Here is a 144,179-nt window from a genome sequence, read left to right as displayed (position 1 = left end):
GTACTCGGCGTGTGGGCAGCAGAGTTGGGATTGGTGGAAGAGGACTATAAAGGAGGAGAGAGACAACATGCACCAGGAACACCTGAGGAACATCTGAGCAGCCCCTGAGAGAGCCGGTCGGCGGTGTGCCACTCCCCCGCGGAAGTGGGGAAAGTGGCAGGGGGAACTGCCCTTCCACGGAGGTGGAAGGGATGGTAGCCAACCCGGGAAGAACCAGCAGCAAACCCGGGGAGGGCCGAGCAGACAGAAGAACAATGCAGGGTCCTGTGTCGTTCCTCCGCGAAGAGGGGGAGCGACATAATGGTGCCGTGACTCGGATATGAAGCCTAGGCAGGGTTTAGTGTCGTTCCTCCACGAAGAGGGGGAGCGACACTATGTAGTTACCTTTGTTTTCAGCCTAATTGTCTTGCTTCAGCCCTATTTGTAATGTAAACCTACTAAGAGTGAACACCCTCAGTCTTTGTCTGAAAGTGTCTGTCCAATGCTGAAGGATGGCTTTCTAAGCATTGCACTCTTTGTTGGCACTTCTCAGCACTTTGAGTATATCCTCCCACCATCTCCCTTGCCCTCAAGGTTTCTGCTGAGTAATCCACTGATATTGGGACTCCCTTGTGACAAGTTGCTTTTTTCTTACTGCTTCAAAATTATTCCTTTGTCTTTGATTTTTTTAAAGATTTATTTATTTGACAGTTATGCAGAGAGAGAGAGTGAGGTTTCTTCCATCCACTGGTTCACTTCCCAATTGACCGCTTCTTCCAGGTCTCCCACAGGGATGCAGAAGCCAAAGGACTTGGCCATCTTCTGCTTTCCCAGGCCATAGCAGAGAGCTGGATCAGAAGTGGAGCAGCTGGGACTTGAATCAGCACCCATATGGGATGCCAGTCCTACAGGCGGCAACTTTACCTGCTATGCTACAGTGCTGTCTCTGTCTATTATGTGTCTAGGTATAAATATCTTTATTAAGCCTATTTGGAGTCCTTTGAGATTCATGAATCTGGTTGTCCATTTCACATCCCAAATTTTGGAAGTTTTCAGACTCTTTAAAAGAAATACTTATTTGAAAGGCAGAGTTAGAGAGAGATAGAGATAGAGAGAGAGAGAGATTCCTGTTTGATCTGCTGGTTCACCCCCTAAATGGCAACAATGGTTGGGGCTGGGCCAGGCCAAAGCCAGGAGCCAGGAGCTTCTGGGTCTCCCACATGGGTGCAGGGCCCAAACAATTGGGCCATCCTCTGCTGCCTTCCCAGGCCACAGCAGGTTGCTGGATAGGAAATTGAGCAGCCAGGTCTCGAATGGGTTGCTCATAGGGGATGCCCCACTGCAGTTGACAGCTTAACCCACTGCACCACAGAGCTGGTCCCATTTTCACACTCTTAAAAAATTGTGGTGGTGGAATTATTGTGGTGAAATGAGAAGGCCATGCCAGCGTCAGTTACTCAGGAATGGCTTCGGAAACTCCCTGGGAAACCACCTGGCAACAAAGCCTGCCTGGCAACAGGCTGTGATTGGTTAGGGCATATAGCACCCCTTGACTGGATTGGCTACCTCGGCTATTTAAGCTGCTGTACCAACTTTAATAAACAAGTCTGCAGGCTGCTCGCCTCTGGCCGGCTTTCACCGGACTCCTAGGGTCTGTGTGGTGATTCCACGCCTCTGGCCCCCACCACGCTCCTCCTCTCAGAGCACGTCAACCTCAATATCTGGTGCCCAACATGAGTGAGAGACAGCATGTCGGACTTGGCAAGGTCCCCCCTTGATTTTGGCAAATAGGCCCCTTGATGTTTTGTGTGCTGACAGTTCTGTGAGAGTGAGCACAGAACTCCCTCCTACACCCCTTTCCTTGTCCTTGTCCTCAGTCTAAGTGACCCTAGGTTAGGCACACACCACCCAGAAGCGTAACTCTGCTTCTCGGCTCCTCCTTTTACTTGCGGTTCATCTGGCGAATCCATGTAAGGGACTGATCATCCCCGAATTTGGAACCAAGTCATCACTCGAGGTGACGCTTGAGACACTGTGTGAGCATGCGGCCTTGACCTAACGAATCAAGGAAGTCCCCCACTAAGTACAGGACATACGTACGATCTGATGCACCACTGTCTAACGTAGGGAACCCCCTGCATAATGCCATCAGCTGCTGAGGTGTTGGGAATCTGTTTAGTTATGGCGGCAGTGCTGTGGGTGTCTTTCCTTTGGCTAGAGTTAGTGTGGCACGCTGCTCTTAAGTGCTCAAACATGGGAAAGATACCCCCCTCTCAGAAACCCACACAGATTACCAACATAATGAATCTGTGAGTGATAAGAGTCTGTCACTCCAGGCCGCTGCCTCACAGACAACAGTTGATAGGGAGAGAGCTCCGACAGTGTAAATGACATGGCAGCAGACAACGCAGGAATGCCTAGTTGGCCACCCCCCAAATACCCATGGGATGAACTTAAACAACCTCGTGGCAATAATCCATGCAAGGTCATCCCATCTGCACCCAGTGAGGATCCCCACATTTGTGGCAGTCCCTGAGCACCCCAGGCTCTCAGGGCAGCTGCTAGACCCCATCCCACCTGCATGTTTGCCTTTAATCTTGAAGTGGATGCAAAATTCAGGCCATGGATTCCAACGCCTGTAAAAAGGCTTCTGCTAACCAAGGGCCAAAGATATGTTTGTGTCTTTCCAGAGAATGCAGGAAGCCCATCAAGCCTGCAACTGACAGTCAGCCAGAACCACCTAACAAGACTGAGAGTCCGCCTTGTTAGCGGATGCACCTGCTACCGATTGTGAAGCTGCTGCCCTATCATGCTATCCTGAGAAACTGCCCATAGCCACATCTGCTACTGCTTTATACCCCACTTAGCTCTGGTCGGCCACTCAAACGGCCCACAGCCTGCCTGTGGTCACGCCATTCCTGATTACCATTGTTCCTCATTCCTACCCCCATCTGAGCAAGCACTCTGTGTCTCCCGTTTTGAGGGCTGGTTAGTCAACGACGGGTAAGATCCCCTGGGGGACAACCTAAGACAGGCACAGCCACGTATGGAGACCACATGGAAACAGGGTCAACAATGGTATGGCCAAGAATCATGCCTCCCGTTGCTCAAAAATAAATGAAAAGGGGGAAATGTGGAATGAGAAGGCCATGCCACAATGGCCACTGGCAAGCAAGCACCAGTTACTCAGGAATGGCTTGGGAAACCCCCTGGGAAACTCCCAGGCAACAGAGCCTGCCTGGCAATGGGCTCTGATTGGTTAGGGCATAAACTGCCCCTTGACTGGATTGGCTGCCTGGGCTATTTAAGCTGCTGTACCCACTGAAATAAATGAGTCTGTGGGCTGCTTGCCTCTGGCCTGCTTTCACCAGATTCCTGGGGTCTGTGTGGTGACTCTGCGCATCTTGCCCCCACCACGCTCCTCTCAGAAACAAATCCATAGCAATGCTCTATGCCCCTTTTCTTGCTGTCTTCCTTTTGTAATGCTCATTGTGCATTTATAGATGGTGTCCAACTTAAAAGTAGTTCAGCTTACAAATTTTTGATGTGATGCTGAAATGGATGTGTACGCAAGTGGTAGATGTACTCAGATTCTTTTTTTTAACCTTAGATTCACAAATGTCAATGTAGTAACAAAATATGGATAAGCAATATGACCCCAAAGGAACACAGTAATGCTTTAGTATCAGAGCATAAAGAAAGGGAGACTGAAATGCCTGATAGAGAATTATAGGAATGATTATAAGGTTACTCAAAGAGATACAAAAATACAGAGAAACAGGTAAATGAAATTAGGAAATCAGTGCATGAGAGAAAAAATTCTGCAGAAAAGATACTGAAAAAGAATGAAACAAATATTAGAAATGAATAATTCAGTAGGTCAAATAAATACAGGCATTCTGGCACAGTGGGTCAAGCCACCGTTTGGAATGCCAACACCCCATTTCTGACTGCCTGGTTGAGTCCACCTCTGCCTTCTGATCCAGCTTCTGGCCAATGTACCTGGGAGGCAGCAGATGATGACTCCATGTTCTTGAGTCCCTGCCACCCATTTGGGAGACCTGGATCGAGTTCCTGGCTCCTGGCCAGCTGGCTGTTGCCAGTGTTTGGGGAGTTTCTCAATCAATGGGAAATTTTCTGTCACTCTTGCTGAAGTCCATTGTTAAAATAACATCACCTCTGCAGGTCACAGCCGTCATCTCAAAGTCTCAGGCCAGCATTCTCTCACTAGGAACTGTATTTCTCTAGAATTCCATCTTTGATCTGTTGACGCTTACAAAGTGCTGGTGATACACAGTATGAACCTCTCTTGGGATGCTGGGCAGTGTGAGTGCATTTCTGAAACTCTGGAAAGTGAGCCTACACATGTAAGACCAGCATTGTATTTCCAAGTAAAATAATCTTTAGCTTATTTATATATTTTGTATGTTTTGAAACTGCTCAGTATAGTATTCAACAGTTCAAATGCTTTTATATTTGGATTTAATTTTTTTAAGCAGTAAAGAGAATTAAAAGCATTCTTATTTTCAGAGGCAGTTTCCACAATAACGTTTTCAAGTATAATAGAGGCAAGTATTTAAGGATAATGCTTGGGAAAACTGACATACACAAGGTATTGTGTCAGCTATTTGCTGATGGAATTTTAGGTCCAAGTAGACATGACTCTGAGAGTCCAAAGGACTCAACAGCCACTCACTAACTAAAGATAAATTCCCAAAGCTAACACCAAGTCACCATGAAAGTAGGTACCTGTGTAAAACAAATGAAAAGAACTAAAATCAAGTCAGCCAAAAATAAATATCAAAAAACCCACAAATTTATGACTGAAAAAGCAAAAGAAACTGACATTAATAATCTTAAGAGAAGCAAAATTAAAAGTTCCCAAGGAAAATAATTGTTTAGGTATATAAGGAAAATAACTAAATCATCAAATCCTGAAAATGAATATCCCTTTATGGGAAATAGAGACAGACTTGGGGAAGATGGTGGCTGTTGTCCCCTTCCAAGACAGGCCCAGTGTTGGAAAGCAATAATCAGGTACGGAGGAAGTGTCGAGGTACCGAGGGCGAAGGCTCATCTTCAAGATCAGGGGTAGTAGAGAGCCAGGAAGTACCAGGACAGAAGATGTCATTGTTGGGAGCATTGCACAGAAACATCACAGGGGGGAGCTCTGAGATTGGAAAAGCTTCTCTGGCTCATACGTCTCATTATAAGTTCACAGAAACAAATTTCATATAAAATGTGCAATGAAAGATGTTGATTGGAATAAGCCAGTTCCCACTGAAAGGTACTGTAGGAAGAGAGAGAAGGAGTAGAGAGTGATGCCGCGATGAACAGAAGTAGCAGTCGTGGTGTAACTTATGTAACAATGCATTTTTTCAGAAATGAGGGAAAAGTCGCTAAGAAAATGATACAAAGCATGAAAGCTTATCATTCATTAGAATTAGTGAAAAACTGAAAAGTCACTGCAGTGATCAAATGTAAACCAGAAAAAAATACAGTGACAGATTGCACTTTGTAAGAAAGATGAGATGCGGAAGAAAATGCTTCACATTGGCAGGTTTTGGTGAGAGAGGGAGTGGTCGTGGTGGTGCCCACTCACTGAAGTGACTATCATGAGACCTGCATGCTAAATATGGACAGCTTCCTGGAGCTCTTGTTTTTTCTACTACTATAAATTAACTTTCTATTGTGTCTGTGCCTTTTTTAATTCTTTTTTATTTAGTAAATATAAATTTCCAAAGTACAGTTTATGGATTACAATGGCTCCCCCCCATAATTTCCCTCCCACTCACACCCCTCCCATCTCCCGCTCCCTCTCCCATTCTATTCACATCAAGATTCATTTTCAATTATCTTTATATACAGAAGATTGATTTAGTATATATTAAGTAAAGATTTCATCAGTTCGCACCCAGACAGAAACACAAAGTGTAAAATACTGTTTCAGTACTAGTTATAGCATTACTTCACATTGGACAACACATTAAGGACAGATCCCACATGAGAAGTAAGTACACAGTGACTCCTGTTGTTGACTTAACAATTTGACACTCTTGTTTATGGTGTCAGTAATCTCCCTAGACTCTAGTCATGAGTTGCCAAGGCTATGGAAGCGTCTCTGTGCCTTTTAACTTGAAAATAATTAGAGGGACCAGTGTTGTGATATAGTAGTTGGGTCGCTGCCCATGACACTGGCATTCTTCATGGGTGCTGGTTCAAATCCTGGCTGCTCCATTTCTCAACCAGCTCCATGCTGGTGCACCTGGGAAGGCAGCAGAGGATGGCCCAAGTACTTGGGCCCTGCACCCATGTGGGAAACCTGGATCCAGCTCCTGTCTCCTGGCTTCGACCTGGTCCATCCCCAGCTGTTGTGGCCATTTGGGGAATGAACCAGTGGATGGAAGATCTCTCTGTCTCTCCCTCTCTCTACCACTCTGCCTTTCAAATAAATAAACCATTTTTAAAACGAAAAAAATAGTTGACTGTGTAAAAACATAAATTTTATAGCTTTAGTATATGCCAGCATGAAAGGAGTTATAGATAATTTTTTCTTTTGTGCTTTTTTTTGAGATAGAAATTCAGAGAGAGAAGGAAGGCGCTCTCATCCACTGACTCACTTCCAAACACCCACACAGCCAGTACTGGGCCAGGCCAAAGCCAAGAACCAAGAATTCAATCCAGGTCTCCCAAGTGGGTGGCAGGGACCCAGCCATTTGTGGTAGCCATCACCTGTTGCCTCTCAGAGTCCACAAAAGGAGGAAACCAGGATCAGGAGCCAGAGTTGGGAATTAAACCCAGGCACTGAGATGGGGAACCTAGCATCCCAGTCAGTAACCTAACCACTAGGGCACACACTCCCCCCAAGACACTTCTTTTTAGAGGATAACAGAACCAATTATATTATCTCAGTATAAAGTGAGAAAGTAAATGAAGGGAACACAGTGGACTTGCAGCCCTGCTCCTTTAATTCATCCAAATGAGCATTGCATTTAGTTGCCGTTGAGTGTTTGTTTCAATTTGATGAACATACAAAAAAAAAAGAAGCCTGTACACAGAAAAATTTCAAGCCTTAGCTTGAGGAATGGTGCCATGGATGTAAAGCTGGGCTGAGTGGGTTGTCCTGCTTGCGTGACAAGGGGCAGAGGGCCCCTCTCTCTGCCTCATACTCTTCTCAAGAGACCTGAGACGAGTCAGGAACAACACCTAATGTCTCACCACACCTAATGATTGATTAGCTGGCAGGTCTCCCTGATGACTGAAGAGGGTGGCGTGAGCACAGTGATGTTAAGCAGCTCTGGGCACACCCCACAATGCCACAGTGAATGACCCCCTCTGAAGTCATGCACGTGGTGGACCCACCAGCACCTGCAGCCTGGCCTTATAACTAAAGCAGCTGGTGGAGAGCTCAGCAGGTAGCCCTAGGGACATACACGGGATGGGACCCGTTCCCTGGGCGCATCTTCTCGGGACATTTTTCACTTGCCTGCATGGATACCACACACCCACACATCTCCACTTGCTGAGTTAGAGCAAACAGTACCCCCTCCAGTGTGAGGTTCAGTGGTTTTGGCTTTCCTAATGTCCCAAGAGAAAGTGAGGGGAGCAATGGAGAACCTGTGTGCTTATTGTTCTCGTCTCCTCTACCTGCTCCATACTCACATTTCCCTTTGTTTCTTTCCCATGTCCTTCTGTACTGTTGAGTCTTTTATTGGAAACCCCATGCAAGATGATTTCTAGACAGCTGACAGGAAGCTGATAACTTGTGCATGTCCAGAACCATGTGGTGAAGGAGAACAAACCCTGGGTGCCCAGAGAAAACCAGACTTCACTGGGACTGTCTCCACCTGGCCCCCTGGTGGGACCCAACTCCTTTAACTGCTATGCAGGGTTGCTCAGTGCGATTCAGTAGTGTAGTCTGGGGGTCAGAAACAAGGGAAAAGCTGGCAAAAGTGGGAGAAGAGGGCTGAACGCGGCCTTTACAGATGTTAATAATCCAGGTGTGTCACCTACCTGAATGGGACCAAGTCTTCCAGGATGAGATCAAACAGTGGGAAAGAAGGCATGAGTGAGGAAGAAAAAGGGCCAGAGACCAAAGAGGAAATAGCTTACATCTAGATCATTGCTTCTTCCATAGTCTTCCAAGTCAGTCTCATAGCCTGGTGAGTGCACAGAAGGAGTAATGATTATGGGATGGCCATGGAAGGAGACGGGAGAGTGAGAATTGAGGTGAGGACTTGGGTCCCTGCTGCACACTGTATGATATGCCCCACCTCAGGACCTCTGTGTCCTCACCTGCACACTCCTCTCCCATTGCCTGGATCACTTCCCCCTGCAATGAGGGGGGGACCTCTGATCTCCAGCTTAGATCGCTGGCACTGGAATTCCATCTCTGTGGCCAGAAGGGGTTTTCTGTGTCATTCTGTTCCTCCATAAGCAGCCAGTCTCCATGACATCCTTATATGACACTGCCTTCCATCCCTTGTGTTTCCCTTCTTCTCTCTTTACTAATGATTGCCCATTTCTTTTCTCCTTGTCAGTTACTTTTTCTCCAATATAATGTTAGAGGAAAGGTCAAAGACATACTGCTACCATTTCCAGTAAATCAAGTCATCCCTTCCTAGTTCAAGAACCTGTGGGGTGAGCTAGATTCATGTTAGGCTCTGTGAGAAGTTCTGACCGCTGCACATTGGAGATGCTGATCTATGCCTGGGATGACCTTAGGTAGCCTGGAAATGTTAAATCCTCACGACAGCCCCACACATCTCCTGAATCATTAGGGAAGATGAACAGATCAGAGGTAATGTAACTTGTCCCAGTTCTCTTAGTCTTAGTCTGCAAATGAGGCAAGCAGTTGTATCCACATAAATAGACAGGGCCTGCTAGGACTTAGACCCACTCAGGGAAGGACTGAGAAGGAAGGGCACCTTGGAGCCCTGAAAACAGCTCTGTATGGATTAAGAAATGGGTCTGAGGCCGGCGCAGCGGCTCACTGGGCAAATCCTCCGCCTGTGGCACTGGTACTCTGGGTTATAGTCCCGGTTAGGGCGCCGGTTCTGTCCCGGTTGCTCCTCTTCCAGTCCAGCTCTCTGCTCTGGCCCGGGAAGGCAGTGGAGGATGGCCCAAGAGCTTGGGCCCTGCACCCACATGGGAGACCAAGAGGAAACAGCTGGTTCCTGGCTTCGGATTGACACAGTGCTGGCCATGGCGGCCATTTGGGGGATGAACCAATGGAAGGAAGACCTTTCTCTGTCTTTCTCTCTGCCTCTCTCTCTCTCTCTCTAACTCTGTCCAAAAAAAAAAAAAGAAAAGAAAAGAAAAGAAAAGAAAAGAAAAAGAAATGGGTATGAGAGGACCAGTGATCGCCAGCCTGTCTGCCCAAAATACTTTTCCTTCCAGTGCAGTTGTGAGAGCTGGAGGGTGCTGCAAGCCCATCAACACTTCTCGTGCTCTAGGATTCCTGCTCAGCTATGGACAGTGCTGGGGCACCTGGACACAGACCTCTCATGTGTGTGCCAATTCCAGATCCCAGACGTGGGCTGAGGGGAACTTACAGTTATAGTCCCCCCTCACTGCCTTAAGATGCTGAGGTGCTGTGGGTGTTTGGGGCTCTAGTTAAGATGCTGCTTAGGATGCCTACATCTCATGTTGGAGTGCCTGGGTTTGAGTCCTGGCCTCTTTGCTTCTGATTTCCAGTTTACTGCTAATGCATTCCTAGGAGGCAGCAGGTGATGGCTCAAGTACATGGGTCACTTCCACCCATGTGGGACACTCTGATTGAGTTCCAGGATGCTAGCTTTGGCCTGGCTCAGCCCTGGCTGTTGCAGATACTCTGGGTAGATTTTTGTATATATTTTTCTCTCTGCCTTCCAAATAAATTTTTTTTAAAAATTGCCTCTTCCTTTTTCTCTGAAGGGAGGAGATAGCTTCCAGTTTGCTTACGGCCTTGTCTAAATACTGATGGAGATTGTGAACTCAAATGGCTTCCATAGCCTTGGCAGCTCAAGAGCCTCGGGTGATTGCTGACATCATACGTAAGAGTGTTAATTATTAAAGTAACAACAGGAGTCACTGTGCACATACTCCCCATGCAGAACCTCTGTCCTCAATGAGTTGTACTATGAGAATTAACTGTAAAATTTGTTTTCAAACAGTTTGTGTGTGTGTGTGTGTGTGTGTGTACAAATGTTGAAATCTACTTAGTATAGAGTTGATCTTCTGTGTATAAAGTTAATTGAAAATGAATCTTAATAGAGAATGGGTGAGGGAAGAGGAAGTGGGTTGGGAAGAATCACTATATTCCTAAAGTTGTATTTATGAAATTTGTACTCACTAAAAAGAAAGTTCCTTTGGGAAAAATCGCCTCTTCCTACTCCTTAAAAAATAATAAAATAAGCACTAGTGCACCCATAGTAATCCCAGTACTCCCAACTCTGAGAGTGCCTTGTAAACCAGGATTCAACAGTGAGGGCAGAATAGGAGGGTGCTGCTCCAAGTCCTCTAGGTCCTCTCCTCAATAGGGAGAGGTCCGTTCCTTACTACTGCCCACAGTGACACACAACAAGAACTGTGTGGGTTCCAGTGCTACCTGTGAGAGAGCATGCACTCTTCCAGGTCCCCTGCCCTCTGCCATGGTGAAGGTACAGTAAACAGGCCCTCGGGCCCAGCCAAAATGTTGGACACCTTGGTCTTAGACTCACTCAGCATCCAGATCTGTGAGAAATACGTTTTATTTTAGGAGCCAGTGCTGTGATATAGCAGATAAAGTTAGTGTTGGCATCCCATTTGGGTGCCAGTTCAGGTCCTAGCTGCTCCACTTCAATCCAGCTCTGTGCTGTGGCCTAGGAAAGCAGTAGAAGATGGCCTAGGTCCTTGGGCCCCTGCACCCAAATGGGAGACCCAGAAGAAGCTCCTGGCTCCTGGCTTTGAATGAATCAGCCCAGCTCTGGCCATTGAAGCCATTTAGGGAGTGAACCAGCAGATGGAAGATTCATTCATTCTCTCTCTCTCTCTCTCTCTCTCTTTCTCTTTCCCCCTTTGCCTATCTGTAACTCTGCCTTTCAAATAAATAAATAAAATTTTTTTAAAAAAAGAACTGATTCTCTCTCTCTCTCTCTCTCTTTCCCCCTTTGCCTATCTGTAACTCTGCCTTTCAAATAAATAAATAAATTTAAAAAAAAAAGAACTGATGAGATACAACAAAAGCAGTGTTAAGGGGAAAGTTTATAGCAATTGGTGCCTATAGCAATTGGTGGCTACATCAAGAAATTGGAAAGGCACCAAATGAATAAGCTATCAGTGCATCTCAAGGATCTAGAAAAACACCAGCCAACCAAACCCACAACTAGTAGGAGAAAAGAAATAATTAAAGTTAGAGAAGAAATCAACAAAATTGAAACAAAAATATTACAAAAGATCAGCAAATCAAAGAGCTGGCTTTTTGAAAAAAATAAACAAAATTGACACACCATTGGCCCAACTAACCAAAAAAAATAAAGACAGGGAAGACCCAAATCAATAAAATTAGAGATGAAAAAGGAAATGTAACAGACAACACAAAAATAAAAAGAATCATTAGAAATTACTACAAAGAGCTATATGCCAACGAAACCAGGCAACCTAGAAGAAATGGACTGATTCCTGGATACAAACAACCTACCTAAATTTAGCCATGAAGACATAGAAGACCTAAACAGACTCATTACCAAGACAAAAACTGAATCAGTAATAAAGACCTTCCAACAAAGAAAAACCAGGACCAGATGGCTTCACCGCTGAATTCTACCGGACATTTTTAAAGAAGAGCTAACTTCAATTCTTCTCAATTATTCAAAGCAGTTGAAAGGGAAGGAATCCTTCCAACTTCTTTCGATGAAGCCAGCATCACCTTAGTTCTTAAACTCAGAAAAGAGCAGCAGAGAAAGAGAAACTACAGACCAGTTTCCCTTAATTGTTAAATTAACAACAGGAGTCACTGTGCACTTACTTTCCATGCAGGACTTCTGTCTTCAGTGAGTTGTGTGATGAGAATTAACTGTAAAATTTGTTCTTAAACAGTTTTGCATGTGTGTGTGTGTGTGCAAATTGTTGAAATCTTTACTTAATATAGAGTTAGTCTTCTGTGTATAAAGTACATTGAAAATGAATCTTAATGGAGTAAAAAAAATAAACCTTTAAAAAAAAAGAATCACTATATCCCTAAAGTTGTACTTATGAAATTTGTACTCATTAAATAAAAGGTTTCCTTAGGGGGAAAAAGAATGAACAATGAACACACAAAAAGTTCTTCTGGGGCCAGCACTGTGTCGCAGTAGGTTAATCCTCTGCCTGCGGTGCCAGCATTCCATGTGAGCACCGGTTCGAGTCCCGACTGCCCCTCTTCCAGTCCAGCTCTCTGCTGTGGCCTGGGAGACCAGTAGATGACGGCTCAAGTGTTTGGGCCCCTGCACCTGCATGGGAGCCCAGGAAGAAGCTCCTGGCTTCAAATCAGTGCAGCTCTGGCCATTGCAGCCATCGGGGGAGTGAACCAATGGAAGGAAGACCTTTCTCTCTATCTCTCCTTCTCACTGTCTGTAACTCTACCTCTCAAATAAATAATTAAAAATTCTTCTACAAAACATAATACAGAGATGATTTGCTTAGTCATGAAATTATTCATTAATAAATTTACTGGGTACCTAATATTGCCAGTCAATATTCCATGTTAGGTTAAATATTGATGAATAAAGCAAAGTCTCTTCAATTCAAAAAAATAAAGAGATCAAGAAAGAGAGAAAATAATGGGCTAGACCATGATTGTAGTTGTATACTGGTAGGGAGTGCTCAGTTCTGGATATTGATTGTAAAGTGTGACTACCTGGATTTCCTGAAGGACTAAATGTGGAATTTGAGACGAGGAATGGAGCCTAGTTATTTGGCCTGAGCAATTGGTAGATTGCCATTTATTGGGAAGGGAGTGAGTGTGACAAAAGGTTTTTAGGGAAAGAGGTTGGAATGAAGGGTTGTTTTGGGTGCCAACTAGACATCTAAGTAGAGACTTGAGTACACATTTAGAACTCTTTGGAGTTATAACCTTGTGAGTTGTAGAGCCTTCTTTGTGGCACAGAGGGTAAAGCTGCTGCCTGTAACGCTGACATCCCATGTGGGTGCCGCTTTGTGTTCCAGTTGCTCTACTTCTACTCCTTCTTCCTGCTGATGGCCTGGGAAAGTCAGCAGAAGATGGCCAAAGTGTTTGGGACACTGCCACCCACATGGGAGACCCCGACAAAACTCTTGCCTTCTGACTTTGGCCTGGCCCACATCTGGCCTTTGTGGCCATTTGTGGGGAGTAAATCAGCAGAGGGAACATTCTCTCTCTCTCTCTCTCACTGTGCCTTTCTAATAAGTAAACAAATCTTTTTAAAAAAAATGTGAGTTTTATATTACAACTATGTCCAGTTACCCCTAATATTTTGTAAAAACCTGGTGTGTGTTCTGGTTGCCAAAAGTAAAAGGGGCCATTAGACTGAAGAAAGGGCCAGACAAACCCAGGATTACACAGAGCGTAATTTATTGGGTATATTCACAGACAGAAGTAGTCTTGCAGACCTGCGCCTCAGGGCAGTAGAAAAGGATTTACATGCTAAGCTAGACAGAAGTGGTCTGTGGCCAGCCAGAGTGTACCCAGACTTTTTCAGGCAGTATTAAAAGGTCAGACTTCAGGTAAAGGGCATTTCAGGCATCAGTCCCTGGCAAAGGATGCTTTGTAGACTTTCTTAATGACTTTGTGTATTCTGTAGGCTACAGATGAGTGCCAGTGTCACCGAGTGGTCAAGCGGGTAGTTTCGACCAAGATGACTACAGGCATGTCAATGTGGATCTCCACAGGGGATGTGGACAATTCAGGATAAGCATGTCATTACTGTGGGCAAAGCGGTGTGTCTCAGACTCAACAATGTCATTGTCATCAAAGAAAGTGAAAAGTAAAGCAATAGAAGTAGAGGAGAGCCTAAATACCAGTCTTGGGTACTCCAGTGTCTAGAAAGATAATGTCCAGAATGAGGAAGGGCAGCTAAGAAGTGAGTGAACAAATGAATGATGGATACTTTTGCGCTTTCTGCCTCCCATTTTTTTAAAGATTTATTTATTTATTTGAAAGAGTTACACAGGGAGAGAGGGAGAGGCAGAGAGGGGGAGGGAGAGGGAGAGAGGGAGGAAGGGAGGGAGGGAGGGAGGGAGGGAGAGAGAGAGAGAGAAAGAGAGAGAGAGGTCTTCCATCTGTTTGTTCACTCCCCAGATGGCTGCAAAATGGCTGGAGCTGTGCTGATCTGAAGCCAGGAACCAGGAGCTTCTTCCAGGTCTCCTATGCAGGTGCAGGGGCCCAAGGACTTGGGCCATCTTCTACTGCTTTCCCAGGACACAGCAGAGAGTTGGATTGGAAGTGGAGCAGCCAGGACTTGAACTGGCACCCATATGGGATGCTAGCAGTGCAGGTGGCAGCTTTACCTGCCATGCCACAGTGCCGGCCCCTCCCATATCTTTTTAAACTCACTTCCTCTCTGAAAAGATGATAGGTTTTAGTAGAATAGAGAGAAAATGGAATCTTTGAGAATGAAAGAGAAAAATGTTTCAAGGGTGAGGAAATCATTCATCAAGCAAGATGAGATTTAACCTTGATCTTTGAATTTTGCAACACAGAAGTCATTTGTGGTTCCTTAAAGAAGCTCTGATGAAGTTGGTCAAGAAAATGGAAGACAAGTAGTGGCAGTCAGAATAGACAGTTTCATGCATTTTGAAGGTCCCTTTTTATGTTCATGGTTCCACATCTTTCTGGTGAATTTGTGCTTTTATAATTTAAAAATGTGTCTCTGTATCTCTGATTCTGCTCTTTGTTTTCAATCCTTTATTTTTTTCCCTTGTCTCAGGTTTATTTGTACAAACAGCACAAGAAAACACTCGCCCCATGTAGACAGCATCCCAGGGGTCACACCAGGCCTTCTACCCCTGCACTGGCAGGCAAAGGCTGTTACTAGGGAGCCTTTGCAGAGAGCTGGACACCTTTGGGAGGAGCCTGAGCTGGAACTGGGGCTACAGGTGTGGCTCGGGCTGGGCTTTGGTTTGGGCCTGAGCCTTGGGCTTATTTTGGGCCTGGGCTTTATGCTTGGTTTTGGCCTGGGCCTTGGTCTTGCTTTCAGCCTGAGACTTGACCTTGCCCTTGATTTGAGCCTGAGGCTGGGCCTTTATTTGAGGCTCAGTCTTAGCCTTTGCCTTGGTCTTTGGCCGGGACAGCCTAAGACCCTTGGCAGTAGGGGCTCTAGCACGCTTCCCAAGCTTGGGATAGGCAATGTAGGCAAGTCAGTTGAGCTTGTGGCTGACACCCTTTGAGATTGTGGGCTTAGCTTCATTAGGCTTGACAAGGGCCTTGATGGCTTCAGCATGTGCACTCTCAGCCTTGGGCTTGTTGGCCTGCATCTTCTTCAGGCCCTTCTTGTGCTGCTTAACAAAATGCGTGTTCCTCAGGAACTTGGGGTCTACCCCATTAAGAGATTCATATCTTTGTGGTTGGGGTTTCTTGATGCCGTTTCTGTGCCATCGGGACTGGTTGTGTGTGGTGTGGTTCTTAGACTTGCCCACATGTCTGCAATGTAGCCTGTGGCTACAGAAGTGCCTAGGCCAGAAAAAGAAGTGAATCCCTTCCTTATTTGATATTGATATAGCCACTTGGGTATCCATTTGGTTTAGTGTTTTACTTTCCAGCTTTCATTTCATTTGCCAATTAGGATTTTAAGTTAGATGTATTACATCTAACTTTGGTTTAATGCTGTGCATCCCAGCTTTCTTGTTCATTTCATCATTTGCATTAGATAGCTGATGGACTCAGAAACAACGATCAAAGGTCCAGTCTGTAGATAATCCCTCTGAAGAATCTAGTCTATTCTGTTATCTACACACTGAAGATGGCACAAAGTGAAAATCTTATTTGCTACACCCATTTTTGTCAGAAACAGCTTTGAGGATCAGGAAATACTCAGCGGATGACGTGGAGAAAGCAGTTCAGAAATTCTTGCCAAGTTCAACAGAGAGTAATGCCTTGGTGTAGTTGTCATAATTACTACTATGATATGTAGATTTGTATATGCGTATTTGTATCTTGAGGGGAAATGCAGAGAATGTACTTTACTTTGAAGTTTGGTTGGTTTGGATGATAGTTTACCTTATTTCTTTTGATAGCCCAGATCAGACCAGCAGTCACGTTCCTGCATGATGACTGTGCCCATCCCTTAATGAGGCTCATGTTGCTAGTTACAGTGGAATAATTAAGTTCTACTGTTGGGTCTGGGCTGCTTCCACAATGCTAATTGTTTCGCTGCAAATCTGAATGTTGACTGTCTACTGATGTCCATTTTATTCTTTAGCCAAATCACAGAGAACAGGCACTTTATCTTCCAGTGTCTCTTTCCTACCAACACCCCTCTGATATATCTTGGTGTAGTGTGGAGATTGAAGGGATACTTTGATTCATTTTGATCTAATCTATCAGAGTATCAGAGAAAGAAATATTTTGAAAAAAATAAATAGGATATAACTTTTAAAGGGAAAAATAGCCTTTAAAACTTACAGTTTTCTTTGTCAGGAGAAGAGTATTAACATCTGGTTACCAAACTGTGGTACCCTTAAGAGAACTGGAGTTGATTCAGTTTCCAATAAAATATTGGATTAAGTGACTTTACTTGAGTTTGCATTATTTTTAAGTACATTTTTCAGTTCTGCTCTCCCTGTAATTTGCAGTTTGCAGTTACTTGTAAGAAGAGATTTTAGTTTACATGATGACTCATTCTCTGCACCGACATTTGTAAGATAACACAGAAAATATCATCAGAATGAAAATGCCAGGTTACTAAAATGCAGCAGACAGGGAGGCACCATCTGCTAATGAGGCAGCTCCAGCCTGGAATCCTTTTGTCGGAAGGGAGGAAATTGATGCTGTTGGGCACTGATCACATACCAGGGGCTCTGCGTGTTTTATCTCTTTTAGACTTACAGGATGCCTCTAAGGTAGGCTCATTCATTCTTTAGAACAATCTGCTGTATCAAGAAGGGCAAATAATAATGTCTGCTGGACCAATTGGGAATCTTAGGTGGAGTTTGTGAATTGCTTGAGATCAGAAAGCTGATCAGTGATGGAGCTGAGACCAGACCCCAAATTCCTCATTTCTAGTCTAATCATTACACTGGAATTTCTGATACTTTTTTTCTTGTTTGTGTGTAAGAATGTGATGGTATCGCCATGAGAAACTTCACTGGTTTACTTTTCTAGTTCGGTCTTCTTACCCACCATTCTCTTTCTGAACAGCTGCAAATGTAGTGCATATACTTGTATGTGTGTAATACCAAGGCAAAGGCTGTCCCATTTTGTAGGAGTTGGTAGTAAGTGAGGTAAAGCTGGTGTGAAGCCAGTGCTTGGAGTAGCATTTTATAGGTGTTGACTTCCTAGGCCCCAGAGAACGTATGACTCATATATGACTTTCCCAGTGACACGGTGGAAGAGCAGGAATATAGCACTCATTTGTAAAAATGAGGATAATAGGACATTCCCATGAATAAAGTATTTAGAACAGTATTTAGAACCTGGTACAAGGTAGCTAGTAAATGTTAGTTTCAGCTTCATTTTCTTTTCTGTTCTATAAAACAGTCTCTTCAGATTGGAGTGGGTAAAAAGGTTGAGAATAAATATTTGCATCCCATGGAGAGAAACAGTAGAGGAAGAAACATACTTTTACTTTTTGGAAATTTAGCTAGAAAATTACTACTCCTTAGGAAAATGAATGATTATAAGTCACTGGGCCGGTGCCGTGGCTCAGTAGGCTAATCCTCCGTCTTGCGGCGCCGGCATACCGGGTTCTAGTCCCGGTCGGGGCGCCAGATTCTGTCCCAGTTGCCCCTCTTCCAGGATAGCTCTCTGCTGTGGCCAGGGAGTGCAGTGGAGGATGGCCCAAGTGCTTGGGCCCTGCACCCATGGGAGACCAGGATAAGCACCTGGCTCCTGCCTTCGGATCAGCGTGGTGCGCCAGCCACAGTGCGCCATTGGAGGGTGAACCAACGGAAAAGGAAGACCTTTCTCTCTGACTCTCTCTCTCACTGTCCACTCTGCCTGTCAGAAAAAAAAAATGTCACTGGATTTTGTATGCAGGATATCACTGTTTTATTGGCCTGTTCCCTTTAATTTCTCCTACATTTCTTATATTCCTAAATTTGTACATTTGTTGGAGTAGTCTTAGGATTTCTTTTTTTGTCATGTGCATCACAATTTTGGGATAGAGGCATTTTTATAATATGTAGAGTTTTATGCTGTACCATCAGTATTTGTTAATATTATTAGCCCATATACTCTTGCTTAATGAAGCAGACAGACAGAACCCAACTGATTCTCCTAAGAGACCTAAAGTGTGCTCATAGCATCTATTCACCTTTATTAATAGTGGCACTTTAAGCTCTTGTAGGAAGTGTGTGCTAACTATTCTTGATTCTTCTTTTTTTTAAAGTTTTTTTTTTTATTTTAAAGGCAGAGTTACAGAGAGAGAGAGACAGAGAAGTCCACGCCCCAGATGGCTACAACAGTCCATTCCCCAGATGGCTACAACAGTCAGAGCTCCTCAGCATTTTTTAACACGTCTTTTTAAAAAATGTATTTTGAATTATGGTAAATGCATGCAAAATAAAATTTTCTCTGTTAATAATTTTGAAGTACACAGTAATGTTAAGTGCATTCACGATGTACAACTGATCTCCATTATGCTTCATCTTGCAAGCTTGAAATTTAATACCCATTATAGAACAACCCCTATTCTCCACTCCCCTCAACTCCTGGCAACTGCCATTGTGCTTTTTGTCTGTAACTCTGACTGCTATAAGTACCTCCTGTAAGTGAAATCATACAAATAACTGGGTTATTACACTTAGCATAGTGTAATAGATAATAAATATATATTTTATCATATATTATATATTTATTATATATTTATATATTATATTATATGTTATAATGTATTACACATTTTATATATACACATTATATTTTATATATTATATATAAATATTTATAACATAATATGATTATTATAATATTCTATTACATATAATTAAACATATATTAATACTAATATATTATATTTTACATTATATATTTTATATATAATTTATATAATTATAATTATAATTTTATATGATTTTATTATATTTTATATTACAATAATATATAATTATTCCATTATTATATTATATATACTATTCCATATTATTATATTATCTATTATAATAATAAAATATATTGTATCTTATATATAATTATTGCATACAATTATATATAATATATTATTGATATCAATATATTATAATTATTATGTTATAATTATACTATATTATAAAATTTATATATAATAAAATATATAATAAAATAAATTATCTATAAAACACATGTAAATTATATTTATATATTATTATAATGATATTGATATATAAATATTGATATATAAATTATTTACTAATTATATAATTAATATAAATTATATTAATGATGTCTATTATAACATATGATAATATATATATATATTTTTTTTTTATCTTTTATTTAATGAATATAAATTTCCAAAGTACGTCTCATGGGTTACAATGGCTTTCCCCCCCATACCGTCCCTCCCACCCACCACCCTCCCCTTTCCCACTCCCTCTCCCCTTCCATTCACATCAAGATTCATTTTCGATTATCTTAGTATACAGAAGATCAGCTTAGTATACCTTAAGTAAGGATTTCAACAGTTTGTTCCCACACAGAAACATAAAGTGAAAAATAATAGATGATTTTTTTTTAAATGATGATGAAATCAGATCAGACCTATTGTCATGTTTAATCCCAGTGAGAGTCAAGTTGGGAATTGATAGTTTCTTTTTTTTTTTTTTTTTTTAACAGAAGATCAGTTTAGTGTACATTAAGTAAAGATTTCAATCGTTTGCACCCCCATAGAAACACAAAGTGAAATATACTGTTTGAGTACTCGTTATAGCATTAAGCCTCAGTGTACAACACATTAAGGACAGAGATCCTACATGAGGAGTAAGTGCACAGTGACTCCTGTTGTTGACTTTACAAATTGACACTCCTGTTTATGGCATCAGTAATCTCCCTATGCACCAGTCATGAGTTTCCAAGGCTATGGAAGCCCCTTGAGTTCTCTGACTCTTATCTTGTTTAGACAAGGTCATAGTCAAAGTGGAGGTTCTCTCCTCCCTTCAGAGAAAGGCACCTCCCTCTTTGAAGACCTGTTCTTTCCACTGGGATCTCACTCACAGAGATCTTTTTGCCAGAGTGTCTTGGCTTTCCATGCCTGAAATACTCTCATGGGCTTTTCAGCCAGATCCGAATGCCTTTAGGGCTGATTCTGAGGCCAGAGTGCTATTTAGGACATCCGCCATTCTATGAGTCTGCTGAGTATCTCACTTCCCATGTTGGATCACTCTCCCCTTTATTTATTCTATCGGTTAGTGTTAGCAGGTACTAGACTTGTTTATGTGCTCCCTTTGACTCTTAGTCCTTTCATTATGATCAATTGTGAACTGAAATTGATCACTTGGAATAGTGAGATGGCATTGGCACATGCCACCTTGATGGGATTGAATTGGAATCCCCTAGTATGTTTCCAACTCTACCATTTGGGGCAAGTCAGCCCGAGCATGCCCCAAATTATACATCTCTTCCCTCTCTTATTCCCACTTTTATGTTTAACAGGGATCACATTTCAGTTAATTTTCAACACTTAAGAATAACTGTGTGATAATTACAGAATTAAACCAGTCATATTAAGTAGAACAGACAAAAAAAAAATACTATGAGGGATAATGTATTAAGTTGTCCATTAGCAGTCAGGGCTATGCTGATCAAGTCACCATTTCTCATAGTGTCCATTTCACTTCAGGAGGTTTCCTTTTTGGTGTTCAGTCAGTTGTCACCGATCAGGGAGAACATATGGTATTTGTCCCTTTGGGACTGGCTTACTTCACTCAGCATGATGTGTTCCAGATTCCTCTATTTTGTTGCAAATGACTGGATTTCGTTGTTTCTTACTGCGGTATAGTATTCTAAAGAATACATATCCCATAATTTCTTTATCCAGTCTACCATTGATGGGCATTTAGGTTGGTTCCAGGTCTTGGCTATTGTGAATTGTGCTGCAATAAACATGAGGGTGCAGACCGCTTTTTTCTTTATCAATTTAAACTCCTTTGGGTAAATTCCAAGGAGTGGGATGGCTGGGTCGAACGGTAGGGTTATATTCAGGTTTCTGAGGAATCTCCAGACTGATTTCCATAGTGGCTTGACCAGTTTGCATTCCCACCAACAGTGGGTTAGTGTCCCTTTTTCCCCACATCCTCGCCAGCATCTGTTGTTGGTAGATTTCTGTATGTGAGCCATTCTAACCGGGGTGAGGTGAAACCTCATTGTGCTTTTGATTTGCATTTCCCTGATTGCTAGTGACCTTGAACATTTTTTCATGTGCCTGTTGGCCATTTGGATTTCCTCTTTTGAAAAATGTCTATTGAAGTCCTTGGCCCATCTCTTAAGTGGGTTGTTGGTTTTGTTTTTGTGGAGTTTCTTGATCTCTTTGTAGATTCTGGTTATTAACCCTTTATCTGTTGCATAGTTTGCAAATATTTTTTCCCATTCTGTTGGTTGTCTCTTCACTCTCCTGACTGTTTCTTTTGCAGTACAGAAACTTCTCAATTTGATGCAATCCCAATAGTTGATTTTGGCTTTGACTGTCTGTGCCTCCCGGGTCTTTTCCAGAAATTCTTTGCCTGTGCCAATATCTTGAAGGGTTTCTCCAATGTTCTCTAATAACTTAATGGTGTCAGGACGTAGATTTAGGTCTTTAATCCACGTTGAGTGGATTTTTGTGTAAGGTGTAAGGTAGGGGTCTTGCTTCATGCTTCTGCACGTGGAAATCCAGTTTTCCCAGCACCATTTATTGAATAATTAATATAAATTATATTAATGATGTCTATTATAACATATGATAATATATTGATATATATTGATATTAATACATAAAATAATTAGTAATTATATAATAATATATAATATATAAATAATTAATATATCATAATAACAATGATATAGTACGTAATAGTGGTATAATATAATATTTATAATTAATTAATATTATAAATAATGAATAAAAATAAAAATAAAAAAATTTTTTGAAAGGCAGTTACACAGAGAGAGGGAGACACAGAGAGCCTAGCTGAAGCCAGGAACCAGGAGTTTTTTCCAAGTCTCCCACATGGGTTCAGGGGCCCAGGGATTTGGGCCATCTTCTGCTGCTTTCCCAGGTGCATCAGCAGGGAGCTGGATGGGAAGTGGAGCAGCTGGGACTCGAACCTGTGCCTGTATGGGGTGCCATACAGTGTGGAACAAAGAGGAAAAAAGTGGAAAAAATACACATCAGTGTCTTACACTTCTTTTTTTTACAATTGATTAAAAAAGATGAATAGGACAGACTGAATAATAGGGAGGTGGGGAGAGAAAGTGGCAGCTGGGGAGGGCTCAGGGCACATGACTGGGACTGCAGAGAAAGAAAAACATTGCCATGTGGGTGAGCAAACTGCTGAAGTTTCAAAGCGAAAGTAATTTTACACTGAAAATCCTGTAATTACGTGCTTGGCTCTTTAATAAAAACATCCTGTAGTGAAATTACTATATATTTACTTTGTATCTGAAATGCAGAGTACCTTAAATACATGTCTCACTGTGGGATGAGTGCTACTTCTTACAGTTTTTGAAAAAGGGAATTAGCTGTTTTTAGTAGCAGCTGCTCAGAAAATTTCCCAACTATAGATAATCAATTCAGAGTTACCTGATTAAATCCACCATTTGTCGGTCATAGAGCGTTCCTCTTTGCTGAACTCTGGAACTAAAATTTCTGTAGGAAAACAAATGGTTGTATTCTTAACACATTACATACGAACTCACTGCGAAATAGTTGGTAACGAGAATGATCAGGTTGCATCTTTACAGAAATGGAGGCTGTCTGGCCTGAGGTTGAAGTGCAGCCTGCACTTCTAAGGGCTGGAATCTCGTGCCTTCACAAACATCCAGCAATCTCACTGTTTTGTACCCTGAGAGGCAGCAGATCAAGAGCCAACTAGTTGGATCGCTGTTACCACATGGGAGACCCTGATTGAGATTTGGGCTCCTGGCTTTGGCTTGGCCCAGCCCTGGCTGATATGGGCTTTTGGGGGCTTGAACCAGCAGATACCAAATTTCTGTCTTTCAAACAAAATAAAACAAAAAACAAACAACAACAACCAAAAAACCTCACTACTTTAATGACAGTTAAAATGACGTTTAGTAAGTAGTGTTAAATGTAGGGTAATTCTCAAGCTTTAAAATGCACCTGAGCCAATTGGGTATATCCTTAAAGTCGTAGCTTTATTCACTAGATTTGGGCAAGTCGTGAGATCTTGCCTGCTAACAAACTCATGGAGGGCTGTTGCTGGTAGGCCAGGCATGACATCAAATAGTGAACTTTCATGACATTGCCTCTCTAGCTCACACTCCCTGGTCTCTCTGTGGGTCTGCCTTTGCATTTCTTGATCCACGTGCATTTCCACCTCTGACTCCTTGCTCGTGCCTCTCACTGTCCCCCTTTCCTTCTGTCTCTCTCTGCCTTCCTCTTTCTCTGCTTCCCTCTCCTTCCTTCCTTTCTGCTTTCCCCTTCTCTGTCTCTTCTCTCTGCCAACTGACCTCCCTCTTACCTCCTTTTGTAGCCTGCCCCTTCTTCCCTGAGTAGGTATCCAACTGAGGGACAGGAAACGTACCTTTACAGGAATGAAGTCCAGGAGTCTTCACTCACTTGTGAATTTTTTGAGGGTTGGAGCTCATGAGGCCCAGAAGGGAGGGCTTGAACTCTGCTCCCTGCCTACTACATGAGGTTGGCTAGATTTTTACTAATGACCATGAAAGTAGTTCTGAGACCTCCTATAGATAACAGAGTGGGGAACCTAGGAAAAAATGAGTGATACCTTGTCCTCCAGAGTAGCTAATGGGAGAGGCAAGGGTACTAGTGTTAGATCTTGACCCGTAATGGCTAGATGAGGGGTTAGAGAGGAGGGCGTCTGGACAAACTTGCTCTTTCTAAAAATTTTGAGAACTCTAATATTCTTTACATCCCATGAAGGTTTTATATACTTTCCATTAGCATATACTAATTGTACATATTTATGGGGCACCGTGTGGTATCAGGATACTTATACAGCATGCACTGGTCTCATCACAGTGATTAGCCTTTCCATCGCCTATGAGCTCCTCTCTCCCAGTTCTTCATAAAATGCACAGCCGACTATCACGAACTGCAGTCACCCCCGAGCTTGCTTTTGGTTCTGCTCTGCCCTCTGCTGGCTCATGGCCTCCTCTGCTCCTGCAGATTGAAGAGCACAGGATATGTGTCTGCGTTAGGAAACGCCCGCCCGCTGAGTAAACAAGGTAGGGAAGCATTTGTCAGAAAGATGCTGTCACGTGAGTCCCTCTGCGTCCAGCAAGCACCTCCTAAAATTCTCTTTCTGCAGAATTGGCCAAGAAGGAAATTGATGTGATTTCCATTCCTAGCAAGTGTCTTGTCTTGGTACACGAACCCAGATTAAAAGTGGACTTAACAAAGTATCTGGAGAACCAAGCATTCTGCTTTGACTTTGCAGTTGATGAAACAGTTTAAATGAAGTTGTCTACAGGTTGGTCTTTTTTTCTCCTTGTGTCCTCCTTCACTGACGCTTTCCACTTTTAAATGCAGGATACTTTGGCAACACTACGCACAGACACCCTGGAGTTGAAACCCCTTGCTGGCCTCTCATGTTTTCTGGGGTCAGTGCTAGAAGCCAGGACAGCCCCATTTTGTACTTGTCACATCCCTTTCTGCAGCTTTAGTGAATGGATCACGAGTGAGGTATCATCCAGTACACTTTGAGGCTGGGCTGCACAGGCTCCAAGGGTCCTCCTGGTGTCTATGTCAGCTACCCCTGTTCCCATTGGACTTAATAGGCTCAGGGAACCTCAGCTCTGCTCACACACACATTAGACTCATATGACTATTTAAATCAATCTAAATAAAACTTAAATTCAAATTCCAGTGCCTTATTTATACTGCCCATATTTCAGTTGATCAGTTGCCACATGTGGCAGTGGCTACTATTGAACAGCACAGTGGCTACTGTCCAATCATCACAGAAAGTTCTGGAGCAGAGTTTGACACACTAGGCGTAGGCCACATCTGGCTCATGATAGCCAGGCTGAAGCCAGGAGCTAGGAACGCCATCTGGGTCTATCACATGGGTGATAGGGACTCAAGTACTTGGGCCATCTTCCTCTGCCTTCCCAGGTACATTAGCAGAAAGCTGGACTGGAAGCAGAGGAGCTGGAACTAGAACTGGCACTCCAATGTAGGATGCCTGTCTCACAAGTGCTGGTTTAACCTGCACCACAACACTGGCCCCTGTATCGATAAGTTCTGGATCCATGACTTCAACCAACCATGGGTCAAAAAGATTCAGGAAAAATGTATCTGTATTCAACATGCACAGGTTTTCCCCCTTTGTCATTGCTTCCTAAGCTATACAGTGTGACAACTCCTTATATAAAGTTTACATTGTGTTAGGTATTATGAAATATAGAGGAGCTGAAGAATAGGAGAGGATATGCATAGGTTATATGTAAATACTATGGCATTTTATACAAGAATTTGAGTAACTGTGGATTGTGGCATCGGGTTGCGGGGTAGGGGTCCTGAAATCAATCCCGTGCAGATACTGAGGGATGGCTCCACAAATACTCTTACCCTCCTCTGCATCTTTTCTCTCAGATTCACAGCAAGGCCACTGGTACAGACAATTTTTGAAGGGGGGAAAGCAACTTGCTTTGCATATGGCCAGACAGGAAGTGGCAAGACACGTGTGAGTATTCAGGGCTGGATGGGGAGAGCCTTCCTGTGGTGCAGCACTGGGCCTGGAGGACAGGGAGCTGCTTCCAGAAATTCAGTGCAGATGCTCCATATGCTCTCACCACAGCAGATGCGGGGTGGGCTGAGGTCGATCTAAATCCAGCCTTCTCCTGGCTTGTAACAGTGTGTCTCACTGTTGCAGTGGAACCAGTAGAATTCTGGCCTGAACCAAGGGCCTTGTGTGTCTGTGTGTGTGACAAAGGCAGAGAGAGACTTCCATTTGCTGGTTTATTCACCAAATGCCCAGAACAGCCAAGAGCTAGGAACTTATTTATTTATTTGAAAGAGTTACACAGAGAGGGGGAGAGACAGAGATCAGAGAGATCTTCCATCCACTGGTTCACTCCCCAGATGACTGCAATGACCAGAGCTAGGCCAATCTGGAGCCAGGAGCTTCTTCTGGGTCTCCCACATGGGTGGCAGGGACCCAAACACTTGGGCCATCTTTTGTTCCTTTTTACAGGCCATTAGCAGGGAGCTTGATTGGAAGCAGAGCAGGCAGGACTCAAACTGGCACCCTTATGGGATGCTGGCATCAAAGGTGGCACCTTAACCTGCTATGCCACGATGTTGGCCCCGAGAGCTAGGAACTTAAACTTGCTCTCTCAAGTGGGTGGCAGGTGCCCAAGCCCTTAGGCCATGATCTGCTGCCACCAAGGTTGTGTATTAGCAGGAAGCTAGAACCTCCCAGGACTTGAACCTGCTTACTCTGATAATGGAATGTTGGTGTCCCAGTCAGCATATTAACTGCTGCACCGAGTGCCTGTTCCCTCAAGGGTCTTCTCCCCCTTCCTTTTGCAGACTATGGGTGGAGACCTAGCTGGTGAAGCCCAGAATGCATCGAAAGGCCTGTAGGTATTGCATTCTGTCGCATTGGGGTTGGGCACAGAAAGGCAGGTTGTTTACTTATCCAGGCTCACTCTCTCTCAGCCCGAGATGTCTTCCTGCTGAAGAATCAGCCTCGCTACCGAAACCTGGGCCTGGAAGTCTATGTGACATTCTTTGAGATCTACAATGGAAAGGTGGCTGGCAAGGAGCTCCTTGTTTATGCTGTTGGGGTTTCTGACTTTCTAAAACCTTGAATTCTGCTAGCAATTGATAGCAGCCCAACAACCTGTTAGCTGTCAAACTTCTGATGGACCACCTGCCCTGCATGAGTAGAGGATTTTATCTGATGGTTTCATCAACAGGAATAGTAGGACGACTCCTCAGGTCTCCATCTCAGATGGGGGTTTGCCTGGGTGCACCATCATCCCTTGACCCACCTTCTCCGTCACCTGCTTCCCTGATTGTACTCGTTCATTCTCCTAATTGCCCCTTCCTCTCCTATACCTCTCTCTGCTTCCTAACAGTGTGTCGGTTTTTGCGGAGTTGTCTTCCCTAGGGCAAGATTTGAGTATTAAAAGTAGCTAATATTTATCATATTCGGGTACCGTATACTAAGCACTATCTGAAGCACTTTGTGGTTTCAACTTCATGGATGAGAAACAAGGCTGGAGTGGTTAAATAACTTGCCAAAGCTGGCACAGCTGATAGTGTAGCAGAGTTGCTTCAAACCAAGGCAGCTTGGTTCAGATCCCAAGTATAATGCCCTCTGCTGGCCTGGGATCTGTCAGCCTGGGTTCTCTCTGTCCTTGTCCAGCTGCCATGGGGGCTCTGTAGGAGGGAGGAGTTGGGTAGGGTGACTATGGTCTCAGTCTCCTGCTTCCTGTCTGGCACAGCTGTTCGACTTGCTCAACAAGAAGGCCAAACTGCGTGTGCTGGAAGATGGCAAGCAACAGGCACAGGTGGTGGGGCTGCAGGGGCACCTGGTCAACTCCGCTGATGATGTCATCAGGATGATTGACATGGGCAGCACCTGCAGGTCAGAGCACTGGAAGAGGACGGGCCAGATAACGCATGGTTCAGGTGGCAGGGTAGCCCTGAGCCCATTTCTGCTTCTAGAGTGTGGCTTCCCCCCAGCTTGGTAAAGGCTACAAAGTCCAGAGCTCATCAGAACTGAGAATGCTTTCATCTTACCAAAGAAGGCTTTGTTTGCAGGCTATTACCTTGGAGGCATGTTTCCTGACATCTCTGGGATTTTCCTTGTTCTCTCATCCCTTTGTGGTGGAAGTTAGGAGCTCTAGGTCTGTTCCTGGCTGGAAGTAATGGAGCTGTAACTCCTCTGTGAGAAGTAGGGAACACTGCCATCAAGGCCTTAGGCATGGCCCACTGTGGTGCTGAGCAGCTGCGGAGGCCCTGGAGGAGTGCTGTCCCCTGCAGGGCCGTCAGCTTTACCAGATGGTTCATTACAGCCCCCGCCCTTCCCTGCGTGTCCTCTGTGTGACACAGGACACTGCTTTCCTTCTGCAAGTTCACATGAGCCCCCAGGTCTAGCCAAGGCCCTCACACTGAATCCATTCTGGCTGTCAAGAAAATGTGTTAGGCCAGATTAGTCTGGAGGGAGAGCTGCTGCCCAAGCAGAGCAGCATGAAGTCTGGGACAGGAACTTAGGACTTCTTAGTGTCCTGCCAGGTCCCTCCCTCACCAGAGACTGAGGTGGCCTGGACTCTGGGGTGCTGGGGGCCTGGTGACCCCAAAAGCTCATAGCCTTTTTTTTTTTTGACAGGCCGAATGGACAGTGAGAGAGAGAGAGGAAGGTCTTCCTTTTGCCGTTGGTTCACCCTCCAGTGGCCGCCACGGCCAGCGCACCGTGCTGATCTGAAGGCAGGAGCCAGGTGCTTCTCCTGGTCTCCCATGGGGTGCAGGGCCCAAGCACTTGGGCCATCCTCCACTGCACTCCCGGGCCATAGCAGAGAGCTGGCTTGGAAGAGGGGCAACCGGGACAGAATCCGGTGCCCCGACCGGGACTAGAACCCCGTATGCCAGCGCCGCAAGGCGGAGGATTAGCCTACTGAGCCACGGCACCGGCCAATAGCCTTTCTTTGTCCTCTTGCTATAGCACCTCTGGGCAGACATTTGCCATCTCCAACTCCTCCTGGTCCCATGCCTGCTTCCAGATTCTTCTTCGAGCCAAAGGGAGAATGCATGGCAAATTCTCTTTGGTGGATCTGGCAGGGAATGAGCCAGGTGCTGCCACTTCTAGCGCTGACCGGCAGACCCGCATGGAGAGTGCAGAAATTAACAAGAGTCTCCTGGCCCTGAAGGCAGTGGGATGAGTGTGGAGGGGCTACCTTGGAGTTCTGCTGGAAGGGAGGGAGCGGTTACACAGGAGGAAAGAAGGGACCTCACTTGTTGCTGCTCTTGCTCCACAGGAGTGCATAGGGCCCTGGGACAGAACAAGGCTCATACCCCGTTCTGTGAGAGCAAGCTGACACAGGTGCTTAGGGACTCCTTTATCAGGGAAAACTCAAGGACTTGCATGGTGAGTGCAGTAGCTTTGGAGGTGATGGTGCAGGAGGAAACAGTTGCTTTCCAAAGAGACATTTCGTTCTGTCTGTGGGCAGGAGGCTCAGCACCTGGCTGCCTGGGGAGTCCAGGCTCTAACCTGACTTCAGCACCCACCTCGTTGCCCACCCACGTGGGAAGGAAAGGATCTACCTCCTTTACTGAGTGTAGGTGCAGCTCTTGGTGGCAGTGGAGTGGGGGGGTCATTCCTCTCTTACCTGGTGAGAAGGGAGTTTCAGAATTCAGAAGCCTCTGAGTAAGCAGGAGAGCCAAGCCCTGTCTTGCATGGCTTCCCTCAGGCTCACTGGGTTTCAGCCTAGAAAACGGACCAAAGCATGAGGTTCCAGCTTTGAATGATTTTTCATCCTCCACCCATTTTATCCCCAAACCCTTCAAGGTGAGGTCTACCCTCCCTTCCCTCCAGGGAACAGCCTCTCCCTACCAGCTGGGTATGCACAGCCTGGGTGCTATTGAGTGCTCTCATCTAACTGTGGGTCTTGGCAGCCTCTCTGGGAGCAGGGTGTCTAGTGCCCTCACCCTGTGATCTTCAGCCTCGAACCATCCTTTCCCTTGTTAGGGTCGAGAAACATCCACCACCCAAGGAACGACTCCAAGAGACACTCTCTTGCAATCAGCAAGGGGTTTATTGAAACCAGCATGCTGGTGCTCTCTGAACACGCAGGAACAGAGCAGCCCCGAGAAGTCAAGGGTCAGGGTTTTTATAGGGTTTTCAGAGACATTCCACCATTTAGCGAATCATCTCACACTGCGGGAAACTCATTATCAAATCAGCCCACACCTCCGGAAACTCATTAGCAAATCAACCCACACCACGGGGGTGGGGGGAACTCATTAGCAAATCAACCCACACCGAAGGAAACTCATTAGCATGCGCGGGGAGTTCAAAGGACATCTGGCTAGAAGGATGGGTGAGGCAAGGGTTACACAGCTTTGGCCCCTCATCCTCACACAGGTGCAGCTGTAAATATAAGGAACCGGAACTATACAACCCCTGCCCCACCGGGTTTCAGCTTTGGGGAAGGAGGTTTAGGCCTGCAGTTTTAATTCTTCACCCTCTTTGGCAGATTGCCATGATCTCACCAGGGGTAAGTTCCTGTGAAAATACTTTAAACCCACTCCGCTATGCAGACAGGTACTAGTACCTATAGCCAGGTAGGATGTGGGCTGGCATCGGGGAAGGAAATGGCAATGCTGGAAGGGGGAAGGCTTGGGGACCTCAGTGTCGGCTATGTCCTGTGACTCAGAAATCTGAGGCTTGGGATTTCAGCCATGATGCCAGGTCTGTCCCTTCCTCTCTGGGCCTTGGTGAATCAGCCGTGTCTATTTCTTAACCAGATCGGCTTCATCTTTACACCACTTCTCCTTGGCTGAAGGCAAAGGTGCTCCTCTACCCCTTGTATCCCAGGTGGGGCTGCCTTCCTGTGGTGGGTACCAGGGAGCTGCTGTGGGATCCCAGAGCTTGTTGTTTCCTCAGCGTCAAGGAACTGAATCCCCACAGTGGGCCCAGTGGAGAGAAGCTAACTCAGATGGAAACAGAAGAGATGGAAGCCAGCTCTAAGGGGGCCCGGACTGCAAGCAACGTAAGGGGCAGGGTGGGGACAGGCAAGACAGAAATGGGGCCTGCAGAGGTGGGGACTGGGCCACACTGTCTTTCTCTTGGCTCCCTTAGTTCTCCAATGAAGAGGATGAACTGTCTTCCCAGGTGTCCAGCTTTAATGAAGCCACGACTCAGAGCAGGGAGCTGGAAGAGAGGGCCAAGGAAGAGCTCAAGGAAATTGTGCAGGTGGGAGGTGGCCCTCTTGGGAGAGGGGCTGGGGATCTACCCTGGCACAGCCCTCGGAGGGTCAGCGCTGTGGAAAGGGCAGCAGGGCCCTAAAGCTGGAGTCTTGTATGTAGTTTATGCCAAGTGGCCAGACTTCATTACTGAGAGAGGAGAAGCCATTGGAAGCAGTTTGGCAGAGTGGTGACATGGTTGTGTCAGAGCTTTGGATGCATTCCTGTGGCCGCAGTGTGGGTCCTGGTCTGGGGACTAGAAAGGAAGAGCAAAGGTGGAAGAAGTAAGGAAATAGTTGGGAAGAATCCCAGAGAAATGTTGGTGCCTAGACCATGTGTGCTTGGCCATGGGATAAGACCCAAGCACTATTTAGGGAATGGAATTGGCAGGTTTTGATATCCAGCAAGGTGAAAGAATAGAGCTGCCACTCAGATTTCAGGCTTGGGCATGAAGAACAGTGATGTCATTCATTCAACACAGGGCTTAGAGACAAGTTGAGTAGGAAGAATATGGATCATGCTGAGGATTTCCCAGGAGAGAGGGGGAGGGGGCAGGATATGGGCTGTGGACAGAGGAGTGGCGTCTTTTTTTTAAGATTGATTAATTCATTTGAAAGATCTTCCACCTGCTGGCTCACTCCCCAAATGTCCACAACAGACAGCTGAAGCTTGGAGCTTCTTCGGGTCTCCCGTGTGGGTGCAGGGGCCCACGTACTTGCACCATCCTCTGGCTACTTTGCCAGGCTCATCAGCAGGGTGCTGGGTCAGAAGTGGAGCTTCCTTATCCGCTATGCCACAACGCTGACCTTTGAGGGGTGGCATCTTGTGCAGGCATCTGTGTTGCATGTACAGCCCCAAGAATGATGTGCAGAAGTCGCTTGGTTGTTTCTGAGTTGATAGGGTCTTTCCTGTGTTGTTACAGCAAGGACCAGGCTGGCTTGAGCTCTCCAAGATGACCGAGCAGCCAGACTATGACCTGGAGACTTTTGTGAACAAAGCGGAATCTGCCCTGGCCCAGCAAGCCAAGCACTTCACGGCTCTGCGAGGTGGGTGCAGCTGGATGGGTGCCAGCGGACTGTGGTGGCCTCTGTGACTCCCAGGCAAAGTGGCGGTGGCAGCTCTGCTCTGAGTGAATGGGGGCCTCTGGGACTCCGCTAACCCCATGTATCTCACTGCCCCTTCCTTCCAGATGTCATCAAGGCTTTGCGTGTGGCCATGCAGCTGGAAGAGCAGGCCAGCAGACAGATAAGCAGCAAGAAACGGCCCCAGTGACAACTGCAAATGAAAGATCTGTTTCACACCCTCCTCAGCAAACTTTGGGCACCTGTGGGTTGGCCAGGGTCTGAGCTGGGATGGGTGTCAGTAAATGCCAAGTATGGGGGCATGGGTCCCAGGGCAGCTGGGGAGGGGTCAGAGGGACACCGGATGCTACTTTCTGTTTCCTCAGTTGTCCCCTAAGGGGGCAAGCAAGGAGGACACCCTAGTTACTTGCTGTGTGTTGCTTGCTGGGGGAGGGCTCCCTGGGGACAGAGAAGGAGCTGGGGTTCAGCTCTGCTGACACTGACCTGCTTTCCACATTCTTGGTCCAGGCTCTTACATCTTCTAACTGAAAAAAAAAAAAAGTTTCTGGGATTTCCTCCTTCCTTGCTATTTTTAAAGCCCGAGAGGATCCCTGCTGTTTTATGTGTTTATTCATGTGTCTCACAATAAAGCAAGAAAAAAAATTAGCCTTTTGAGTGGTGTAGGGGGAGGGTCTAGGATGTGTCTGAGCCTTCTGGGACACAGGACAGGACCACAGCATGACCTCTGGGCAGTGCTGGCTCAGTACTACCCCTGCAGTTTCTGTGACAGGCTGAAGCCTCCACTCTGACACGTTCCTCTGTTTGATTAGACACTCAGGAGGCTCTGGGCCCTTTCCTAAAGAAAGGAACTATAGAAAGAGATGGCCTTCTGCCTATTAGAGTCTACTCAAGACAGGTTGAAAGATTCTGTGGGAACACTAACAAGAAAGTGCTTGACTTGCTGGACAGGCAAGGATCTGAAGGACCACACCAATTTGATCTCAAAAAATGAGAAGTTTGCTGAGTTGTCTGAGCCAAGCACAGGGCAGGGGCAGTTTACAAACTGGAAGACTCCACATTCCAAGTACAGAGTATGAAGTACTGAATGGTAATGAGGTCACTAGTTTCAAGGCTAGGAGCCATGGAATCAAGTGCCTGGTCAGGAGGCTTCAGTCAGGGATATGAACAGGGGCGCTACCGCCGAAACTCCAGGAAACATGGGGGTCAGCGCACCAGGTTCTGGCCCTCAGCCTGATTCTTCCTTTGTGAAACAAGGACAGTCTACCTCCTGGTGAGAGAATTACTAGTTTCAGGAACCATAACATTTGAATTTCTGGATTGAGAAATTTGGCCTGGTCAAAAGCTTGACAAATGACACCATCTCTGTGACCTTAAAAAACCTTCCAGAAAGATGGCCCAAGTCCTTGGGCACTTGTACCCAAATGGGAGACCCAGAAGAAGCTCTTGGCTCCTGGCTTTGGCCTGGCCTAGTCCTGGCGATTTGGGCCATTTGGGGAGTGAACCAGTGGATGTAAGATTCTTTCTCCTCTCTCTATATTTCTGCCTTACAAATAAATGAATAAACCTTAAATTAAAAAAAAATAGCAGCTGGCGCCGTGGCTCAAAAGGCTAATCCCCCACCTTGCGGCACCGGCACACCGGATTCTAGTCCTGGTCGGGGCACCGGATTCTGTCCTGGTTGCCCCTCTTCCAGGCCAGCTCTCTGCTGTGGCCAGGGAATGCAGTGGAGGATAGCCCAAGTGCTTGGGCCCTGCACCCCATGGGAGACCAGGAGAAGCACCTGGCTCCTGCCTTCGGATCAACGCGGTGCACCAGCCGCAGCACGCTGACCGCGGCGGCCATTGGAGGGTGAACCAACGGCAAAGGAAGACCTTTCTCTCTGTCTCTCTCTCTCACTGTCCACTCTGCCTGTCAAAAAAAAAAAAAAGCTTCCAAAACCGAATCCGGCCCCTTCTGTAAAATGAAGCTATCAAACCACAGTTAGAAGGATTTTTTTTAACTTTAATGAATATAGATTTCCAAAGTACAGCTTATGGACTACATTGGCTCCCCCCACCCATGACTTCCCTCCCACTGAAACCCTCCGCTTTCCCGCTCTCCCTCCCCTTCCATTCCTATCAAGGTTCATTTTCAATTTTCTATATATACAGAAGATCAGTTTAGTATACATGAAGTAAAGATTTCAACAGTTTGCACCCCCATAGAAACACAAAGTGAAAAATACTGTTTGAGTACTCGTTATAGCATTAAATCTCAATGTACAGCACATTAAGGACAGAGATCCTACATGAGGAGTAAGTACACAGTGACTCCTGTTGTTGACTCTACAAATTGACACTCCTGTTTATGGCATCAGTAATCTCCCTATGCTCCAATCATGAGTTTCCAAGGCTATGGAAGCCCTCTGAGTTCTCCGACTCTTATCTTATTTAGACAAGGTCATAGTCAAAGTGGAGGTTCTCTCCTCCCTTCAGAGAAAGGTACCTCCTTCTGTGATGACCTGTTCTTTCCACTGGGATCTCACTCACAGAGATCTTTCATTTAGGTCTTTTTTTTCGCCATAGTATCTTGGCTTTCCATGCCTGAAATACTCTCATGGGCTTTTCAGCTGGATCCAAATGCCTTTAGGGCTGATTCTGAGGCCAGAGTGCTGTTTAGGACATCTGCCATTCTATGAGTCTGCTGAGTATCTCGCTTCCCATATTTGATCGCTCTCCCCCTTGTTTATTCTATCGGTTAGTATTAGCAGGTACTAGACTTGTTTATGTGATCCCTTTGACTCTTAGTCCTTTCATTATGATCAATTGTGAACTGAAATTGATCACTTGGACTAGGGAGATGGCATTGGTGAATGCCACCTTGATGGGATTGAATTGGAATCCCCTGGTATGTTTCTAACTCTACCATTTGGGGCAAGTCAGCTTGAGCATGTCCCAAATTGTACATCTCTTCCCTCTCTTATTCCCACTCTTATGTTTAACAGGGATCACATTTCAGTTAAATTTCAATACTTAAGAATAACTATGAATTAATTACAGAATTAAACCAGTAGTATTAAGTAGAATAGACAAAAAAATTTCTAAGAGGGATAATGTATTAAGTTGTTCATTAACAGTCAGGGCTATGCTGATCAAGTCACCGTTTCTCATAGTGTCCATTTCACTTCAACAGGTTTCCTTTTTGGTGTTCAGTCAGTTGTCACCAACCAGGGAGAACATATGGTATTTGTCCCTTTGGGACTGGCTTATTTCACTCAGCATGATGTGTTCCAGATTCCTCTATTTTGTTGCAAATGACTGGATTTCGTTGTTTCTTACTGCGGTATAGTATTCTAAAGAGTACATATCCCATAATTTCTTTATCCAGTCTACTGTTGATGGGCATTTAGGTTGGTTCCAGGTCTTGGCTATTGTGAATTGAGCTGCAATAAACATTAGGGTGCAGACCGCTTTTTTGTTTATCAATTTAAATTCCTTTGGCTAAATCCCAAGGAGTGGGATGGCTGGGTTGAATGGTAGGGTTATCTTCAGGTTTCTGAGGAATCTCCAGACTGACTTCCATAGTAGCTTGACCAGTTTGCATTCCCACCAACAGTGGGTTAGTGTCCCTTTTTCCCCACATCCTCGCCAGCATCTGTTGTTGGTAGATTTCTGTATGTGAGCCATTCTAACCGGGGTGAGGTGAAACCTCATTGTGCTTTTGATTTGCATTTCCCTGATTGCTAGTGACCTTGAACATTTTTTCATGTGCCTGTTGGCCATTTGGATTTCCTCTTTTGATAAATATCTATTGAGGTCCTTGGCCCATCTCTTAAGTGGGTTGTTTGTTTTCTTTTTGTGGAGTTTCTTGATCTCTTTGTAGATTCTGGTTATTAACCCTTTATCTGTTGCATAGTTTGCAAATAATCAATCCAGGGGCAGAAGTTCAGTTAACACATCAGTTAGGATGCCTGCATCCCATATCTAAGTGTCTGGGTTCAAGTCCCAGCTCCATCCTCTGTTCCAGGTACTCTTTTTTTAATTTTAAAAGGGATTTATTAATACATTAGATTCGCAGGGTCACAGCAAATGCATTGCAATCATTATAACACAATTCTCATCAATTTTCATTAATGTGATATTAATATAAAGAGAATAGATTCAATGTAGTTCATAAATACAATTCTAAAAACATAATGATGTTTCCTTTCCTTCTCCACTCCTTCCTTTTTTATTTTTTGAAATAACATATCTTTAATATACATTATAGTCAGAGGCTTACTGTTCCACTAATGAAGAGTTCAACATGTAAAAAGTCAAAGACCAAAGTTCCAATTCCTTCTGCACAATCTGGGAACAACAGGTGGTAGCCTGAGCTGGTCCCTGTCACCCATGGGAGAGGCCAGGATTGAATTTTTTGGCTCATGGCTTTGGACTGCCCAGCCAGAGCCTTTGGAGGCATACGGGAAAGGAAGCAGTAGATGAGAGTTCTTTTTGATGTTTGTCAGTCTAAATGTGTCTCTATTTCACTGTCTATTTTGCTTCTTACATATATAAACAACATGCAGACAATATTTTAGAGGTAAATTCAAATAGTGGTTAAAAATTTTTAAATTAAATTTTAATTCAATTAATTTAGATTAAATTTTAAATTGAAACAATTAACATATGACTTTTCTCTAACCAGTCAAATTGACTTTTTAATTCAATGAATGTTCAGTGTTGGCCAGTATACAGAATTAGAACACTGACAATGTTGGTAGGACTGCAACAGATGCAGCGATTCTGGGAGCAATGAACAATAAGTCTTAATGTGTTACAAGCAAGCTCATTAGCAGTAATTTAACAAAAGGAGAAAAACATGCCTGGTAGGAAACCAACTTTTAGAACGCCAATCAATGTTCCACTTGTCCCAAAAGTTTAATTCTATACCAGTCTCTCTCCTCTGGAATTCAGAATCTTGGCAGTGATTAAGAGAGTCTTCATTATTGCTCATAAAACATACCATTTTTGTGTATCAACGTTTTGCCTCAAAAAGCATGTAAGCTACTCAAGTGGAGTAACCCTTCTCTGAGCCCTAAACAGTATTAGATGTTGTAGAAGTAGCCATCACACTTAACTGAGTCAAACCACAGAGGGCTGGACAACTAAAACTTTGAAACTATATATAAAACACATATCACTGCAATAGTTCCCTTTGGTCAGTTGTATATTTCTTTAAGTTATGAGCTAATATTAACCAAGTCTTATCAACTAGTGGCTAGTTTCAGGGAAAGAGGGATAAGTATTTCCAGTTAGTCACAGGCAAGTAAGTAGCAGCTCTCAAAAACAATGTTAAAAAGGAAGGGAGATGCCCATGTTCATCACAGCATCATTCAGACTAGCCAAGTTCTGAAACAACTGAGGTGTGCATCAACAGATAAATAGAGAAATTATTATGCTATACCTACTTTTTAAATTAATTAATTAATAAATTAATTTTTGACAGGCAGAGTTAGACAATGAGAGAGAGAGAGACAGAGAGAAAGGTCTTCCTTCTGTTGGTTCACCCCCCAAATGGCTGCTACAGCCAGTGCGCTGCGCCGATCTGAAGCCAAGAGCCAGGAGCTTCCTCCTTGTCTCCCATGTGGGTGCAGGGCCCAAGCACTTGGGCCATCCTCCACTGCACTCCTGGGCCACAGCAGAGAGCTAGACTGGAAGAGGAGCAACTGGGACAGAATCTGGCGCCCCAACCAGGACTAGAACCAGGGTGCCGGTGCTACAGGTGGAGGATTGGCCTAGTGAGCCACAGCACCAGCCAATATACCTACTTATACATACACAGGTGCACGTAAAATGGTAAGGTATGAGATGGCGGAATAGTGAGGATGCACACTGATAGTCTGGAAAAAGATAGTTTAATAAAAGTGGAGTTACTGTAGTTTCAGGGAAAGGCTCAGGGAAAAAATTGCAGAGGAAACTCTTCTGGATCTAGTGGATGTAACACGGATGACCTACAGGGAGAGCAAGGACGCCCACAGCTCCAGAGCCCAACCGCAGAGTCTACAAATCTGTGCTGGAAGGGGAGGTGAGGCAAACCATCAGTAACCCGAGACATTGGCCAGGAAACGGCAGATAGAACCTAGAGGAAATGAGGCTTGAAGCCCCGCTGGGGAAAGTTCACCAGGCTAACTAGAGGAAAGGGGAAAAAAAAAGGGACAGGTATGGACGAATTTCTCTCTCTCCACCCACCCCACCAAGGTGAGCAAGACAAGGAGCAGGCACCATTTTGGACATACGTAAAAGCTGCGCCACCTCACAGCTGCACACGACCTCAGAGCTGCGCTTGCCCTCAGTGAAACAGAAAAAACCTGACTCTGGGGGGGAGGGGTGAAATAACAGGAGGTTAGGACCTGGTGAATGTGTGGAGCTAATGAAATGAGATGGTGAATCAAGGTGGCATGTACCAATGCCATCTCACTATTCCAAGTGATCAATTTCAGTTCACAATTGATCATAATGAAAGGACTAAGAGTCAAAGGAAGCACATAAACAAGTCTAGTACCTGCTAACACTAACCAATAGAATAAATAAAGGGGAGAGTGATCCAACATGGGAAGTGAGATACTCAGCAGACTCATAGAATGGCAGATGTCCTAAATAGCACTCTGGCCTCAGAATCAGCCCTAAAGGCATTCGGATCTGGCTGAAAAGCCCATGAGAGTATTTCAGGCATGGAAAGCCAAGACACTCTGGCAAAAAGATCTCTGTGAGTGAGATCCCAGTGGAAAGAACAGGTCTTCAAAGAAGGAGGTACCTTTCTCTGAAGGGAGGAGAGAACCTCCACTTTGACTATGACCTTGTCTAAACAAGAGTCGGAGAACTCAGAGGGCTTCCATAGCCTTGGAAACTCATGACTGGAGCATAGGGAGATTACTGATGCCATAGACAGGAGTGTCAATTGGTAAAGTCAACAACAGGAGTCACTGTGCACTTACTCCTCATGTAGGATCTCTGTCCTTAATGTGCTGTACATTGGGATTTAATGCTATAACGAGTACTCAAACAGTATTTTTCACCTTGTGTTTCTATGGGGGTGCAGACTGTTGAAATCTTTACTTAATACGTACTAAACTGATCTTCTGTAAAAAAAAGAAGAAATTATCAATTCCCAACTTGACTCTCACTGGGATTAAACATGACAATAGATCTGATCTGATTTCATCATCATTTAAAAAAATCATCTATTATTTTTCACTTTATGTTTCTGTGTGGGAGCAAACTGTTGAAATCCTTACTTAATGTATGCTAGGCTGATCTTTTGTATGTTAAGATAATTGAAAATGGATCTTGATGTGAATGGAAGGGGAGAGGGAGTGGGAGGTGGGAGGGTTGTGGGTGGGAGGGACAGTATGGGGGGGAAGCCATTGTAATCCATAAGTCGTAGTTTGGAAATTCATATTCATTAAATAAAAGTTAAAAAAAAGAAATGAGATGGTGAAAAAAGAGACGGTGGGTGAGAAAAGTCATGGGGTTCACGAGAGTACTCTCCATAGACACTACAATTCAGTAACCTTGGCAACCCAGTGGGAGACTGCAGGAGAATCTGAGCCCACACCAAGTGAAGCACAGATTCTTTGTGTGATCCTTGGGAAAGAGCAGACGAATGATATACCTACAGGAGGCAGAGATTTAAATCTGACTCCCTTAAATTCAGCTAAGCTGTGTGGTATTACTTCCCTTCTGAATCAAGAGAGAGAGAGAGAGAGAGAGATTTACCACGCCTAACCTGAGTGTGTCACCTTTGGCACACCCTTAACTCCGAAGAACCAGACACTCTGGCCACACTGATCTCAAGCCTCTAAGGCTCCTCCAAAAGCAGCCAGTCCACTTAATACAGTCATAGTATAACGAGACAAAAACACCACAGTGAGGGAAGACGAATTAAAAAACTATCTCCACAATGCCAAGCAACAAACACAGAAACTGAGAGAACAAGAACAAGGAAGACATTATGATACCCCCAAATGAAAAAGACATCCCAAGCCAAGATTATGAAGATGATGAGATAAAAGAAATGCAAGAGACGGATTATAAAAAATTTATCATTTAGAAGTTTTCAAAAACAAATTCTTGAACTACAGAAATCCTTACTGGACAGGATAGACAATCTCTCTCATGAAAAGGAAATCTTAAGGAGGAATCAAAATGAACTGCAGAAACTAGTAGAACAGGAAAGTGTGATAGTGAAGAGAAATCAAAATGAAATGAAGAACTCAATAGATCAAATGACAAACACATTAGAGAGCCTTAAAAACAGAGTCAGTGAAGCAGAAGAGAGAATATCAGACTTAGAAGACAGAGCACAGGAAAGTATACAGTCAAACCAAAGAAAAGAAGAGGAAATTAGAAATCTAAAAAAGATTGTTGGGAATCTACAGAACACTATTAAAAAACCCAACAATTGGGTTCTAGAGTTCCTGAAGGCATGGAGAGGGAGAATGGAATAGAAGGCCTTTTTAGTGAGATACTAGCAGTGAACTTCCTGGGTTTGGAGAAGGACAGAGAAATCCTAGTACAGGAAGCTCATAGAACCCCTAGGAAACATGACCAAAAGAGATCCTCACCACGACACACTGCAATCAGACTCACCACATTGAAACATAAAGAAAAGATTCTAAAATGTGCAAGAGAGAAACATCAGATTACTCTCAGAATATCTCCAATCAGACCACCGCAGACTTCTCAGCAGAAACCCTACAGGCTAGGAGGGAATGGCAAGACATAGCCCAAGTACTAAGAGAGAAAAACTGCCAGCCCAGAATATTATATCCTGCAAAACTCTCATTTGAGAATGAAGGTGAAATAAAGACCTTTCATGGCAAACAGAAATTGAAAGAATTGGTCACCACTCATCTGGCCCTGCAAAAGATGCTTAAAGATGTGCTACACACAGAAACACAGAACCACGGACATCAATATGAAAGAAGGGAAAGGAAGAAAAACCAGCAGTAAAAGAGCATGGGAAGCTCAAAGCATATATTAGAAAATATCTGGGAAAATGGCAGGGCAAAGTCACTACGTATCAATAGTCACATTAAACATTAATGGACTTAACTCTTCAGTTAAAAGACACCGATTGGCTGATTGGCTTAAGGAACAAAACCCAACTATTTGTTGCCTACAAGAAACACATCTGTCTAACAAAGATGCAAGTAGACTGAAAGTGAAAGGTTGGAAAAAGATATTCCATGCCAACAAAAACCAAAAAAAGCAGGTGTAGCCATATTAATATCAGACAAAATAAACTTTAACACAAAAACTGTTAAGAGAGACAAAGAGGGACACTATATAATGATTAAGGGTTCAATTCAATGGGAAGATGAAACTATTATAAATGTATATGCACCTAATTACAGGGCACCGGTTCATTTAAATGATATGTTAGGGGACTTCAAGGGAGACTTAGATTCCAATACAATAGTACTGGGGGACTTCAATACTCCACTCTCAGAAATAGACAGATCATCCAGACAGAAGATCAACAAGGAAACAGCAGATTTAATCGACACTATTGCCCAAATGCATCTAGCAGATATCAACAGAACTTTCAATCCTGCATCTAAAGACTTCACATTCTTCTCAGCAGTGCATGGAACCTTCTCTAGGACTGATCACATACTAGGCCATAAAGCAAGTCTCAGCAAATTTAAAAGAATTAGAATCATACCATGTAGCTTCTCAGACCACAGCGGAATGAAGCTGGAAATTAGCAACTCAGGAAACCCTAGAAAGTATGCAAACACATGGAGACTGAACAACATGCTCCTGAATGAACACTGGGTCATTCAAGAAATCAAAAGAGAAATCAAAAACTTTCTGGAAGTAAATGAGGATAACAACACTACATATCAAAACTTCTGGGATATGGCAAAAGCAGTATTGAGAGGCAAGTTTATAGTAATAGGTGCCTATATCAAGAAATTGGAAAGGTACCAAATAAATGAGCTTTCAGCGCATCTCAAGGACCTAGAAAAACTGCAACAAACCAGACCCAAATCTAGTAGGAGAAGAGAAATAATTAAAACCAGAGAAGAAATGAACAGGATTGAATCCAAAAAAACACTACAAAAAATCAGCCAAGCGAGAAGCTGGTTTTTTGAAAAAATAAAAAAAATTGACACCCCATTGGCCCAACTAACTAAAAAAAGAAGAGAAAAGACCCAAATCAATAAAATCAGAGATAAAAAAGAAACGTAACAACAGACACTACAGAAATAAAAAGAATCATCAGAAATTACTACAAGGACTTGCATGCCAGCAAACAGGAAAATCTATCAGAAATGGATAGATTCCCGGACACATGCAATCTACCTAAATTGAACCATGAAGACATAGAAAACCTAAATAGACCCATAACTGAAACAGAAATTGAAACAGTAATAAAGGCCCTCCCAACAAAGAAAAGCCCAGGACCAGATGGATTCACTGCTGAATTCTACCAGACATTTAAAGAAGAACTAATCCCATTTCTTCTCAAACTATTCAGAACAATCGAAAAAGAGGGAATCCTCCCAAATTCTTTCTATGAAGCCAGCATCACCTTAATCCCTAAGCCAGAGAAAGATGCAGCACTGAAAGAAAATTACAGACCAATATCCATGATATTGGATATCATGGATATCCTCAATAAAGTATCCTCAATAAAATATCCTCAATAAAATTCTGGCCAATAGAATACAACAACACATCAGAAAGATCATCCACCCAGACCAAGTGGGATTTATCCCTGGTATGCAGGGATGGTTCAACATCTGCAAATCAATCAATGTGATTCACCACATTAACAGACTGCAGAAGAAAAACCATATGATTATCTCAACTGATGCAGAGAAAGCATTCAATAAAATTCAACACCCTTTCATGATGAAAACTCTAAGCAGGCCGGCGCCGTGGCTCAATAGGCTAATCCTCCACCTTGCGGCGCTGGCACACCGGGTTCTAGTCCCGGTCGGGGCGCCGGATTCTGTCCCGGTTGCCCCTCTTCCAGGCCAGCTCTCTGCTATGGCCAGGGAGTGCAGTGGAGGATGGCCCAGGTGCTTGGGCCCTGCACCCCATGGGAGACCAGGAAAAGCACCTGGCTCCTGGCTCCTGCCATCGGATCAGCGCGGTGCGCCGGCTGCAGCGGCGGCCACTGGAGGGTGAACCAACGGCAAAAGGAAGACCTTTCTCTCTCTGTCTCTCTCACTGTCCACTCTGCCTGTCAAAAAAAAAAAAAACTCTAAGCAAATTGGGTATAGAAGGAACATTCCTCAATATAATCAAAGCAATTTATGAAAAACCCACGGCCAGCATTCTATTGAATGGGGAAAAGTTGGAAGCATTTCCACTGAGATCTGGTACCAGGCAGGGATGCCCACTCTCACCACTGCTATTTAACATAGTTCTGGAAGTTTTATCCAGAGCCATCAGACAAGAAAAAGAAATTAAAGGAATACAAATTGAGAAGGAAGAAGTCAAAGTATCCCTCTTTGCAGACGATATGATTCTTTACTTAGAGGATCCAAAGAACTCTACTAAGAGACTATTGGAACTCATAGAGGAGTTTGGCAAAGTGGAAGGATATAAAATGAATGCACAAAAATCAACAGCCTTTGTATACACAAGCAATGCCATGACTGAGAAAGAACTGCTAAGATCAATCCCATTCACAATAGCTACAAAAACAATCACATACCTTGTAATAAACTTAACCAAGGATGTTAAAGATCTCTACGATGAGAATTACAAAATCTTAAAGAAAGAAGAGGATACCAAAAAATGGAAAAATCTTCCATGCTCATGGATTGGAAGAATCAACATCATCAAAATGTCCATTCTCCCAAAAGCAATTTATAGATTCAATGTGATACCAATCAAGATACCAAAGACATTCTTCTCAGATCTAGAAAAAATGATGCTGAAATTCATATGGAGGCACAAGAGACCTCGAATAGCTAAAGTAATCTTGTACAACAAAAACAAAGCCGGAGGCATCACAATACCAGATTTCAGGACATACTACAGGGCAGTTGTAATCAAAACAGCATGGTACTGGTACAGAAACAGATGGATAGACCAATGGAACAGAATTGAAACACCAGAAATCAACCCAAACATCTACAGCCAACTTATATTTGATCAAGGATCTAAAACCAATTCCTGGAGCAAGGACAGTCTATTCAATAAATGGTGCTGGGAAAACTAGATTTCCACGTGCAGAAGCATGAAGCAAGACCCCTACCTTACAGCTTACACAAAAATCCACTCAACATGGATTAAAGACCTAAATATCCGACCTGACACCATCAAGTTATTAGAGAACATTGGAGAAACCCTTCAAGATATTGGCACAGGCAAAGAGTTTCTGGAAAAGACCTGGGAGGCACAGGCAGTCAAAGCCAAAATTAACATGTGGGATTGCATCAAATTGAGAAGTTTCTGTACTGCAAAAGAAACAGGAGAGTGAAGAGACAACCGACAGAATGGGAAAAAATATTTTAAAGATTTATCTATTTGACAGGCAGAGTTACAGAGAGAGAGAGAGAGAGAGAGAGAGAGAGAGAGAGAGAAAGAGAGAGAATGAGAGCGAAAACTTTGAACTGCTGGTTCACTCCCCAAATGGCCACAACAGCCAGAGCTCCTCCGAACCAAAGCCAGGAGCCAGGAGCTTCTTATGGGTCTCCCATGTAGGTGCAGGGGATCAAGTATTTGGGCCATCTTCAGCTGCTTTCCCAGGCTCATTAGCAGGGAGCTGGATCAGAAGTGGAGCAGCCAGGAGATGAACCAATGCCCAAATGGATGCTGGTATCACAGGCAGGGGTTTTACCTGCTATACCACAGCACTGGCCCTTACATGGATTTAATTCTGTTTTTAACCTATTTTTTTCCTACAGTGCTTTAGGTTTTCTATTGGTCTCATTCTGGCCATTGCTGTAGCATCCTACTGAGCTGTCAATCAATTTGTGTTCTAATAACACACAGTTTTAACTATTATTGACTTCTAACACATGTATATTTGCTGCAAGTCCTATACAATTATTATTTTTAAAAATGTCTAAGATTTTAGACATTCTAAAATGTCTAAGGGGCAGCATAGTACCACAGTGGGTTAAGCTCTGCTTGTGACACTGGCATCCTGTACTGGAGTGCCAGTTTAAGTCCCAGCTACTACACTTCTGAGCCAGCTCCCTGGCAAAGCGCCTCAGAAAGCAGCAAAAGACGGCCCAAGTACTGGGGCCCTTGCCACCCGTATGGGAGAGCAGGATGGAGTTCTGGCTCCTGGCTTGGACCTGGCTTAGCCCTGGCTGTTGTTATGGGCATTTGGAGAGTGAACTAGTGAATGGAAGATCTATTTCTCTCTTTCTCCCACTGCCACCCCCCGCCTTGATCTGTCATTCTGCCTTTCAAATAAATAATGAATCTTTTTCAAAAGAGTTATTTTATTGGGGCCAGCACTGTGGCACAGCAAGTTAAAGCCCTGGCCTGAAATGTCGGCATCCCATATGGGCGCCAGTTCTAGTCCCAGCTGCTCCTCTTCTGATCCAGCTCTCTGCTATGGCCTGGGATAGCAGTGGAAGATGGCCCAAGACCTTGGGCCCCTGTACCTGCGTGGGAGACTTCAAGAGGCTCCTGGCTCCTGGCTCCTAGCTTCTGCCTTCAGATCGGTGCAGCTCCAGCTGTTGTGGCCATCTGGGAAGTGAACCAGCAGATGGAAGACCTCTCTGTCTCTACCTCTCTGTAACTCTGTCTTTCAAATAAATAAAATAAATCTTTTTAAAAAAGAGGTCTTCCATTCCTCTGGTTCACTCTCCAAATGACCACAATGCCAGAGCTGAGCTGATCCAAAGCCAGGAGCCAGGAGTTTCTTCCAGATCTCCCACATGGGTGTAAGGGCCCAAGGACTTGGGCCATCTTCTACTGCCTTCCCAGGCCATAGCAGAGAGCTGGATCAGAAGTGGACTCAAACTGGCACCCATATGGGATGCTAGCACTGCAGGCTGGAGCCTTAACCCACTGCACCACAGCGCTGGCCCCAATAATAAATCTTTAAAAAATATCTAGGATAATCTTGCCTCCTCACTCCTCTTCTACCACCCATCCTGTTACCAGTGAATTTTAAAATCCTTATATTAAGTTGGAATACTGGGATTTCTATTGGAGTGGTATTCGATTTACATGTTTATTGTGACTAAGTACATGTCTTTTCAGCATTCTTCTGTTCAGGTGCCTGGTGTATTCCTCCATTTATTTCTTCTTGCCTCTTCACTGACCTACACTTTTGGGGGAATTTGTTCCTCTGTATTCAGTGTATCTCATTGAAAGCCCATTGTGTTTTTGAAAACTAGTGATTGGTGGTGTGTAGGCAAGGAGTTTATCTTGTTTAGTTGAATCATCTCTGCCTCACTGAAGACCTCTTTTCTTTTTTTTTAAGATTTGTTTATTTTTTTTAATTTTTTTTAACTTTTATTTAATGAATATAAATTTCCAAAGTACAGCTTATGGATTACAATGGCTTCCCCCCATAACTTCCCTCCCACCCACAACCCTCCCCTTTCCCGCTCCCTCTCCCCTTCCATTCACATCAAGATTCATTTTCGATTCTCTTTATATACAGAAGATCAGTTTAGCATACATTAAGTAAAGATTTCAACATGTTGCTCCCACACAAACATAAAGGGAAAAATAATAGATGGTTTTTTAAATGATGATGATATCAGATCAGACCTATTGTCCTGTTTAATCCCAGTGAGAGTCAAGTTGGGAATTGATAATTTCTTTTTTTTTACAGAAGATCAGTTTAGTATACATTAAGTAAAGATTTCAACAGTTTGCACCCCCATAGAAACACAAAGCGAAATATACTGTTTGAGTACTCATTATAGCATTAAGTCTCAATGTACAGCACATTAAGGACAGAGATCCTACATGAGGAGTAAGTGCACAGTGACTCCTGTTGTTGACTCTACAAATTGACACTCCTGTTTATGGCATCAGTAATCTCCCTATGCTCCAGTCATGAGATTCCAAAGCTATGGAAGCCCTTGAGTTCTCCGACTCTTATCTTGTTTAGACAAGGTCATAGTCAAAGTGGAGGTTCTCTCCTCCCTTCAGAGAAAGGTACCTCCTTCTTTGAAGACCTGTTCTTTCCACTGGGATCTCACTCACAGAGATCTTTCATTTAGGGTTTTTTTGTTGTTGTTGTTGCCAGAGTGTCTTGGCTTTCCATGGCTGAAATGCTCTCATGGGCTTTTCAGCCAGATCGGAATGCCTTTAGGGCTGATTCTGAGGCCAGAGTGCTGTTTAGGACATCTGCCATTCTATGAGTCTGCTGAGTATCTCGCTTCCCTTGTTGGATCACTCTCCCCTTTATTTATTCTATCAGTTAGTATTAGCAGGTACTAGACTTGTTTATGTGCTTCCTTTGACTCTTAGTCCTTTCATTATGATCAATTGTGAACTGAAATTAATCACTTGGACTGGTGAGATGGCATTGGTACATGACACATTGATGGGATTAAATTGGAATCCCCTGGTATGTTTCTAACTCTACCATTTGGGGCAAGTCAGCTTGAGCATGTCCCAGATTGTACATCTCTTCCCTCTCCCATTCCCACTCTTATGTTTAACAGGGATCACATTTCAGTTAAATTTCAACACTTAAGAATAACTGTGTTAATTACAGAATTAAACCAGTCATATTAAGTAGAACAGACAAAAAAATACTAAGAGGGATAATGAATTAAGTTGTTCATTAACAGTCAGGGCTATGCTGATCAAGTCACCGTTTCTCATAGTGTCCATTTCACTTCAACAGGTTTCCTTTTTGTGTTCAGTCAGTTGTCACCGACCAGGGAGAACATATGGTATTTGTCCCTTTGGGACTGGCTTATTTCACTCAGCATGATGTGTTCCAGATTCCTCCATTTTGTTGCAAATGACTGGATTTCATTGTTTTTTACTGCGGTATAGTATTCTAAAGAGTACATATCCCATAATTTCTTTATCCAGTCTACCGTTGAGGGGCATTTAGGTTGGTTCCAGTTTGCTTAGAGTTTTCATCATGAACGGGTGTTTATTTTATCAAATGCTTTCTTGGCATCTATTGAGATAATCATATGTTTTTTCTTCTGCAGTCTGTTAATGTGGTGTATCACATTGATTGTCTTGCACACATTAAACCATCCCTGCATACCAGGGATAAATCCCACTTGGTCTGGGTGGATGATCTAAAGATTTGTTTATATTTTTGAAAGTCAGAGTTCCACACAGGAAGGAGAGGGAGAGGGAGAGAAAGAGAGATCTTTCATCCTCTGATTCACTCCCCAGTTGGCCATGATGGCTGGAGCTGCACTGATCTGAAGCCAGGAGCCAGGAGCTTCCTCTGAGGAAGACCTCTTTCCAATTCCCATCTTTTCTTCTCATCCCAAATGTTGGTGAAATCTAAATCATCAATCCTGTTAATTGTTATGATACGTTTCATATCCTGTTTAAGAAAATGTTTGTGTATCCCAAAGTCATGAAGACATTCTCTGAGTCTTTGTCTTTTTACCATTTGTGTTTAGGTCTGTAGCCACTTGGAATTGAATTTTCTGTTTGGTTTGGGGTAGAGATCAAAGTTCAGGGCATTTTCCCATTTGAATATCCAGTTGACCCAGCCAGTACTCTATATCCTCAGGACGGCACTGTGTGCTACTTTTGTCATAGTGAGTTATAAGGTTTGTAAGGATTCTAGATTCTGTGCTGCTGGTCTTTGTGTCTAGCTTTATGCCAATAGTGTATAGCCTAATTACAATGGCTCTTTAATGAATCCAGATGTCTGATAATGTAGTTTTTAAGCTTTGTGCTACTTCAAGTTTGCTTTGGCTATTCTAGGTTCTTTACAAATGCAAATATATTATAGAATTCGATTACCAATTTCCCTTTCCTCTGCCCTAACATCCATTTGGAATTTTGATTTGGGTAGCATTGAATCTATAAGTATATTTGAATATTATATACCATAAACATGTGTTGTTCTTCATTTACTAAATGTTCTGTAAAATTTCTTCTAGCAATGTTTAAAACTTTTCGATGTAGAACTATTGAGTATCTTTCTTTGGCTTTATACTTAGGTTGTAGATATGTGTGTGTGTGTGTGTGTGTGTGTGAGAGAGAGAGAGAGAGAGAGAGAGAATATGAGTATGTACATGCATTTTTTAAATTTATTTGACAGATAGAGTTACAGACAGTGAGAGAGAGAGATAGAAAGGTCTTCTTTCCGTTGGTTCACTCCCCAAATGGTCGCTACAGCCGGCACTGCACCGATCTGAAGCCAGGAGCCAGGTGCTTCCTCCTGGTCTCCCATGTGGGTGCAGGGGCCCAAGCACTTGGTCCATCCTCCACTGCCTTCCCAGGCCACATCACAGAGCTGGACTGGAAGAGGAGCAACTGGGACTAGAACCGGCGCCCATATGGGATGCCGGAGCCACAGGCGGAGGATTAACCTAGTGTGCCACAGCACCAGCCCCTGTACATGCATTATTATAAATTATATTGTCTTTTTCTTTTAAGACTTATTTATTTATATGAAAGACACAGTTACAGAGAGAAAGGGAGAGAGAGTGAATCATCCACTGGTTCACTCCCCAAATGGCTGCAGTGTCTGGGGCTGGGCCAGGCTGAAACCAGGAACCAAGAACTCCATCTGAGTCTCCCACATGGGTGGCAGGGGTCCAAGCACTTCAGCCATCATCCATTGCTTTCCTTGACACATTAACAAGGAGATGGACCAGAAGCGGAATAGCCGAAACTCCAACCAGCACTTGAAGAAAGCCTGTGTCTTAGATGGTGGCTTGGCTCACTGCACCACAATGCAGGCCCCTGAAAGTTATTTCAGTTTTATTTTTCTCTGGTATCTCTCCTAGATCCAGAAGGTCAACAGCCCTTTGAATAGGGTTATTTTCTCAGCCATCTGTAGGGTTCCCATACTCTTTTATTGTTTATTGTTAAATTTTGTCATTACATAAGCAATGATTTTTAGTTATCAATGTAAAAGATTAAACCTGGTCTTTTCCAAAAGTACTAGTGTTACCGGCTTGAAGTGGATCTTTTGAATGTGATACTGTCCAGTAATGGTAGCCATTACCATGTGTGGTTATCAAACAGTTAAAATGCGGGTAGTTTGAGTTGAAATGTAATATAAATGTAAAATGCACTCTGGACTTTGAGGCTTAGAATAAATAAAAAGAATGCAAGCTTGCTAAGTTTTTAATATTTTTATAGTATTATGGTCATATATTGGATTAAATCAAATAAATTAGTTTTGCTTTTTTTTTACATTGTATGTGATTATTAGAGAATTTAAATTGCATTTGTGGCTGATACTATGTTTCTATTAGACAATGAGATTCTACTCCATTTTATGTATTTTGTTCTATACATTTAAATATACATGCACTCATATATAAAAATGTATGGCTTTATTTTTCATAAATAGGAAACATGATGTTGTTCTTCAGATTTTTTTAAAATGATTTATTGATTCGAAAGAAAAAACAACAGATCTTTCATCTGCTGGTTACTGCTCAATTGGCCAAAATAGCTAAGTCGCAGCCAGGAGCCAGGAAAGTTGTCCTGGCCTCTCACAAAGGTGCCAGGGGCCCAAGTACCTGGACCATCATCTGCTGCCTTCCCAGGCACTTTAGCAGGAAGCTGGATCAGAACAGGAGCAGCTGGGACTCTAACTGGTACTCTGATGTGGGATAGTGGCATTGCAAGTGGTGCCCTAAGCCCTCTGTTCCGCAATGCCAGCCCTTGTCCAAATATTTTTTTCACTTAATAGTTTTGAACTTCTTTTTACACCAGTTCCCATAGACCAACCATATTATTTTGAACTTCTCTGTGGGAGTATGTATTATGGGTATTCATTTATCCACAGATGAGCAGTCATATTTTGTTTTTGCTGTTACAAATATGCTTGCAGTAAAAAGATCTTGTACAAGTCCCTTTGAATTTTTTAAAGATTTATTTATTTATTTATTTTTATTTATTTGAAATCGAGAGTAACAGAGAGAGAGAGAGATAGAAGGGAGAGAAAAAGAGAGTTATCTGCTGGTTCACTCTCCAGATGGCTGTAACAACCAGGGCTTCTATAATTTAGAATTAGGTTATCACCTGAGAAGTGAGTTGGCTGAGTCAACAAACTTTATTAAAAATTTTTCTTCTAGCATTATTGAGGTATAGTGGTAAAGTAAAAATTATATCCATTCAAGGTGTAGTGTGATGGTAACATACATGTATACCTTGTGTAAATATTACCATTATCAAATTAATTCAGATGTCCATCACCAAACATAGTTACTTATGTGTTTGTGTAGTGAAGACATTTAAGATCTATTCTTGAGGCTGGCTTGTGGTATAGAGTGTAAAAGCTGCCACTTATGATGCTGGAATCCCATATGGGTGCCAATTCATGTCCCAGCTGCTCTACTTCTGATCCAGCTCCCTGCTAATGGCCTGAGAAAGTCAGCAGAAGATGGCCCAAGTGTTTGGGTCCCTGCCACCTATGGGGAGACCTGGATGAGGCTCTTGGTATCGGCCTGGCTCAGCCCTGACCATTGCAGCCATCTGGGGAGTGAACCAGTGGATGGAAGAACTCTCTCTCCCTCTCTCTCTCTCTGGAACTACAGAGAGGCAGAGAGGGAGAGAGAGATTGATTGATTGTTTGATTGATTGATTGTGTATTGGTTCACTCCCAAATGACCATAACAGTCAGGTTCGGGCCAGCCTGAAGCCAGGAGCCAGGAGCCAGGAGCCAGGAGCTTCATCCAGTTCTCCCACAGGGGTGACAAAGGCTCAAATGCTTAGACTGTCTTTCACGGCTTTTCCCAGACCATTAGCAAGGAGCTGGATGGGAAATGGACCAGCTGGGACATGAACTGGTACATGTATGGGATGCCAGTGTGGCAGGTGGCAGACCACAATGCTGTCTCCTAGAGAAAGAAAGAGAAATCTTCCATCTGCTGGTTTACTCCCCAAATGTCTGCAATTGGGCCAGGCTGAAGCCAGGAGCCAGGATTTTCATCTGGGTCTCCTGTGTGGGTGCAGGTGCCCAAGGACTTGGGCTGTCCTCTGTTGCTTTACCCAGATGCATTAGCAATGAGCTGTATTGGAAGCAAAGCAGCTGGAACTTGAGCTGGTGCCCATATGGGATGCTGGCTTTACCCTCTATGCCACAGCCTTATCCCCACACCTCAAATATTCTTAATTACAGTCACCATGATCTACATTAAATTCTCCAAAATTTGATCATCTGGTTCCTGAGAGTTTGTACCCTTTGATCATCATCTTCCACATCTGCGTTCCCCGCCCCTAGCCCTGGCAGCTGCCATTCTACTCTCTGCTTCTATAAACTTGACTTTTTAAAGATTTCACATATGCAGGTCTGGCTTATTTCACTTTGTATAGTGTCCTCCAGAGTCATCCATTCTATCACAAATGGCAAGATTCCTTCTTTTCTTTATCTGAATAACATTCAGCCTTATGGATATTATTGATTACGTATTGTTTTTGTATGTGTCGTATCTTCTTTATCCATTCATACCTCGATGGACACTTTGCTATTGTAAATGATCCTGGAATGGACATGATGTAAGTATTTCTCTGAGATGCTGAATTCATTTCCTTTGGATATATACCCAGAAGTGGGATTTCTGGGTCATACGGTAGTTTATTTTTAGTGTTTTGAGCCCAAGCACTTGGGCTATCCTCCACTGCACTCCCGGGCCATAGCAGAGAGCTGGACAGGAAGAGGAGCAACCGGGACAGAATCCGGCGCCCCAACCTGGACTAGAACCTGGTGTGCCAGCGCCACAGGTGGAGGATTAGCCTATTGAGCTGCAGTGTCAGCCTCTACTAGTTTTAAGATGCTATTTTATTCTCTTCTACTCTCTTGTTTGTGATAAGAAATTAGCCATGATTCATATTGCTGCCCTCTTACATAATATATTTTGTTCTTTTGGCTTTCAGCATTTTCTCTTCTTTTTTCAACAGTGTCACAGTGTTGTGTGTGTTGTATGCATGTGTGTATCTCCTGCTTGGGTTTTGCTGAGCCTCTCAAATCTATAAATTAATAGTTGTCATAAAATTTATGCAATTACTACTTTGCCTACTTTTCTATTCCATTCTCTTTCTTTGTGATTCTATTGATATGTATATGAGCCATTTGATATCAATCCACAGATCACGAAGGCTCTGTTTATGAATAATTTTTTTCTGTGGTTTTGAGTTTAGTTCTGCCTTTGTGTTTATTGGCTGTCTCTTCTGCCAATTTCCTAACCATGGGTGTGGCCAACCAGTGAATTTTTCAGTTCCACTAATGAACTGGGATTTAATGTTGGAAATTTGGATCTTTTAAAATATTTTACGGTTTCCAGTTTTCTGTCATGATGTCTCATCTATTCAATGATAACTATCATTTCCTATTAGACCTTTAATATAGCTGTAATAGCTGCATTGGAGTCCTTTGCCCATTGAAATGTGTGTGAGGCAACTTGGAATCAGTTTCTATTGGTTGCTTTTTTTTCCTATGGGGCCCATTTTTTTATTTCTTCACATGCCTAGTAAATTTTATGGATAGTAGACATTGTAGCTAATCATCAAAGAGTATCAATTTGTGTCCTAGAAGTCAGGTAAATTACCAGCTCATCACCTTCAACTTGAAGATCTGCTTTTTACTTGCTAGGTGGGTTGTTTCAGTTTTGCTCTTAGTCTTAGGGCAAAATTTTTTAAGTATTTATTTGAAAGGCAGAGTTGCAGAGAGAGTGAGGAAGAGACAGCAACTGTCTGTCTGCTGGATCACTCGCCAAACAGCCACATGGCCAGGGCTGGGCCAGGCAAAATCTAGGAGCCAGGAACTCCATCCAGGTCTCCCCCATGTGTGGCAAGGGTCCCAGCACCTGGGCCATCTTCTACTGCTTTCCCAGGTGCATTAGCAGGGAGCTGGATCAGAAGTGGAGCAGCAGCCGGTTCTCCCAGGTGGCAGCTTAACCTGCTGCTCCACAACACCTGCCACGCGGCAGACTCTGAACCCTGGGATGCAGTCTGTACTCACAAGTTGTGAGGATTCAGGGAAAGCCTGAGGTTAGTTCTGTAACCCCTGTAGCTTCATGGGATTCCAGCTCCAGTTTGTGTCTCCCCGACAATAAGCAGCAGCTGAAATCTTTGCTCAGCTTTTTCTGCCTTCCAGCGGTTGCTCATTGGTGGATTCTGGAGATTCTCCCACACATGTAGAGTTCAAGGGGCAGCCAGGGCCAAGGGAGCTTAAAAATGTGCAGCCCTTGCTCTATGGCTCCCTCATTTTGGAATCACTCCCAAGACTTTGAATCACTCTGACACCCCAGCCTTTGTCTTCTGTCGTCTCAGCTCAATAAGAATGGGGCTTGTAGAAGATGGCCCAAGTCCTTGGGCCACTGTACCTGTGTGGGAGACCTGGAAGAAGCTCCTGGCTCCTGGCTTTGGATTGGCACAGCTCTGGCCATTGTGGCCATTTGGGGAATGAACCAGCAGATGGAAAACCTTTCTCTCGGTCTCTCCCTCTCATTGTCTATAACTCTACCTCTCAGATAAATAAATAAAAATTTATTAAAAAGAATGGGGCTTAACTTCTAGCCACCCCATGTCACGAAGTCCAGGGAGGACCCTCAAGAGAAAAGCTGGGTACGTGGAGACATCACCTAGGATGGTGCCTTTCTTTCACGGGTTGAATCTCTCCCGTTTCTGCCTGCTCTGGCTGCTCTTCAGTGTCTTGCTGTTTTTATAGCTGACCCAGAATCTCTCATCGTCACCCACGGCTGGCTAGTCCAGGGCAGCTATTCCATCCCTGCCAGAACTCGAACTCAACTTTCCAGCCCTTCTTCAACTATTGAAGGGTTTTTCAAAGTTGCATTCACCCTTAAAAATTGTAATTTTCAGCCCTTGTTGACATAGCAACTAAGATTTACTCACCTTTGTGGTGAAAGTTGACCTAGTGTAATTTTCCATGAGGGGGCTTCAAAAAGTTTTAGAAAACTTGCATTAGTTTTGATTCCAATGTTCTGTAAATTTTTGAAGCCCCCTTGTGTATGGATGCACGTTAACATTACTTATTTAGAAAAAGTAATGAGCATTTGTAGCATTCCCCCTAGTTCCTTAAAATTTTCACCAAAAATGTCTGGATTTAGCTAGCTTAAATATTTTTAATGTTTATTTTTTCATCTACTTAAAAGGCAGAGTGAAAGAGAAAGAAGGGTGGTGGGGGGAGCTTCCATCTGCTGGTTCTGTCCTCAGATGCCCACAACATCGGAGGCTGGGCCAAGCCAAAACCAGGAGCCCAGAACCCCATCCAGGTCTCCCATGTGGGTGGCAGGCACCCAAGTACTTGAGCCATCATCTACCTTCTGGGGTGTGCACTAGCAGGAAGCTGGAGCAAAAATGGAGTAGCCGGAACTCAGACCACACACTCCAATATGGGATGTAGGAGTCATAAGCAGTAGCTTAACCCACTGTGCCTTAATATCCACCTCAACTTATTGAAGTCTTTAAAACCATGTGCCATAGTAATCTCTCTGAAATGTTTGCAAATGTGGTATTCATCAAGAAATTAGTATATTCCATGTACTCTATATCTTAAGATTAACTGCCCTAACTGTAGCCTCCAAATTTGGTGAAAATGTATCCATTATGCAGTAACAAACACATAGATACTCAGAAGTTGAGAAGTGGGCAGTTGGCATACTAACAAGATGCCAGGTAGAATGTACCTGTGCTGCATCAGAGTCCAACTCCTGGCTCCAGCTCCTGATCCCAGCTTCCTGTGAATATACACCCTGGGAGGTAACAGGCAACAGGCGATGGCTCAAGTACCTGGGTTCCTGCCACCCACGTGGGAGACCTGGGCTGAGTTCCATACTCTGAGCTTTGGCCCCCAACCTTCATGGCATTTAGGGAGTGAACTGGCCTATGGGAGCTTGCTCTGTCTCTGTCTCTTGCTCTCTCTCTCTCTCTCCATCTTTATTTCTCTCTGTCTTGCAAATAAATCAGCAAGTATTTTAAAACAGAAGTAGAAGAAGAAGTAATCATCATCAATGACATTTGTCCGCAGCCCTGTGACATCCATCTGTGTTTAAGGTCACCCCTGGCTGCTCTGCCCTCACACTCATAAATGGGCACCTGAATCTAAGTGAATGAACAGTTGAATCAATCATTTATGGGTTTGTAGATATTTTTTTTGGCAGGGAAAAAGAACCTATCCAACTCTCATTGATGTTGATTTCAATTCACAGGTTTTTTGTTATAATCTTGTTTGCTGTCACCATTGTCTGGGTCCCTATTATGAACACACTCCAGAGCGAAACACTCTATGAATACAAGCAGGCAGTCAGGAGTTACTTGACGCCGCCCATTACTGCCATCTTCCTACTTGCCATCTTTTGCAAGAGAGTCAATGAGAAGGTGGGTGTCGGCACGGCCACCACATGGGGTGGTGGGAGGGGCTTTGCTTTCACACTGGCATAGGCTTTGCAGGAGTCGCCCTAGGAGGGTGTCTTGCGCTTCCGGAGTTCCCACTGTGGGGTCGTTTGCTCCCTGAGAGATTATTTCCTCCTCGATGGCAAACCTGGTCCAAGCTCCCTCTTGTGCATGGAGGGGAAGGGAGAGCTCTCATTCGCTGTCCTGCCTTTATGATGTAATCCACGCTCACCCATGCCTCGGATGGTGCAAAATGGCCCTGATTCTCCCTCACTCACTCGTATTTGGCTGTACGAAGATTTCCTTCTGTTGCTCATGGATGCATTGTGCTCAGAGACTTCATCCTGCACAGAAACAGCCTCCTCCCACCTTCCCTCCTGAGGTGATGATTAGTTTGAGCATCCCTTTCAGCCACACTGAAGTTCAAATGAAATCCCAATTAATGGTTTGATCACTGCATCCTTAAGACTTCGAAAGCACAATTTGCCCAAAAACAAATGTTTGAGTCTTAAACCTTCTTTTGCGAAACAGCGCAGAGCAGCAGAGCCTTCCCCAGGTCCCTGTGCGGTGCTGAAGGACGCTGTGACCTAGCGCTGCCTACCTGTGGGCCTTGGCCTCTCCGTGCGAGGTCCCAGCCGCTCCAAACAACCTGTAGTTCCGAGGTCCTTCTGCAGCCACTCCCCACCCCATCCTTTGCATGGACCGTTTGCTTTACCAGAAATATCTGTTTGCCCCCCCACACCTGGCCAGTGCCTTCTTCCAGACTCATCTCAGGGGCTCCGTTCTCCAGAGCAGGGGTGGAGAACATTCAGCCTGCAAGCCATGGAAAGCCCTGCCAGGGCAACCACGGGCGAGACTCAAAACTCAATAACTCTACAGCATTTTGTGATTTTGTATGGCCTGCAAATGATGTTACAATTACCCAAATGGCCCTTGGCATAAAAACGTCCCCCCTCCCCCGCCCGCCTTCTCTAGACCAACTGGCTGGAGCAGGACCCCTGCTCCTGCTCCGCCCTCTCAGCGAGATTCACTGTAGCCAGGCATGCGCCCCGAGGACGCCAGAGCTGCTGCTCTGCTCCGCTGGAAGGCACATGGGCAAGCGGAGCAGGAGTGAGGGGATTTTGCCTCCCAGGCACGATGCCGGCCTCAGGGTCTGGGAGCCCAGCACCAGGGAAAATGCTGGGGGCAGAGTCTGGTCGTGGGCTTCCTGCCACCACACCTAAGGCCAGAGAACTCTCCAGGCCTCTCCCCTGCTATGGCCGGGGGCTCCTCATCTGGCTTCTGCCCTTTGCCTTCAGTAAGTGAGTCCTGCCTTCAGGTCCTACCTCGACGTACTTGCCTATATACAAGGGGCTTTCAAAAGGTTCATGAAAAATGAATGTTATGGGGGGAAAAACTATGCCTGAATTCAATATTTGGGGCACCAACATAAGCGTATCCTTTACTTCCATTTTCCATGAAGGTTTTGACCTCGCACTGTGTCCTCTGTCTCCTCTGCCATCCGTGCCCCTGAGTCAGGCCCAAGACCGGTCCTTGCTCTCACAAGTAGAGGTGCAGGTAATCGAGGTGGAGGGGACAGACAACACCGCTGAGGAGGTTGAGGTTTCTGACAGTCGTGTGGTGCTGTTTGGGAGAGAAGACAGGGAAAGGGCTCTGGTGCAGTGGTTGAAATGCCACGTGCGACACTACCTCCCGTTTCAGAGTGCCTCGTCCCAAGGCCTGGCTCTGCTCACAATGCCAGCCTCCTGCTAATGTGCACCCCGAGAGGCAGCAGGTGACGGCTCCAACACCTGGGTCCCTGCCAGCCACGCGGGAGACCTGGATTGCATTCCCATTAACTAAGGAGGTGGAAAAAGACCTCTCCAAAGAAGTGACCTTGAATCTGAAACCTGAAGGGCAAGACAGAAATACCAACATCTGGGGAAGCAGACAGATGGGCAAGGGGGAAGACCCCAGCCAGAAACAGAAGGGCAGGCTGGAGGTGTGGGAAGATGGCCATGATGACCGGAGGGAGAAGACCAAGGAGATAGAGCCGCTGGGCTGGGCTGGGCTGGGCTGGGCTGGGGGTGGGGGCGTTGAGGTCTGATTGTGTTGGACGTGGTGGGACGTCATTGGAGGCTTTAGGCAAAGGCATGGCATCCCCCAAGGAGAGCCTGGAGAGAGCACTCCAGCTCCTGTGAGCAAGCAGGGGACCAGGCAGGGCCCCCCTGCTCCTGAGAAGAGCACAGGCCGGGGTTAGGTCTGGGTTGCCGTGGAGATGGTGGCGAGAGCTGGGATCCCGGATACCTTTGGGAGGCACAGCCAACAGGATCTGGTGAGACGCGGGACAAGATGGAAAGGAAGGTGGCAGGGATGGCACCTGAGATTTTGACCTGAGCAGCCAGGGAGACGGAGGGGCTACTCAGAGGACTGCAGAATACAAGACTCTTTTTTTATTTGACACATTTATTGAGATGCCCATTCATTATCTCACTCAAGAGTTTTTCAATCCTCTGATTGACCCAAGAGAGTGCAGGCATCTCAGGCCTGGCATGTCCTCACCGTCACACACTCTGCTTCTGTGAGGTCCCGAGATGGCCTCCCCAGGACAAGTTTAAGTTCAGTGGCCTCGTCAGGAGAGTGAGGATGAAGCCAGTCAGTCTCATGGTGTCTCCCTCGCAGGTGACTCTGTGGGCCCCCTTCTGATTGTAGAAATCCACCAGTACACTTTAAAAAAATGTATTCCATTCTGCTGGCAAAGGCTTATGTGCAAAGAACAACTGTTCAGATTTAAGCTGCACAAAGCATTCCCAGGAGCACTCGTGGCAGGGACTCTGGGCCCAGTGTGGCGCCCAGGGCTGCTCTCCGCAGCACACATCCTCCTTGGTCCAGTGGCCCCAACGGCCCGGCCTTCCGGTCTGATCCAGCCCAGGGCAAAACCTCCTGAGCAGGGATCTCAGTCTCTCAGCCTGGAAAAAGCGGCTTTCAGTCCATTCACGTCTCCAAATTTCTTATTTCGTCCGGCTACCTTTAAAAAATGCTCCATTATTTATTTTTTCTTGACAGGACGAGAAACAGAGATCTTGCACGCACTGGGGTCCCGGCCCCCGCTGAACAGGGAGTCGCCTGCACCGAGGTAGCCGCAGCCCGGCACCGGCTGTGCAAGCAGAGGCACTGGTGAGCGGACTGCAGGCCGCCGCCGGGATCTGGCGAGGGTCCAGTCCAAAAGGCAAGGCCAACCAGAGCCTGGGAGGACACAAGGGAGGTGGGGGACGGTGCTTGCCGAGCCCCGGTGCAGGGAACCTGGGAGAGAGATGGGGACCTGCCTGCAGCCACTGCTGTCAGCACCCGGCTTCTAGGGCAGCCAGGAGGGGCGGGACACTCGGGCTTCCTGGGCCGGCAGCCGCCGGGTCGCAGGAGCGCCCTCTTCAGGCAGGGAGCTGTGGTGCCGTGCTCCCGCTGCCCCGCATCAGTGCGCAGGCGCAGAGAACTCCCGCGCCACCTCAGCATGCTCAGCAGCCATGGAGCGGCTCAGAGATGGCCCCGAGGGCTGGCCGCCTTTGCGCTGTCGCCAGCGTTCCTTTCTGATTGGTTGGTTGGTGCCTTCCACGGTACCCAATGGAAGTGAACCTCTCAGGAGCCCTCATTTGAATAGCGGGGCTATAAATGTGCTGTCCGGGGCTGGGTCAGCCGTATTGTGTTTATTTTCTGAGGTGGAGGGTTGTCGCCTCCAGGATGTCCAGCGCGCCAGGCTTGACCTTCAGGACCGGAAGACGCTGTGGAGAGCCCCGAGGGAAGAAAGGGCCGGCACACGGACACGAGGGCTCCAGGTGCCGGGCGGGTCCGCCTCCCGCCTGGAGAACGTCCCGGTGCCCGGTGCCCGGTGCCACGCGTCGCGTCGCCATCCCCGCGCTGCCCCTGAGGCCCGGTGAGTCCTGTGGTCAGCGTCTGAGGGGGCGTCGCGGGGTGGGGGTCGTGACCGGAGGCCCGGGACGCTCTCCCGGGGGTGGGAGCCGGGAGGAAGCCTCCAGGACGCTGGGAGTGTGCGTGTCGGGGACTCGGTGCTGCTCGGGGGGCGGCTGGTCTGCTGGGTGTCCTGCTGCGGGTGCTGCCGGGGCGGTGAGTTCCTGTCGTCGGAATAGAGGGAGGAGTTTTTGTTGTTGTTGTTGGTCATGGTTAAATTCCATGTGAGAATTACGACCTGCGCTGTGTTTTCATTAAGATTGTGTGTGTGTGTGTGTGTGTGTGTTGTGTGTGTGTGCGGTGTATTGTGTAAGGTTTCCTTGCAACGCTTCTGTTTCTCATGCTTTGGGCTTATCGTTGGGAAGTATTGGGTGCGGAATCATGTTACCTCTTGGGCGATGGTTTTTAGCGTGACTAGTATTCATATTTAGGGCGTGTTCTTGCGGTGTTGTTGCGGTGTTGGTTTGTATAACTGCCTTGTCTACTGAAGGGTGTCCTGAAACTTGGAGGTCACGTGTTGGGGTTTTGGGTGCCTTCCAGTTGGGCGGGTGTGTAGAATGATGTGAAGGGTGGGTGGTGATAAGGTGGAAATTGTTACTGGGTTTTAGAATGCAGAAGATGGAGTGACTTGAGGTTGAGGAAGTTGGCCTTTGTGGTTGTCCAGCTGTGGTGTCCTAGTGATGAAAGTTGGTTAATGTGGGTGCTGGCACAGTTGATTGGTCATCGTTACACTTTTATTTTTTACTTGATTCTTTTATTTTTTACTTGAAAAAAATTTTTTTAGTTTATCAATAGTTTTTTTTTGAGGTAGCATTCTTGGTTCCCATTGTGGTCGAAGGCTTAGTGCTGCACCAAGTGAAGAGTTCAACAAGTACAGAGTGAAAAGCCCATAGCTGAGCAGGAGTGTAGGCAAGGGCTGTAAGTGATCATCAAATTAAAAGGGTTTCAAATTCATTCATAAATTTTAAAAGTCACAGAATCATTAAAACTGTAGTAGTGTCTAATTCTTCACTGTGACAGAGATTTAAACCAAAGTTTGTGTGCCAGTGCTGTGGTAAAGCAGTAAAGCGTCTTTCGAGTCTCCCACAGGGGTGCAGAGTTCCAACACTTGGGCCGTCCTCCACTGCCTTCCCGGGCCTTAGCAGAGAGCTGGATCGGAAGTGGAGCAGCTGGGACTCAAACCAGCACCCATATGGGATGCCGGCACTGAACAGGCAACAGCTTTAACCCACTGTGCTAGGCCCTCAAACACTTACGTATCTTGATTTAGGTGCGTATTGTGTATCTACTTTATCTAACCCCTGTAGGTGTTTGAGTTTGTTTTTGTTTTGAGGTAGCATTCTTGGTTTCCATTGTGCCAAAGGCTTAGTGCTGCACCAAGTGAAGAGTTCAGCAAGTACAGAGTGAAAAGACTGTAGCTGAGCAGGAGTGTAGGCAAGGGCTGTAAATGATCATCAAATGAAAAGGTTCTCAAATTCTCTCCTAAATTTTAAAAGTCACAGAATCATTAAAACTGTAGTAGTGTCTAATTCTCCACTGTGACACAGATTTAAACCAAAGTTTGTGGGGCCAGTGCTGTGGTAAAGCAGGTAAAGCTGTCACCTGCAGTGCCGGCATCCCATATGGGCACTGGTTCAAGTCCCTAGAGCTGCACTTCCAATTTTTGTTCTAAATTTTAGCACCTGCATGTAGGAGAGAACATGCGGTATTTTTCTGTGTTCAGCTTATTTCACTCAACTTGATGTCCTCCAGTTACAACCTTCAGATCGGCGCAGCTCTGGCCGTTGCGGCCAATTGGGGAGTGAACCATCAGATGGAAGACCTCTCTTTCCCTCTCTCTGCCTCTCCTCTCTGTGTAACTCTGACTCTCAAGTGAAAAATAAATAAATCTTTAAAAAAAAAAGTGGAGCAGCCGGAACTCGAACTGGCATCTATATGGGATGCCGGCACTGCAGGTGGTGGCTTTACCCACTACGCTCCAGCTCCAGCTCCTGTTTTTCTGTCTTTAAGTTAACTTTTTTTTCTTTCAAAGATTTTTAAATTTATTTTTGAAGTCAGAGAGATGGAGAGAGAGAAAGAGATCTTTCATTCACTGGTTCATTCTCTTGATGGCTACAATGGCCAGGGCTGCACCAAGTCAAAGCTAGAAGCTTCATCTGGGTCTCCCACATGGGTAGCAGGGGCCCAGGCACTTGGGTCATCTTTTGATGCTTTCCCAGGCCATTAGCAGAGAGATGGATCAGAAACAGAACAGCCAGGACTGTAGCCAGCACCCAGGTGGTGGCTTTACCCACCACACCAAAAAGTCAGCCTGAATCTTTTTTTCCCCACTCCTTTCTCTTTCATGGGCTGTCAGGCCCATCCTATTCATTTTAGTTTTTACTTTATAGTTCCAGAATTTCTCTACGATACTTACGTAAAATGTCTATATTATTAAACTGATAAGAACAGATACTACACTTGATCTTAGCCAAAAGGCCGAGAAGCGATGGTGGAATAGAGAGGGAGGGAGCACAGCGAAGCTCCACTAAGGGAAGGTTCAAAGAGGGATGAAAATTTGTAGTTTTTAAGCCCTTCCTCAAACTGGGGTGTTAGGGTGGACACGCGGGGAGGACGCGGACGCCTGGGACTCAGAACACCAGCAGGAGCGTGTACGCACCAGCGCTGGAAGCCGAGGTGAGACGGGGCACTAGCCCAGCACCGTGGCACAGCTGCCGCCACCCCTCCCCCAACACACCCTGGGACGGACACTGAGACATGCACGACTGAGTGGGGGAGGAAATAGAAAAACGGAACAGAGTGAGTGGCGCCGGCGGAGAGAGTGCACGATTCAGGGACACTAACTGAGAGACTGAGTAAGCCAGTATCTCTTGGCGCCTCCCCGGAGCTCCAGCGGGCGGGAAGCAGCCATTTTGTTTGTTTACATTCGGGCTTAAAGGAGAACTATCTTTGCCTCCACCCTAACCTTCAGAGGCGGAGCCCAAAGGTGGAGCTGAGGGTGCTCGAGGGAGGGCAGCCCAAAGTCCTGAGACCCGACTACTCAAGTTACTGAATAGCGCCTCCTGGTGGGGAAAAAGCACAGGATCCAGAGCTGCAGTGGGCAGAGAGCAGCCACCCTGTCTGTTTACTTGCGGGCTGTGTAGAGCAGCCTGGTTACACTGGATATTGGTAGAGACTCACAGCAGCCTATAGTAGAGGGAAATCAACCCGAAAAATCACCCAGACGGAATGCCAAAAAACAAAACCAAAAACCAAAAAAATATAGAAGATAATATAAATTTGCCAATGGAGCAGGCTAAACCAACCATAACAGAGGCAGAAGAAGAAGTTGAAAACATGCCAGAAAAAGAATTCAGAAAATTAATAATCAGAATACTTAGAAATAATGAGAAACAGTGTCAAAAGCTGAATGAAAAACAAGCCCAAGGATTAGAGATCTTAAAGAGAAGCCAGAATGAGATACTAGAACTGAAAAACTCAATTGACCATATAAAAAACACCGTGGAATCCCTCAGAAATCGAACAGATGAAATAGAAGACCGAATATCAGAATTTGAAGACAAACTTCCAGAAATAATACAGTCAGTTCAATCGCAGGAAGAAGAAATTAAAAAATTAAAAAACACGGTCGGAGACCTACAAGATTCAATCAAACGGTGTAATGTTCGGATAATAGGAGTCCCTGAGGGGGTGGAAAGAGAGAATGGATTAGACGGTGTCTTCAACAAAATAATATCAGAAAACTTTAAACAAAGGCAGCTGGATAACAACATACAAATACAACAGATAGCCAGGACTCCGAACAGAGTAGACCAGAAGAGAAATTCACCACGACACATTGTGGCAACACTCAGTTCAGTGACACACAAAGAACAAATCCTAAAATGTGCCAGAGAAAAGCGACAAATCACATTCAGGGGTAAGTCAATCAGACTCACCCCAGACTTCTCATCGCAAACACTACAGGCAAGGAGACAATGGCATGATATATTTCAAGTTTTAAAAGACAAACAATGCCAACCTAGAATACTATATCCTGCAAAGCTATCATTTATGAATGAAGGGGAAATAAAGATCTTCCACGACAAACAGAAACTGAAAGAATTTGTATCCACGCGTCCAACCCTACAACACTTGCTCAAAGACGTGCTGCACACAGAAATACAAAAACAAGAACTTCACTGCAAAAAAAAGCGAATGTAGAATAACCCACAAACAAAGTTCAAAATACATAAACAGCTCGTTTCAGGAAACATGAAGGGAAAAAGACAGTACTTAACAGTAATCACATTGAATGTGAATGGTCTTAATTCCACGACAAAGAGGCACAGACTAGCGGATTGGATAAAACAAGAGGATCCAACTATATGCTGCCTTCAGGAGACACACCTCATCAGCAAAGATGCACGCAGACTGAAAGTGAAAGGATGGAAAAAGATACTCCAAGCTAATGGAAATCAAAAAAGAGCTGATGTGGCCATCCTAATATCAGACAAAATAGACTTTAACATAAAAACTATTAAAAGAGACAGAGAAGAGCACTATATAATGATTAAAGGATCTATCCAACAGGAAGACATTACTATTATAAATGTATACGCACCTAATTACAGGGCGCCTGGCTACCTGAAAGAATTACTAAAGGATTTAAAGGGAGATATAGACTCAAATACAATAGTAGCAGGGGACTCTCACCAACGGACAGATCAACCAGACAGAAATTCAACAAGGAAACAACTGAGCTAATTGACGCCATAGACCAAATAGACCTAATAGATATCTTCAGAACCCTCCACCCCACAGACACAGAGTTCACGTATTTCTCCCCAGTACATGGAACATTCTCTAGGATTGACCATATACTAGACCATAAAGGGAGCCTCAACAAGTTCAAAAAAATTGAAACCATACCATGCAGCTTCTCAGACCATAGTGCAGTGAAACTTGAAATCAACAACCCAAGAATCTCTACACCATATGCAAATATATGGAGAATGGACAACATGATCCTAAATGAACAGTGGGTCATCGAAGAAATTAAAAGAGAAATCAAAAGATTTCTAGAAACAAATGAAAATGATAACACAACCTATCAAAACCTGTGGGACACAGCAAAAGCAGTGCTAAGAGGAAAGTTTATAGCAATTAGTGCCTACATCAAGAAGCTGGAAAGGAACCAAACAAATGAACTCTCCATGCACCTCAAGGAACTAGAAAAACAGCAGCAAATCAAGCCCAAATCCAAAAGGAGGAAAGAAATACTAAAGATCAGAGAAGAAATAAACAGAATTGAAACCAAAAAAAAACAATACAAAAGATCAACAAAACCAGGAGCTGGTTCTTTGAAAAAATAAACAAAATCGACACACCATTGGCCCAACTAACCAAAAAAAGGAGAGAGAAGACCCAAATCTGTAAAATCAAAGATAGTAATGGAAATGTAACAACTGACACAATAGAAATAAAAAGAATCATCAGAAACTACTACAAAGAGATGTATGCTAACAAATTGGGGAACCTGGAAGAAATGGATAGATTCCTGGACAAATGCAACCTTCCTAAACTGAGCCGTGAAGATACAGAAAATCTAAACAGACCCATAACCATGGAAGAAATTGAATCAGTAATAAACGCACTACCGAAAAAGAAGAGCCCAGGACCGGATGGCTTCACTGCTGAATTTTACCAGGCATTTAGAGAACAACTAACCCCAGTTCTTCTCAAATTATTCCAAACGATTGAAAGAGAGGGAATCCTCCCAAATTCCTTCTACGAAGCCAATATCACCTTAATTCCTAAGCCCGGAAAAGATACAGCAGAGAAAGAAAACTACAGACCTATCTCCCTGATGAACATAGATGCAAAAATACTCAATAAAATTCTGGCAAACCGAATCCAACTACACATCAGAAAGATCATTCACCCGGACCAAGTGGGATTTATCCCTGGTATGCAGGGATGGTTCAATATTCGAAAGTCAATCAACGTAATCCAGCACATTAACAAATTGAGAAACAAAAATCATACGGTTATCTCAATAGATGCAGAGAAAGCATTTGACAAAACAACACCCCTTCATGATGAAAACCCTAAGAAAATTGGGGTTAGAAGGAACATTCCTCAACACAATTAAGGCAATCTATGATAAACCAAAGGCCAGCATCATATTGAATGGGGAAAAGTTGGAGGCATTTCCATTGAGAACTGGCACCAGACAGGGATGCCCACTCTCACCATTGCTATTCAATATAGTCCTAGAAGTCTTAGCCAGAGCCATCAGGCAAGAAAAAGAAAATAAAGGGATACAAATGGGAAAGGAGGAAGTCAAACTATCCCTGTTTGCAGATGACATGATACTATATATAGAGGACCCAATAAACTCCTATAAGAGGCTACTGAAACTCATAGAAGAGTTTGGTAAAGTAGCAGGATACAAAGTCAACGCTCAGAAATCAACAGCCTTTGTATACACAGACAATGCCAGGGCCGAGGAAGAACTACTAAGATCAATCCCATTCACAATAGCCACAAAAACAATAAAGTACCTTGGAATAAATTTAACCAAGGAGGTCAAAGACCTCTATGATGAAAATTACAAAACACTAAAAAAAGAAATAGAAGATGACACAAAAAAATGGAAAAACCTACCATGCTCATGGATTGGAAGAATCAATATCATCAAAATGTCCATTCTCCCAAAAGCAATTTACAAGTTCAATGCAATACCAATCAAAATACCAAAGTCATTCTTCAAAGACCTAGAAAAAACGATGCTGAAATTCATATGGAGAAACAGGAGACCCAGAATAGCTAAAGCAATCCTTTACAATAAAAACAAGGCTGGAGGCATCACAATTCCAGACTTCAAAGCATACTACAGGGCAGTTATAATCAAAACAGCCTGGTACTGGTACAAAAACAGATGGATAGACCAATGGAACAGAATAGAAACACCGGAGATCAATCCAAACATCTATAACCAACTCATATTTGACAAAGGACCTAAAACCAACCCCTGGAACAAGGACAGCCTCTTCAACAAATGGTGCTGGGAAAACTGGATGTCCACATGCCGCAGTATGAAGCAAGACCCCTACCTTACACCTTATACAAAAATCCACTCAACATGGATCAAAGAACTAGAGTTGCACCACGACACCATGAAACTAATTGAGAGCATAGGGGAAACCCTCCAAGATATCGGAATAGGCGAAGAATTCCTGGAGAAGACCCCACAGGCACGGGTAATCAAAGATAAAATAAACAAATGGGATTACCTAAAATTGAAGAGTTTCTTAACAGCAAAGGAAACAGTCAGGAAAGCGAAGAGGCAACCAACAGAATGGGAGACGTTATTCGCAAACTACACAACAGATAAAGGATTAACAACTAGAATCTACACAATGATCAAAAAACACCACAGAATCAAAACAAACAACCCAATAAAAAAATGGGCCAAGGACCTTAACAGGCATTTTTCAAAAGAGGAAATCCAAATGGCCAACAGGCACATGAAAAAATGCTCAGGATCCCTAGCCATCAGGGAAATGCAGATCAAAACCACAATGAGATACCACCTCACTCCGGTTAGATTGGCTTACATACAGAAATCAACCAACAACAGATGCTGGCGAGGATGTGGAGAAAAGGGGACACTAATCCACTGTTGGTGGGAATGCAAGCTGGTAAAGCCACTATGGAAGACAGTCTGGAGAGTCCTCAGAAACCTGAACATAGCACTACCACAGGACCCAGCCATCCCACTCCTTGGAATATACCCAAATGGAATTAAAGGGGTGAAAAAAGCCATTTGCACCTCAATATTTGTTGCAGCTCAATTCACAATAGCTAAGACATGGAATCAACCTAAATGTCCATCAACGGATGACTGGATAAAGAAACTATGGGATATGTACTCTATGGAACACTATACAGCAGTAAAAAACAACGAAATCCGGGCATTCACAACAAAATGGAGGAAGCTGGAAAACATCATGCTGAGTGAAATAAGCCAGTCCAAAAGGGATAAATATCACATGTTCTCCCTGATCGATGGCAACTAAACGAGCACCTAAAATGATACCCATTGAAGTGAAATGGACACTATGAGAGACAATGACATGAGCAGCCCTTGTCTAGACTGTTGAGGAAAAACTTACTATTTTGTTCCTTTAGTATTTTTGTTGTTGTTGTTGTTGCTCGGTATGCTCTACACAAGACCACTGGTTGAACTCTGTAATCAATGCACAACCATTTTTAAGCGTTTAAAAATTAATAGGAAATTGATCTTTGTGGAACATGGGAGTGGGAATAAGAGAGGGAGGAGATATATAGGACGGCACATACTCACTCAGACCTACCTCCAATGGTGGATCTGGAAATGTGCCAGGGGATTTCAACTCAGTCTTACCAAGGAGGCAGGTACCAATGCCAGCACACTTGGTAAAGAGACAAATATAAATACACAACTGATCCAAAAGACAGGGTAAGTGTCGAAGAGATTACACAAATAAGACCAGTGTAAGCAAGTAATGAAAGATAGAATCAAAAGGGTTGAGAATGATCCTGCGGGGGAAGCAGGTCACACAGCAGACTCATAGAATGGCAAATGCCCAAAACAGCACTCCTGTCTCAGAATCAACCCTTGGGACATTCAGATCTGACTAAAAGGTCCATGAGAGTCTCTCAGGCATGGAAAGCCATGACATGGTGGCAAAAAACAATCTAAATGAAGGATCCTGGTGAACAACACTCCAGCAGAAGGATCAGGCCATCAAGGAGAGAGGCGCCTTTCTCTGAAGGGAGGAAGGAACCTCCACTGTGATATGGCCTTGACTAAACAAATTCAGAGTTGGTGAACTCAAGGGGCTTCCATAGCCTAGACAGCTCATAGCAAGAGTCTCGGGTGATTGCTGACGTCATAAATAAGAGTGCCAATTGTTAAATCAACAACGGGAGTCACTGGGTTCATGCTCCCCTCGCAGGATCTCTGTCCTTAATATGTTTATCTATGAAACTCAAACACAACACTACTAGTCGAACAATACCCTATACCTGGTTCGGTTGTGTGAGTGCAACCTGTTGAAATCCCTGCTTAGTATATACTAAATTGATCTTCGGTATATGAAGGTAACCGAAAATGAAACGTGATGAAGGGGGGGGTAGGGGAGAGGAAGTGGGTGAGGGGAGGGCCACGGGAGGGAGGTCGGTCGGGGGGAAGCCACAACAATGCAAAAGATGCATTTTATATTCTACTTAAAACTATTGGTTGAGCTCTGTAATTAATACACAATTACTCTTAGGTGTTTAATTAATGCTATAACTAGTACTCAAATAGTATTTTACACTTTATGTTTCTGTGTGGGAGCAAAATGTGGTAATCTTTACTTAACATACGCTAAATTGATCTTCTGTATATAAAGATAATTGAAAATTAATTCTGATGTGAAGGGGAAGGGGAGAGGGAGTGGGAGAGGGGAGCGTTGTGGATGGGAGGGAAGACACGGGGGGGGGGGAGGAGGCTATTGTGGTCCAGAAGCTGTACTTTGGAAATTTATGCTCATTAAATAAATTTTTAAAAAAAAGGTAAATAGGAAAAAAAAATAAAAATAAACAAAAGGAAAAAAAAATGTCTATATTAGCTTGGTTTCCCATGAGTTCTCTCATTGAGAACATGTTGTCTTTTAAATCTTTTAATGTACTTTCCCCTGCATTTTGAATTTACTAGCATTTCCTCAAAGCCTTTGCTAAACCCAACGTGTGAAACATCTTGATGCCAGTTTCTATTGAGTCCTTGGTTTCACTGTGAATTGGGTTTTCCTGTTTCCTTACATATCTGGGAACTTCAGGTTATTTAATGGTCCCCATGGCGGATTCCTCACAGAGGCTCTGGATTCTGCCATGCACTTGACTTCTGCCATCTGCTCTGTCCCCACAGAGGCCTCCTCCCTCTGGGGAGCCTCAGATAGTCTCCCCCACACACGTATGTACATCCCAGGCCTCAGCCAAGAACTCATGGACACCACACATGGGATCTCTGCCTCCCCAGTCCACGGCTCTATCCTCTCCAGTACCAGGATTTGTGGGTCCCAGCTGCTCCAGCAGATTTGTGCTCCTAAACACCTCGCTGTGCTGTGATTGGAAATCTGTTCCCCAGGAAAGAGCCAGGGCAATTGTGGGGTGCATCTCGCAAGGCCTGCAGGCTATCCTGGTGCTAGGAATTCCATCTGAGTCAGACCGCTGACCTGATACGTCTTCATTTTTTCCCTTCCCCTCCTCACCATCCACTGAGGCAAGTTCCATATCTGTCAGCTCAGCTGAGAGACGAAGCAGCAGAGAGAGAAAATGGTGCAAAGGCACAGTTTCTCCAGACACTAAGCCTGTGAAGAAGTAGGGCTCTCTAGGGAGACCACCCAGAGAAAGGAGGAATTGACATATGAGAGCGATGGTGAGGGGGCTCAGATTCCTGGACAGCCTCCCAGGAGCAGCAGGATCTTGGGAGATGGCCCTGCTGCCCACGGTGTCTAAGCCGGCATTGCCACCAGCAGTCTCCTGCCCTTGTGTGGCACTGAGGCAGCAGGAAGAGTCCCACAGCCCCAAGCAGAAGTGAGCAGAAGTGGAGGGGGAACGTCCGCAACTCGAAGATCACAGGAGCACAAGGGCGATGCTTTGCTGTGACCTGTGAGAGAGGACCACAGACTGGTGTCCCTCCAGCCCACGCCTCTACAGAACATGAGGCCTAGAACACACGCACCCTCCAGCCACACGGAGAGAAGCCCCTACATTCACGAGATTAGTCTGACTCTCTAACAGACTGCAAACCGTAACTTGTTATGTACAGATAGACAGAAGTCTGTTCATGGCACACCTCAGTTGGTAAACAGAGATTTGTGTCATAATCACCATCGCAGCCCCCGTGGACAAGGACTTTCCTGCAAGCTGTACATCCATTATCTTATTTACTTTTTAAAATATATATGTATGTGTGTGTGTGTATATATATATATATATTTGAAAGGCAGTGCAACAGAGAAAGAGATAGAAATCTTCCTGCCATTGATTCTCTTCCCGCATGGCCGCAACAGCCTGATCTGAGCCAGCTCCAAAGCAGGAGCCAGGAGCTCCATCCACTTGGGTGGCAGGGGCCCAAGGACTTGGGCCATTCTCCTCCGAGCCCATAACCTCATTCTCCTCTGATGACTCCTATAACGTGGAAAGCTCATGATAAAAACATACACCTACTTGGCACCAGGAGTTAATGCTAAGGATCTCAGTCACGTCGTCGTCATCCTAAACCTATGCGGCATGTCCTGCCAGCTCTACTTTTTCAAGTGTGGAAGCTGGAATTCAGAATTGTGAAGTGAGGATGGTATTTAGATCCCAGCCCTCTGGAAGTCACTTTATATCCCTTGCAATCAAGGAAACAAGATCTAAGGGCCTAACAGGAATACCCACAATATGATTTACACAATGAGTTTCTTTACATAACTTAAGCCAACCCCCTTTTTTTTCCCATGACAAACATTCTAAGATCGGATGGATAATCTCTTGAATAAATGTTATATTCTAAGGAGACATTAAACAAAGCTCTGTAGCTGACACTGTTCTTCCTTTCATACCTTGCTTTGGATCTTTGTTTTTGTTTTTTTGTTTGTTTTACTGTCCTCTCCTCACCTCGCTCAGCGCTTGCCTCTGCTCTGTCCCATCTGAGCTCAGCTCATCTGAATGCTTTATTCACAATGGATCTGTCAGCTCGTGAATGTTCACTTTTTAAAAGATATATTCCAATTCTCAGTTGAAATGGGCTGTCAGCATTTTTCCATAATCCCCCCTGCTTGCTTTAACACAGTAAAACTCTTGGCGAAGGGAACTGGCATTGTGGCACAGCAGGTTATGCAGCCACTTGTGATGGCGGCATCCCATTTTGAAGCATGAGTTCGAGTGCTGGCTGCTCTGTTCCTGATCCAGCTCCCTGCTAGTGCACCTGGGAAAGCAGCAGAGGACAGCCCATGTGCTTGGGCCCCTGACACCCATGTGATAGAAAGTCAGAGTTACAGAGAAGGAGAGTCAGAGAGTCCATTTGCTGATTCATTCTCCAAATGGCCACAACAGCTGGGTCTGAGCTGGGCCAAAGCCATGAGCCAGGAACTCCATGTGGGTCTCCCATGTGAGTGGTAGGGGCCCAAGCACTTGGGCCATGTTCCACTGCTTTCCCAGGACATCAGCAGGGAGCTGGTTTGGAAGTGGAGCAGCTGGGACTTGAACCCGAGCCCTTATAAGATACCGGAATCACAGGCAATGGCTTTACGTGCTATGCCATAATGCCAGCCTTGACATTTTATTTTTACAAAGATTTATTTATTTGAAAGGCAGAGAGAGAGAGAGAGAGAGAGAGAGAGAGAAATAGAAATATCTTCCATCCATTGGTTCACTTTCCATACACCCACAACAGTCAAGGCTGGGCCAGGTTGAAGCTGGGAGCCAGGAACTCCATCTTGGTCTCAAATATAGGTGACAGGGGCCCAAACACATGGGCCATCAACTGCTGCCTTCCCAGGTGCTTTAGCAGGGAGCTGGATTAGCTGAGTGGCCAAGATTCGTACTGGTACTACAACACATTGCTGGCCCCTTAAATCCCCCTTTTTTCTCTGAATGTTCTGAAGTATACTCACCTTATATACACAAGGTGGAAGGTTAATCATGTTTTCCCCCAGAACTTCTTCCTCCGTCTCTGTTACACAGTGTTACTTAAAGGGATGGTGCCTCAATCCAATTGGAAATTGAGCTGAGCAGAGTGTGTCACAGTTCCAGTTGGACTTGAGCCACGTGGTTTGTTTCATCTTGAAGGCGAGGTCTCTCTTTGCTGTGGGAGATCTCCCTCTACCTTTGCAGCCCCTGTTGGCTCTACCCCAGCACTCAGCAAATATACAACGGGGCAGACAAGACCTCTGTCTGGGGTTCCTGTAGATTTTAGCCTGTAACAACAGCCTGAGTGGCCATCAAAGGTTTAATTTAGGGACAGGCATGGAGCCCAGGTGTTAAGACACCCACATCCCACATTGGAGTGCTTGGGTTGGATACCCGGCCCCAGCTCCTGACTCCAGCTTCCTGCTATTGCAGACTCTGGGAGGCAGCAGGGACGGCTCAGATGACTGGATTCCTGCCACCCACATGGGAGACCTGGATTGCACTGCAGAATTTCAGCTCTAGCTGAGCCCTGGCTGTTGCAGGCCTATGGGGGAGGGGGGGCGGAAACCAGAGTTGGCAGCACTCTTTCTGTTTCTGTCTCTCTACCTCTGTTTCTCTGCCTCTCAAATAACAGAAGAAAGGTCAAGTGTAAGCCAAGTCCAATCTTCGGCCTTGACAAAGGCACTCGGGCTGCATAAGACCAGCAAGGCCACCTCACCGAGGATGGGTGTCTCCTTCTTGGCTCCTGCTGCTCTCTGATACCATGTGTGGGGCTGGCGCTGTGGAATAGCAGGTAAAGCCTCCACCTCCAGTACCAGCATCCCATATGGGCGCTGGTTTGAGTCCCAGCTGCTCCACTTCTGATCCCGCTCTCTGCTTTGGCCTGGGAAAGCAGTGGAAGATGACCCAAGTCCTGGGGCCCCTGTACCCGTGTGGGAGACCTGGATGAAGCTCCTGGCTCCTGGCTTCGGATCAGCCCGGTTCCAGCCATTTTGGCCATTTGGGGAGTGAACCAGTAGCTGGAAGCTGGAATCAATCAATCTCTCTCTCTCTCTCTCTCTCTCTCTCTCTGTAACTCTGCCTCTCAAATAAATAAATAAATACAATGTTAAAAAATACCATGTGTGTCATTTATCCTGATTTTTTGGTTTGTCCTGGTTATTTGAGTGTAACAATGAGTTACTGACACCCACCCTTTCCTAGCTGGAAACACAGATTCCTGGAGGATACCACTGAGCATGCTGGGAGTACCTTCACAATCACCCCCGGAAAATCAGAGACAGCTTCTTGCATCTTCTCAGCAAACATCACAAAGACAGAGGACATGTGATAGAAAGTTTAATTAAGATCTGTCTCTACCTCCTAGTCTCTCGGCAGTGTTCTTTGTTTACTCAGCTCCAGAGCGGCTAGGAGTGTAAACATACTTACCCTACTGGAGAGGGCTTTGAAAATTCAATTGTTTGCTGTAATAGGATTTGCTCTTCCTGAAGTTTATACATACCATTACAACTTCTAGGTTTTTTGTAAATTTTTTTACAATTTATATTTATTATTGTGAATAGATAACATTCTCACATGTTCAAATGTTACAAAAAAAAAAAAAAAAACACTAGTCTTTCTAGAACTGTTTCCTTTCCTTCCCCAGTTCTTATCCCCAACAGGGACTCAGGATTTTTAGTTTCATTTTAAAAAGACTTATCTATTTATTTATTTTAAAGGCAGAGTGGCAGAGAGAGGGAGAGAGAGAGAGAGAGATTTCCCATCTGCTGGTTCACTCCTCAAATGGCTGCAGCACTCAGGACTGAGCCAGACTGAAGCCAGACAGCCAGGAACTCTACCTGGGTCCCGCACGTGGGCGGCAGGTACTCAAGGACTTGAGCCACCACCTGCTGCCTCCCAACATGCATTAGCAGGAAGCTCCATGGGAAGTCGAGTAGCTGGACCTGAACCAGGACTCTGATGTGGGGTGCAGGTGTCCCCGGAAGTGGCTTTATCTGCTGTACCTCAACACCAGTCCCCTGCAGGAAAGATTAAATTCATGTTCAAGCCAATACATGCAAACATTATTTCCCCCTTCTCTTCTACACAGACAATAGCACACCATGCTGCATGCTTTGCACCTTGAATTTTTTTTTTTTTGCTTTATCTGAAAGGGAAAGTATTGGCCCATGGCACTGCAAAGTCCAGAGCTGACAGCACCACAGGATCCAGGATCTAAGGCAATTATGTCCAAACTCAGTTTCTTTCCTCCTGCCTGCACGCTTCTCTATGGGGGCCTCATTCTCAGACTGGCTCACCACTCCCCACACCAGATGCCCCCTCGCAGTCCCCAGTTTAGGATGACAGTCTGGCAAACCCAGAGAAGGCACACCTGCTACTACGTTCCCAGTAAATTCTAGTACAAGTCCTGGGGAAGGCTCTCATTGGACCAGCTGGTATCACAAGCTGCTCCTGAACCAATCACCGGGGCCAAGCCAGTGGGGTATTTTCATTGGACCAGCTCAAGTCACATGACCACATCGGAGTCCTAGGCTTGAGCAGCCTCTCAGCCTGGTGTGAGTCTCACAGGCCGAGAACTGGGAAGGACAGCTCCCTAAAGCAATGCCAAGGAGGTGTGGGCAGGCCAAACCCACGGAGGTCCATAGTGCAAGGCACTGTTTGCATGGTGCTCATTATTCTCAGTGCTTTCCTCCCTGGACGCTGTTGTTTTGTGCTGAACTGACACGTGGCTGAGGCACACGTGGCCCCTGGGACTGGGTCAGGGTGGGGAGGGGTGGTTCCCTCCTATGTTCTATGTTCTCACAGATGGTGTGTGTGTGTCACGCAATCACAGGGCACCCTGGCAGCCAAAGTTGCTTCTGGTTCCCCTGTGAAACAGCTTTAGTGGTTGCCCCAAATCCTATTTCAAGCCCTCCAACCAAGCCTGAGGCTAAACCTCCAGCCACCTTCCTCACCTAACTCTCACCAGGCCAGTACTTCCCCCACCCTCAACCTCCCCAGCAGAGACAACTGGGGGCAGCCCTGATGCCACACAGCCCACCCGCAGCATTCCAGCCAGCCAGTCCCCAGCTGTGGCCCTTCCCTGCCCGGCCTTTGCCACAGGAAATCCCAGACAGGCTCTGACTTGTCCCTTCCCTCACTCCTTTCTGCCTCTGACCAAACCTGCTGCTTCTCCGTGTGGCCCAGGGGAGTGTAGTGTGCCCCTTTGTCTTGAGAAATGCAGGTAAGTGATTCTCCTGTCCACAACACTGACTTCTTCTGCGATCACTCAGTCAGCCCCAGAACTGAAAATCCCCAGAACAATGGGGACAGCCAGCACTGTGAGCCAGGAGGCTGCTTCATGGTGGATGGGGCCCCGGGCCCACTCCTGGCCACGGCTACGGGGAGCCCCAGCGCTGTTGGCACACTTGCTCCCTGGCTGCCGCTCCTTTGTATGTACCTGCTGTTGGCTGCCCTGGACTTGCAACCTCAGCAGCTGCAGGACCCTGCAGGGGTCTCCTCTGGCTTATCAGTGCCATAGTCTATGTCAACAAGGGCCCTAAGTCCCCAGGCAGCACCCTACCAGAACAGTCCAGTCACTGCAGGCTGGGTCTGTGCATCTAGTCTTCCTGGGAGGAGGGGGAGTTTAAGGTAATTGGCTGAGTTTCCAAGGGGAAGGTGCGGGGCTTCCTCCAACAGAGGAGTTTGAGTTCCACCTGTCTAGCCAAGGAGTCAACGGCTGCTCATGTGACTTCCCTCTCTTGGGGTCCTGTAAGTGATCAGCCTAATCAGGCTCTCCTCTTGGGGGTGTTCCTGTCAAAGACCTGGGCTCTGGTCTCCGACATGCTGCAGGGATCAGTGTGATAGCATGGGGAAGGGATGCTCCCTCTCATGACAGCCACACAGAGCAGAGGCTGGAACGTGGCTTTAAGGGACATCCCTGGAGGCCCGAGCCTTTCTGTTGGGTGAACAAGGGAGCAGGGAGGAGTGCTTCATTCCACTCTGCTGTGACGCCTGAGGGAGTCTCACTGCTCATAGGAGAGTTTGGACAACCTGGCCAGGGTGCGTGGGTGTTCCAGACAGCTGCTCCTGTCAACATGCTATGAACCACTGCCTCTCAACATGCTAAGAGCTTCCTCAAAATTGTTAAAGCCATTGCTTCAGACTGAGAGCCTGTGCTAGACCCCAGTGGACCAGACCAAATCAAAATGGAGTCACTCACGCTCAACACCACATCATCAAACTTTAAGGAAACAGATGAATCCCTCAGGTTTTTCCTGAAAACAGGAGGTTCCAGCCTACCTGAGTCACTGCAGTAAGTCCCAGAGGGACCCGAGGTTCACCAATCCGCTTTTTCTCCATTGTTCTGTTTCCTGGTTCGTGCTTACAGAGCTCACTGCTCGGCTCTCCTGTTTCCTAGAATGGATGACATCCTGGTCTGGTTCACGAGACAATTAGATCTAAAACTAAATTCAGCCCGTGGAAGGGCGGTTCCCCCTAGCCACATTCCCCACTTCCGCGGGGGAGCGGCACACCGCCGGCCGGCTCTCTCGGGGGCTGCTCAGGTGTTCCTTCAGATAGATGTTCCTGGTGCATGTTGTCTCTCTCCTCCTTTATAGTCCTCTTCCACCAATCCCAACTCTGCTACCCACACGCCGAGTACGCTGCTCTCCTCCAATCAGGGGCATGTCCTGCTGTTTATTGGTTGAACTGGAGGCAGCTGTGTAGAAGCTGTTTCCTCCTCTCCCAGCGCCATATTGTGGGAGAGCAGATGCATAGAATAAGTCTTAATTCCAGTAACTTAGTCTAGTCCGAGTTGCTCCCAGTTGCTCCCCACACCTCCATCCACTGCTTTACTCCCCAAAGACCCCCAAGCCCAAAGCCAGGATCCTGAGACTCAGTCTGAATCTCTTTCTCTCTCCCACTTCCAAGCCATCACTTGCTGCTGTCCAGGATACACATCCCAGGAAGCCAGATCACAACCCCAGGCACTGCACTATGGGATGTGGCATCTCAGCTTCTCCAGATACCCAGCCCAGATGTTACCACTTTTAAGTGTACAGTGACACTGAGCACTCACATTGTTGTGAAACCTTCACTGCTAGCCATTTCCAGAACTTTTTCTTCATCACCCCAAATAGAAATTCTGCCCATTAGTATCTACCCCCTTACCATCCCCCCAAGTCCTGGTACCCACTAACATATTGTTGGAGAATTCAAGGTACCTCACATAAATGGAATCACACAGTACTTGCTCTTTTGTGACTGCTTATTTCATTTAGCATAATGTCTCCAAGGTTTATATATGCTGTGGCCTGTATTCAATTTCCCTTCCTTTTCAAGGCTGCATAATATTCCATTGCACTATGTGCCACATTTCATTTATCCATTCATGGGTATCAATGCATGCTTGGCTGTTTCCACCTTTTGACTGTTGTGAACAATGCTGGTATGGACTTGGGGTACAGATATTGTTCTCCACACAGCAGCCAGAGAGAGCTTTCTAAAATGGAGAAGTATTCAAATTATTTCTCTTCTGAATACTTTCTGTGGTAAATTAAAACCAAAACAAGACACTTTTAAGTGACTTCCAGATAGTTAAAGTGAAGAGGACTGACAGTTTCAAGTGTTGACAGGATGTAGAAATAGAATTCACTGTTGGTGGGAGTGTGACATGGTTAAACAACTACTTTGAAGGGTAGGCATTCAGCCTAGCAGTTGAGATGTCCGTGTCCCACACTGGAGTACCTGGGTTCCATTCCTGGCTGTGGCTATTGACTCCTGCTCCCTGCTAATGCAGGCCCTGGGAGGCGGTCGTGATGGCTCAAGTCACTGGGTTCCTGCCACCCACCTGGAAGACCGACCCCATTCCCAGCTCCCAGCTTTGCTCCAGTCCAGCCCCCGATGCAGATACATTAGGGAATGAATTGGCGGATGGGAACTCTGCCTGTCTCTCTGCCTTTCAAATAAATAAATAATAAATAGACTTAACTAAGACCCAGAAATTCCATTCCTAGATATTTACCAAGGAAAAAGTCAATGCATTTATTTACAAAAAGACTTTTGGCAGTTTTATTTATAAAAGCCAAAGGGAAACAATTCAAATGCTCATCAATAGATGAATAATTGTATTGTGTTCATAACTGCATCCTACTGTTAAAAATACTTTTAATTTAAGCATGACTATCATGCAAACATAAAAGTGTCTCAGATTTTATTTAGCTTGTAAATTAATGAGATTCAAAAAGATTAGCTGATTCATAGGAAAATTCAGAGTCCTACAGGATGACAAATAATGAAATAACTTTGCAAACAGATGCAAAAACTAGCAGAACTGCTCACATCCAAATTCAGATTCCGCTGATCGCAATCTACCTTTTGTAGACAAAAGTGGATTTTCTTAAAACGTAGAGTCATTCTGTAGCTCAGAGGCAGTGAAAGGCGGACAGCCCCCACTCAGTCACACATTTCACTTCGTTAACGAATGCCTAAGAAGAGCCTCTTAAGAAGAAAGAAGGTTATAATTTGGGGCATGCTCGGGCTGACTTGCCCCAATTGGTAGAGTTGGAAACATACCAGGGGATTCCAATTCAATCCCATCAAGGTGGCATGTGCCAATGCCATCTCACTATTCCAAGTGATCAATTTCAGTTCACAATTGATCATAATGAAAGGACTAAGAGTCAAAGGGAGCACATAAACAAGTCTAGTATCTGCTAACACTAACCGATAGAATAAATAAAGGGGAGAGTGATCCAACATGGGAAGTGAGATACTCAGCAGACTCATAGAATGGCGGATGTCCTAAATAGCACTCTGGCCTCAGAATCAGCCCTAAAGGCACTCGGATCTGGCTGAAAAGCCCATGAGAGTATTTCAGGCATGGAAAGCCAAGGCACTCTGGCAAAAAGATCTCTGTGAGTGAGATCCCAGTGGAAAGAACAGGTCTTCAAAGAGGGAGGTGCCTTTCTCTGAAGGGAGGAGAGAACCTCCACTTTGACTATGACCTTGTCTAAACAAGATAAGAGTCGGAGAACTCAAGGGGCTTCCATAGCCTTGGAAACTCATGACTGGTGCATAGGGAGATTATTGATGCCATAAACAGGAGTGTCAATTTGTAAACTCAACAACAGGAGTAACTGTGCACTTACTCCTCATGTAGGATCTCTGGCCTTAATGTGCTGTACACTGAGGCTTAATGCTATAACGAGTACTCAAACAGTATATTTCACTTTGTGTTTCTATGGGGGTGCAAACGATTGAAATCTTTACTTAATGTACACTAAACTGATCTTCTGTTAAAAAAAAAAAAAAAAAAAGAAACTATCAATTCCCAACTTGACTCTCACTGGGATTAAACATGACAATAGGTCTGATCTGATTTCATCATCATTTAAAAAAATCATCTATTATTTTTCACTTTATGTTTCTGTGTGGGAACAAACTGTTGAAATCCTTACTTAAGGTATACTAAGCTGATCTTCTGTATATTAAGATAATCGAAAATGAATCTTGATGTGAATGGAAGGGGAGAGGGAGTGGGAAAGGGGAGGGTTGTGGGTGGGAGGGACGTTATGGGGGGAAAGCCATTGTAACCCATGAGTCGTACTCTGGAAATTTATATTCATTAAATAAAAGATAAAAAAAAAAGAAGAAAGAAGGTTTAGCTGGGCTCACAGTTTTGGAGGCCAACAGTCCAAGCTTGGGCAGCCCCATCAGTCTGGCATCTGATGAGGGTGAAGGGAGAAAGGAAGGGTGCCCATCCTCCACGGGACCTCACCTTATAAAGCCACCATGATTCAGTCCCAGGCTCCACCCCAGTGACTGAACACCATCTAATCACTTGCCAAGCCCACCCACCCCTCCCTCCTTCAGAAGCCACAACTGGATTAAGTTCCCTCCTTAATCCATTAGCACAAGATTCTGGGGGTCAAGTTCTTCACACACGGTCTTTGGGGAGGACCTAACTTATTATCTAAACCATAACAAATCAAGACATCCCAGAAGGGTATGCTAGACATCTTGAGTTCAGCTGAATACCCTGACACCTTTTGAAAACCACTTCAATGCATTTCACAATTTTTGTCTGTATTACCCAGCAACAGGGGAGAATAAGCTACAATACATACGGTAAGGATGAGGTCACAGGTACTGGGCTGAGCAAGAAACTGCAGACAAAACAGTATCCACTGTGTGACACCAGGTTACCCCTAGGAAGAGAGTGGGATGCTCCAGGAGAGATTCTTAGGGGGTGCTGGAAATCATTCATACTTATAGACAGACACACGATTGGTGCATAAACCTCTCAACACACCACCCTCACTCCTACAAAATGCTTCCTGCAGGGTGAAGTCCGAACTCAGATCTGGTCCCTGTGGCCTCTAGGTCAATTCTCCCCACACCCCATCTTCCTGATGGTTTCTCAGTTACCTTATCATCTTCCCGGGTTCCTGGCCTTTGAGTTCACATCATACCCCTCACTCATCTCTCGAGGTTCACCACACCCTCTCTGGAGCCTGTAAACCTCCGTTATGTGTCCCCCTCCCCCATGTGCTCGCATAGTTGACGTTCTCATGGTTTCACTGTCACTATGAAAGTGCCTTCCTCCACCAGACTGTGGACTCCACCAGGTAATTCCCAGAGCCCGGCACAACGGACTACAACAAAGAAGGCAAAGAAGTTGAAGAACAGAGAGGACAAAAACTAACAGGAAATGAAGGCAGAGTGTGGGCCCAGTGCTCTGGCATAGTGGGTTAAAGCCCCGGCCTGCAGTGCTGGCATCCCATATGGGTGCTGGTTCAAGTCCTGGCTGCTCCACTTCCAATCCAGCTCTCTGCTATGGCCTAGGAAAGCAGTGGAAGATGGCCCAAGTGCTTGGGCACCTGCACCCACGTGGGAGACCCAGAAAATACTGCTGGTTCCTGGCTTTGGATCAGTACAGCTCTGGCCATTGTGGCCATCTGGGGAGTGAACCAGCAGATGGAAGACCTCTCTCTCTGGCTGTACCTCTCTGTGTAACTCTTTCAAACAAATCTTTTAAAAAATGAAGGCAGAGAGGTGACACACACAGAGATTTACGATTTGCTGGTTTATTCCTCAAATGGCCAAAATAACTGGGCCTGACCTAGGTGGAAGCCAGGAGCCTCCAGCTGTACTGGTGGGCGGCAGGGGCCCAAGCACTGGGCCATCTTCTGCTGCCTTGTTAGACTTTATTACCAGGGAGCTAGATCCAAAGTGGAGCAGCCAGGACTCCAATAAGCATTCGGCTCTGGGATGCTGGCATCCACAAGCAGTGGCTTAACCCATTTACAGGCATTTCTCAGGCTGTATGTAGCTATCTGCTACTTCGTATCCTCTGGCCCATGTTGTCCCACTCTCCCCACAACCACTGTTTAGTTTTCTTCTAAAAAGATTCTGCGTGTAAGTGAGCTCATGCAATATTTTTTCTTTCTGACTTCTTTCACGTAGCCTAATGTCCTGCTAATGCCAGGATCCCAGGGTTTTTTAGGGCTGCATAGTATTCCACTGTGTTCACATCCGAGTCTCTCCACATTGCTAGACCTACACTCGTTTCCGGTTTTCTCGTCTTCTGTGACCAGCGCTGCAATGGACACGGGAGCAAAGCATCTTGACGAGCCGGAACCTGCCCAGAAGAGGGACTGCTGGCTCATAAGGCAGTTCTATTTTAGATTTCTCTGGACAACTTCCCTTCTGTTTCTCATAATGGCTGTGACCATCCACATCCCCTCAGTGCTTAAAACAGAGAGAGGCGATGCAGGCAGGGCGGAGGGAGGGAAAACGGAAGAAAGCAGGATCCGGCCCGCTTTCCCGCGTGGCGACAGTCCGCTGGGACGCAGGCGTGGTTTCCCTCTCGGGTACTGCACCTGTCCCGGAAGGCCCCTGAGTCTGCGACCCCTTTTCCCGGCCAATGACAACTGGCAGTCGCTCGTGCACAGGAGTCCGGGTGGGCCAGAGGCCAGCCAAAGCCTCAAGGAGAGGCTGGTGGGAAGCGGCAAGTCTCAGTGCCCTTCAAACTCCAGGGTTTCCCAACCTTCCCATCGCCTGTCTCCCGCTGCCAGTTTCACTCGAAGCCTTCACCAACACTTAACACTCCAAAACAAAGACCCCGCCCAATACCGGAAGTCAGGAGGTTAATCATGGTCACCTGACCCTCCCATCTCGGCTCTGATTGGGCTTTGGGAGTACATGCATTTCCCAGCGCTTACGGCGACCCCGTCTATCAACCCGAGGGGGCGGGGAACAAATGCCAAGGTATGACGGTATTGGTCGGCATCCTCAAGACGCAGCCAATCGGAGTCTGAGAGGGCGCCCACGCCGGGCCGAGGTGATGGCGTGCGGAGTTTGGATCGCGATTCAGCAGGCTCTGAACCCGCGGGAGAGGTGAGTGCGGGCGCGCGAAGCTACGGGCGGGCCGCGGTTTGGTTCAGCTCTGCTACCGTGGCCCTGGCCCGCAGCCGGGGGCCTGGCCGGTCCCTCCGTTCCCTGCCCCGGTTCGCCCGGGTCTGCTGAGTGTTCGGTGAGGCGAGCAGCCTGGGGAGAGAGCGGGGACGCCGACGTCCTGGGACCCAGAGAAACAGAGCCGGGCGGGGCGGGCTTTGCCAGCTCAGGACGTCGGTGGGCGAGCTGGGCCTGCAACTCCTTATGTTTTTTTTTTAATCTTTTATTTAATGAATATAAATTTCCAAAGTACGACTCATGGGTTACAATGGCTTCCCCCCCCATACCGTCCCTCCCACCCACAACCCTCCCCTTTCCCACTCCCTCTCCCCTTCCATTCACATCAAGATTCATTTTCGATTATCTTAATATACAGAAGATCAGCTTAGTATACCTTAAGTAAGGATTTCAACAGTTTGCTCCCACACAGAAACATAAAGTGAAAAATAATAGATGATTTTTTTAAATGATGATGAAATCAGATCAGACCTATTGTCATGTTTAATCCCAGTGAGAGTCAAGTTGGGAATTGATAATTTCTTTCTTTCTTTTTTTTTTTTACAGAAGATCAGTTTAGTGTACATTAAGTAAAGATTTCAATCGTTTGCACCCCCATAGAAACACAAAGTGAAATATACTGTTTGAGTACTCGTTATAGCATTAAGCCTCAATGTACAGCACATTAAGGCCAGAGATCCTACATGAGGAGTAAGTGCACAGTGACTCCTGTTGTTGAGTTTACAAATTGACACTCCTGTTTATGGCATCAATAATCTCCCTATGCACCAGTCATGAGTTTCCAAGGCTATGGAAGCCCCTTGAGTTCTCCGACTCTTATCTTGTTTAGACAAGGTCATAGTCAAAGTGGAGGTTCTCTCCTCCCTTCAGAGAAAGGCACCTCCCTCTTTGAAGACCTGTTCTTTCCACTGGGATCTCACTCACAGAGATCTTTTTGCCAGAGTGCCTTGGCTTTCCATGCCTGAAATACTCTCATGGGCTTTTCAGCCAGATCCGAGTGCCTTTAGGGCTGATTCTGAGGCCAGAGTGCTATTTAGGACATCCGCCATTCTATGAGTCTGCTGAGTATCTCACTTCCCATGTTGGATCACTCTCCCCTTTATTTATTCTATCGGTTAGTGTTAGCAGATACTAGACTTGTTTATGTGCTCCCTTTGACTCTTAGTCCTTTCATTATGATCAATTGTGAACTGAAATTGATCACTTGGAATAGTGAGATGGCATTGGCACATGCCACCTTGATGGGAATGAATTGGAATCCCCTGGTATGTTTCCAACTCTACCAATTGGGGCCAGTCAGCCCGAGCATGCCCCAAATTATACATCTCTTCCCTATCTTATTCCCACTCTTATGTTTAACAGGGATCACATTTCAGTTAATCTTCAACACTTAAGAATAACTGTGTGATAATTACAGAATTAAACCAGTCATATTAAGTAGAACAGACAAAAAAAATACTATGCGGGGTAATGTATTAAGTTGTCCATTAGCAGTCAGGACTATGCTGATCAAGTCACCATTTCTCATAGTGTCCATTTCACTTCAGGAGGTTTCCTTTTTGGTGTTCAGTCAGTTGTCACCGATCAGGGAGAACATATGGTATTTGTCCCTTTGGGACTGGCTTACTTCACTCAGCATGATGTGTTCCAGATTCCTCCATTTTGTTGCAAATGACTGGATTTCGTTGTTTCTTACTGCGGTATAGTATTCTAAAGAATACATATCCCATAATTTCTTTATCCAGTCTACCATTGATGGGCATTTAGGTTGGTTCCAGGTCTTGGCTATTGTGAATTGTGCTGCAATAAACATTAGGGTGCAGAACGCTTTTCTGTTTATCAATTTAAACTCCTTTGGGTAAATTCCAAGGAGTGGGATGGCTGGGTCGAAGGTAGAGTTATATTCAGGTTTCTGAGGAATCTCCAGACTGATTTCCATAGTGGCTTGACCAGTTTGCATTCCCACCAACAGTGGGTTAGTGTCCCTTTTTCCCCACATCCTCGCCAGCATCTGTTGTTGGTAGATTTCTGCATGTGAGCCATTCTAACCGGGGTGAGGTGAAACCTCATTGTGGTTTTGATTTGCATTTCCCTGATTGCTAGTGACCTTGAACATTTTTTCATGTGCCTGTTGGCCATTTGGATTTCCTCTTTTGAAAAATGTCTATTGAAGTCCTTGGCCCATCTCTTAAGTGGGTTGTTGGTTTTGTTTTTGTGGAGTTTCTTGATCTCTTTGTAGATTCTGGTTATTAACCCTTTATCTGTTGCATAGTTTGCAAATATTTTTTCCCATTCTGTCGGTTGTCTCTTCACTCTCCTGACTGTTTCTTTTGCAGTACAGAAACTTCTCAATTTGATGCAATCCCAATAGTTGATTTTGGCTTTGACTGTCTGTGCCTCCCGGGTCTTTTCCAGAAATTCTTTGCCTGTGCCAATATCTTGAAGGATTTCTCCAATGTTCTCTAATAACTTAATGGTGTCATGACGTAGATTTAGGTCTTTAATCCACGTTGAGTGGATTTTTGTGTAAGGTGTAAGGTAGGGGTCTTGCTTCATGCTTCTGCACGTGGAAATCCAGTTTTCCCAGCACCATTTATTGAATAGACTGTCCTTGCTCCAGGAATTAGTTTTAGATCCTTGATCAAATATAAGTTGGCTGTAGATGTTTGGATTGATTTCTGGTGTTTCAGTTCTCTTCCATTGGTCTATCCATCTGTTTTTGTACCAGTACCATGCTGTTTTGATTACAACTGCCCTGTAGTATGTCCTGAAATCTGGTATTGTGATGCCTCCGGCTTTGTTTTTGTTGTACAAGATTACTTTAGCTATTCGAGGTCTCTTGTGCCTCCATATGAATTTCAGCATCATTTTTTCTAGATCTGCGAAGAATGTCTTTGGTATCTTGATTGGGATTGCATTGAATCTATAAATTGCTTTTGGGAGAATGGACATTTTGATGATGTTGATTCTTCCAATCCATGAGCATGGAAGATTTTTCCATTTCTTGGTATCCTCTTCTATTTCTTTCTTTAAGGTTTTGTAATTTTCATCGCAGAGATCTTTAACGTCCTTGGTTAAGTTTATTCCAAGGTATTTGATTGTTTTTGTAGCTATTGTGAATGGGATTGATCTTAGCAGTTCTTTCTCAGTCATGGCATTGCTTGTGTATACAAAGGCTGTTGATTTTTGTGCATTGATTTTATATCCTGCCACTTTGCCAAACTCCTCTATGAGTTCCAATAGTCTCTTAGTAGAGTTCTTTGGATCCTCTAAGTACAGAATCATATCGTCTGCAAAGAGGGATAGTTTGACTTCTTCCTTCTTGATTTGTATTCCTTTGATTTCTTTTTCTTGTCTGATGGCTCTGGCTAAAACTTCCAGAACTATGTTAAATAGCAGTGGTGAGAGTGGGCATCCCTGCCTGGTGCCAGATTTCAGTGGAAATGCTTCCAACTTTTCCCCATTCAATAGGATGCTGGCTGTGGGTTTTTTATAAATTGCTTTGATTATATTGAGGAGTGTTCCTTCTATACCCAATTTGCTTAGAGTTTTCATCATGAAAGGGTGTTGAATTTTATCAAATGCTTTCTCAGCATCAATTGAGATAACCATATGGTTTTTCTTCTGCAGTCTGTTAATGTGGTGAATCACATTGATTGATTTGCGAATGTTGAACCATCCCTGCATACCAGGGATGAATCCCACTTGGTCTGGGTGGATGATTTTCCTGATGTGTTGTTGTATTCTATTGGCCAGAATTTTATTGAGGATTTTTGCGTCTATGTTCATCAGGGACATTGGTCTGTAATTTTCTTTCAGTGCTGCATCTTTCTCTGGCTTAGGGATTAAGGTGATGCTGGCTTCATAGAAAGAATTTGAGAGGATTCCCTCTTTCTCGATTGTTCTGAATAGTTTGAGAAGAAATGGGATTAGTTCTTCTTTAAATGTCTGGTAGAATTCAGCAGTGAATCCATCTGGTCCTGGGCTTTTCTTTGTTGGGAGGGCCTTTATTACTGTTTCAATTTCTGTTTCAGTTATGGGTCTATTTAGGTTTTCGATGTCTTCAGGGTTCAATTTTGGTAGATTGCATGTGTCCGGGAATCTATCCATTTCTGATAGGTTTTCCTGTTTGCTGGCATACAGGTCCTTGTAGTAATTTCTGATGATTCTTTTTATTTCTGTGGTGTCTGTTGTTACGTTTCCTTTTTCATCTCTGATTTTATTGATTTGGGTCTTTTCTCTTCTTTTTTTAGTTAGTTGGGCCAATGGGGTGTCAATTTTGTTTATTTTTTCAAAAAACCAGCTTCTCGCTTGGCTGATTTTTTGTAATGTTTTTTTGGATTCAATCCTGTTAATTTCTTCTCTGATTTTAATTATTTCTCTTCTCCTACTAGATTTGGGTTTGGTTTGCTGCAGTTTTTCTAGGTCCTTGAGGTGCGCTGAAAGCTCATTTATTTGGTACCTTTCCAATTTCTTGATATAGGCACCTATTGCTATAAATTTGCCTCTCAATACTGCTTTTGCCGTATCCCATAAGTTTTGATATGTTGTGTTGTTGTCTTCATTTACTTCCAGAAAGTTTTTGATTTCTCTTTTGATTTCTTGAATGACCCAGTGTTCACTCAGGAGCATGTTGTTCAGTCTCCATGTGTTTGCATACTTTCTGGGGTTTCCTGAGTTGCTAATTTCCAGCTTCATCCCGCTGTGGTCTGAGAAGCTGCATGGTATGATTCTAATTCTTTTAAATTTGCTGAGACTTGCTTTATGGCCTAGTATGTGATCAATCCTAGAGAAGGTTCCATGCGCTGCTGAGAAGAATGTGAAGTCTGTAGATGTAGGGTTGAAAGTTCTGTAGATATCTGTTAGATCCATTTGGGCAATAGTGTCAATTAAATCTGCTGTTTCCTTGTTGATCTTCTGTCCGGATGATCTGTCTATTTCTGAGAGTGGAGTATTGAAGTCCCCCAGTACTATTGTATTGGAATCTAAATCTCCCTTTAAGTCCCTTAACATATCTTTTAAATAGACCAGTGCCCTGTAATTAGGTGCATATACGTTTATAATAGTTACATCTTCCTGTTGAATTGAACCCTTAATCATTATATAGTGTCCCTCTTTGTCTCTCTTAACAGTTTTTGTATTAAAGTTTATTTTGTCTGATATTAATATGGCTACACCTGCTTTTTTTTTTGGTTTCTGGTGGCATGGAATATCTTTTTCCAACCTTTCACTTTCAGTCTGCATGCCTCTTTGTTAGAGAGATGTGTTTCTTGTAGGCAACAAATAGTTGGGTTGTGTTCTGTGAGCCTGTCAGCCAAACGGTGTCTTTTAACTGAAGAATTCAGACCATTAATGTTCAATGTGACTATTGATACGTAGTGACTTTGCCCTGCCATTTTCCCGGAAATATTTTCTAGTATATGCTTTGAGCTTCCCATGCTCTTTTACTGGTAGGTGTTCTTCCTTTCCCTTCTTTCATATTCATGGCCATGTTTCTGTGTTTCTGAGTGTAGCACATCTTTAAGTATCTTTTGCAGGGCCGGACGAGTGGCGGCAAAGTCTTTCAATTTCTGTTTGCTATGAAAGGTCTTTATTTCACCTTCATTCACAAATGAGAGCTTGGCAGGATATAATATTCTGGGCTGGTAGTTTTTCTCTCTTAGCACCTGTGCTATGTCTCGCCATTCCCTCCTAGCTTGTAGGGTTTCTGATGAGAAGTCAGCTGTGAGTCTGATTGGAGATCCTCTGAGAGTAATCTGACGTTTCTCTCTTGCACATTTTAGGATCTTTTCTTTATGTTTCACTGTGGTAAGTTTAATTACCATGTGTCGTGGTGAGGATCTCTTTTGGTCATGTTTATTGGGGGTTCTATGAGCTTCCTGTACTAGGATATCTCTGTCCTTCTCCAAACCTGGAAAGTTCTCTGCTAGTATCTCACTAAAAAGGCCTTCCAATCCTTTCTCTCTCTCCATGCCTTCAGGAACTCCTAGAACTCGAATGTTGGTTTTTTTAATAGTATCCTGTAGATTCCCAACAATATTTTTTAGATTTCTAATTTCCTCTTCTTTTCTTTGGTTTGACTGTATGTTTTCCTGTGCTCTATCTTCTAAGTCCGATATTCTCTCTTCTGCTTCACCCATTCTGTTTTTAAGGCTTTCTAATGTGTTTGTCATTTGATCTATTGAGCTCTTCATTTCATTTTGATTTCTCTTCACTATTACACTTTCCTGTTCTACTAGTTTCTGAGTTTCATTTTGACTCTTCCTTAAAATTTCATTTTCACGAGAGAGATTTTCAATCTTGTCCATTAAGGATTTCTGTAGTTCAAGGATTTGCTTTTGAAAACTTCTAAATGTTCTTATCATAAATTTTTTGAAATCCGTATCTTGCATTTCTTCTATCTCATCATCTTCATACTCTTGGCTTGGGGTGTTTTGCTTATTTGGAGGCATCATAGTGTCATCGTTGATCTTGCTCCCTCTATTTCTGTGTTTGTTACTCGGCATAGTTAATTCTTCTTGCATCACTGTGCGTTTTTTTTTTCTTTTCTTTTTTTTTTTTATACTGTGTCCGTGTTAAGTGGACTGCCTGCTGTTGGAGGAGCCTTGGAGGCTTGAGATGGGTGCGGCCTGAGAGCTCTGCCTGGTTCTTCCTGGTTAAGGGTGTGCAAAGGTGACACCCTCAGGTTATGCGTGGTAAATCTCTCTCTTTTTATTCATTTATTTATTTTATTTATTCAGGGGGTAAGTAAGACCGCAGGGCAGGGCTGTGCAGAATTGATGGTATTTAGCTTCCAGTCTTTGGCTCCTCTGGACTCCCACTGGGTTGCCTAGGCTACTGAATTGTAGTGACTCAGTTCCTTAACTCTCCCCCATTGATATGTAAATCCAGAGAGGAGGCCTGCTCTTTGTCTCTTGGGAATTCTTCAAGCCTTGTAGCCTTGTAACCTTTGCAAGGTTAGGGGTAAGAGAAACCCCGAAGCTTTTTTTTTTCCTTCTTTCCGGTAGTGAGTTTGCTGCACTTTCCGGCCCCCCTCTAGATTCTGACCCCCGTTTCCCCACCAATGTCTCGGGTTATTGAGCTCACCTCCCCTTCCAGCGCCGATGTGTGGACTCGGAGCCCTGAGCGTCCCAAGTCTCCCCGCTGTTGTCTGTGTGGCATGCACTGCCCTTGGAGCACTGGCGCGCAGACCCTGGGGCTTCTGCGGCTCAGTCCCGCAACTTGGCTTCCGCGCGGTGGGCGACCTTGTTCTCCCAGTAGGTCCTCCGATTCACGGCTGCTCCATCCAGAAGGGTTTCCCCTGCAATTTTTTTTTTTTGCTTTTATTTTCTGCGGCTACTGTAACTCCCCTTTTATTAAACTAAATTTTCCCGGACTATCAGTGCGCGCCCTCACTATTCCGCCATCTTGGCTCCCTCTTATTAGTTCTAATTGTTTATCTGTCGATTTTGTTGGCTCTCTGGAGAGATGACGCCATCATCCGTAAATAACACTGGTTTTCTCCATCTCTGTTTGGGTCCTGGTCACGTGTTTTGATGCTCAAATGTTCCGTCCTGATTTTTCCGAGGGGCTCTCGTTGGCACGTGTACTTGTGGGCTGGTACCTCCCAGTGTCCCCAACTCCTTATGTTCTTGTCGGTGGACTCCAGATGCCCACCGTGAGGCCTGCTGTGGAGGACTCCCTGGGTCATCCCGGACCTCTAGCACTGGAGGAGCCCCCGGTCTCCCCCAGAAGGAACAGCAAGGCGCCTTGTGCTTTTTCTGTGACGCTCCTTAGTCACGAGCCCGGCTGTTATTCCGAGTGTGTGTGGTGTGCCCCGTACCTGGCTGGCACCTGCTGTCTTAGGCGGGTCGCTTCATGGATCGCGTGGATTCGAATCCTGGCTAGCTTTGTGGCTGTTCACACCTTAGACAATTTGTGTCCCTTGGTTTTTGGCTGTCTTCTACTTCCTGGAGTCTTCGTTGTATTTAAGGAGATTGATGTATGCAACGGATGCTTCAAAGAGTATCTGGTGTGTATTTCCCACGCACATAGGTGAAGCTGGCCTGAGATGGGGCAAGGGCCTGACAGCTCCCGGTGCCACGTGGCATATAAGTAGCCGTCCCTTGCCACGCGTAGATTAAGGGGCAGAAGAGGGAGGAGAGGGGAAGGCAGTACTGTCTGGGCAGTACTGTATATAATTAAATTAATCAACATTTCATTGACTTGGTTGCTATCCTTCCATTCTGATAGGAGACAAGGTCATAGTCAAAGCGGAAGTTCTCTCCTCCCTTCAGAGAAAGGTACCTTCTTCTTTGAAGACCTGTTCTTTCCACTGGGATCTCATAGAGATTTTTCATTTAGGGTTTTTTTTTTTTTTTTTTTTTTTTTTTTTTTTGCCAGAGTGTCTTGGCTTTCCATGCTTGAAATACTCTCATGGGCTTTTCAGCCAGATCAGAATGCCTTTAGGGCTGATTCTGAGGCCAGAGTGCTGTTTAGGACATCTGCCATTCTATGAGTCTGCTGTGTATCTCGCTTCCCATGTTGGATCGCTCTCCCCTTTATTTATTCTATCGGTTAGTATTAGCAGGCACTAGACTTGTTTATGTGATCCCTTTGACTTTTAGTCCTTTCATTATGATCAATTGGGAACTGAAATTGATCACTTAGACTAATGAGATGGCATTGGTACAGGCCACCTTGATGGGATTGAATTGGAATCCCCTGGTATGTTTCTAACTCTACCATTTGGGGCAAGTTTGCTTGAGCATGTCCCAAATTGTACAGGGAGGAGTAGCTATTGCCTTCATCTTACCTGGGAGGAAACCAGGAGTTAAAAAATTAGGGGTCGGCGCTGTGGTGTAGCAGGTAAAGCCGCCACTTGCAGTGCCGGCATCCCATATGGGCACTGGTTCGAGGTCCGGCTGCTCCACTTCCGATCCAGCTCTCTGCTATGGCCTGGGACAGCAGTGGAGGATGGCCCAAGTCCTTGGGCCCCTGTACCTGTGTGGGAGACCCGAAAGAAGCTCCTGGCTCCTGGCTTCAGATCAGCACAGCTCTGGCCATTGCGACCATGTGGGGAGTGAACCATTGGATGGAAGACCTCTCTCTCTCTCTGCGTCTCCTTAGCTCTCTCTCTAAGTCTGCCTTTCAGATAAATAAATAAATAAATATTTTTTTAAAAAATTAAACATAGAAATAATATACTTATAGAATCTGCAGGGGAATTTTGCACATTCATCTTAGCATTACCTATGAGAGGGGGAGGAAGTGGATGGGGCTAACAGGAGTGAGTGGGATTTCACCTATATCTAGAATGTTTTATGCCATTGAAAGAAACAGGGCCAAATTGATATGTGTCTTTATATTTCTTTTAAGGGGAGAAAGGTTAGAAAAGACCTGCAAAGTAATGCAAGATAACCTTGGGAGTTTAGTGCTGAAAGTCCCAGAGGTCTCCGTCACCTGTGGGGTAAAGTCAGCTCCTGTGTGTGGTACAGGAGGCCTCTGAGTATCCACTGCTCACCCCGTACCGTTCCACCCCCGCTTGTGTACCGGTAGTGCTTACACTACTCTTCTTCACAGCCTCAGGCCTGTCCTGCAAGATCCAAGTCAGTGTTCTTGTTGTTTTTAAGATTCATTCATTCATTCATTCAAAAGGCAGAGAGACGGGGAGAGGGAGAGACAGAGATCTTCCTTCCACTTGTTCACTCCCCAGTTGGCTATGATAGGGGCAAGGAACTCCATCTGGTCTCCCACATGGGTGGCAGGGGCCCAAGCACTTGGGCCATCATCCACTGCTTTCCCAGGCACATTAGGGAGCTGGGCTCCAGGACTCAAGCCAGTCCTGTGATATGGGATGCTGACATCATAACACTGGTCCCAATTCAGTGTTTTCAAAAAGCTTCCCTATGATTTTATGATTTTCCTTTATCTGGAAAGCCATACCACTTTTTTTAAAGATTTATTTAGTTATTTGTGGGACCAGCATTGTGACCCAGAGGGTTAAGCCACCACCTGTAGTGCCAGCATCCCATATGGGTGTTGGTTTGCATCCTAGCACCTCTACTCCTAATCCAGCTCTCTGCTAATGAACCTGGGGAAGCAGCAGTAGATGGCCCAAATCCTTGGACCCCTGCACCCACCTGGGAGACCAGGTTGGAATTCTAGGCTCCCAGCTTCAGCCTGGCCTGGCCTTGGCTGTTTGTGGCCATTTGGGAAGTGAATCAGCAGATGGAAGATCTCTGTCTCTCTTTCTGTCACTCTACTTTTCAAATAAATAAATTTGTTTATTGTGGCTGGCGCTGTGGCATAGCAGGTAAAGCTGCTGCCTGTGATGCAGGCATCCTATATGGATGCTGCTTTAAGATCTGACTGCTGCACTTCCAATCCAGCTCCCTGCTAAATGTGCCTGGGAAAGCAGCAGAAGGTGGCCCAAGTGTTTGGGCCTCTGCTACCTGCATAGAAGACTGCAATGGAGTTTCTGGCTCCTGGCTTCGGCATGGCCTAGCCTGGCCCTTGCAGCCATCTGGGGAGTGAACTAGCAGATTGAAGATTTCCCTCTCTGTAACTCTGGTTTTCTAATAAATAAAACTTTTTAAAAAAACATATTAATTTGAAATGCAGAGTGACAGAGAAGGACAGAGAGGAGAGAGCTAACTGCTGATTCATGCCTCATATGGCTACAACAGCCAGGGCCAGGCCAGGCTGAAGCCAGGAGCCAAGAACTCCATCGGGGTCTCCTGTATAAGTGGCGGGATCTCAAGTACTTGAGCCATCATCCTCTGCCTCCCATGACAAATTAGCAGGAAGCTGATGGGTAGAGAGTAGCTGGGACTTGAACTGGAACTCCAGTTATGGTATGCTGGCATCATAAGCAGTGGTTTAGCGCACTGTTCCACAACTCCCACCCCTGAAGCCATAAAACTTTTAAGAAACTATTTTGTCAGATTTATCCCATTGTGTGGTAATGAAGTAGCCCCTTGACAGTAGGGACTCCATTTTGGAGCACTTGAGACTGCATTCTGGGAAAGCACCCCCCACCGTGAGACTCTGGTCTGAAACTATGATCTCAAATAGTCGGACAATAGCAGTGCACTAAATCACCCTTGGCAGAGCACAAAAACCCCCTAGCATGATTGCTCAAGCTTAAAAGTAGAAAGGTTGCACCTGGGTTACCTGGGCTGATAATGAAGATGTGACTTGTCTATGTGTTAAGATCATAATTGCTGATTGTAAGATGCTAGCAACCGTGTATTCTCTCCCCCTCCCGATTTTGCGGTTTTTGCCTTTATAAACTCTATGCTGTAGTTCCTCACTGCTCCTCTGTCCTTGTATGTTCAGAGAGCCCCAACATGTTGGATCAATAAATCTTTAACCCTTTGCTGGTTGCATGAGAGAAAGTCTCTTGGAGTCGTTCCTCTGGTGGTGGGCGTTTTCGGACCCTAACAGTAATTATTGTTTTGTCTGTTTCCTTATTACCTGGAAGTACCTTGAGGGTGATAATCGTGTTTTGCCTGTCTCTGTACTTCAAAACCCACTGCTGTGTCTAGCGCAGAGTGGTCACTGGGTAGATATAGACTGAATGAAATGTGCAAGTCAACAAGGGGAAGTTGCTGTGATGTAAGGACTTTGTTCTGTACACTGGCAAGGAACTATTCATTTTACTTTGCTTAAAAATTCCTGTATTGGGGGGCAGAGCCAAGATGGCGGAATAGTGAGGGCACGCACCGATAGTCCAGGAAAATTTAGTTTAATAAAAGCGGAGTTATGGTAGCCTTAGAAAAAGGATCAGGAAAAAATTGCAGAGGAAACTTCCGGATCTAGTGGCTGTGACTCAGAGGACTTACTGGGAGAGCAGAGTCACCCACCGCGCGGAAGCCGAGCCGCGGGAGCCACAGAGTCTGCGCGCCAGTGCGCAAAGGGGAGTGGATGTGACACAGACACCAGAGGGCAGAGGAGGGATGCCCAGGGCTCCGAGTCCACACATCGGCGCTGGAAGGGGAGGTGAGCTCAGTAACCGGAGACATTGGCGGGGAAACGGCGGACCGAATTTTAGAGGGAAGCGGGCTTGAAGCAGGAAAGTTCACTAGACTGATTACAGGAGAGAAGGGGAAAAAAAAGGTTGGGGTGGGGGTACTGGTACAGACAAGTTTCTCTCTCCACCAACCTTGCAAAGGCAAGCAAGAGACAAAGAGCAAGCCCCACTTGGGATATACATAATAAAAGGGGAGAGTTAAGGCTACAATTCAGTAGCCTAGGCAACCCAGTGGGAGTCCGCAGGAGAAACCGAGCCTGCACAGACTCTTTGGGTAGAAGCCAGAGATCGGAAACTAAATACCATCAATTCTACTCAGCCTTGCAGTATTACTTACCTCCTGAATAAAAAATCAAATCAAATCAAATAAATAAATGAATAAATAAATAAATAAATAAGGAGAGATTTACCACGCATAACCTCAGGGTGTCACCTTTGCACACCTGTAACCCGGAAGAACCAAGCAGAGCTCTCAGGCCACACCCATCTCAAGCCTCCAAGGCTCCTCCAACAGCAGGCAGTCCACTTAACACACAGACATAGTATAAAAAAAAACTCACAGTGAGGGAAAAAGAATTAACCATGCCAAGCAATAAACACAGAAATAGAGGGAGCAAGATCAACGATGACACTATGATGCCTCCAAATAAGCAAAACACCCCAAGCCAAGAGTATGAAGATGATGAGATAGAAGAAATGCAAGATACGGATTTCAAAAAATTTATGACAAGAACATTTAGAAGTTTTCAGAAGCAAATCCTTGAACTACAGAAATCCTTATTGGACAGGATTGAAAATCTCTCTCGTGAAAATGAAATTTTAAGGAAGAATCAAAATGAAACGCAGAAACTAGTAGAACAGGAAATTGTGATAGTGAAGAGAAATCAAAATGAAATGAAGAGCTCAATAGATCAAATGACAAACACATTAGAGAGCCTTAAAAACAGAATGGGTGAAGCAGAAGAGAGAATATCGGACTTAGAAGACAGAGAACAGGAAAGGATACAGTCAAACCAAAGAAAAGAAGAGGAAATTAGAAATCTAAAAAATATTGTTGGGAATCTACAGGATACTATTAAAAAAACAACATTCTAGGTGCTGGGAAAGCCAAGGGTAGATGGCTCAAGTACTTGGGCGCTGTTACCCATGTGGGAGACCTGGATGGAATCCTGGCTCCTGGCTTCTCTAAATCTGTTTTAATAAACCTTAAAAAAAATCTGCCGAGAGAAGAGGCTTGGAGGGGTTGGTGTTCTATGGCCAGAGGGCATTGACAGCAGCCAGAGCAGGGGATGAGGGAAACAAGTGCCTCTCTCCAAAATGTAAATTAAGGAAGAAAAGGGTCTGTGTGTGTGTGTGTGTGGTTGGGTGGATTTCTGGGGAAAACCTTCCAGAAAAACCACAAAAAGCAAGCACACAAGACAGAAACATAAAAAGGTGCAGTCAATGGGGGGATTCTGGGAACCGAGTCTGGTGGGAAAACAGACTGACTGCTTTGTTGGCCAAGGCAACATCGACAAACTGGAGAAGACACCGTGGATTGAGCCCTGATATGCGACGTGGGAGACAATTTAAAAAAAAAAGGTAGTGCAGGGAGCTACTGGGGGCATTACGTCAGCCCCACACCAGCTCAGAGCTGATTGGCCTGGGGGCGGGCACCTAGTCAGTGTGACCAATGAGAGGCCTCGGCAGCTCCTTCATAAGCACAGGGAGGTGGGGGCGACAATAGGTGCGGCAGCTTTCCCACCATCCTCTGCTTGGTGCCAGCGTGGCTCAGGGCTCGAGGTGTCACGCTGCAGGGCTGTAGGTAGGTTCTGCTTCTTGCCTTTGAATCTAGGTCCACTTCATCTCAGTCCTTTGTTCTTGCTTGGTTTGCCTGCTTTAAGACTTATTTGAAAGGCAGCATTACAGAGAGGCAGAGAGCTCTTCCATCATGCTGGTTCACTCCCCAAATGGCCCCAATGACTGGGGCTGGGGCTGGGCCAGGCCAGAGCCAGGAGCTTCTTGGTCTCCCACATGGGTACAGAGGCCCACGCACTTGGACCATCTTCTACTGCTTTCCCAGGTGCATTAGCAGGGAGCTGGACTGGAAGTGGAGCAGCTGGGACTCAAACCGGCACCTTTGTGGGACGCCAGTACTGCAGGCGGCAGCTTTACCTGCTGTGCCACAGAGCTGGCCCTGCTTTAGGTTGTTTTTAAACGCTGGTGAGATAACTATATTCTGACTGGTACTCCAAAGTATGGCCTGAACTGTAACTAGCTTGATAGTCTAAAGCTGCAGATGTTAAAACCCAATTCCTGAAGATTCTGCGTGTGTTTTTTGCCCTTTGCTTCTGCCGTCCATTGTGTGTCCATGCTGTCTCCAGGTTGAAGCTCCGTTCCTCCTGCAGGTACTGCTCATACACCATTAAGGCTGTGATGGAGCACAGGAGTATACTTGGTTCTCCTCACCACTTATTTCCATGTTATTTGAAAGGCAGACACAGTGAGCTCCTATCCCTGATTGACTCCCCAAATGCCTGCAACAGCTGAAGCTGGGCCAGGAGCCCCTGACTCCACCTGGGTCTCTGACGTGGGTGGCAGGGACCCAGGGACTAGAGCCATCGCCTGCTGCTTCCCAAGTGCAGGTCCGCAGGACGCTGGAATTGGGAGCGGAGCTGGGACTGAAGCCCAGGTGCTCCCATATGGGATTTGGGGGGTCTATGGAGGCTGCACCAAATACCCACCCCTCTACCACTACTGACTAATAGGCTGTTGCTGGTATGCATTGGCAGATTCCTTGACCAAACTCCCTACCGGGCTCCCCTGAGCCCTCTTCAACCAGGCCTCCAGCCGACTTGAACAATGCGAAGGGTCCTAACAACTGTAGGCTGCAGCCTTCATCTGCCTGCTGAGAAGACTCAAGATGGCCAAGCAGGTTCACGGCTACAGCCAACACCTGGAGGAAGGGCCCCCACCTCCCGGCTTCTGGGAGGGCAGGAGCCTGACATCAGTAAGCACCTTAGCTACACGGATGGGTTTCACGTGGCCCGAAAGTCCCCTTGCTGCTGTTCCTAAGACTACACTTGCTTGGATGAACTCGGCCATGTTTACCGTCTTCCCCATGCTCTCTTGAGTGCCTGGATTCCAGAACTAAGTTCCAGATCAAGTGAGGACACAGTGACTCCCTCTCTGAATTGTCCATTGATACACTTTGCTCGTCAGGGGAAAATCCCACTTCTGGGGTATCTTTCTCGTGGTTAACATAATTCTTAATTGTGTTTGTACGTCAACTACAGCCACTGAAAACGTCTCTTCCTAGCCTGTGGGTCCCCTCCCCCTCCCTTATTTTAAAGATTTTTTTATTTACATGAAAGAGTTATACAGAAAGGAGAGGCAGAGAGAGGGCTTCCATCTGCTGGTTCACTCCCCAGCTGGCTGCAATGGCTGGAGCTGCGCCGATCCAAAGCCAGGAGCTTTGTCTAGGTCTCCCATGCAGGTGCAGGGGCCCAAGGACTTGGGCCATCTTCTGCTTTCCCAGGCCATAGCAGAGAGTGGGATCAGAAGTGGAGCAGCCAGGACTCAAACTGGTGCCCATGTGGGATGCCAGCGTGGCAGGCGGCAGCTTTACCAGCTACACCACAGTGCTGGCCCCTTGTACACTGTTAATGCTAATGAAGATGCTCAGAACCATCTCGGTCAACTAAGCCAGGAGCAAGGGTATCTTGTGACCAAAAACCGGAGCAGCCAAGAGCTACCACTTACAGGGCTTGTTTTCAGGGAACTTCTACCTACTCATGAAGTTCTGGGATGGATGATGTCTATTCAAAGGGTGGTGGTTGCATATGCCCACGGAGTTATTGAGGTAACACGAGTTTCTCGCTCAGTTGAGGGTGGAGAATGAACAGTGAGGGGTTCGGGCTTCCTGTGTTAGGTGAGTTAGATGAGGCTGCTGCTCGGGCATGGGGCCCTTCAGCCTCAGCTGGGTCCGGCTACTACGGCGCATTCACCGCTAGATGGTCTCGAGCCAACTCGTGTCCACGTTCAAGGACATCTGGTTGGTTTTAACCAGCATCAAAACAGGATTGGGCCACTTATTTTTACAGATGTATTTGAAAGGCTGAGTTAGGGAGAGGTCTGCCATCTGCTGGGTCACTCCCCAAATGTCCGTGAAGGCTGGGCTGTGCCAAGTCAGATCCAGGAGCCTGGAGCTGCTTCTGGGTCTCCCACGTGGGTGGCAGGGGCCCAGGCTTTTGGGCCATCTTCGGCTGTCCTGGGCACTTTAGCAGGGAGCTGGTTCAGAAGTGGAGCAGCTGGGTCTCCAATGGGCGCCTATATGGCATGCAGGCATCACAGGTGGCAGCTTAACCTTCAGTGCCATGATGTCGGCCCCGGGTCATTTTCTTTAAGTAGTGGGCTGTGCTGTTAGTTCCACTTCTTGGCTGCTGATCCCGTGAGGGTGGAAGCTCGCATCCCGATCCTGGGATCCCAGCTCGGAGCTGACCCCCACTCCCGCCCCGCTCACTCACCCTTGGCCCCTGTTATCTCCAGTCAGCGGTGACTGGTGCACCCTTGCTCCTTGCTTTGTGTTTGGTTGGTGGTCCAGCAAGATGAGATCCTGTCCCGGGGTCTATCTCACTACCTCTCAACAGCCTGTGCTGTGGCAGAAGCAGATAGGCAGTAGGGGGCTGTGTTTTCCTTTTTTATTTTAAAAGCCATAAGTAGTACCGTGGGATAGGATGGTAATGAAAGTAGTCCATCTGCCACCCCCATTCCCACTCCAAGTGGTAGTGGCTTCTTGGCACAAGTTGTTGGTCTTATACTAACTTCTGTGTTACTACCTGGTCTCCACATGATGCACACTGTTAAGTCCATGTTTTTCCCCCCTAGGTTTGTTGATGCCAATTTCCTGCTTTTTCCTGTCCTGAAACAGGATTATCCATTTATTTAAGAGATGTTTTATCTGTTTGAAATGCAGAGTTGGGAAGACAAGTCTTCCATCTGCTGGTTCATTCCCCAAATGCCTGCAACAGCCAGGGCTGGTCAAAGTTGGAGCCCGAATCCTGGAACTCTGTCCAGGTCCCTGTGGAGGTGGCAGGAGCCCTAGCACTTGAGCCTCTGTTGCTCTCCTGGGCACAGGAGCAGGGAGCTGGATGGGAAGTGGAGCAGCCAGGACTCAAGCCGGTACCCATATGGGACATTAGTGTTGCAGGCCACAGCTTAACCCACTACGCCAGTCCCTGGGATTATCCATTTTACCTCTTCATTGACACACCATTCCTCTTACCCTCATATCAGTCCATTAAGTTGAATAACAGCCACAGTATTTTTCTCTGACTGTTTACCATTTGCCTGTCTAAACATCCATCAACATAGAAGGAAGATATTTTGGTCTCCATCCCTGCCTCCTGGCCAGAACCCCTGGAGCCCTTGTGGTTTCCTAAGTGATGAGGGCATAGGAGCACCTGTTAAATTTTCTTTACCCATCCACCACCCCCCATTGCTGAGGTCACTCAGGCACAAGTAAGGTGAATAGAACCCTTTATTGGCAATAAGCCTCTATAACCACACCTCAGTCTAGCCTGGTGTGGCCACTGGGAAAGCTGTTGCCAGAGCAACCAGCTACAGGACTAGAGCTCCACCCCCTGACCTCCCGGGGAGCAGGGCGAGGCTGGAAGTGGAGTTTAGTTGCCTGTGGCCAGTGATTCACTCAACTGTGCACATGGAATGTGACCTGAGGGCACTGGGTCTGGAGCACTCTGAGGTGGGGAACGAGCTGGCGGCAGCTTAGCCCACTGCACCGCAAGGCGGCCCCAGCCACGAGGGTGTGCACCTTAGCTCCTTAGCTCCGTGCATTTAAGGACAGGCAGTGGGAAGGCGGTGCCTAAGCAGTTGCAGATAGCGCTGTAGAGTGTAGCCTTTGTGCCTGGCTGTTCGCTGTGAGAAATCTCCCAAGTCGATGCACTTAGGCTCCTGGTCTGTCACCTGGCAGACTCCTGGGCTGAGGGCCATTGTGCTGAGAGGCTTGGATTCCTGGCTGGGAAAGGAAGCTGGGCCTCGCCCATCAGTCCACTTTCCTGGGGCCATGCCTGGGCCACCTGCCTGGTTTGATTCTTGGTGGCTTCCCTGTCCCCTTACAAGCTGAGCTCTGAGCTGCGGTCTGCACAGAAGTTAAGCCCTCAGTCCACCTTCTCTCCGGCTCCTGAACCTGTGCATGTGCTGATGGGCATTCCCGGGGGGGGGGGTTGGGAGGGGACACAAGCTATCTCTGCTTAGACCTGTTAAGGAACAGCGGATATGCTGAGATGCCTGTCTTCCTGCCAGCCCCCGAGTGTCCAGGACTGGAAGAAGCCCCTGTGGCTTCTCTTGGGCAGAAAGGGAGCTGTGGGTCTCTGCTCGAGGCATGAGCAGGGGTGGGTGGTGAGGATGTTGCTGTCAGCGGGGAGGCCTGGGCTGCCCTTGCGTGACATGGGAAGAGGCTGAGCGGTGTGGGATTGCTTGAGGGTTCCCCTGTCTTGTTCTCGGGTTGGTGGAGATGCACAGACCAGTCCCCCTCTCGGTGTCTTGTATCTTGCAGTGTGGAGCCTGTGAGTGCTGAGGACTCGGCTGTGTCCTGTCCCTGGAGAGCTCCCTCTTCCTGACCCTGCCCTCGATGACGGCTGCTCGAAGATGGACAGTGATGGCACAGGCCTGGCCCTCTCCTTGCCTCCAGCTGGCATCATCGAGTAGCTATGGCTCGGGAGTTGTGGTCCCGCTGCTCACCCAGGTAAGGCTGGAGCAGGGGGAGGTGCGGGCAGAGGCACAGTCAGTGTGCTCACCCAGGTAAGGCTGGAGCAGGGGGAGGTGCGGGCAGAGGCACAGTCAGTGTGCTCACCCAGGTAAGGCTGGAGCAGGGGGAGGTGCGGGCAGAGGCACAGTCAGTGTGCTCACCCAGGTAAGGCTGGAGCAGGGGGAGGTGCGGGCAGAGGCACAGTCAGTGTGCTCACCCAGGTAAGGCTGGAGCAGGGGGAGGTGCGGGCAGAGGCACAGTCAGTGGGAGTCACCCGGGGGTGGGGGGGCCTCCGTGGACATGCACCTGTTGGGTGTAGGTCAGGTCTGCCTGAGGTGGGCAGGAGTGGGGACGGCCCTCTGACAAAGGGCTGCGTGTGAGAAGGGACGAGAGGCCTGCAGGGAAGCATTGTGTGGACAAACCCAGTGCCTGGGGTGGCAGGTGGGGTGGGGCAGCTGGTGGCCTGTGGAGGGACGGGGACCAAAGGCCTGCTGCATCCCAGGGCTGCGGCTGCTTGAAGGAGCCTGTACCCTTGCCCATCTTCACAGAAGGCCAAAGCTGAGGGTGCTGGGCTTTACCCAGGAGGGAGATGTGCTGGGAGATCTCTCATCCCTTTTGTGTCTTGCACACGCATATGCACATGCACACGCACTAGCCAAGGCAGGGCCTGCCTCGGTGGTGGCCAAGGCCAGGCTAGTAAAGAATCCAAAGGCGGAGCCTCCATGGGTCCCAGAGCTGGGGGACTCTTGCCTTGCTCTCATCTTCAAGGGCAGAGGGGCATGGTCTCCTGCTCTGACAGGAAGTCGCCACTTCCTGTCCTGTCTCCTCCATGCCCGGGGAGGGTCTCCATGCCTCCAGGGCAGGAAGCTGCTCGCTCATGGAGTGCCGTGCCCCCTGTGGTGAAGATCCTGGGGAAAGGGGAGCCGATGTTGGCAGCCACAGGCTGCAGGGTCAGCCAGACCTGACCTGGCTCCTTCCCCCTCCCCCACCCCAGCAGGAGCAAACCTGCTCACACCACGGTGCATCTCCAGGAACTCCTGTGGCCTTCTTCTCCTGGCTGGATAAGCTGGACTACCTCCGTAAGCTTTGCTGTCTCTTGGGCCAGCCACACAGCTGCCAGGTGAGCACGTGGGAGGGTTGTTTGAATACGAAATGGTCTGTGTAGTAGACTCCCAGGGGTCCCATCATAGGATCCCAAGCTGGGTGGCTGAAAAACATGGTAATGTATTCCCTTGTGAGTGAAGGCTGGATGTCGGAAGTCAAGGTGTGGACATGGCCGTGCTCCCCCCAAAAGCTCCGGGGGAGGAGTTGTTGCTTGATGTTCTACCTCCTGCTGCTTGCTGGTGATCCTTTGCACTCCTTGGCATGTCCAGGTAGTCTGCCTCTGTTTCCACATGGCTTCTTCCCCTGTGTGTCTGTGTCTCTAAGGGACTGCAGTCAACAGACTAGGGACCCACCCTCTAGTCTAACCTCACCTTGACCTGATCACATCTGCCAAGACCCTATTTCCATTCAAAGACTCCTGTTGGACATGCACTTGGGGGTGGGTGGTGACACTGCCCAATCCAGGACAGCCAGGGAACCCTATGAGCAGAGCTCTGGAGTTGGAAGCCAGAGCTGGGAATCAAACTCTAGCACAGCATTTGTGCAGTGCTGCTGTCTTCACGGCTAGGCTAGGCACCCCTCTCACAAATGGTGAGCTTGTGGAAACTCCAGTAGGCCTTCTGCTCAACTAGGAAGCTAGCAGTTGGGGGGGAAAGGGGTGCAAAGGGGGGGAGTAGAGCATCTTCCCAAACTCATTGCCTAGGAACAGATCAGCCCTAGTGTGCAGAGATCTTTCCAAAGCTTGACCTCCATAGCTTCCGTGGCAGAAGTGAGGCTCACGTGGGTAGCAGTGGCCCAGTAATGTGTATGTAGCATCCATGGTAGGTATGGGAGAGCACCTGACTCTGAAGTCCTCTTGAAGTGAGGAGATGGTCTCCTATGGTCATCTTAGGGTGTGTGGGGGGCAATGGAGCTGTACCAAGCTAAGAGCTGGCCTCAGCTCCCTGGGAATAACTACTTGTGTTGTCTTAGTGACATGCAGAGACCACTGGAGACCTTAAGATGTGGACTTCTGGGCACCGATATTACCCATCTGTCCTACAGACTTCACACTGCCCACCTGCAGAACGTGGGCGTGGGCAGCAACAGCCTGCTCCACATGATGCCTGCGTCCTGGAGACTGCTGGGTGGGGGTGGTCTTGAGCTCCTGCTGCCACCTGAGTTCCTGCTGCCAGCCCTGTGCTGCTGCCCCCACCCCGGGGTGGTCATCTCCCACGACCTCCTAAACTGCCCCTCCTACAGATAAGACGGTGTGTGGCAGTGCTCGAGCTGAAGAATGTTGAAGTATCCTATCCTTGTTGAATGCTCTGGATATGTGGATGACCACCCTGGATTAACGCTGCTTTAGAAGCCAAACCATGGCTAAGCTAAGCTGGACAGCATTGGATCAGGTGGGGGAGGGGAGACCCACAAACTGCGTAGCGCTGAGGGCTGAAAGCTGTGCAGAGCTCCACCGTGCAATAGTGCGCGCACAGCCAGCCAGCGGAAGTGCCGTGGTTCAGTGTCCTTACTTGCACGTGTCTGGGTAGCTTCTAGTCGCTGGCCGAGACTCCAGCTCCTTGTTGCAGGAGGTGTTCTGGCATGATGGGAGAGGCAGGGCCCAGCTGATCTGACTTGTAAAGAATATTTTAACTTTCAAAATAAAGGATGATCTCAAGCTCGTCTCTGTCTTACAACGTCAACTGTACTCGGGTCTCAGGGATTTGAGGCTTCAACTTGAACTTAGATGTTCCTCTGCTGTGTCCTAGACTGTTCTAGATGCCTGGTATGAGGACAAATGAGACACTTAAAAAAATCCTTCCTTAAACTTATTTTATTTGAAAGGGTTAGAGAGGTAGAGCAAGAGAGAAGGCTTCCATCCACTGGTTCACTCCCCACATGACTGCAACAGCCAGAGCTGAGCTGATCTGAAGCCAGGAGCTTCTTCTGGGTCTCCCAGGCATGTGCAGGGGCCCAGGGACTTAGGCCATCCTTTGCTTTCCCAGGCCATTAGCAGAGAGCTGGATTGGAAATGGAGCAGCCGGGACTTGAACCAGTGCCCAGATGGGATGCTAGTGCTGCAGGCCACGGCTTCAACCCACTGTACCACAGCACCGCCCCAAATGAGACTTTTTGTGAAGGATCTCTAGATACAGGTGTCCCTTTTGTCTGGTTTTCCATTTTGTTTTTTCTGCAGTTTGCATATTTGTTTTTTGGGGGTGGGTGAGCATGTAAAAATGGTTGAGTTAATCTTGATAAACTTCAGTTCCTCACTTTTAAAACTAAGGTCTTTTTTTTAAGACTTATGTATTTGAAAGAGTTAGAAGTAGAGACAGAAAGAGAGGTCTTCCATCTGCTGGTTCACTCCCCAGATGGCAGTAATAGCTGGAGCTGTGCTGATCCAGGAGCCAGGAGTCTCTTCCAGGTCTCTCACGTGGGTGCAGGGGCCCAGGGACTTGGGCCATCTTCTGCATTCCCAGGCCGTAGCAGAGAGCTGGATTGGAAGAGGAACAACCAAGACTAGAACTGGTGCCCATATGGGATGCTGGTTCTTCAGGCCAGGGTGTTAACCCACTGCGCCACAGCACCAGCCCCTCTTTTTTGTGTGAAAGCTGTCAGCATAGTGCGTTTACTTATGCAGAAGGTGTTTGAGGCTCTGCCCTTCCCTGGGCTGAGTGCTGGAGGCAGGGGTGGTAGACACGCGTGGTTCTCATGTTTCTAGGAACTTGTACTGAGATGGGTGACTCGGGCGATTGGCAAGTTACATCAAGAAGCAGGACAACTTCAGACAAGAGGCACGGGGACAGGATGCAGTGGAAGGTCACTGGGGTGAAGGGGGGGTAGCATCGTATGTGTGGGTGCCCCGGGAACGGTGCCTGAACACTGAGGCCGGGAGTCACAGGACATGGAACAGGAGCCTAAGCAGAGGAAATGCAGGTACGGAAGCCTGAACGGGCTGATGAGGCTGGAGGTTAAAACAGGACTAGGTTAAGCAGTCGGCTGAGGGAGCCACAGTGAATGGATCACTTAGTGAACATGGGTATGTTTGTGATCATGTTATCAAAAGGAACCACTTCCACTGGTGCCGTGGTACGAAGGTATCCCCCAAACTTAGTGCGTCGATCACCAATGTGAAGCATTTTAAGAGGGGCTGCCTTGGGGGCCGGCGCTGTGTTGGAGGCTTCAGCTGCTGTCTATAGAGCCAACATTCTATGGATGCCAGTTTGAGTCCTGGTTGCTCCACTTCTAATCCAGCTCCCTGCCAATGTGCCTGGGGAAAACAGTGGAAGGTGGCCCAAGCGTGTGGGCCCCTGCACCCATGTGGGAGGCCTGGAGGAAGCTCCTGGCTTCAGTCTGGACCAGCTCTGACTGTAGTGGCCATTTGGGGAGTGAACCAGTGGATGGAAGACCTCTGTTCCTTCCCTCTCCATGTAACTCTGATTTTCAAGTTTTTTTTTTTTCCAAAGAGGGGCTGCCTTTAGGAGAGGATCAAATCATGAAGAACCCTCATGAACGGGACTGATGACCTTATAAAAGGACCTCAGGGTCCCAGCTGGGCCCTTCTGCCATGTGGGGATGTGTTGGTTTCCTCTGGGGCACATGGCAAGGTGCCATCTTGGAAGCAGACTCTTCAAAGAGACAGTATCTCTCCTGGTGCCTAGATTGGGCTCGCCAGCCCCAGAACTCAGATTTCTGTTCATGGATCATCCTTCTAAAGGCTTTTTGCTACAGAAGCAGGTGTAGATTAAGTAGGCTGATGCTATGGCACGAATTCCGCTGTGTCTTGGGCTTTCCAAGTCGATGGCTTAGTGAAGCCCTACCCAACAGGTGAGGACATGGAGAAATAGTAGAACCCAGGAAGCCACAGAGGCAGAGCAAGTTTGGTCCATTTATGTGTGCTTTCTGGTTTATCTTACTTAAAATACTATCTTCTATTGGGGCTGGTGCTGTGGCATAGCGAGTAAAGCTGTCGTAGTGCCGGCATCCCATGTGGATGCTGGTTCAAGTTCTGGCTGCTCCACTTCTGAGCCAGCTCTCTGCTGTGGACTGGGAAAGCAGTGGAAGATGCCCCAAGTCCTTGGGCCCCTGCACCCATGTGGGAGACCCGGAAAGAAGCTCCTGGCTTTGGATCAGCGCAGCTCCAGCTGTTACAGCCATCTAGGGAGTGAACCAGTGGATAAAAGACCTCTCTGCTTCTGCTTCTCTGTGACTCTGCCTTTCAAATAAATCTTAAATATGATCGTCTGGGTTCATTCATGTCACAAATGACAGGATTTCCTCCCCCCCCCACCTTTTCTTAAAAGGCTGATTATTGCACTTTGTGTCTAAACCACATGTTCTGTTTCCATTTGCCCACTGATGGACATCTGGGTTGTTTGCACTTGCTCACTGAACAAAACTGCTGTGCATAGGGCAGGGTGCGCATCTTTTCACGACGCCATCCACAATGCCCTTGAGTGTCAACCCAGAGTTTTGACTGCTGTATTTTCATTTAGTTTAATCTGTTTTGTAGTTATTTTGTCATCTTTATTGATATCTTTAAGATTTATTTGAAAGAGTTACACAGAGGAAAGATAGAGAGAGGTCTTCGATCTGCTGGTTCACTCCCCAGTTGGCCGCAATGGCCGGAGCTATGCCGATCTGGAACCAGGAGCCTCTTCTGGGTCTCCCGCATGGGTGCAGGGGCCCAAGGACTTCGGCCATCTTATGCTTTCCCAGGCCATAGCAGAGAGCTGGATCAGAAGAGGAGCAGCCAGGACTAGAACCAGCGCCCATATGGGATGCTGGTTCTTCAGGCCAGGACGTTAAACCACTGCGCCACAGCACCAGCCCCTTGATATCTTTGTGATTTGATTTTTTGTAGTGATATACTGATTAGCCTTATCTTTATTGTATCTAGTATAGGTTTCCATTTATGATTATCACAAGACTTGGATAGAGCAACATATTTTGAGCCAATTATAACCTCATAGAAAATAAAAACTTACCCCACACCACATACTTTGCTATTAGTATCAGAATTCATTTTATATTGTTTCTATTAACCAGTTTTTCTGGTAATTTTTTTTTTAAAGTTATTTTAGCTGCCAACTACAGGGTTGGCATCCCATATGGGTGCTGGTTTGAGTCCCAGCTGTTCCACTTCTGATCCAGCTCACTGCTAATGGTTTGGGAAGGCAGTGGAAGATGGCCTAGGTGCTCAGGCCCCTGCAGCCATGTGGGAGACCTGGAGGAAGCTCCTGGCTCCTGACTTGAGATTGGCCCAGCTCTGGCTGTTGTGGCCAATTGGGGAGTGAAGCAGCAGATGTCTCTCCATCTCCCTATCTCTGTAGCTCTGCCTCTCAAATTTTTAAAAACAAATAATTTAAAAATCATTAATATGACAATGGCATCTACTTAAGGCACTTCAGAGGAAAGCTGAACATTTCAAAATTTTCACAAAACAGCATTTTAAGTCACGTACTTTAGTGAGTCTGTCCTCCATGGATTTCAGCCAGAATGCCCCTTTAGCTGCTCACAGCTTCTTTAAGGGAACAAAAGACGAAAGGCTTTGTCAGTCCATCAGTGCTCAGGTCATACGATCTGGATCTGTAGTGATCAGAAGGCAACAGCAGCCCCCATCCCTCTGTAAAAACCTGTAAAAATACAGGTTATTTTTAGGTACGTGAAAGGTAGAAGAAAGGGAGAGGGGAAAGTACCTTCCATCTGCTAGTTCACTCCTCAGATGTGCACAACAGCCAGGGCTGGGCCAGGCTGTAGCCAGGAATTCAGCCTGGGTCTTCCCCGTGAGTGGTGGTGGTGGGGGGGGCCCAAACACTGAAGCTGTCATATGCCGCCTGCCTTGAGGCTTCAGCCTGCGGCTGGATCAGAAGTGAAGCGGCCAGGACTTGAGCTGGTCACCCAAGTGACAGCTTAACTCACCGCATCACAAGTCCCGTGCCTCTCCTTCAGTGTTTTGTTTAAGATTTTATTTGAGAGGTAGAGTTAGAGATGGAGAGAGAGGTCTTCATCTTCTGGTTCACTCCCCAGATGGCTGCAATGGCTGGAGCTGCGCTGATCTGAAGCCAGGAGCTTTATCCAGGTCTCCCACGTGTTTGCAGGAACCCAAGCACTTGGGCCATCTTCTACTGCTTTCCCAGGTCATAGCAGAGAGCTGGATCAGAAGATGAACCATAGGGGATGCCGGCGCTGCAGGTGGAGGGCTATCCTACTGCACCACAGCACCAGCCCCATCTCCTTCAGGTTTCAAGGATGGTTTCTTTCAGCAGCTTGAATGTTTCCTCTCACCGCTGGCCTCCAAGGCTTTTGCTGGGAATCTGCCAGTCTTGTGGCATCCCTGCTCGTGTGGTGACTGCAGGGGACAAAGGTGCTCTGGAGAAATCTGAAAGTGGGTTTGGGGCCGGCACTGTGGTGCATCGGGTAAAGCCGACGCCTGCAGTGCTGGCATCCCATGTGGGCATCAGTTCGAGTCCTGGCTGCTCCACTTTTTAAAAAAAATTTAACAAGTAGAGTTGTAGACAGAAAGAGGTCTTCTTCTGTTGCTTCACTCCCCAAATGGCCATCACGGCCAGCGCTGCGCTGATCTGAAGCCAGGAGCCAGGTGCTTCTTTGTCTCCCATGTGGGTGCAGGGGCCCAAGCACTTGGGCCATCCTCCACTGCCCTCCTGGGCCACAGAAGAGAGCTGGACTGGAAGAGGAGCAACTGGGACTAGAACCTGGTGCCCATATGGGATGCCAGCGCTGCAGGCAGAGGATTAACCAAGTGAGCCACAGTGCCAGCCCACTGCTCCACTTCTGATCCAGCTCTCTGCTATGGCTTGGGAAAGCAGTAGAAGATGGCCCAAGTCCTTGGGCCCCTGCACCCACATGGGAGAGTTTCAGCCAACTGGGGAGTGAACCAGTGGATGGAAGACCTCACTCTCTCTCTGCCTCTCCTTCTCTCCCTGTGTAAAACTGACTTTCAAATAAATAAATCATTTTTATAAAAAATTTTTGGTTTATAGTTTATATATTTTGGTTTATAGTTTGAGAGATGGCAGAAGCACAAAGAAGGTCCACAGAGAAAGGAAAAGAATATTCCAGATTCTGCAATGATTGGCACATCGCTGGCACTGAGGTGGCGGCTGTGGGTCAGGGGCAGGGGAACATCTGTTCAAGTGAGGGAGCACTGGCTGCACGGGGCCTGCTGACATCACAGTGGGGCAAGCAGGAAGCAGCTACTGGGACAATACATACACAGGGCCAGGTGCACCTGTCCCCGCCACTGGTCCCCAGGGCCAGCGGTGTCCCCCAGGAGGGCAGGAGGCTGCTTTCAAGGACCCCGTGGGGACACCTGGGGCTGGCTCACAGGGATCGCATCCAGCCACAGGGCCAGGCTTCCATCTCTCCCTGAGGAATTTCTTCGGCTGTCCATGTCCCCAGTGATGTCGACACCACTGTAAGAAGTGCCTCTCCTAGGCAGCTGGACGTAGCGGATTTCTCTCTCTGCACCTGTATGTTGCTAAGGTCCCTTCACTTTGGGTTTATGAATGCACTTGTAAAATCCCTTTTGTTGGGGGGTGGCATTTGGGGCAGTAGTTCTGCTGTCTGCCTTCTGTGTGTGGGAGCATGGTGTTCAAATCCTGGCTCCTTTATTTCCAATCCAGCTTCCTCTTAATGTGCACCCCGGGAGATAGCAGGTGATGGCTCAAGTGGTTGGGTTCCTGCCATCCACATGAGAGACTGGGATTGCGTTGTGGAATCCTGGCTTTGGTCTGGCTCAGCCCCAGCTATTGGTGGGGTGGGGTGGGAGGATTTGGGTGTGAACCAGTAAATGGAAGCTCCCTCCCTCTCTCTGCCTTTCAAATAAAATACAAATATTTAAAGACAAACTTAAAAATTCCATTCATTTCTATTTCTTTGGCTTTGTTATTAGCATGTGTCTGAAAACCCATCGTTGCATATGGTGGAGGTGGGCAGCTGAGTATTTTTTCCCTTAAGGGACACAGGACAAATAGTCAAGAATGTGGGGACCGTGCCCCTTGCCCTGGGTGGGGGAGGCCTGTACGTTGTGAGGCTACAGAAACTGAACGATGAAGGAAACTCCTACTCTGTTAGGTGAATGTTATGCTAGGAGCAGCTGGGAAGGGCTGCGGAGGGCACTGCCCCTGAGCCTGGGCTTTCTGGGGGATGTCATACCCCAGAAGAGCCTGCAGGGGGCAGACGAGAGCCGGGCAGTCCAGGCGCTGAAAAGGCACGCACTGCAGGAATGTTCTGTGACCAAAGGGACCAGTAGCTTGGAGGAAGAGGGGGGAGAGTGGTCCAGGGGGCCTGGGAGCCATGCTAAGGTCTTGGGCTTTTCCGTCCAATAGCAGAGAGGTCAACACGAAGTTTTATTTGTCGTGTGCTTGTGTTTGCTTTTAATGCTCACATTCTGACTTAAACACGGAGATCCTGCTCTGGTTGAAGGCACCAGCTGTCTGGGACCGCTGGGGTGCAGGAGGGGCGGGGTTTAGGCCAGGGCCATGCATACCGCGTGTGGCCTGTGCGTGTGTGTGTGTCATGGTGGCTCCTGAGATGGGCACCTGGGAGACCTCGGCTCACCCTCTGCAGGTGATCTCACACACAAGGGTGCCACAGATGTCTCTGGGGCTTGTGCTTTTAGCTCTTTGCAGGCCAGACCCAGGTTTAGGCCACAGTCAACTGCTGTCAGAGGGATTAGGGTGGCACTGAGGGTCGTGGTCTCTTCTTCCCTGGGGGCGGGGGGTCCTGGCAGGGCCCAGGGGAAGTTGGATGAGGCTGCTTGGGTCACTGTGGGTCTCCTGGAGTTCCATTCCCACCCCACCCCCAGGCCCATTCAGGCTCTGCAGGGGGTGGGGCTGGGAGGGTCAACCTTGACTTCTGCCTGGAGAATGTCATCCTAGAATCAGCCAGAACTGAAGGAGCACAGAGGCCCTCCACCCCCAGCATCGCCCTTCCACACACACACAGCTGAGCAAGGTGGCCCCTTGCTCCCCAGGGTCTCGCTGCATGAGCGTGAAGCCGGGCCAGCCAGCGCTGTCAATCACACGTCCTCTCGGGCAGCACGGACACAGCTCCCCCGTCTCTGTGATGCTGTGATGCCAGACCCCGGTCAGGCCTTCCACGTTAGGAGGCCCCACGCTGTAGGCATCAGAAATTTTGGTTTCCAACAGAAATTTTCCATTGGGGGAAAGCAACCCTCATCTGGGGTCACAGTTCCCCAAAAGCAATGAGGTACGTTTGGATCAACAACATGCATTTTGCGGTACCAGGTAAATTACCTTCGAGTTCTGCAACCTCTGTTATTATTGATTTCTTTATCTGAGAGGCAGATGGAGCAAGAGAGGGAGAGAGCTCTCATTTGCTGGTTCATGCCTGCAACAGCACCCAGAGCTCAATCCAGGTCTCCTAAATGGACGACAGAACCCCAACTACTTGATACATCACCCCTGCCCCCAGTGGTCTGCATTAGCAGGAAGCTTGGGCCTGTGGGGTGGAGCTGATTGGCAGGGGCTGCTGTGACAGGGGAGCAGGGCAGCAGGTGCGGGTGCCAGAGGGACCTGGAGGGCTCTGGTGAGGTGGCAGGGACCCTGCACAGAGGCTCAGGACCCATATTCCTCTGTGTGGGTCTGGATCTAGCCCTTGGCACAGCTTGCACCAGGGGGGCGAGGGGCCTGGGCTGCCAGAGCTGTGGCTGCACCAGCCTGGGGTGGACCGGTCTGGCCCCGGAGGGTGTCCAGGACCCAGCCAGACTCAGTTCTGGTTTCAACCAAGGGAGGATGTGGCTTATGGTGGTCACATCTGCCCGAGATGCTATGGCAGGCAAGCACAGGGGCATCAGAGCAGCCAGGAGTGCTGTTTAGGGCCGGCCCCTTCTTCTCCCCAAGACTGGGGCTTGTCCTGGCCTTGAGAGGTGTGGGGAGGCAGGGATCATGGCTCCCATGCTGTGGGCAGTGGTATCACACCCACATGGGGGTGCAAGTGTGGGAAGCAGCTTCAGCACAGACCTCTGGGGGCAACCCTGGCCCAGGCTCCAAGGCTAAGGTCAGAGTCAGGAGTGGGCCAGCACTGCAGTGGGGGGGGGGCTGGGCTGGGTCATGAGCCTCCTGGGAGCTCTCTCCATGCCCTATAGGATGTCTCTGAGGGCACCCACACACTGTTACTGGTCAGCACCTTGCCCATCTCGCTGATGACTGCAAACCCTCCAGGATGCAATGCCTGGCCCTCAGTCAGGGTTTGTGGGACACAGGGATCCAAGCACACTCCCATCAGTCCATGGGTTCTGACTTTCCTTGTGGTCCTCAGGATCCACATGTGGTTAACAGGGATTTGTCTGTTACAGAATCCAGTGGTCATGGCTGGACATGAGCCAGGGGATATCTGGGATGGCCTGCCCCAATAGGTACATGTGGGATGCACAGAACTCATTCTAGGGGGGCCTGGGGAGAGCTTCAAAGAGATGGATGAGCCTTTGGGACAGCATTGGCCTGAGTGGACGGGGACAGACAGAACCTCAACTGGTGGGAGTCTCAAGGATGCACTCCAGATCAGTCAATGGTAAAATACAAGGGCACTTCAGAAAGTCCTTGGAAAGTGAAATTCAAAGGTAAGTTTATTTTGGTGCCAAAAAACAACAACAACAAAACCACCCTGAAACCCGTTCACCCAAGGGAGCCTCACAAAATGCATGAATAAAGCTTCATAGGAAAAACTGCTTGGGCTTGAGTGATTTTGTGTGTGTTTGTGTGTATGCCACAATAAACTTACCTTTTAATTGCATTTTCCCGTGAACTTTTTGCTCATACAAGAGTGGATCTGCAACCAGTTTGGACTCTTAAGGGTAACTGAGCCAGCATGTCCCAGGACAGTGTTTTGTTTTGTTTTGTTTTGTTTTGTTTTGCAATTTCCTTTTTTTTAATTTAATAAATGTGAATTTACAAAGTGCAACTTTTGTATTGTTGTGGCTTCCCCCCCCAACTTCCCTCCCTCCCACGGCCCTCCCCTCTCCCACTCCCTCTCCCATCCCACCCTTCATCGAGTTTCATTTTCAATTACCTTCATATACTGAAGATCAACTTAGTATATACTAAGCAAAGATTTCAACAGGCTGCACTCACACAACCATACAAGGTATAGGGTATTGTTCGATTAGTAGTGTTGTCTTTAAGTTTCATAGTAAAACACATTAAAGACAGAGATCCTACATGGGGAGCATGTACCCAGTGACTCCCGTTGTTGATTTAACAATTGGCACTCTTATTTATGACATCAGCAATCACCCGAGACTCTTGCTATGAGCTGTCTAGGCTATGGAAGTCCCTTGAGTTCACCAACTCTGAACTTGTTTAGTCAAGGCCATATCACAGTGGAGGTTCCCTCCTCCCTTCAGAGAAAGGTGCCAGGACAGTGTTCTACAAAAGATTTTCCTTTGGAATATTCCCAGTTAGGAGGCAGGGGTTTAGCTTAGTGGGGCAGACACCTGCCTCCCCCATTGGAAAACCTGGATTCAACACCTGGCTCTGGCTCCTGATTTCAGCTTCCTGCCAGTGAAGATGGCTAAAGACATTGGGTGCTGGGGTCATTGTTATGGCACAGGTGGTTAAGCATCCACCTACCTGTGACACTGGCATCCCATGTGAGCCCTGGATCGAGTCCCAGCTGCTTTACTTCCTATCCAACTTCCTGCTAGTGCACCTGGAAAAGCAGCAGAAGATGGTCCAAGTGCTTGGGCCCCTGCCACCCTGTTGGAGACCTGTCCAGATGGAGGTCCTAGTTCTTGGCTTTGACCTAGTCCAGTCCTGCTGTTGCAGCCATTTGGGGAGTGAACAGCAGGTGGACAAAAATCTCACTTTATTTCTCTCTCTCTCTCTCTGTTACTCTGCTTTTCAAATAAATTTTAAAAACTTAAAATTGGGGAGGGGGGGTGCTGATGCTGTGGCACTGTGGTAAAGCCAATGCCTGCTGTGCCAGCATCCCATATGGGCACCGGTGTGAGAGCTGGCTGCTCCACTTCCAATCCAGCTTGCTGCTATGGCCTGGGAAAGCAGTAGATGTTCCAAGTCCTTGGGCCCCTGCACCCGCTTGGGAGACCTGGAAGAAGCTCTTGGCTCCTGGCTTCAGATCGGCACAGCTCTGGCCATTGTGGCCATCTGGATTGTGAACCAGCGGATGAAAGACACTCTCTCTCTCTCTCTCTCTCTCTCTCTCTCTCTCTCTCTCTCTGCCTCTCTTCCTCTCTCTGTGTAACTGTGACTTTCAAGTCAAATAAATAAATCTTATGTATTAAAAAAAAGAAAATTGGGTGCCTTCCACCCACATGGCAGACCTGGATTAAGTTTCCTGCCTCCCTGCTTTGGCCCTGGCCCAGCCCCAGCTGTTGTGGGCATGCAGGGAGTGAACCAGCAGACAGGAGAGGAGTGTCCCATCAAAATCAAGAGCCAACCAACACAAAACCAACAGCCAGTAATAAACCCACATCCCATCCCCTCTATGTATTTAGACAACTGGAGCCACATCCAGCAAAGCAGCCCTTGCTACCAGGGCCCTACTTTTCTGGTTGCAACCAGCCTGAGCTGATTTCACAACCTTCTCTGAGCTGCAATGCAAATGTGAAGAGTGGCACTTGAGGTGTCACTGGAGATCCATTCATTTGCTGGTGGCTAATGGTTTCACCTAAGCTACACCAGCCACACACCAGCTGGTTAAAATCATCACGGGTGGCTCCCATCAGTGATATACATGCAGCACTTTCAATGGAAAAACTGGGCATGCTTCCATTTGTACAAGGGGCTTGAGCCACCAGCTTCATAACGTGACAGAGGGGGGAACGGTGGCCAGGGAACGGGGAGCTGGTGTTGAGTGGGTCCAGAGTTTCAGTTTCACAGGAGGAAAAGTTCTGGAGGTGGGTGGGGGTGGTGGTTGCCCAGTGATGTCAGGGGACTTAGTGCCATTGAAGTGCAGGCTTAAAAAATGGTCAGGATGGGGCTGGTGCTGTGGTGTTGTGGGCTAAGCCTCTGCCTGCAATGCTGGCATCCCATATGGGTGCTGGTTCAAGTCCCAGCTGCTCCACTTTTGATTCTGCTCTCTGCTATGGCCTTGAAAAGCAGAAGATGGCCCAAGTGTTGGGACCCTGCACCCACATGGGAGACCTGGGAGAAGCTCCTGGTTTTGGATCAGCTCAGTTCTGGCTGTTGCGGCCATTGGCAGAGTGAACCAGCAGGTAGAAAACCTTAGTTTCTCTCTCTCTCTCTCCCTCTAAAATAAATAAATATTAAAAAATGGTCAGTGGGGCCAGGGCTGTGGTGTAGTGGGTAAAGCCACCACCTGCAGTGCTGGCATCCCATATGGGCACAGGTTCAAGTCCTGGTTGCTCCACTTCCAATTCAGGTCTCTGCTGTGGCCTGGGAAGGCAGTAGAAGATTGCCCAGGTCCTTGGACCCCTGCATCCATGTGGGAGACCCGGAAGAAGCTCCAGGCTCTTGGCTTTGGATTGTCCCAGTTCCAGCCATCAGAGTCATTTGGGGTGTAAACCAGAAGATGGAAGACATCTCTCTCTCTCTGCTTCTCCTTCTCTCTGTGTAACTCTGAATTGTAAATAAATAAATAAATCATTAACAAAATGGTCAGGATGGAAATTTTATTACCTATGCTTGATCACAATTGAGAAAGAAACTTAGGAAAACTTGCTGACAAAAAGCCCACTTTTACATCCATTGTCTTGCACCACCAACCATGGTCCTGGGGGGTGAGCAGAACTGGCAGCACTTCCAACCTCACCTCCAGGGGAAGGCAGGGAGCTTGATTTCCACATGGCCTGTAGGGTCACTCCTGGCCCCCTCCTTACTGCCTGCCACCCACCCGATACCAAAGTACAGGGTCCCAGGGCCCAGGGGCTCACAGCCTAGGAAGAGGGTGAAGGGGCCTGGCCTGTGCTCCCAGTGGTGACTCCCCTACTGGCCCCTGGATGAAATCCATGATAATGAGTTTGCGAGAGCTACTGCACAGCACGGAGACTTCAATGAGGCCCAAGGTTTCTGGGGCATGATGGATATGTGACTTCCTTGATGTAATCACTCCACAATGTCTGAATGTATCAGAACATGGCACTGTATACTGTAAATGCATGTTACTTGAGTCTGGATCCTACTTTAGTACAGCTGGGGAAGGGCAGGCAGAATTGATAAGAATATGTGTGCGTGTGTGCATGTGTGTGTGAGAGAGAAGGAGGGAGGGAGGGAGAAGCCTGTGAGGTGCTGTGTGTGGTGCATTGAACACCGTTCTGTTCTTTAGATCATGAGTCTGGACTACAACAGTGGCCATGTCTTGGGGAGTGAACCAATGAATGGAAGGAAGGTCTGTTTCTGTGCCTTTGAGATATTGATTTTGTATTATTTTTAAATAGGTTGTAACTTGTTAAGTGTTATATCACTTAATAAACAATTTCATGAATAGATACTAAAAATGTCAAAAATCTGCTATAATATGGATAAAACTTGAAGACACTATGCTAAAAGAAATGAGCCACACACAAAAAGACAATTACTGTATGACTGCACTTACTTGAGTTCCCTGAGTAGACAAGTTATGGAGGCAGAAAATAAAGTAGAGGTACCAGGGCCAGAGGAAGAGGAATGGGAAGTTATTGTTTAATGGATGCAGACTTCCTGTTTGGAAAGATGGAAAAATTCTGGAGGCAGATGGTGGTCACAGTTGCGCAACAGTGTGAATGTACCTAATGCCACTGACCTGCACTTTTAAAAAATGGGCAAAATGGTACATTTTATGCTCTGTATATTTTACTATAATTAAAAAGTAGAAATAGCATTATATAATAGGAGAGAGATGGAGAGATAAATATGTATTGCCCTTTAAATATACATTTCTATAGTGCTTAATTTTATTATGTTATATTCTTATAAGTTTAAAGATTTTTCTTAACAGCCCCAGAAAAGCCTTCCATTTTCATTACAAAGCCAACCACCTCTCACTGGCCCATTGTCTAAGCTGGAACACAACTAATCTGATGTCCCTGACAGTAACTCAATGCTGTATTCCTGTGTGAAACAGCAAAGGTAATGCCCCAGGCTTCTTGTGGTTTTGGGATAACAGAAGGCAAGTTTGTTGTTTTTTAATGATTCTGTGCCTGTTTTAACTTAGTGAGGAATGCTCAGATGCAACCATCTCAGGACACAGAAACCATTTCATTCTGGAGGTGAGGTGACTCAGTCTAAGGTGACCCCAGGATCCCCCCAAAGTGAGTGCCCTATAACCAGAGGAAGACAAAGACCTGAGTGGGGCAGGTGGCCAAGTTTGTATGAGAGCGTTCGCCACTTTCCAGGTGGAGATGGGCAGTAGGCAATTTAGGAGGAGCTGAGGAGGGGCCTGCAGCTGGGAGAAACTACATCTCACCACACAGGCAGAGTGGGGGTCCACAGCACAGCAAGATGGCAGAGGAGGACCCAGGGTGGTGGTCTGGGACCCAGGGGGCAGGGGCTTGAGAGAACGGGAAGCCAGGGAGAAGAGTGGGTAGTCTCAGATACCAAGGGGAAGAGAAGCACTAGAAAAGGGGCAGACCCTGTGTCGCATCCTGGAGAGAACTGGAGAGGAACCTCAGACTTGACCCTGACGAGGACTTTCTTGACCTTGACCTGAGATATTTCAGAAAGAAACAGGGATGAGAGCCGGGGGCCATTGCCCTGTCCCCAGGGTGAGAAGACAGTGCCTGGTGCAGGCAGCATGGGTGTACAGATGACAGGTGGATGGAAGGACAGATGACTAAACATGTAGACGTTTAAGCAGATGCATGGACAAGTGGATGAAGGGTGGCTGCGTGAATACACAGATGCTGGACAAATGGATGGACGTCCTGGGCACAGACCAATCAACAGCTGCAAAGTACGGTCTGAGGAGGCTTCATGGATGAGGTGGGGCGGATCTGCATCTCCATGAGCAGACACCAAAGCAGGGGTGTCTCCATAAATGCTTTGAGTAAGACAGGGCCCCGTGTCCTTAGGTCTAGGGATATGAGAAAACTTACAGACCCGAAAATCAGACCACATCCCGTGGTCGCCTGAGAGGGATACATCACTGTGATTTTCTGAGCTCCTGCTGTGCACAGCTGCACAGTCAACAGAGTTTCCAGGGAGGACACACTGGGGTCACTCCAAGGCTGCCTTGGACAGGGTGCCAGAACTCTTGGGGGGGGGGGGCTGGCCAGCCACCTGCACTGTGCCGAGAATGCAGCCCTGCCTGCTGAGCCTGTGCCTGTAATGCCCCACAGGTTGCCACTCCAGCCCGGCCCCCAAGAGGCAGGCCCCAGGTGCTGGCCCCACGGGTTTTGGTCTGAGTCTCAGTCATGGTGGTATATCTTTGGCAGTGGGACCCAGCTCTCAGTCACAGGTAAGTGGCTCTCGGAGCCTCTCCCTGCCATCCCACCTCCTGCTGTCTGTGCAAAGTCTGTTTTCTCTCCCTGGGGGCTTTGCCCTTCTGCCCATCCCAGCTTTAGGGTCCTTGCCTTTCACCATGGGTTCTGGGAGAGGTAGGTGGTCTCAGGACAGCTCACAGAAAGGATCCCAGCAGCAGGAGCCTTCCTATCCCAACACTCGGACATGGCCAGGTCTGGGGACCTGGGCTAGGGGTTGCTCAGGGACAGGGGCTCCTTCCCTCTTCTAAGGCAGGTCCCTGAGAAGGGGCAGAGACTGGTTCTGATCAGAGGTTCCAGCAGGCATTAGAGACAGCCCCTGACTCTCCAGGGTCTGGGTTGAGGGCCTGAGGTCCATCTAGGCTGGGAGAAGCACCCAGGAGGCCCAGGGGCATGGCCGGGGCTGTGACCCCAGCACCCAGAGGCACAGGATCCCTCTGAGGGAGGGCCAGCAGAGGGTGGAAAGGGCTCTGACTCTTGCTAGGCTGTGCTATCTGAGCCTCTGCTGGGCCATGAGGACACAGGGACACTGAGGGACAGGACAGACTGGGTGAGGTGACCAGAGCCCAGGGCTAGTCACAAAGGAGCAGATCTGGAGCCCCTGGGGTCCATGTCTCCCCTGACCATAGCCGGGCCTCCTGCCTTCCCTGAAGGGCACAGTAGACCCAGTGGCCCAGGAGGGGGGAGCAGAGGGCAGCTCAGAGAAGCTCTGGCTGCTGGGTGGAATGAGAGGCTGCTGGGGCAGCCATGGGGGTCACTCTGCTCTGGTTTGGGGAGCATTCCCAGGAGCCAAAGCAAAAATGAGCCACTGGGGGGGGGGGCAAGAGGGAAGGGGGCCTCACTGGAACAGAGCCTGAGGGGACAGGAGGCTTCAGAAGCCTCCCTCACATGCTGAGCACAGGCTGGGCCATCCCCACACAGCCCTGACTGTGCTGCTGGGAGGGTGGGACCTTTGTTCAGAGGAGTCTCCAGGCACTGAAAGAATGAAGTGGAGGCCTTGGCTGGGGCTGGGGTTCAGCAGGTCAGGGCCAGATTCCAATCTCAGCCTCTGGGGACCAGAGAGGAGCAAGGCTGCCCAGTTATGAAGGGGAAGCTGAGGCTGCAGAGGGGATGAGAAGGGTCAACTCAACTGGGAGAGACTTGGAAGGGCTTTGGGAGGGGACAGGACTGTTTGTTCCCCAGGTGGCTGATGGGCAGAAGGGGAAGAGAAAGGAGCATGGTCCCTGGTGGGGGGTGGGGGAGGATGGGGACAGATGGTTGCATTGTGAGAGAGCTCCCCAACACCCAGAACCATCTCTGCTATGTCACATCCCTCTGTCCCTGCAGGTCAGCCTGTGGTCGCCCCCTTGGTCACTCTGTTCCTGCCCTCCTCAGAGGAGCTCAAGACCAGCAAGGCCACCCTGGTGTGTCTGATCAGTGACTTCTACCCAAGCACAGTGATGGTGGCCTGGAAGGCAGATGGAGTCACCATCATCCAGGGTGTGGACACCACCCAGCCCTCCAAACAGAGCACCAAGTACATGGCCAGAACTTCCTCAGCCTGTCACGTAGACAGTGGACATCGCATAGCCGCTTCACTTGCCAGGTCACCCATGAGGGGAAAACCACGGAGAAGAGCGTGGCCCCTGCACGCTGTCCTTAGGGACCAACTCTCATCCACCTATGGGGTCTGGAAGCTGCAGGACCCCAGGAAAGGGCTTCTCCTTCTACCCCTTCCCTGATATCCTGGCCCTCCCCACCCCTGCATCCAATAAACTCTCAATAAACATCCTCATTGTCAATCAGACATCCTGCTTGGTCTCATTGTTTCTAGTCTCTTATTTAATCTGCAACCTCCCTGGAGTTCTCTGGTTGGGGGAGGTTCCCCACACCCAGTGAGGAGGCAGCCCAAGGGGTGAGACTCGGGGCCTTCTGAGGACATCACACAGGAAACACCCCAAGAAGGAGAAGTTTGGTCACTGACATCAGGGCCTCTGACCTCTCCTTTCTCCCCTTCCTCCTCCCAGGAGAGGGCCCCCTGCTCCTTGCCTCTCTCTTGGGTGGTGCCGCTCCCTTGCCCGCAAAGGAATGACACTGTTCGCAGCTTATCTTCAGCAGACTTTTAATGGGAAAATAACAGGGACAGAGAAAGAATGAAAGGAGGAGAGTGGACAGGAAAGCCCCCTCCTTCCTCAGCACACAGCTTATATACAAAATCCGGCCAATTGCAAGCGGGCTCAAGTCCATGCACGGAACACTCCAATCCGCTGTCTGTTCACGCAGTGTGCACGCATCCTCGGGCCAATCAGATGAGGTGTCACGCAGCAGGCAGGCTCACCGCGCGGTCCTCGGCGCCATCTTGTTATTTACAACATTCTCAACTCCTCTGGAATGTCCCAACCGTGGGAAAGCATTGCCCTAACTGAAACTAGCAACATTCGCCTTGTGATAAAGACACAGCAACAGCTATCAGACCGACCTTGACGTGGGGGCTCCATGGCTGCGCATCCCATGGAGCCCCACAGGTGGAGACGTCCTTGACTGACCTCTGCATCCTCCCACCCCATGCCTTCTTTCCTCAGCCTGAATCTCTGCCCCTGGCCCCTGCCCCCTGGAAAGTACCCACCTCCTCTTCCCTGCTCAGCTCCTGCCTGCCTGCCTCCATTCCCATCACCCCTGGTGACCTGGACAGCTCACAGGGCACACAATGCTTCAGAGCTACTGGATTCATGGGCTTTGAAATTCAGTGGCTGCCTTGAGTCCTCACTCCATGGCAGCTTCAGAGGCAAAGGGGAACAGAGAAACCCAGGAAAGAAACTGTCTCACAAAGGGACTGCCAGGAGGCAGGCACCTGAGGGGTCTGGCCAGGCAACAGGAACTCCACGGGAGACTCAGCCACCAGCTAGGGAAGGAGCTGGAGGAACCTTCAGAGAACTGGGTCAGGATCTCCCCCACAGCCAACCTGAGACTGATGGGGAAGAGAAACCCAAGAGACCCCCCAGGCTCAAGAACGTGTCACGTGGTCCCAGTGGCACATCAGAGCCTCTGTGGGATCAGGCTGAGTGGGACCCATGGCCATGCTTGAGCCTTTCCTGCCATAACCACTCTCAACCGCCACAGCTTCCTCCTGAGAGCACTGCTCATACTGCAAAGATCTGTTGTGGAAAATTTCCTACTGGGGCCCTCAGAAAGCCCTGGGCTTTCCCAGAAACTTCTGGGGGATATGGGTGGAGTTGTCATTTAGTCAGGTAGGGAAACAACCCAGAAGTGGGAGCAGGAGGTACCACATGTTTCTCTTAGAAAAAAAGTATTTATTGGAGGGATACAGACAGAGACACAGCTAGACAGAACTCCCATCTCTTGGTTTCTCTCCTCAATGTCCACAGTGACAGGGACTGGACTGATGCTGAGACCTGGGAGCAGGTCTCCCATGTGGGAGGCAGCAAACAATTACTCAGCCATCACCACTGCCTCCTAGGGTCTGCATCAGCAGGAAGCTGGGGTCAGCAGCTGGAGCTGGGAATGGAACCCAGGTATTCCAATGTGGACACTAGGCTACATGGCCCCTCCCTACAACACACCTATGCTGAGCACCTTCTGCTTCCAGGAACTGTCTAGAGTGTCAGGACTTCTCTTATGCATGCAAGCATGAAGGAGTGAACACCTTCCATGAGGACTACAGGTCGGAAAAGCATTAGTACATTTTTGTGTGTATAGTCATGTACAAATGGCAATAACCATAGAAATCTTATCTTGTAGGCTTATAATTACTTATTGAAAATGACAAATTTGCCAGTGCCACAGCTCACTAGGCTAATCCTCCACCTGCAGCGCCAGCACCCCAGGTTCTAGTCCCGGTTGGGGCGCTGGACTCTGTCCCAGTTGCTCCTCTTCCAGTCAGCTCTCTGCTGTGACCCAGGAGTGCAGCGGAAGATGGCCCAAGTCCTTGGGCCCTGCACCCTCAAGGGAGACCAGGAGGAAGCACCTGGCTCCTGGCTTCAGATTTGTGAAACGCTGGTAGCAGTGTGTGGGCCACAGAGGCCACATGGGGGGTGAACCAAAGGAAAAAGGAAGACCTTTCTCTCTGTCTCTCTCTCTCTAACTCTGTCTGTCCAAAAAAAAAAAAAAAGAAAATGACAAATTTAATGAGCCATTTATTGATTTCTTAATTCTTAAATAATTTGAATTTTCTGTCTTCGAAATCACTTGAACATACAGTTTGATATTTGAATGTAGTACTATGGCAATTATCGACTATCATCATTCTCTGGCCAGGAACAGTCTGACTTTTTTATTTTTGTGGGACAAAAAGGTAACATGACATCCACTATCTAGACAACATAGTCAATGAAAATATAAGCTCAGGAGGAGATATTTAGGATGCTCATTTCCTGTGTATCTGAAACTCTATTTCTGGTGAACACCAAATCTCCATGTCCATCCCCAGCTCAGAGCAAGACCCCTCTTCTGTTTCTATGAGGTTGGCAGCTGGAACACCACCTGTGCATCTAAGTAGAATCACAGAGGACTGGTCCTCCTTTGACTGCCTTATTTCACTGAGAACGACCCAGCATCCTGATTCTGGATGAATCACAAGAAGAATTGAAACTGGGATGGAAACATCTATACGCTGCCATGTTTTCTGCAGCACTATCCCTACCAACTGAGACATGGAAACAAGTTCGGCATCTACTGACAGATGAAGAAATAAACAAACGGTGGTGCACAGACACAGTGAATCATCCTCCTCCTTTCAGAGGAGGAAATCTTGTCCTGCAGGAAATGTAAATATGTGTGAAAGTAGCTGGAACAGTTGGATGGGACAAGATGGAGAGCTCCATATAACCTATGACTCACACAGATGAAAGTGAAATCTGAGCAGAGGACACATTCTTCAACACTCTTAGAAGGCCACACTGAGAGGCAGATTGGATTAAGTGAAAAATCTCAACAACAGCCTGATGGGGGTCAGGGTGTGTTTCTCACCTCATTTTCTGTCAGCCTCCTCCAAAGCAGGTGAAGTCTGGGAAGAACTGAAAGGAAAACCAAGGGTGAATCCCTGTCTCTCTCCAGAAATGTGAAAAGGAAAATGTGGGGTATAAAAGAGATGGTTATACCAAATTGCTTTGTTCATCTCACTTCACTGACAAAGCTGTCCTAATATCTCTGCAGTGGCTAATGGATAACCTTGAAAATTACTATATTTCAGCTAAAAAGAACCAAAAACAATAGTATTCTCCAAGGAATAAGAGGAAAATCTCTGGTATCCCTTTCTCAAACAATCTCACCTCACAGGTATTCTTGTCAGTGGATCTGGACCACGGCATGAGGGTAAACACCACTGAGAAGAACATGGAAGAGCGGCACTTGCAAAGGTCAGGAGAACTGTGCACATCAGAGAGCTGCAGGGGACAAATAGTCTGCAGATGAATCAGCACAAGATGTGAGATCCCTCTGACTGCACATACACAGGCCACACACCAGAGGAGGAAAGACTGCAGAGCTGAGCCCCCACAGAACCAAGCGATTGATTTCCAGGTGGCCTCTGAGGGGACAAGGTCTCAGTGGACACAGCTCCATGAAAATGAGTTGAAAACTGCACAAAGGTGCACCACTGTAGGACATGAGCCAAAACACCAAGATCAGTTAGATGTGCGCTATGTGGTTTGCTTCACAAAGCAACGGAGAAGGAAAATGAGCATCCTCCTGAGAGCTTTTAGTCTCCCACACTGTCCAGAATACCACGGAGCAGTACACAACAAAACATAGAGATGACTAGGACAGTCTGATCAGCTCTCAAAGAAAAAGACCACCGATTGGCTCTGAACCTGTCCTCATAGAGGAATGACTAGGGACAGCATCTCCTCTAACCATTTCCAAAGAAGGAAAGGCAAATGCTCTGGAAATTAATGGGAAGAAAATGTTCCAAGCAGACGAAGAATTACATGAAAAACACAAGCTGGAAATGTCAGGCCTGAACGTACAACATTCATATCAAAATGCAATGGATGGAATCAGGACCAGAGTGTAGAAAATGAGGAAGGATCAGATTACATGCCAATCAACAGAAAGGTACAAGTTGAAGAACAAAGAGAAGGGAAGAAGCTGGAAGCTAAATGAATGGAGCCTCAGAGATGTGTGAACCAGAGCAAGAGTCCTAATGTTTGGGAGCCTGAAATGGGGGGGGGGGATTGGAAGGGGGGACAGTGAACAACAAAATCCATAAAGAATCCAATGGCCAGGAAGATCACCCTTTTAGGAATACAATCCAAGTAGCTCAGAAGCATTACAGGGACATGTGAACAATGCACAAAAAAAGGAGAAATCTTGAAATCAGAGCCAATGACATGCTCCCAATGAGGGAATACCCACATGAGAGGGTTTGACTTCTCATCAGAAAACACAAAGTCCACAGGATACTAGAACCCTGTCCTCCAAGTGTGGAAAGAAAAGACCTCCCCAGGAATCTCCAGGGAACCAAGACACCCTGAAGGATCTCAGCCCCCTATGCAGAAAAAGGAGGGGTGATGGACAAGAAGGAATACTAAGAGCAGTCATCAGAAGACCACTTGCTATCAAAACAGCACCAAGTGGATGGAATTCTTCAGGCTAAAGTGAAATCCTGCCCACAGGAAGTCTGGTACATCAGGAGTAATGAAGAGCAGGAGAAACGTTAAGGATTTAAATCACTGCTGGCTGTGTTTTCAACCTTAAATTCTCTAAACGGCATCTGCAGAACCCAAAACAGAAAGCACAGACTCAGAGGGTGAGGCTCTGTTTGTACAAAGGTCACACCAAGGGGAACAGTCACAACAGAGCAGAGGGTCAAAGAATCTTGCGGCCCTAAGGTTTCATTACTCTGCCGAACAGGAAGAAAAGGGACTCTAATCAGATGGGAAAAGCAACAGGACCCACAGTGCTATGCCCAGAACAACTGAAACACAAACACATGCTCTAGAAAAGCTGGATGTGGGCCGGCATCATGGTGCAATGTGCGATCCCACACCCTGAGGCACTTGCAGCTCCCTGCTAATGTGCCTGAGAAAGCATCAGAGGATGGCCCAAGTCCCTGCGCCCCTGTACATGTGAGAGACATGGAGGAAGCTCCTGGCTTTCTCCTGACCTGCCCTGACTGTGGTGGCAACATGGGGAGAGAACTGGCAGATGGAGGATCATTCTCTCTCTAATTCTGTCATTCAAATAAATTTAAAAAAAATTTTTTAAATAAGAGGATGAAGTTGGGTCACCTCAGGATCTAGATCTGGGAATGGAGCAGCAACAGATTGATAAACAGGTCTTTGTGGAAATCCAACTTGGCGTTTCCCCAGAGAACTCGCAGGAATGGAATCTCAGTTATATGGTCAGCATGTCTCTCCCAGCCTACCTGGCCCAAAACTATGCTGCCAGCACCTCAGGCTCTAAGGGGCACATGCATTTCTGCCCTGAGGGCTCTCTCCTCAGTGTTTCCAGGACAAGGGAAGGAGGACCCACACTGGGTGACACCAATGCGGCCATAGCCTACAGGACCTGCTTGCCAAGAGACCGCTCCTAGCACTCACCCACCTGAGGGTCAGGGATCGGGCAATGGGTCCTGCCCAGTGCCCTGAGGGCTCTAGGCCCTGGAAAAGCACTGAGGGGGCCACTGCACTACCAACAGCTCATGATGCTCAATACAGACACCCTCTGCCCTCAGTAGGAGCCTGGAGGGACACAAGAGTCCAGAGGGGATCGGCAGCCTTTGCCAGGGCCAATTCCTCCTGTGTCATCTGCACAGTGAGCACTCCTGAGTTGGCAAACTCCTTGGCAAAATCCTTCCCTAGCCTGGGCCCTCGACACATCCATTTCCAGGCCCTGCTCTCCATAATGCCCACCCATAGCAGCAGATTTTGTGACAAGTGCCCATTCTATGATGACTAATCTTCTGTAGATGCCGCCTTTTGGCCTTACCCCTTCAGAGTGATGGCAGCCAAAAGTGCTTTGGGAAGTTTTCATAGTATAGAGACTCTCCAGCTTCTTGTCAAAAACTTTGGGGAGCAAATTTTGCCCCCCTCACCTGCCCCAGCAATGGGGGCTGACCACTGACCTAAAGAGCCCCTAGGTCCAGGTCGGGGTCACATTCCTGCCTCTGGCCCTGGATCAGTTGGTCCACTGGCAAAATACCATAGGTCTTACAGACCAAAAGTCAGACAACCCAATCTGATGCTGAGAAAACTCAGGGCCATCGTGGCACTGCTGACCACTATCTGCGGGCTTCAGACTTGACAACGCGTGTCCTCCAACAGAGTGAACATCGGCAAAGCCAGGATGCCACCACCCCCTAAGCCAGGTAACCTGATCATCATGGAAATCTGAAAGCCTTGTAGGGGAGGTGTGGTAGAAGTGTGGGGAACACGTGTGTGTGCAGTGCGCTCAGCCACTGCCTGCAATACCAGCATCCCATAGGAGTACTGGGTTGAGTCCCAGCTGATGCACTTCCAACCCAGCTGCCTGCTAATGTACCTGGGAAGGCAGTAGAACATGGCTCAAGCACGTGGCACTGGTGAAGTGCCAGGCCCCTGTCTGGCCAGCTATCATGTCAGCTTGTGGTGGCCATTTCAGGGTCAAATCAGCATATGGAAGCTTCTTTTTGATTTCTTAAAATTACCTTTACATATAATGCATTTGTAACAGAAAGCAAAAGCACTTTGGGAGGTGATGCTGAGGTCACCCAGGTGCACAGCAGTTCACATCCTTCCTGCCTTTTCCCTTCTAGGACCTGTATTGAGTACACCTGATCCTATCAGACAAGCCAGCAATGGAAGGCAGAGGAAACAAACCTGCAAAGTACATCATCCAATTATCCAGGAAATGGACACTTTACCCCTGATATTCCTCCACAGGAGGAAGCCATGGATATCTCTCCCCCTATACTCCCTAATGGGGGTATCAAGGAACACATCACCCCCATATGTTCCCTCAAAGGAGAGAGCTATAAACAACTCATCCCTCTCTGCTCCCCTACAGGAAGAAGTCATGGACACCACTCCTCCATACACGCCACCTCGGGAAGAGGAGCCCATGGACACTCCACCCCCATAAGAACCATCTTGGCTGGAACCGATGGACACCATGCCCCCATATGAACCTTCTGGGCCAGAACCGATGGACACCACACCCCGTTATGTACCATCTTGGCCAGAACCCATGGGCACCATGCCCCCATATGTACCATCTTGGCTGGAGCCCATGGACACCACATCCCCACATGTGGCATCCTGGCCGGAGCCCTGGACACCAAACTCCCATAAGAACCATCTTGGGCGGATCCACACCTCCCCATGTTCCACCACGGGAAAAGCCCAGGGACACCACACTCCCAATATTCCACCATGGGAGGAGCTTATTGACCCACACGCTCCTGTGCTCCCCCATGGGAGGAGTCCCTGGACACCACAACCTCCTAAGCTCCACCAAGGGAGGAACCAATGGATACCACAATGCCATAGGCTCCTCCTCCAGAGTAGCACCTGGACACCACACCCTCCTACACTCCACCAAGGGAGGAACCAATGGATACCACAATCCCATAGGCTCCTCCTCCAGAGGAGCCCATGGACACAACACCAACCTACACTACCCCTCTGGAGGAGGCCATGGACCCTTCACCCCCCCTTGTTTTCCAATATAGTCCATGGAAATGTCAACCACGTCTCCTCCCCTCTGTTTTCCTCCTACTGGTCCCAGGGGCAGTTTTATACCTGGCCTTCCCATCTTTCCTTGCATCTTCATACCCAGTTTCCCAGCACCTATGGATATAGACCCTCCCGCGTGACCCTTCCTCCCTCCCCTCCAGGACATGGCACAACTCTGCCCCCAGGCAGCTCCTTTCATGGCCTCCAGCTGGCTCCTCACCACACAAGATTCTTATTTAATATTAAACACCATACTCGTTCTGTTTTTTGTGTCTATGCTCTGTAGATCCAGTGTGAGAAATGCTGGCTTGTGTGAGTGCTGACAGGAGGTCAGATCCTATGGGAAAATGTTCCTGTGGTGCAAGAAACAGGGGCTGGAGGGTTGGGGGCTAGGGAGTAGAAGGAGCCAAAGGCCATAATGACTCCTCCTGAGCAGAAAAGCTGTGACTGATGGGCCGGCCCCTGTACCGGCATAGTGGGTGAAGCTGCGGCCTGCAGTGCTGGCATCCCATATGGGTACTGGTTCAAATCCTGGGAGCTCTACTTCTGATCCACCTCTCTGCTATGGCCTGGGAAAACAGTAGAAGATGGCCCAAGTCCTTGGGCCCCTCTACACACGTGGGACACCTGGAAGAAGCCTCTGGCTTCTGGCATTGGATCAGTAGAGCTCCAGCCTTAGGAGCCAAATGGAGAGTGAACCAGTGGATGGAAGAATTCTCTTTCCCTGCCTCTCCTTCTCTCTCTCTGTAACTCAGACTTTTCAATATACGAATAAATCTCTAAATGAAGGAAAAACAAAAACGAAAGCTGTGGCTGAACTTAAGGGATAGGGTCCAGGATCAATGAGCCCAGGAAGAGAGGAGACAGGAAGGGTCATTCTTGCTGTGGCAGCCACCACTTCTCACCTCCTCTCAGAGCTGCAATTGGCCGGATCTCCCCTCACACACACCAGCAGTCTACACTCTACACATTCACACCTGGTCCCTTAGGGAAATCTACACTCACAGCTCAGCCAGAAAGCACACATCTGGCATCAAAGCTTGCAGGCCACGAAGAACAGGGGAAGAAAACTCATCGCTCCACCATAACCAAGGACAACCGTAACTCTAGGATGTCACTGATTCCCGGGTGATCTGATTGTCAACATGCGGAGATGTCCTCCTTGCCGCTCTTCCATTCAGATCTGGAAAGGGGAAGCAAAGAGACTATTTTCAGGGGAAACAAGCTAAGTTAGAGTCCCATTTTCCCAAAAAGGATTGATTTATATCTTTTAACCCACATGTACATAGCATATCAATAGTCACTCCCTGCCATGCCACAAGACTAAACCTAAACACCTGAATTCACCAATTCACCTTGTATCCTACAGAAAAGTGAGGTCACTGGCAAAACACACCTTCAGAAATTGCCTTGACTGTCAGATGCAGAGAATCCCAGCTTAACTGAGCACAGGCCTCTGCTGGGGCTCAAATGAAGGTAGGGAACACAGACTGTAATAGGTCAACTGCTCGGGGCACAATGTGTACATGCTAGAGAGGAGAAAACTCCAGGGAGAGGGCAATCTTTTCTAAAAGAAGAGCTAACAAAGTTTTTAAAAATGTATTTTCATTTTATTTGTTAGGAGAGCTGCAGAAAGAGATGGAAACAGCCATACTCAGATCTTCTTTCCTACGGCCCACTTCCCACATGCCTGGAATGCTGTCGTCTTCCTTCTTGCTCTCTCTCACACAAATCAAACCCCAAACCATGCTGCATAACCTGGAAATCTCTAGGAAATACCTAGTCCCACATACATGCCAGTACAGGTGCATCCCATTAATCTGTGGCCTGGACTTCTCAAGACATCCATCTCATCAAAATCAAGTCACATCTGAGGAGATAGGCATTGCAGTGCAATAGATCTGCCATCTGCTTGGGATGCCCCCATTCCATCTTGGATTTCCTGAGATAGAGTCCCACCATTTCTTCTGATCCAACTTCCTGCACACGTGCACCCTGGGAGGCTCAGGTGGTGACCTCAGTGCTTGGGTTCCTGTCATTCATGTGGGAGCACAGGATGGAGTTTCTGGCTTCAGTCAGGCCAAGCCCCACCTTTGTATTTGCGAAGTGCATTAGCAGATAGAAGGTCTTGAGCTCTCTCTCTTTCTCTCTCTATCTCTCTCTCTCTCTGTCTCTCTCCCTCTCTGTGTGTGTGTGTCTGTGTGAGTGTGCATGTGAGTTGTTATATGTACCTTTCAAACTAGTAAATGGATTCCATAAGAAAAACATGAAGAGTCTGAGACTAAATTCTGGATGTAGTGTTGGTACAGAAAACAGACATGTGGGTACAGCTAAGGAATTTGAATAAACTGTGGCCTTTAGTGGATAATAAAGTATCAGTGCAGGTTCACTGATGGCAATAAACACACCACACTAAGGAAAGATGTCCATACGAGCTACTTCCGGCAGTTCCTTTATGAAGGGACTTCAAAAGGTCATGGAAAATGCATATTATGAGTAAACTGACACATGGACTTAAATTCTTTCTGCAACAAGGTAAATTCAGCTTTTCTCTCATTTCCTCCCCAAAGAGTCTGAAGTTCTCTCTCCTGGTTTCACATTGTGATCTCTTCCTTGCCACTGGGATGCCCATTCACCAAACCACCTTCAGGGCAAATATCTATCAAGACCAAGGCTGGACCTCTCAGGAGCCACTCCCTGAATTCCTTATCACTGCACATGCATCCCACTCACAGGAATTACTACTGTGCTCAGAGGATTCAACCTGCTCTCTCATACTCCCTATTTTCCAGTCCCTGGAATAAAGACCTAAGGACTGAATGCTTTAAACCTTGGATAACCGCACTGAATGATCCTGGGTACAGACATAGAGACATGTCAAAAACAAAGCACCACCCAGAAAAGCAAGGGCCTGGCTTCACCAGCAAGACACAAGGAGGTCTTAGCTCAGCCTTAAGCACTCGATTCTGTCCATCATCTAGAACAGGTTTGCACCTCTGCACATTTGTCCAAACTCATCTCTACCAGGGGACAACCACTGCTCCCCAGAGCACACAAGAAACAACCTGACAGCAGACAACAAGGGCCACACCACAAGGAAGCTGTCATTCCTGAGCAGCTCCTTTGTGTCGAGGCTTTGCCAGCAACACCGCCTTCAGTTCCTCCTCCCTCCCACCTCACTGACAGGAGGGTGCAATTACAAGTTCAGCTGACAGCTAAGAGTATGGATTCCAGACCCCCACCATGAGATAGGTACTTGGTGGCTCTGGGCCTCAGTGTCCCACACGTCAACTGGGGCTACTAACAGTCTCTGCAGTACAATCAGCTGCTGCCTGAGCTCTGATGCTCCCATTGCTATTCCCATCCCATCCCCATTTGAAAGAGGAAGGAAGGAGAGGTCCTAAGATCCTGGCTCACAGCTTCGGATCAGCCCAGCTCTCACCAGTGTGACCATTTGGGAAGGGAACCAATAGATGGAGCATCTCCAGTGGATGGAGTATCTCAGGATCACCCCAACACCACCACCCCTTAATATTACTGTGCCTCTCAGATAAATAAATAAAATCTTTAGACAGAGATCAAGATGCATCTCTTCTGCAGGTTCACCCTGCAAATATCCACAGCAGCCCGGTTGTAGCCAAGCCACAGTCAGCAGACATGAAGGCACTCTGGGTCTCTTACCTGAATCACAGGCAACCAACAGCACCCAGTACCACCTGCTGCCTCCCAGGGTACACATTAGAAGAAAATTAATCAGAACTGGGATAGGAACTCAACCTCAGGCACTGTGACAAGGGATGTGCATGTCCCAAGCAGCATCGGGTGCAGTGCTGAAAACCTGCCTCTTCCAATATCTGTGAAGGTGACCCATTTTTCTTCAGTAAAGAAGTGGAAGAACTGAGCTGGCACTGTGGCATAGTGAGGAAAGCTGCCACATGTGGTGCTGGCATCCCCTACGGGCACTGGTTCAACATCTGGCTGTTCTATTTCCAATGCAGCTCCCTGCTATTGCACCTGGGAAGGCAGCAGATGACAGTTCTGGTACTCGGGCCCCTGCACCCACATGGGAGACATGGAAGAAGCTCCTGGCTTCAGAAAGGCACAATTCCAGCCATTGTGGCCATTTCAGGAGTGAACCAGTGGATGGGAGACTGGATTCTCTCTCTCATTCTCTAACTCTGCCTTTCAAATAAATAAATCTACCTATTTATCTATCTATCTATCTATCTACCTTTTAAAAAATACAAACTGGAAGACTCCATGGACATGGCCAAATTGCCAAGATCCTTAGTTATTAAGGAAAGTACTAAGTGTTTGTTTTATTACAAAAATGTCTGGAACTTAAACTACCTTCTATTGACAAAGTATATATTTTAGGTGTATCTTTAAAACCCACTGTCCTTGAATTCTAAATTTCCTCATATCACCAGCAGTGGAATTGCTAGGGGACATAACTACTCTATTATTCAGAGGACAATACTACACACATTTATCCACCTGTTTTTGTGCTACTTAGAACTATTCTTGCTGTGTGCATTGCTGTCAATACAAATGTCTCTCCTTCCTCCAGCTACCTTCTTAGTATGCCATTTCCTACATGGATCTTCTTTTTCTAGCACCGTATTACTGAGCTGATGTATTTCATACAGCAACACACACACACACACACACAAGTGTGTGTAAAGCTGGTGAAATCCTGATGGGGCTGAAGGATTTTTAGGGTCAATTTCTACAGAATCACCTGTGTGTTTCTGAAAACAAAGGAGCTGCCAAAGAGAGCAGAACACTCACCAACTCATCTAGCCTATAGAGCTGTCCAAAGCTGATGGAACCTCTGAAGAGAGCAATGAAGACAGAGATCAAAGGCATCTTCACTGGTCGTGGAAGGCACTGGAGAAAGGCAGAATGGGAGAAGCCATGACTCAACCCATGGGCCAGTGACCCCTGTCCTGCCCCTCCCAGCCCCTTCTCTCCCCCTCCTCCACCTCCTTTGCTCTCAAGATCTTGCACAGGACATGGCTGCTTAGGTTCTTCACTGTGCCCTCAGCCTCACTGATGCTCTCATACACTTCAGCCTCTGAACTTCCAAGTTAGGCTGGGACCATGACATCTTGACACGGGACCTACATCCTCTGTCATTGTCTGAGGGAGTCCACAGCTCTTTAGCAGCTCCACACACACCTAAATATCTTCCTCGTCTGAATACTCTGGACCTACATCTGAAAGAATTTACAGCATATTCTGACAGTCACAAGCTTCCAAGGGTAGTCAGTTATGTGCTATATCCTTACAATTGCCACAAAAAGGAGAAGTAGATGACTGTATAGTAAACAGCAGCTGAAAGCGCTCAAATTCTCCCCTCCAATAAATCAGTGAGAAACCAGGTAAAAACAATCACCATTAACATTTTGCAAGTTTTGTTTGTGGAGCAGGGACATGCGGGAGAAGGTGCGGGAGCACCTCTCACATGGGTACTTCTTGACGGCCAGATTGTAGTCATAAGTGGGATCCAAAGTAGAACTTCCAACTACCCTCAGGAACACTGAGTGATGAAGTGAGGTGTCTGCCAGGGCCCATTGACCTCAAGGTTGTGGTTCCATTTAAGAAGCCTTAGGTTTCTCACTGGGTTTTACACAGGATATAAACTGGATTCAGCATCAATTGGATTGAACAGTTAACTAGACTGGATCTAGTTAAGAGACCTTGAGGAGGTATTTTTGATAATGAGCTATTCATAATATAAGTAGTCTGGGACTCCACTTCCTGGGACTTCAGCTAATTTCTTGCATCAAAATCTCATGTACCCAAGATGGCGGAATAGTGAGGGCGCGCACCGATAGTCTGGGAAAATTTAGTTTAATAAAAGGGGAGTTACGGTAGCCTCAGAAAAAAGAACCAGGAAAATATTGCAGAGGAGACTCTTCTGGATCAAGTGGCTGTGAATCGGAGGACGTACTGAAAGAACAAGGTCGCCCACCGTGCGGAAGCCAAGCTGCGGGACCGAGCCGCAGAAGCCGCAGGGTCTGCGCGCCCGTGCTTGAAGGGGAGTGCATGCTACACAGACAACAGTGGGGAGACTTGCAATGTCCAGGGCTCCGAGTCCACACATCGGCGCTGGAAGGGGAGGAAGAACCAAGCAGAGCTCTCAGGCCACACCCATCTCAGGCCTCCAAGGCTCCTCCAACAGCAGGCAGTCCACTTAACACGGACATAGTATAAAATAAAAAAAAAAAAACGCACAGTGACGCAAGAAGAATTAACTATGCCAAGTAACAAACACAGAAATCGAGGAAACAAGATCAACGATGACACTATGATGCCTCCAAATAAACAAAACACCCCAAACCAAGATTATGAAGATGATGAGATAGAAGAAATGCAAGATACGGATTTCAAAAAATTTATGATAAGAACATTCAGAAGTTTTCAAAAGCAAATCCATGAACTACAGAAATACTTAATGGACAAGATTGAAAATCTCTCTCGTGAAAATGAAATTTTAAGGAAGAGTCAAAATGAAACTCAGAAACTAGTAGAACAGGAAAGTGTGATAGTGAAGAGAAAATGAAATGAAGAGCTCAATAGATCAAATGACAAACACATTAGAAAGCCCTAAAAACAGAATGGGTGAAGCAGAAGAGAGAATATCGGACTTAGAAGACAGAGCACAGGAAAACATACAGTCAAACCAAAGAAAAGAAGAGGAAATTAGAAATCTAAAAAATATTGTTTGGAATCTACAGGATACTATTAAAAAAACCAACATTCGAGTTCTAGGAGTTCCTGAAGGCATGGAGAAAGAGAAAGGATTAGAAGGCCTTTTTAGTGAGATACTAGCAGAGAACTTTCTGGGTTTGGAGAAGGACAGAGACATCCTAGTACAGGAAGCTCATAGAACCCCCAGTAAACATGACCAAAAGGGATCCTCACCACAACACGTTGTAATTAAACTCACCACAGTGAAACATAAAGCAAAGATCCTAAAATGTGCAAGAGAGAAACGTCAGATTACTCTCAGAGGATCTCCAATCAGACTCAAAGCAGACTTCTCATCAAAAACACTACAGGCTAGGAGGGAATGGTGAGACATAGCACAGGTGCTAAGAGAGAAAAATTGCCAGCCCAGAATATTATATCCTGCCAAGCTCTCATTTGTGAATGAAGGTGAAATAAAGACCTTTCATAGCAAACAGAAATTGAAAGACTTTGTGGCCACTCGTCCGGCCCTGCAAAAGATACTTAAAGATGTGCTACACTCAGAAACACAGAAACACGGTCATCAATATGAAAGAAGGGAAAGGAAGAATACCTACCAGTAAATGAGCATGGGAAGCTCAAAGCATATACTCGAAAATATTTCCGGGAAAATGGCAGGGCAAAGTCACTACGTATCAATAGTCACATTGAACATTAATGGTCTGAATTCTTCAGTTAAAAGACACCGATTGGCTGACTGCCTCACAGAACACACCCAACTATTTGTTGCCTACAAGAAACACATCTCTCTAACAAAGAGGCCTGCAGACTGAAAGTGAAAGGTTGGAAAAAGATATTCCATGCCACCAGAAACCAAAAAAAAAGCAGGTGTAGCCATATTAATATCAGACAAAATAAACTTTAATACAAAAACTGTTAAGAGAGACAAAGAGGGACACTATATAATGATTAAGGGTTCAATTCAACAGGAAGATGTAACTATTATAAATGTATATGCACCTAATTACAGGGCACTGGTCTATTTAAAAGATATGTTAAGGGACTTAAAGGGAGATTTAGATTCCAATACAATAGTACTGGGGGACTTCAATACTCCACTCTCAGAAATAGACAGATCATCCAGACAGAAGATCAACAAGGAAACAGCAGATTTAATTGACACTATTGCCCAAATGGATCTAACAGATATCTACAGAGCTTTCAACCCTACATCTACAGACTTCACATTCTTCTCAGCAGTGCATGGAACCTTCTCTAGGATTGATCACATACTAGGCCATAAAGCAAGTCTCAGCAAATTTAAAAGAATTAGAATCATACCATGCAGCTTCTCAGACCACAGCGGAATGAAGCTGGAAATTAGCAACTCAGGAAACCCCAGAAAGTATGCAAACACATGGAGACTGAACAACATGCTCCTGAATGAACACTGGGTCATTCAAGAAATCAAAAGAGAAATCAAAAACTTTCTGGAAGTAAATGAAGACAACAACACAACATATCAAACCTTATGGGATACAGCAAAAGCAGTGTTAAGAGGAAAGTTTACAGCAATAGGTGCCTACATCAAGAAATTGGAAAGGCACCAAATAGATGAGCTTTCAATTCACCTCAAGGATCTAGAGACACTGCAGCAAACCAGACCCAAATCTAGTAGGAGAAGAGAAATAATTAAAATCAGAGAAGAAATCAACAGGATTGAATCCAAAAAACCTTACAAAAAATCAACCAAATGAGGAGCTGGTTTTTGAAAAAATAAAATTGACACCCCATTGGCCCAACTAACTAAAAAAAGAAGAGAAAAGACCCAAATCAATAAAATCAGAGATGAAAAAGGAAATGTAACAACAGACACCACAGAAATAAAAAGAATCATCAGAAATTACTACAAGGACCTGTATGCTAGCAAACAGGAAAACCTATCAGAAATGGATAGATTCCTGGACACATGCTATCTATCAAAATTGAACCATGAAGACATAGAAAACCTAAATAGACCCACAACTGAAACAGAAATTGAAACAGAAATTAAGGCCCTCCCAACAAAGAAAAGCCCAGGACCAGATGCATTCACTGCTGAATTCTACCAGACATTTAAAGAAGAACTAATCCCATTTCTTCTCAAACTATTCAGAACAATCGAAAAAGAGGGAATCCTCCCAAATTCTTTCTATGAAGCCAGCATCACCTTAATCCCTAAGCCAGAGAAAGATGCAGCACTGAAAGAAAATTACAGACCAATATCCCTGATGAACATAGACGCAAAAATCCTCAATAAAATTCTGGCCAATAGAGTACAACAACACATCAGTAAAATCATCCACCCAGACCAAGTGGGATTCATCCCTGGTATGCAGGGATGGTTCAACATTCGCAAATCAATCAATGTGATTCACCACATTAACAGACTGCAAAAGAAAAACCATATGATTATCTCAATTGATGCGGAGAAAGCATTTGATAAAATTCAACACCCTTTCATGATGAAAACTCTAAGCAAATTGGGTATAGAAGGAACACTCCTCAATATAATCAAAGCAATTTATAAAAAACCCACAGCCAGCATCCTATTGAATGGGGAAAAGTTGGAAGCATTTCCACTGAAATCTGGCACCAGGCAGGGATGCCCACTCTCACCACTGCTATTTAACATAGTTCTGGAAGTTTTAGCCAGAGCCATCAGACAAGAAAAAGAAATCAAAGGAATACAAATCGAGAAGGAAGAAGTCAAACAATCCCTCTTTGCAGACGATATGATTCTGTACTTAGAGGATCCAAAGAACTCTACTAAGAGACTATTGGAACTCATAGAGGAGTTTGGCAAAGTGGCAGGATATAAAATCAATGCACAAAAATCAACAGCCTTTGTATACACAAGCAATGCCATGACTGAGAAAGAACTGCTAAGATCAATCCCATTCACAATAGCTACAAAAACAATCCAATACCTTGGAATAAACTTAACCAAGGACGTTAAAGATCTCTATGATGAGAATTACAAAATCTTAAAGAAAGAAATAGAAGAGGATACCAAGAAATGGAAAAATCTTCCATGCTCATGGATTGGAAGAATCAACATCATCAAAATGTCCATTCTCCCAAAAGCAATTTATAGATTCAATGCAATCCCAATCAAGATACCAAAGACATTCTTCGCAGATCTAGAAAAAATGATGCTGAAATTCATATGGAGGCACAAGAGACCTCGAATAGCTAAAGCAATCTTGTACAACAAAAACAAAGCCGGAGGCATCACAATACCAGACCTCAGGACATACTACAGGGCAGTTGTAATCAAAACAGCATGGTACTGGTACAGAAACAGATGGATAGACCAATGGAACAGAATTGAAACACCAGAAATCAACCCAAACATCTACAGCCAACTTATATTTGATCAAGGATCTAAAACCAATTCCTGGAGCAAGGACAGTCTATTCAATAAATGGTGCTGGGAAAACTGGATTTCCACATGCAGAAGCATGAAGCAAGACCCCTACCTTACACCTTACACAAAAATCCACTCAACGTGGATTAAAGACCTAAATCTACGACCTGACACCATTAAGTTTTTAGAGAACATTGGAGAAACCCTGCAAGATATTGGCACTGGCAAAGAATTTCTGGAAAAACACGCGAGGCACAGGCAGTCAAAGCCAAAATGAACTATTGGGATTGCATCAAATTGAGAAGTTTCTGTACTGCAAAAGAAACAGTCAGGAGAGTGAAGAGACAACCGACAGAATGGGAAAAAATATTTGCAAACTATGCAACAGATAAAGGGTTAATAACCAGAATCTACAAAGAGATCAAGAAACTCCACAACAACAAAACCAACAACCCACTTAAGAGATGGGCCAAGGACCTCAATAGACACTTTTCAAAAGAGGAAATCCAAATGGCCAACAGGCACATGAAAAAATGTTCAAGGTCGCTAGCAATCAGGGAAATGCAAATCAAAACCACAATGAGGTTTCACCTCACCCCGGTTAGAATGGCTCACCTACAGAAATCTACCAACAACAGATGCTGGCGAGGATGTGGGGAAAAAGGGACACTAACCCACTGTTGGTGGGAATGCAAACTGGTCAAGCCACTATGGAAGTCAGTCTGGAGATTCCTCAGAAACCTGAAGATAACCCTACCGTTCGACTCAGCCATCCCACTCCTTGGAATTTACCCAAAGGAGTTTAAATTGGCAAACAAAAAAGCGGTCTGCACCCTAATGTTTATTGCAGCACAATTCACAATAGTCAAGACCTGGAAACAACCTAAATGCCCATCAATGGAAGACTGGATAAAGAAATTATGGGATATGTACTCTTTTGAATACTATACAGCAGTAAGAAACAACGAAATCCAGTCATTTGCAACAAAATGGAGGAATCTGGAACACATCATGCTGAGTGAAGTAAACCAGTCCCAAAGGGACAAATACCATATGTTCTCCCTGATCGGTGACAACTGACTGAACACCAAAAAGGAAACCTGTTGAAGTGAAATGGACACTATGAGAAATGGTGACTTGATCAGCATAGCCCTGACTGCTAATGGACAACTTAATACATTATCCCTCTTAGTAGTTTTTTTTTTGTCTATTCTACTTAATATGACTGGTTTAATTCTGTAATTATCACACAGTTATTCTTAAGTGTTGAAAATTAACTGAAATGTGATCCCTGTTAAACATAAGAGTGGGAATAAGAAAGGGAAGAGATGTATAATTTGGGACATGCTCAAGCTGACCTGCCCCAATTGGTAGAGTTAGAAACATACCAGGGGATTCCAATCCAATCCCATCAAAGTGGCATGTACCAATGCCATCTCACTATTCCAAGTGATCAATTTCAGTTCACAATTGATCATAATGAAAGGACTAAGAGTCAAAGGGAGCACATAAACAAGTCTAGTACCTGCTAACACTAACCGATAGAATAAGTAAAGGGGAGAGTGATCCAACATGGGAAGTGAGATACTCAGCAGACTCATAGAATGGCGGATGTCCTAAATAGCACTCTGGCCTCAGAATCAGCCCTAAAGGCACTCGGATCTGGCTGAAAAGCCCATGAGAGTATTTCAGGCATGGAAAGCCAAGACACTCTGGCAAAAAGATCTCTGTGAGTGAGATCCCAGTGGAAAGAACAGGTCTTCAAAGAAGAGGTAACTTTCTCTGAAGGGAGGAGAGAACCTCCACTTTGACTATGACCTTGTCTAAAACAGATAAGAGTCGGAGAACTCAAGGGGCTTCCATAGCCTTGGAAACTCATGACTGGTGCATAGGGAGATTACTGATGCCATAAACAGGGGTGTCAATTTCTAAAATGAACAACAGGAGTCACTGTGCACTTACTCCTCATGTAGGATCTCTGTCCTTAATGTGCTGTACATTGAGATTTAATGCTATAACGAGTACTCAAACAGTATATTTCACTTTGTGTTTCTATGGGGGTGCAAACTGTTGAAAGCTTTACTTAATGTATACTAAACTGATCTTCTGTAAAAAAAAAAAAAAAGAAATTATCAATTCCCAACTTGACTCTCACTGGGATTAAACATGACAATAGGTCTGATCTGATTTCATCATCATTTAAAAAAAATCATCTATTATTTTCACTTTATGTTTCTGTGTGGGAGCAAACTGTTGAAATCTTTACTTAATGTATGCTAAATTGATCTTCTGTATATAAAGAGAATCAAAAATGAATCTTGATGTGAATGGAAAGGGAGAGGGAGTGGGAAAGGGGAGGGTTGCAGGTGGGAGGGACGTTATGGGGGGGAAGGCATTGTAATCCATAACTGTACTTTGAAAATTTATATTCATTAAATAAAAGTTTAAAAAATACATAATCAAAAAAAATGAATCTTGATGTCAATGTAAGGGGAGAGGGGCTGGGAAAGGGGAGGGTTTTGAGTGGGAGGGAAGGTATGGGGGGAAGCCATTATAATCCATAAGCTGTACTTTGGAAATTTATATTTATTTAATAAAAGTTAAAAAAAATTGTAAGTTTTTAATTTTTTGATTCAGTGGGAGAAATGCATAGGAGAGTGAGGGCCCTATCTAAAAAAGACAGAGAAATCTGTATGCATACCGAACACCACTAGCCACCATGTGGAGGAGTATGCAGGCCAGGAAGCATGGAGCAGGTGGCCTGAAGACCACACACCCAAAGGTGCAGGGGCAGCAAGCCCATCCAGCACAAAAGGGAAAAGGGCCAGAAAGCCATTAACATTTCAAGAATCCTGGAAACTAACCCAACGTCTGCAGGAACCCAGGCAGTACCAAGCACAGAAAAACAAAGCACAGCTGACTCTCAGGAAGAACAGGGGGTTGGTGGCAGTCTCCCTGTCCCGAGTACAACCTGCTGCTCTGCAGTTCCACAGGAACACAGAAAACGGAAGCCCACGTTCATGGTGAAAACCAGCAGTGGGCAGCCACTGCCGGGAGCACAGTCTGTGGCTTCCCCAAAGCCTTATTCATAGAGAATGAGCACTCTCTGAGGAGTCTGCTGCCTTCGGGAAGAACCCACTTTCTAGGCTGAACTTGACCTGACCTTGAGCTTGTCCAAGGTGATAAGCACAATGGTCCCCAGCAAAACTCTCAAAACTATCACAGCCACTGCTTAACTTTGTGGATGCTCTAAGTAGTTGACAACTCCCTTAGATAAAGGACAAACTAACCCAACAACATTGCCGCAGAGCTAAGTCATGAGTGTCTGTAGAGGACTCGGGAAGCTCTGGCACACTCCTGGGAATCTAGAAATGCACAGGTGCACCCTTCTCTGATGAGAGAGGCTCGAGGTGCTGGACTTCTCACATACACAAGGACTAATGCCAAACCTCTTGCTCATCCTGGGGTACTAGAATCTACCCATGGGCTGGGAAGAAGGCACCACTGAACAGCCTGGGCAATCAGACTCTGAGACTTTGTCTGGCAAATGTCACTCTTGTTGTCACAACTTGTTCTGAGTCCAGGGGGCCCTCCACAGGAAGCACTGACCCTGGGAGTGCTCAGGATCAGGATCTCCCAACACAAGCAGAATCACCAAGAAAAGACTGCAGCCAGCTGACACTACCTCTGAGGAAGTACAGACATGGAACTCACTAGGCCCAGAGCACTCGGCGTTCACACTATACTCAAATTAGTGAAGGAATCTATGTGTTAAGCACTACAAACATCAAGAGAAGTGTTTCACAGGATAGGAAATAACAGGAAGGGAATATATCTTATGAGAGGAGTGACTCAAGTTTCTGGAATTGAAAAGAACAACTGAGAACCCCCTGTAGGGGCCTGTACCAGCTTCCTCCAGTCACCATAGCTCCTTACTGCCATCTGCCTGGCTTTAAAGCTGGAAGTTTGCTCACAGTTCTGGAGGGCAGGGCCTGATGTCAGAGGCCTGCTGCTCCCTGCTCTATCTGAAGGCTCCAGCGTAGGATCCTCCATGGGCTCTTCCTAGTTTCTGGCGCTTGCTGCATCTTGGGTTGTTGCTTTGCAGTTGAAACTTCCCAGCCTCTGCCTGTGCCATCAGAATCTTCTTCCTTCCACATCCACATTTGCCTGGAATGGAAGGACAACAGCAATGGATCAGGGCCCACTCTGACACAGGATGAGCTCATCATCCCTGACTCTACCTGTGAACACCTTATTTCCACAGAAAGCCTCCCACACAGACATTGAGCGCTAAGGCTTAAACGTTGGAGGACAAACTCCTCATACAATAGGAC

The 144,179-nt window shown here is 46.4% G+C and overlaps 1 protein-coding gene, 2 long non-coding RNA genes and 2 pseudogenes across 11 annotated transcripts; 2 read left to right on the top strand and 3 right to left on the bottom strand.

Annotated features, from left to right (window-relative positions):
• Positions 1–15,045: 15,045 nt before the first annotated feature.
• LOC149119903 (large ribosomal subunit protein eL29-like) lies at positions 15,046–15,690 on the bottom strand (annotated as a pseudogene).
• A 12,182-nt stretch (positions 15,691–27,872) lies between these two features.
• Positions 27,873–30,164, bottom strand: LOC149119902 (uncharacterized). 2 transcript variants are annotated; one of them, XR_016227363.1, is made up of 3 exons: positions 29,830–30,164; positions 29,606–29,703; positions 27,873–28,164 (listed from the first exon to the last, which is right to left on the bottom strand). It is a non-coding gene; the product is annotated as an uncharacterized LOC149119902 (long non-coding RNA). The 2 variants fall into 2 exon arrangements; XR_016227364.1 differs by having other exon boundaries at positions 29,925–30,164.
• Positions 29,726–32,864, top strand: LOC108176293 (kinesin-like protein KIF2C). 6 transcript variants are annotated; one of them, XM_089323456.1, is made up of 5 exons: positions 29,726–29,784; positions 30,361–30,493; positions 31,111–31,191; positions 32,104–32,227; positions 32,371–32,864. In XM_089323456.1, exons 1-5 carry the CDS (start codon positions 29,741–29,743, stop codon positions 32,451–32,453), a joined length of 465 nt encoding a protein of 154 aa, XP_089179582.1. In that variant the 5' UTR covers positions 29,726–29,740; the 3' UTR covers positions 32,454–32,864. The 6 variants fall into 6 exon arrangements, with proteins under 6 accessions (XP_089179582.1, XP_089179580.1, XP_089179583.1 ...); XM_089323454.1 differs by having other exon boundaries at positions 31,078–31,191; XM_089323460.1 differs by lacking the exon at positions 29,726–29,784 and adding an exon at positions 30,883–30,988 and having other exon boundaries at positions 30,342–30,493.
• Positions 32,865–59,272: 26,408 nt separating this feature from the next.
• Positions 59,273–105,313, top strand: LOC149119901 (uncharacterized). 3 transcript variants are annotated; one of them, XR_016227519.1, is made up of 4 exons: positions 59,273–60,652; positions 102,396–102,584; positions 103,582–103,707; positions 104,664–105,313. It is a non-coding gene; the product is annotated as an uncharacterized LOC149119901 (long non-coding RNA). The 3 variants fall into 3 exon arrangements; XR_016227518.1 differs by lacking the exon at positions 59,273–60,652 and adding an exon at positions 83,642–83,754; XR_016227517.1 differs by lacking the exon at positions 59,273–60,652 and adding an exon at positions 97,539–97,646.
• Positions 63,073–63,177, bottom strand: LOC127485423 (U2 spliceosomal RNA; annotated as a pseudogene).
• Positions 105,314–144,179: the final 38,866 nt, after the last annotated feature.

This window comes from Oryctolagus cuniculus, chromosome 21 (assembly GCF_051225735.1).
Source record: "Oryctolagus cuniculus isolate XC-2025 breed Fujian yellow rabbit chromosome 21, ASM5122573v1, whole genome shotgun sequence".
Lineage (NCBI taxonomy): Eukaryota > Metazoa > Chordata > Mammalia > Lagomorpha > Leporidae > Oryctolagus > Oryctolagus cuniculus.
The sequence above is the reverse complement of the archived record's forward strand: the minus strand, read 5'-3'. Positions and strand labels throughout refer to the sequence as shown.

Bases quoted from the DNA above. Each gene is read 5' to 3' on its own strand.
- LOC108176293 (XM_089323454.1), top strand. From the start codon at position 29,741: ATGATTTTTCATCCTCCACCCATTTTATCCCCAAACCCTTCAAG. The intron at 31,192-32,103 runs GTGGGAGGTGGC...GTGTTGTTACAG, and splicing joins AGCTCAAGGAAATTGTGCAG to CAAGGACCAGGCTGGCTTGA. The intron at 32,228-32,370 runs GTGGGTGCAGCT...CCTTCCTTCCAG, and splicing joins GCACTTCACGGCTCTGCGAG to ATGTCATCAAGGCTTTGCGT.